The sequence below is a fragment of the Oryctolagus cuniculus genome, chromosome 8 (assembly GCF_051225735.1).
Source record: "Oryctolagus cuniculus isolate XC-2025 breed Fujian yellow rabbit chromosome 8, ASM5122573v1, whole genome shotgun sequence".
NCBI lineage: Eukaryota > Metazoa > Chordata > Mammalia > Lagomorpha > Leporidae > Oryctolagus > Oryctolagus cuniculus.
In genome coordinates, this window is record NC_142874.1 from 107,737,525 (window position 1) to 107,866,624 (window position 129,100).

At 41.6% G+C, this 129,100-nt stretch overlaps 3 protein-coding genes, 1 long non-coding RNA gene and 1 pseudogene across 18 annotated transcripts; 3 read left to right on the plus strand and 2 right to left on the minus strand.

Annotated features, from left to right (window-relative positions):
• The first annotated feature begins 3,800 nt into the window (after positions 1 to 3,800).
• On the plus strand, positions 3,801 to 49,337 carry SPARCL1 (SPARC like 1). The gene is made up of 11 exons (XM_002717029.6): positions 3,801 to 4,110; positions 28,863 to 28,927; positions 32,519 to 32,668; positions 33,447 to 34,427; positions 35,500 to 35,572; positions 36,573 to 36,691; positions 37,134 to 37,254; positions 40,289 to 40,425; positions 41,718 to 41,866; positions 42,454 to 42,602; positions 48,893 to 49,337. The coding sequence occupies exons 2-11, from the start codon at positions 28,874 to 28,876 to the stop codon at positions 48,919 to 48,921; spliced, it is 1,962 nt and encodes a 653-aa protein (XP_002717075.3). The 5' UTR covers positions 3,801 to 4,110; positions 28,863 to 28,873; the 3' UTR covers positions 48,922 to 49,337.
• On the plus strand, positions 32,749 to 32,900 carry LOC149125110 (U2 spliceosomal RNA; annotated as a pseudogene).
• NUDT9 (nudix hydrolase 9) lies at positions 44,783 to 99,218 on the minus strand. 15 transcript variants are annotated; one of them, XM_089303102.1, is made up of 9 exons: positions 98,456 to 98,500; positions 97,601 to 97,695; positions 95,996 to 96,235; positions 93,012 to 93,107; positions 89,374 to 89,460; positions 80,103 to 80,214; positions 77,159 to 77,305; positions 74,793 to 74,877; positions 44,783 to 45,219 (listed from the first exon to the last, which is right to left on the minus strand). In XM_089303102.1, exons 3-9 carry the CDS (start codon positions 96,190 to 96,192, stop codon positions 45,206 to 45,208), a joined length of 738 nt encoding a protein of 245 aa, XP_089159228.1. In that variant the 5' UTR covers positions 96,193 to 96,235; positions 97,601 to 97,695; positions 98,456 to 98,500; the 3' UTR covers positions 44,783 to 45,205. The 15 variants fall into 15 exon arrangements, 13 of the variants coding, with proteins under 13 accessions (XP_089159228.1, XP_089159227.1, XP_089159226.1 ...); XM_008267621.5 differs by lacking the exon at positions 44,783 to 45,219 and adding an exon at positions 67,560 to 68,204 and having other exon boundaries at positions 98,456 to 98,477; XM_089303101.1 differs by lacking the exon at positions 97,601 to 97,695 and having other exon boundaries at positions 98,456 to 98,657.
• SCPPPQ1 (secretory calcium-binding phosphoprotein proline-glutamine rich 1) lies at positions 54,935 to 63,986 on the plus strand. Its single transcript, XM_089303104.1, has 5 exons — positions 54,935 to 55,125; positions 57,609 to 57,686; positions 59,465 to 59,503; positions 60,459 to 60,485; positions 63,786 to 63,986. Exons 1-5 carry the CDS (start codon positions 55,069 to 55,071, stop codon positions 63,849 to 63,851), a joined length of 267 nt encoding a protein of 88 aa, XP_089159230.1. The 5' UTR covers positions 54,935 to 55,068; the 3' UTR covers positions 63,852 to 63,986.
• LOC138843538 (uncharacterized) lies at positions 64,170 to 66,415 on the minus strand. Its single transcript, XR_016212426.1, has 2 exons — positions 66,160 to 66,415; positions 64,170 to 65,967 (listed from the first exon to the last, which is right to left on the minus strand). It is a non-coding gene; the product is annotated as an uncharacterized LOC138843538 (long non-coding RNA).
• Positions 99,219 to 129,100: the final 29,882 nt, after the last annotated feature.

The following is a 129,100-nucleotide window of genomic DNA, read 5'->3' on the forward strand; positions in this document are numbered from 1 at the left end:
TTGGGGTCTTAAGCTTGAGGCTGGCCCCTGACCAGCAGGGAACAGTACAAGCACTCCCCGACAAGGCAAACGGAAAAGGTAAGGTTGATGGGTCAAGAACACCACGAGCACCCGTGAGTTCTGTCGAAGCAGGAACTACTTTATTGAGGAAGTGTACAGATTTATAAGGCTTACAAAAGACATGCACAGCAGGGGAGCCAATCAGCGAAAAGGTCATGTAGGCGTGGGTGGACCACGCACAGGGGCATCTTAAGCAAAGCATAGGGATCATGCACTGTCCACGTGTCCGGAACTAAAGCGGACCTATCCCTGCCGGTGGTCCGATCTTACGTAGCTTAACCGCAGCAGCTGCAGACACGCCCCTTGAACATCTGCCAGGCGCCATATTGTAATGGAGGTTTTAGGCAATGCCCAGTACACTTCTGATCTAGCTCTCTGCTATGGCCTGGGAAAGCAGTAGAACATGGCCCAAGTCCTTGGGCCCCTGCACCTGTGTGGGAGACCTGGGAGAAGCTCCTGGCTCCTGGCTCCTGGCTCCTGGCTTCAGATCAGTGCAGCTCTGGCTGGTGCGGGCCATTGGGTAGTGAACCAGCGGATGGAAGACCTCTCTCTCTCCCCCTGCCTCTCTCTGTGTAACTCTGACTTTCAAATAAATTAATTAATCTTTTAATCTTTTAAAAAAGATTTATTTGTTTACTTGAAAGGCAGTTACAGAGAGGCAGAGGCAGAGAGAGAGAGAGAAAGAGAGGTGTCTTCCATCCACTGGTTCACTCCCCAGATGGCTACAACAGCTGGAGCTGTGCCATCTAAAGCCAGGAGCCAGGAGCCTCTTCCAGGTCTCCCACATGGGTACAAGGGCCCAAGGACTTGCATCATCTTCTACTGCCAATCCACAGCAGAGAACTGGATCAGAAGTGGAGCAGCCGGGTCTCGAACCGGCGCCCACATGGGATGCCGGCACTGCAGGTGGCAGCTTTACCCACTACACCACACTGCCGGCTCCTCAAAATTTTCGACCTGTGATTGGTTGAATCCACTTACACAGAACCCATGTGTACTGGGCCTGGTCCTTCCCTGGATTAGGAGTTCTTCACGTCACAGATACCCTGGCTGGAGCAGGAGTTGAGGGAGGGAAGGTTCATAGTAGGCTTTGGGAGCTGGCTGAGGCTTTCATCTTCTTCCCAAAAGAAATCCCAACACTAAAGAGTTAAAAGCAGAATTCCAAGTTTGATGTTGGCGTTTGTTGGCGCCTCTGAGCAGCACTAACATTCTATGGGCCAATAATGTGAGAAGCTCTTTGTCAAAGTTCTCCCGTCACATTTGGAGACTGCACACATTTTCTAAATCTGATCGACAGCCCCAGCTGGTAGGTGGGTGTTGTTGTGGGTTTATTGTCCTCAGCTCTATGAGCTGTAAACCGTTTTAGAAATGACAGCTTCAGAAACAATAAGCGTCTGGATAGCTGCCAATGAAAATTCCCAAAATAAAGTCATAGTTAAAAGACATTGGGAATTCAAGGGCCTTTTATGTATTTTTAATTCATTTTTCTCTCTTATCTAGTTGGATCTTTTTAATTATGTTATTGATTAATAAGAAAATCTGTAGAAATGAGAGTCAAAATTCTCAAGCTTTGCCCCCTACAAATGAGCTTTTACATTTAAGAGATGTAACCAGCTTGCTTTAACCAAATAATTTGTATATTGACAGTTTCTCTAAGAGATTATATTTTGATCAGTCCATAGAAACAGAAAATATCAACTTCAGTAGTAAGTAAACAGTTTGAATCCATCAAATCTTTTTTCCATAGCCTTCTAGCTAAAACGTCCTCTACATTCCATGGAATTGACATAATTACCTGAATCAACCTTGTAGATACCTCTCAGATAAACAAGAAATGCTAGCTGGAACAAACAGTGTTGGGTCCCTAAGAAAATTTCCTTTAAGCAGCCAGGACATGATCCTCGGACAGGCCTTAGCACATACCCTGCAACAGCCCTGCCACTCCTGTGCCCTGCAGGAGATCGCTGGAGAAATGGTGCCTATGCCTCCCACACTCCTGACCACAGATGTGCACAGAGGCAGGGGAGAAGGAACGTCAAACACAGCCCATCCCTTTACGCTTCCTCTGAGGAGCCGGCAAAGGAAAAACATCGCATTGTCTGGGGCAAAAGGAGGACGTCACATCCTTTCCTCCTGTCCCTGGAAAGGCAGCTGGGAGTAAGTCATCCTGATTCTGGAGCTGTGAGACGGTTCCCAGCTGCACTGCGACTTGTTTTTGGTTCCTAGGCAAACTGCCCAGTTTCCTCTGCTCCCAAATCCCCCCAACTGCAAACTAGAGATAATTCCTATTACCTTTCACTCGCAGTGTTTATAACATAAAGATGGCAAATGTTTCTAAAAGTGCTTTGAAAGATTAGGCTGAGGACATGTTCGTCAAGATTGTCTGGAATTATAGGTGGGGGTTTTGTTTATTTCTATTTTGTTTTGAATCATTTTGTTTAGTTTTTGGTCAGCCTTTGGCATTCCTTTAGAAAAGCTAAATTTAATTATAACCATTCATCTGATATTAATGCAACATTTACAACGTGCAAAGCTCTGTGTTAGGTACCTGGAGACTAAAGAGGAGTTGCATCCTCTACCTTCAAGGAGCCAACAGCATGCTCAGAAAAAGGTAGGATAAAAGTATTGTAGCTCAGGTATTACAGTAGAGTAGTACAAGTGTGGCCCTTGGTCAAGGTAATTGATTTGGGAACCACTCAGCCTCCCCCAGCTTTTATTTCTTCTTATGCAAACCGTAAGAGCTCCATATATTGAGTGCCTGGTAGGTGGTACAGAGCGTCTATATAGTTATATTCACTTACTTAAAACTCAGAATGACTGTCTGAGCTAGATAACATTATCGTTTTCACATTTGCATCTGCATCTCATAGATAATAGCCCTGAAGCTGAAAGGCGTTATGTAACTTGTCCAAGGTCACACAGTTAGGGAGTAGGGAAACTAGGACACAAGCTCCAGCTACCTGTCCGCCACACCTGCAGATTTCACCACTATACCACATTACCCCTCAAATGAGAACACTGTGAAATTCACCTTGGATACACTTGTGAGGATCAAGTGATGCAATGCATAAAAAGCTGTTAGCACGATGTCTGACACGTAATAAACAAGCAGTAAGTGTGGAAGTAGCAGTAGAAGAAGAAGGACCTGTATATAGATAACCAGAATGCCAGGTCAAAAATAAGCCACCACCTCCCGTCACGTTTCAGGGGAAACTTCTTACAGACCAACCATTCAAACACGGGGTCACAGTAGGGAGCCGTAGCAGGAGAACAATCTATGTACTGCAACATCTTAACAGGGCTAAGGAGTGATCTACGATACAAGGAGCGATGGCTCATGTGCACGGTAAATTTCTGAAGCTCATTCAAAGAAAGGTTAAAGGATCTGATGGTGCTGTGCTATTAAAACCCAGAGTACCCGTGAGAATGGCACTTCCAAAGTACATCTGCTGCCATTCTTCTCCCCGCCCCCACCCCCATTTAATTCCTACCCCCCAATTTCCTTTAGGAAGAAACAACAGCATGGAGCTTCTTTTCAAAGTCTTAAAATAAAACTCCCCCCAAAAGGGATCTTGCTTACAAAACCTTTCTGAGGGGGAAAAAAAAACGCATACAGAGCCAAGTGCTTATGTTCTAGCCAAGTTATGAGACTGAGAACAAGGGCTTCCAGGGGAGGGCGGTTAACTCCGTCCACGCCAGCAGAATTCCCGGCTTCCCTCCGGGTTTGCGCTCCCTGTGCTGCACATCGCGCCATCCTGGGGGCCAGCCTGCTAGAGAAATCCAGGAATCTGCAACAAAAACGATGACAGCCTGTGCCGACCTCCAAATTCTCGCCTGTCACTTCAGACCCTGACTAGTTGACAGAACAGCAGAATTTCAACTCCAATAGACTTGAATGCGCTTCTGGGCAAAGAAGCAGAGCTAACGAGGAAGGGATTTAAAGAGTTTCTCTTGGGTATTTGTCAAACTTTGATTTCCTGGCTGTGTGCAAAGCGGGCATTCAACTTCCATCTTCAACCAGGGCTCTCTGCTCCAGTCAGCTACCTGAAGGTAAATTTTAATAAATGTATTGTCTTCTCTAATTCCATTTGTTTAGCTGATGTGCATGACCTGATAAAGCTAACGTTTTTGCCTAAATACTAAAAAGTCATTTGTTTATTAAAAACCCCTTCGCATGATTTTGAAAAAAACTACCAATAGGGAATTTTATCACTTGTTTTCATATTTCCTTTCTTCCTTCAAAATTGAACAGTAAGTATTAATAAATGACAATGGCTTTAGTAAAAACCAAGAATACAAATGCAAAAGTCTTGTTAGCCAGCATAGCATTTAGATTTAATGAAGCCTGAAATACTTTACCAAATATATAAAAGAAACTAAAAGGAAAGTCATGTGTTTCTTTAACTTTCAAATCAAATAATTTTTATATTTTCCATGTTTAAATTATCTAAAAGCTATTCAGTCACCACCCTACTCCTAGTCTGTACCCAAATGTGGAAATGAGATATTCTGCTTTTCCAAAGCATAGGAAAAACCCCATTAATATATCCTTATTTGATTATTTTTACGTCTTTGTGACTATTATCCCTTTCCTAATTCCCTCTTATTGCTTTATAGCTTTCTCTTGCCTCCTACTATTATTTGATAAAACGCACACACAGACATAAAATTTCTCCAATTCCCAGTGACGTTTCATTTGGAACCGCCACAGTGGGAGATGGGGTATTAAAGAGCTAAAGAGATCATGATGGCTGTACTATTGTCAGATATTAGCATAAAAGCAATACTGCCAGTCCTGCTCACTCATTCCTGCAGCTGCTGAAGGTCACCCTGCAGGAGAAAACCATGCTTTCATCTGCAGATCAATAGTGCTGAAACTCTACACCAAGAGGTACTGCAGAGAGAGCATCTTTTCTGCTCTGCCTTTCATCTGTAAAGAGGTTAAATATGTCACCTTGGCATAGTATCTGAGCTCTCCTCTGGCCCAGGGCCTAAGCACACTGAATAGAAATGTTCATTCAGTCTAATTCAACAGAACTCTTTTTTTTAAAAAAGTCCCCCCTTTCTCGTGGACACCAGCTTTTTCAGTTCACAGCTTACTCAAACCTTGATGGGTATGAGTACTGTAAACTATGACTATTAAAAATGCGTATCTGTTAGGGAAGACTTACATTGGTATTTCTGATCATACAGCAGGACTTAGCAAAGCAGTACAGTCTATTTCATCTACTTAGAGCCAATCAACAAACGCTGTTTTCCGCATTTTGGAAAAGCATATGGATGTGTTACTCATGAATACTGGCTTTTTCTTTCAGAGAATTTTTGTGCATTCCGTGCTCAGAATATGCTGGTAGGGATTCCTTTCCAGGTCCTTTGGGACTTAATCCCCAATATCCTCCCATGGCACAGTTTCACTTATCATCTAAGTAAAAATAATAAACGGTGATGACAGAGATGAAACGACTGGTGATATGTATCTGGACAAGTCCAAAACATCATTCATTTTATTTCCTCTTGGCTATGTTTACTCAGTTGGCTTGTAACAGGGCATGGACACTGCTAGCTTAGGGAAGGTTAGCACAATGTCCAGAACACACTGGGAACCGGTTTCCTCCCAGAAGAACACAGACAGCTTGTTCAAAGACCTGGGGTGTCCTTAGCCCTCATATTTTACTCCAGAATGATCTTCAGTGGAAGACACAGGGGACCTCACAAATCCAGGGGAATTTCCCTGTAGGCCTGGCTATGCAAAAGATGCCTAGCCAGGTTGGGGTCTGGTTCTTACAAGACCCACAGAGCACCTTCTGCCAAACACAAAGCTGAACTTGCCATGGCAAGGCCACCTGGGCTAGCCTGGGTTTTGTCTTTGGCATCAGAGTGTATGACCTTGACTGATTGCTCCCAAGGTAAGGAGCAGGTCCAACAGAGGGAATGAGACCATGGACTGGTCCATATTTGGCTGCATAGACCTAGTTTATAGAAGACACCATAGACCTGGTTGATGTCCAGGCTTTACTACTAAATAGCTCTGTGACTTTGGCAAATGCCTTAACTCCTTTGTGCCTTGGTCCCCTCATTTGTGGAATGGAGATCATAAAACAAGTAGCTTCCTCAGAGATTTGCTGTAAGAATTGAATGCAGAAAGGTATGGCCCTAGCAAAGCCCTGCAGAAAGAGAACTGACTCTAGGATTTCCCTCAGGGTTTCTTCCTGTGTCTGTACACATTTGCTCTGTAATAAAATGCCAATGCCAGGTCTATGCCTCTGAGGCAGCTCAGCAACGTGGACAGAGCGTAGCTTGTGATCGTGATACACTTAGGCTGGAATCCTAACTCTGCCTCTGACAAGCTGTGTGAGATTGGGCCATCACTTCACGCCTCCAGGACTCAGTTTACCCACCCAGGAAGCAAAATGGTTGTAATATCCACAATGGGGGTTGTGGTAGAATCAAAGATGTTTATTCAATGCCAAGTATAGCACCCAACAGAGATCTAGACCTGGGGTTGGGGGCGGGGGGGGGGGTGGATTTTCCTGGCTGCCTAGCAGAGGTCTAATGTCAGGGAGGTTTCTGTTTTTAGGCACTTGGAATAATGTAACTGGTCCCAAAATTGGGGAACAAGAAGGAAATAATGTTTGAATTGTCTTTTGTCTTTAATCCAAAGAAATGTGGCACTACTGCCGTTCCCTGGGGAGGCTCCACATGAGGCATTTGTTACTGTGAGTCCCTACCACTCCTTCAATTAGCAGCTTCTTAATGGCCAAGTCAAAGGAAACCAAGGAGAGTTTGCTGAGTCGCCCTGCCAGTGCGCAGAGAGAGAAGAAAGGCCGTGGCGCAGTCAGTTCTGTTTTATTGGCCTACTTGGACAGGGGAGAAGGCCTCCCGCGTTTTTCCTTTTGTGTCTTTTCTGAAGGCAAGAATGGGGTTTTGACTTGCTCTAGGAGGTTATTTTTTCCTCTTCAACTGAAATTCAAACGAAAGGGGCTTTTTTGTTTAGCTTCTGTCAGTATGTTTTGTTTTGGTAAACCTCTCCCCCATGTTCCTAGCATTGAAATGTCAGCTGCTTTTTCTGGCTGTGTGTAGCAGGAGCACCCTGTCATGGCGATGAAAGGGGATGGAGAGACTCGGGCCTCATGACTCTCTGTGAAACATCTCTTAGTCTGCTTTAAAATCCTTCTTTAGAAATGCAGGCTCCAGGCATGGCCTGTTTCCCTCCTATTATGCAACCAACCTACGTACACACATTGCAGTAGCTAAATGTTTCCTTTAAAGGTTCAGTGAATAGGTATTAAGAAGATGAACAAGAAAGCTATTAAAACCATGGCCAGTTTACTGCGGGGTGCAGTGGAGAAACAAGAGCAAAGGCAAAAGAAGAGAAATAGACACGGCTTCCCTTCATAACACATACTGTAAACCTACTTTCCCAGTTCCCACTGCCTCCTCCTGTCTTTATGATGGGCCCCACAGTGGTATAGCAGTTAGCCAGGGCAATGCTGGGGCAGGCTGCCTGGACACGAAACCCGGCATTCATACTCTCCACTCTGTCTCTGTTTTCTCATCATCCAACCCATGGTAAGGGTTGGCTTCTGAACTCAAAGCCTCAGTCTCCCCCATTTGTTAAACAGAAAACGCCACCAATGCATAAGATCATTGTAGGATTAGCTGTAATAATGAATGTAAACTCTCAACAAGTAGTGGTTATTGTAATTCTTTCCATGGTTACATCTAACTGTGATGGGAATGGCCTTTTTGAACTTGAAATCTCCGAGGAAGTAAACTGTAACCAACAGTGGCCTCAGAATTATCATGGCATAAATAAGAACCTTGAATTTCTAAAGGAAAAAAAGAATATTATGATTTTTCTACATCATTTTCCTCAAATTGGTTAACACTAGGGCAAAAGGTATTAAAACATCTTTCATCAAAATGCCTTTTATTAAGGTTTCTGTTTTACTTTCTGCAGTGTTTTCTGGGTCATGCAGTTATGTAAGTAAGTAATAATTTTATCTTTTGGCCCAAACAACTAACGTATTCCATGTTGTATACCTTGTGAAATGCCAGAGATGCAAACGGAAGCCAGAGTAGAGAGGGGCTGTGCTCTTGTGGAGATTAACGTGTCCCTAGGGAGGCAGTCACTAATCAAATCATCACATTAATGAAAACTGCATATGCCCAAAACATAAGGTGACCTTGGGCAGGAAACCCTCTTTGATATAGCTAATGAAAAGATCCTCCACCAAAGTTTTTGGTTATGATATTTAATCTATTGTTACACATACATATTTAAAATCTATTTCACTGTAAATTTTTTTGCTTATAAAAATGACTTTTCCCATTCTCATAGTGCATGAAATAGTTTTGTTAAAACTCTTCATAAGCGTCTGTAACATCAGAGTCCATGTTCACTGGATCTACTCTGTATGACCTGGTACAGAGCGCATGTTGTTTGTGACACACCTTTAGAAACCTGCTGATGCTGCAAAGTTAATCCCCAGGCCCAAGTCCTCAGTCAATGGTGATGCTTACCATAGCACTTTTTCCAGTGTTCTGCAAAGGGCTTATATTAAACCACTTGTATCTGTAAGGGTGGTTTTCTAAAATAGGATAATTCTAACTCTTGTAATAATGAAGTCATACCTCAAGAATAATGGCTAAATCTGCTTTGAATGCCTATGTCTTCTTTCTCACCTATTCTGCCAAGGTGATATTTCTAAGAACAGTATTACTTGGAGTCTGCCTGTCTTGGAGTGCCCCTCCTGGCTGCACCAGAGTTAAATAAATCTTATGAGTCAAATAAATCTTGCTTTGTTAAAAATAAGCAAACAAACAAGTAGTACTTGAAATCGTTTCAGATTCTTTTCCCAGATGGTACTTTGTTGCTCAAGATGAAGTAAGGGAGACAGTGCCTTATCATGTGAGAGATGTTAGAAGCACTTAGAAATATAAAACAAATCCCTCTTTTCCATAGCATGATTGGGGGCGGGGGGAGGGGGTAAAAAGCTCACATTGTATTTGAACACATATAGTATGTGATTATAAACCCAAATGAGTGCCATGAGAGCATAGGAGCCTGACCTCAGGCCAAAGTCACCGAAGGCTGTCCCTGATGTGAAGACTGAATGGAGGTTAGTTCTGGGTGGGGGTGGGGGTGTGTGTGCTCGAGCATGTGGTGGTTGGCGGTAGATGGGAGAAGTGGGTGCTGGCAAGAGAATTTCAAGAGTGGGAATACCTTTCTCAAAGACCCTGTAGCAGGAGCGATCTCTGGCCAATTTGAGAAAGTCAGAGAAGGCCATCTCCTCCGAGAGCAAGGGAAGGCCAATGGGAACTACATACCCTAAGCATCTCCTCATAAAACCCTCTTCCCCGAGCACTCTATGTATACATCCACTGCTAGATTCAGCTTTAACGTATCTATGATGTCTCTGTGGAACTCTGGTTACCAAAGCCCTGGCAGGTGGAAGCCGCATCTGTCACTAGCTGGGATCCGCATGGCAGTAGGTTCAGTTAGGAAGGATGATGGCAAATGAAGATCAGGAGGTCCAGAAAAGTCTGGATTTATCACCTACACTCCCAGGGCTGGGACAGCTTGATGTTAGATGGTGACTCAGCAGAGAACTCAAAATAGAAAAGTATCTTTTACAGCCTTCAGATGACTTCAATGCCAAGCCATAGACCTCTCCCCAGAGACTCATTAATACTTTAAAAGCCCTAAAGCATCAGAGTTAACTGTGGATCAGGTAGCAGCACGTATGCATCAGCCAAAACATGGCAAAGAGATTTGCTCTCAGATAACAAAGCCTTTGCCTATCATATAAAAACAAGGGGAAGGAGAAAGCTCTGTTGGAGCCTGATCATGAAGTAGCTATAATCATTTTGTTTACTACATTTTCCAGAAAGGAAATTTTTCCATGGTTATAATGCTTACTAAAAATAGCAGCCTACAAGCTTCCTCTGATATAAACGAATTCAACAGAAGATACCTGGCCTTATTTGGAAGCATAGATGTCGACACTTCAGGAAATTATATGCTATTAGAAACAAGGGGAAAAAATTAGAGGTAAAACAGTCAATGCAAATCTCTCCTTCTTCCAGGGTACCTGGTATGTCTTTCTCAGTTCAAAGAGGAGATAAAAGATATCAAGAGATATCAAGTAGTCATCATGTACCTTGAAAAACCAAAAACATTAAGCAAGTCCCCTTGGTCTGGAGGGAGGGAGAAGACGTTGTGAGTTTTGCAGAGATTACCAGCTCAGGAACCAAGGATGGAGGGTTTGGTTACCTGGGGATCTTAAGACAACAGAGGAAAATTCAATCAGAAAGTCTTGAGGCAATAATTACCAGCACAATAATTTTCAAGGAGTCATTGATGTGGCTGATATAAAGGAAGAATCCTGCTCCCTCTTCCAGAGGTACGATGATTGTTTTTGTACACTAGTTGCATGTTCAGATAGCTTGCTAATGCTTAGGAGAAAAGGAAAAGAGAATGAGGATCAAAAGAGAGGGGACTACAGTGAAACAAGGAGTGGCCAGGGGAGACAGATGGTTATGCTAAGTAGATGTAAGTGGTGAGGTAATATGCAGAACTTCAAAAATAAAATGTCTTTAAATTCAATGTTCTGAATTAAATGATGTTCTAAAAAAATTGGAACTGAAAAGAAATCAAATGCAAAAATAGAATCCAAACTTACTCTAATGTGAATTTCTAGAAAATACCATAGAAACTGAAATGCAAGCAATTATAAAAAAAAAAAAAAGGTACACATGAACTACAGTACCCAAAATGTATTCTGGCCATGTAAGTCCACTACTAGACCTAAATGGAGAATAATGTTTTAGAATGATGTTGTGCCAATCTTTAGAAATAGAAACTGCAAGACAAAGAGACAGAGAACAGTCTCAGGGTTTCATTCAGGAAATGTCCTGTGTTCCCTACGAAATCCAATGTCCCACCAGTATTTGACTACCACACACACAGCTTTCCACCTTTTACCTGGAACAACATGCACTAGACCCAAAGCTAGCATTGTTCCATCAGAGACTGGAGATGGTTGACCACATGCATGGCCATTTCTACCTGAGACTTTTAGACCCATCTCTGCAGACTTGGCTGGGCGACATTTTCAGCTGAAGGAACAGACATTCAGGCCTCTTTCCTGGCTTTTCCTGGGACAGAGCCCATAGAGCTGCCGAGAAATCTAATTACAACTTCCTTTCATGGTAAAATCCAATTACAACCTCTCCACTGGTGAAAGCCAGTCTTTGCCACAAAAGGAAGATAAGTAAAGGTGCCTCAAGCAGTGGATATGCCTGTGTTCTGCCTTCTCTCTTAGGCACTAGGCAGAAAGGTTGCAATGACCTTGACTTGACTTGCCTTGTTTAGGAATAGCAGTCATAAAATCTATCACTACACCTCCCTTCCATAAAAAAGACAAATATTTTCATATCTAATACCAGGTGATTTTCTCAAGTATCCCTTAGTTAGGCAAAGCATATTTTGAGCCAACACTTGTTCTCTCCCACATATACACTTTTTTTTTTTCAGGCAGATGACTTTCCTTATTAAACTTGAATAACATGTTAAACAAGGGGGAAAAAAAGGAGTTATTGAGGTCCCTAAACTTAATTGACATAAATGTAGACAGTTAGTACATTTTGGTTTTGGGTTTTTTTTCTTCTTCTTACTATTCGTTGAATTGTTTTTTCTTCTTCTTCTTCTTCTTACTATTCGTTGAATTCTTTACTTAGTGGAGTGTTAAGCTTATGATTATAAGATAAACTCAAGGTATATCATTGTAAAAATTAAAGAATAAGAAAGGTAGAAGGAACGAAGGTGGGAGTACGGGGTGGGGGGAGGGTGTGAAGTCTCACTATGCTCCTAAATCTGTATAGATGAAACACATGAAATTTGCTCACCTTAAATAAATAAAAAATTATATACAAAATGTATAGTTCTCAAAATGATAATTTATGGGAATATATTTTTTAAAGATTTATTTATTTATTTGAAAGTCAGAGTTACACAGAGAGAGGAGAGGCAGAGAGAGTGAGAGCGAGAGCGAGAGTGAGATAGAGAGAGGTCCAATAGTTCACTCCCCAATTGGCTGCTTCGGCCAGAACTGCGCCGATCCGAAGCCAGGAGCCAGGAGCTTCTTCCAGGTTTCCCATGTGGGTGCAGGGGCCCAAGGACTTGGGCCATCTTCCTCTGCTTTCCCAAGCCATAGCAGAGAGCCGGATCAGAAGTGGAGCAGCAGGGTCTCGAACCGGTGCCCAGACGGGATGCCGGTATTGCAGGCCAGGGTGTTAACCCACTGCACCACAGCGCTGGCTCCGGGAATACATGTTTTATAAGTATGTGCACAAATCTATAATTGCAGAAATAATAAAATTACTAACTACATTCTACACTATCCTCTACCACTACTACATAATTACTAATACTTCATTGAAAGTGTATAAAATGCAGGTTTGCAGTTCATAAAGAAAAAACAGGCAAAATTTTAGAAGGAACATGTGGCCAATTAAAAATTTTTTTACCTGAAGATGAGTTGAGTGAAGAGTGGTAAATGGTTATTTTTTAAAAAATAGAGTAAACTTTCCTCTGGATTCAAATAAAAGTGTTATGACCCCAGAGTTAATAAAAGCAGACAAGGATAAGAACACACCATTCAAAGTAACCCTCAAAGGGCAGGCACTTGGCCTAGCACTTAAGATGATACCCAGGACACCTACATCCCATATGATCATTCCTAGGTTTGGAGTGTTCCTGATTCCAGCTTCCTGCTGATGTGGACCCTGGGAGGCAGCACTGATGGCTCCTGTGGTTGCATTCCTGCCATCCATGTGGGAGACTTGGATTAAATTTTCAGCTCCTGGTTCCTGTTCTAGCCCACCCCTGGCCATTGTGGACATTTGGGGAGAGAAACAGTGATGGGCATTCTCTCTCTCTCTCTCTCTCTCTCTTTTCTTTATCTCTGACTCCAAATCAAATAAATAAAATTCTAAATGGAAAGCCCCAAAATAACCTCCAAATAACTCTCAAAGTAAAGCATTTTTATGAAATTTGTTTAATTAGAGTTTCCTCTTCACCTATAGGGACTCATAGAGAAGTTGACCTCAGATCTACAAAAATGTAAAGAATTCATCTTAATTATAAGTCAGCAAAATCTGTAACTGGTGTGAAGATGCCATGTTTGGTCAGATGCTCAGGCTTTCCTGGCACATTGGAATCTCAAGCCGTTAGTGCAGTGGATTCCTCCAACCTTTCACAGGGGCCAAACAACTCAGCTAACTCTCTCCCACGGAATGCAGCATTCTGGTAGAATTAAACACACACACACTCAATACCAGCTGAACCTTCATAAATCTCCTTTTCTCTCTTTCTTCCCTGATCACCAACTCCAGCAGCATAACAGTAGGCTTTGAGGCCTAAACAATGGGGGACAGGTTTATCTCTTTCTAGAAAAGCTTTTTAAATAATTCCCTAAAATACAGGAGGAAAATTCTAGAAGCTTTTATTTTAGACTAGAAAAACTTTTTTTTTAGACCTTGACACAGTCATCTTGTATTCTAGTAGCTTTGGGGACAGACATGGAGGATGAGCAGGGAAGTACCTGCTTCAGCTCACTGATTCTTGTGATCTGAAAACAATTTAAAGTAAATGAGCTCAAGGGGAAATGTTTGGCCGGCTCCATGGCTCACTAGGCTAATCCTCCACCTGCAGCACCGGCACCCCGGGTTCTAGTCCTGGTCAGGGCGCCGGATTCTGTCCTGGTTGCCCCTCTTCCAGGCGAGCTCTTTGCTATGGCCCGGGAGTGCAGTGGAGGATAGCCCAAGTCCTTGGGCCCTGCACCCACATGGGAGACCAGGAGGAAGCACCTGGCTCCTGGCTTCGGATCAATGTGGTGCGCCGGCCACAGCAGCCATTGGGGGGTGAACCAACAGAAAAAGGAAGACCTTTATCTCTGTCTCTCTCTCTCACTGTCCACTCTGCCTGTCCAAAAAAAAAAAAAAAAAAAAAGAAAGAAAGAAAGAAAAAAGTGAGGGGGGTGTGTTTTCCTACAGTTTGAAAAATGTCTTCCTACAATCTCATAGGATAAGGTTACTATAGCCTAAGATCATTATATTATTAAATTCTCTTTCCCACAAGGTGATACATAAAACCAGTCCATGTTTACCCTGTGTTGGGTTATTTGTTCATTTTTCTTAAGTCTTATGAGTTTGGATGGCAGCCAAGGTAATGTCTAAGGCTGTAGCCATGGCTGGAGGTGGCTGCCGCACCTCATTTCTTCCTAGCATGTTGACAACAGGGCAAATATAAGGGCACTTCAAAAAGTTTGTGAAAAATACAACTTTAAAAATTGGCACCAAAAAATTGAAATCTATGCACAGTCTTCACATAATATGCATTTTTCCATGAATTTTCTGAAGACTCCTCATATCTCTAGGGATCCATAGCCCAGTTCTTGAATATGATGTGTACATTTCAGTACCATGCAGCCAAAAATAGTCACCATCCAAAAAAATTAACATATCTTTGTATAGGGCTAGTCAACCAAAATACAACTGTGTACAGCTGTGTTTCAACTCAGCAAACTAGATTACCCTTGATCAGGTAAAATTCTATCTATTCTGAGACTAAGCACCCAAGAACAGTTTTCTTGGAATCATGTTTAAACTGTTCAGTCAAGGCAGGAGTTTGGCCTAGCAGTGAAGATGCCACTAGGGATGCCTGCAGGTTCACTGCAGGTGCCTAGGTCCCACTCTCGGCTCTGATCCCAATCCCAGCTTTCTGGTAATGCACATCCTGGGAAGAAGTAGCTGATGGTTTAAGTAGTTGAGGCCCCGCTATCCACATGGGGTATGTGCACTGAGTTCTGGCTCCCAGCTCTTTAGCCTTTCCCATTCTAGTGAATCCATGATCTCTCTCTTTTTCTCTTTCTCTACCTCTCTCCCTCCCTCTTTAAAAAAATGTTTAATGTGTGATCAAACAGAGCAAATGAGTTGGGTCTCCTTGGTATGGAAAAGCACTGGAACAGAACAGAAACAAGCAGAAGGACTCACTCACTTCCCAAGAACCCAGATTAAGCCTGGTATCATAACCTCCCAGAGATTGCATGAAGAGAGGAAAGGAAGAACACATTGGAGTGAAAAAATGGCATTTTCCAACACAAATTCGTCTAGGTCTAGTTGCCCATATTTTCCTCTAAAGCTTTTCAATTCATAGCATCTTCAAATCTTGTGGTTGTATCTGTAAAATTACTTTGTTGAGTGCTGATCACATTTGAATACCTTGCAGCTTCTGGTTCTCTCCAAAGATGAGGACAGCTATTCTCCATTTAATAAAATAAAAGGGTCTTCCAGATAAGGCAATTCTAGAAAGACTTAGAAGAACACAGCCCTGAGAGTAGGAGGCAGCTTTATTGGCAGCAGATGTGAAAATATTCAAACCTATGAATCCCTACCTTTGAATTAAGTGTTGTACCAGTCAAGGACCCAGCAAGGAAGTGATGGATCCAGGCAGGAAAGTGGGATTTGGGAATTTGAGGAGAGTGTAACTAAGGGATTCTTCACCATGATAAGGGCAGGGTTTGGAGAAGTCAAAAGGGGTTGCAGGAAGAGGCAAGGAAGAATGAAGCTACTAAGCGCAAGGGGTGGGACTGTTTTCTGAACCCAGAGAGGAAGTGCTATGAGAGGGGGTCACTCAGAAGGGCTGTGACCCTCAGGAGAGGAACACAGTCACAGAGGGGGACCTGAATCAGATATCCTGACACTACTCTCCTTCCCTCAACCCCTCCTCGCCAGGGCTGCCTATTGGCTGAACCCAAGAAACCTCTGGGCAAGAGAACCTGTTGGGACCATTCACACAGGTCCTGGGCAGCTCAGGGTAGAGAGGGGGAGAGTGCACATGGAGGAGCAAATGGAAGATAGCTAAACATGCAGAGGGGAATCGCTTCCCAGGGTGGCAGAGAAAAAATAGACAGCTGTGGACCAGTCAGGGACCAGCCGTGCACCAGCTGTGGGCCAGCTGCCTGCTTTCCTTGCTTCCCAGAGCTTTCTCTCTAAGGACATAAACAAGCTCTGGTTTTCCACCCTATTTTCAAAGAACTTCTCAAATTCCAGCCATAAAGTCCACTTATTTAGGAGAAGGCAGGTAACAAGCAATGTTACACCACTGGGACAAGCAATTGTTTCTCTGCTAAATGTGTTGGCTCTCAGCAAGGTACATGAGAAGTTTCAACCATGCCCTGAATCCTAAGGGGACTTCTGCTTGGAGGGACTTACTTTCCCAGTTGTTCACACAAGAACTGAATACTCATCAAAGCATACCACTGTTCCCAGAGGGTCCCAACACCATGAGAATGAGGCTACTTGGAACTGTTCTTGGGTATTAGTTGCTGTTTTTCTTAGTCCTGGAGGAGAACTACCTCCAATGAATAATTCTTGATCCATTCACAGAGCTGAAAGCACTTGAGATTCCTCCCCCAACTAACAGAATTTAACATCTGACTTACCCTATTAGCAAAAGAGAGACCATTTCCACAGAATCCAAAGGGTTGTCTATTACATCAGTAGAGTTTCACTAATAAGAGATATTCAAATAAGAGCAGTCAGAGGAGAAAGCCAAGAACCATAGGCACTCGGGAGAAAGAAATTCCAACAAGGTAAAGAATAAAATAAATTAATGAGTAGAAAGAAGAACTAAGGGCAGAAAAGGAATAGGGCTAATCTACCTGGTCATTTCAGGAGCTAGACTTCAAAAGCAGAACAACCAAGCAGTCAACAACAGGAAGCACTCAAGTCACTATTAAGTCCTGCAATGTCACCAATGCCACTGGCCGTTGGGAGAGCCATCCTTAGGAATGGATTCAGGATTTGTGAAGCCAGAAGTTTAAAAAAATGTATGAGACCCTCTTTTTTAAAAAACTGAAAGATCAAAATCATGTACAAGATTTTTGTAGGGAGCCTGTGCAAGGGCACCCAAAAATTAAGTTTCTTAATTTTGAGGTGCATCCATTCTAGCCATACTTAGATAACCATACCACAAAGAATATGAAAAATATAGTGTGAGGGGGTAAAAAAATGTAAATTTAAGAGACCCCTGCAATCACAGACAACAAGGAAATAGAAGGACAGATATCATAATAGGATTTGAGCAAAGCAAAATTAACATGGCCAAGATAATTTCTCCCACTACACCATGAAGCAAAGTGGTGGAGACTTCCTGAAGGCAAACACTGACCCCTGCCCCAAAAAAAAGGAAAAAACCGAGACCTGCCCCTGTATATGCATGGCTTGTGGAAATCTGTAATGAGACATGGTGAGATTAGCGAGCATTAGTGAGCAGTTTAATGAGAGGAAGAACTCTGAAAGAAATGATGAAGAGGTATGGAAAGGTGGACATTACACAATCTTGCCTAGGATAATCCTGCGGTCATAAGCCTCTAAATAGGATTTCAGTAATCTCTCACTTATACATTACAGAAGAAGGGAGATCTACTCATTTTCCCTGAGCCAGAAACAGAGAGTTATGAGAGTGTCCCAGAAAAGTCATCCCTTTTAGGCTTCCATGACTGAAACAGGCACAGTGCAAAACTGTGTGCAATGGCAATGCACTATGTTCATGAAGTTCCCCTTGGATGGATACTTCTAGGAAATAGAGGTGAAGTCATAGGTGGGAAAGCTTGCATGGCACCTAGGTCAAGTGCTTATTACCACAGTACCTGGCAAGTGATAACATCTCAAAGATTATATCAGTACTATTTATATTAATAAAAATATTTATAAATATATAAATATTTATATACTCATAATACTCGTTATATTTATATATTTAGTTATATAAATTATATATTATTTGTATGTAAAATATGATATAAATATTTAATGAGTATATTTATATAAATATTATATCAGCTACTATTAAATAGTCAATGACAAAAATTTACTTTTTCAGTAAAATAATATCTGGATGAGCATATAGGATTCTACTATTAATAACTATACTTAAGGCTATTCCATGTAAAATATTTAATATCTATTTCAATTATTGTTTACAAATGTAGTGACTTAAAATGGCAACCATTTCACAATGTCTCATGATTTTGTGGGTCAGGAACTTAAGCAGGTCAATTGAAAGTACTCAGCTGGTAAATGAGCTGGTCTGGAGTGTACAGATGGCTCCACTCACAAGTCCTATGCCTTTGCAAGGCCAGGTGGCAAGCTGGGGTTGGCAGGGACTATGGCACAGTGACTTCTGTGGCATGTTAGTCTCTTACACAGTGGCTCAGGGCTTCCAGAGTAAGTTCCAAGAGATGTAGGTACAAACTCCAACGTTTAGCCTCAGAAGTCTGCCTCAATCAATTGTTCATGTATGTCACTAGGGCCAGTGCAGATTCAAGGGGAGGAAAATTAGGCTCCACCTCCCAGTAGAAGAAATTAACAAAGAATTTGCAGACATCTTTACCACAAAATTTATACATGTTAAATGACAAATGTAAGAACTTGCCTCAGTTTCACTTTACCCCAGTTAGAATGACTAGCATTCAAAAATCAAAAAACAATAAATGCAGGTGAGGATGTGGGAAAAAGGTCCCTCTTGGTAATGTAAACTAGTACAACCATTATGGACAATAGTGTGGCGATTCCTCAGAAACCCGAAATAAATCTACCATATGACCAAGCCATCCTACTCTTGTGAATTTATGGAAAGGAAATAAAGTCAGTATATGAATTTCAGCTCAATTCACAACAGTGAATTAACAGTTAATATATGGAATCAACCCAGATGTACATCAACTTATGACAGGATAAAAAAAAAATGTGGTATACGTACACTATGGAATACTACTCAGCCATAAAAAAGAATGAAATCTTGTTTTTTGCAACAAAATGGATGCAATTAGAAACCATTATGCTTAGCGAAATAAGCCAGTCTCAAATAGACAAATATCATATATTTTCTCTGATATATGGCAGTTAATAAGAATACAAAAAATTTATAGGAATGAGATGGGCATTTTGTGATATGATTGTCATTTTTGGCCCTTGTTTATACTCCTGTGGAACTGTGGTCTTCTTACTTTTCACTTGTTGAATATTATGGTTAGTAGTGAATTAAGTCTGTGCCTATAGAGTGGATTAGAATTATGTCTTGGCAAAAACTGATAGAGAGAGGGGAGGGGGAAAGGGAAGTGGGGGAGAAGTGTGGTTGTGAAACTAAACATACCTATGTATTGCCTAAAATCTGTCCTCTTTATATTAACAAAAGAGAAAAAGATAAAATGGGGGGAAAATTAAACTAATTTGAATTAAGTTTGGAAAAAAAAAGGAAAGAAAAAGAAAGCCATCAGGGGAATGTTGAATATGCTCCCTACCACAAAACAATAAAACACTCTACTTTCTCATTGGAAAAAAAAAAAAAAAAAAAAAAACTTGCCTCAAGACATCTACAGATGAAAGTTGGAATAGAGTTGACATTTGTGGGTGTTTGGTTCCTCAGGGGAGGCTCCTTTCTGCCATGCCCAGTGTTTCATTTGGGTGTCTGTCTCAGTGGTACATGGGCCAGCCAAGAGAAGAACTCTAGGCATTTTACATCCCAAATGCTGGCTCCCCCATCGTGCCCCATCAGAAAAGCCACACTTAGAAAAAGCAGTCTAACTGTCACCTTTTTAAATTCTAAGTGAGGTTCTCATAATATTTTAGCAATGAGATACCCTGTCCCCAACAAAAGGCAAAGGCCCTGCTTAAAGTTCCCAGCCACTATCATTTTTAACCTTCCTGGATTCAGGACAAGAAACAGTGATATGAAAGAAAGAAAGAACTTAAGGACTCTAAGTAACAGTATAAATTAAAGTCTCTTTGAATTATTAATTATTAGGGTTATTAAGCCATCTATCCTATGAGTACTTCAAAGAAATGATATCTTTCATTTCATTTGTAAAGTATTTTCCATTTTATTTATTTATTTAATATGTTTGAAAGGCAGAGAGATACAGAGAGGTCTCCCATCCACTGACTCCTCAAATGCCTGCAACACCCAGGGCTGAATCAGGCTGAAGTCAACAACCAGGAACTCAATCCTGGTCTCACACATGGGTGGTAGGAACCCAACTACTTGCTATCTCCCAGAATGCATATTAACAGAAGCTAGAATTGGAAGCAGAGCCAAGACTCAAACACAGGCACTCCAATACGGATGTTGGTGTCCCAGGCAGCATCTTAACCACCGCACTAAATTTTTACCCCTCTTTCATTTTACTTTTACAGTGGGTGAAATTACCAAATGACTACATTATCACAATTGAGTCTCAAAACAACCCTAGATACAGTTTAAAAACTTGCCATGGGACCCCAAATCCCCTTAAGCTGGGTGGTAAAAATAGCATTTTAAGTGTTAAAGTAATCATATTGATAGGATTAAATGTTAAAATGATCATATAGATAGGATTAAGTGTTAAAGTGATCATTTAAATAGGATTGTTTGGTAGTAATAATAGATAGAAATAAAAAGGAAAGAATGCTCCAACATGGGAAGCAGTCCACACAGCAGACTTATAGAATGAGAATCACTTTAAGTAACACTCTGACCTCAGAATCAGCCCTTAAGGCATTCTGGTCTGGCTGAAAAACCCACAAGAGCATTTCAGGCATGGAAAGCAAAGACACTATGGCAAAAAAAATGTCCTACATGAAGGACCTCAGTGGGTGAGACTCCAGTAGAAAGAAGTGGTCATCAAAGACGAATGTACTTTTCTCTGAACAGAGGACAGAACTTCCACTTTGCTCATGGCCTTGTCTAAACACTGACAGAGTTTGGATTCAAAAGGCTTCCATAACCTAGGCAGATCATGTCAACAGCCTCAGGTGATCACTGACACCATACATAAGAGTGTTGTTAAATTAACAACAGGAGTCACTGTACACTAACTTTCCATGCAGGACTCCTGTCCTCAAAGAGTGGTACTATGAAAGTTAACAGTAAAACTTGTTCTCAAAGATTTATTTCATTTTAGTGTATTAAGTGGAGGATATTCTTATTTCTTATACATTTTAGTTATGCTTATGTGTCCAACTCCACTGCTTGTTTTCTTAGGTGCCTCTTTAATGATAAAACTTGCTCTCAGATTTACTTTCTTTTAATGTATTAAGTGAAGGATATTCTTATGTCTCATAAGTTATAGTTATGTCTAAGTGTTCTCAAAAGATGTATCATTCTTGGATGCTTCTAAGTTTTAAGTTTCTCAAAGAAAAAAAGTGAAATTAACTTCAAGATGCAATGACTTTGAACAGCCCTTGTCTTGACTGTTAAGGAACAGGTTTTTGGGTTTTTTTTTTTTTTCATACAAATTGTTGAACTCTTTACTAAGTATAGAGGTAATATTCTGTGTATAAAGTTAATTGAAAACAGATCTTAGTAAAAAAATAGACCTGGAATAGGAGAGGTAGGGGGAGGTGGGGTGGGAGAGTGGGTGGGAGGGTGGATATGGTGGGAAGAATCACTATATTCCTAAAGTTGTATGTATGAAATGCATGAAGATTTTATTCCTTAAGTAAAAGATTTCTTTGGGGGTAAAAAACAACAACAACAACCCTAGAAGACAAATGTGTAAGGCACAACTATTTTCCTACTCTGTAAAGAAATCAGTGACTTGACCAAAGTCTCTTGCTTAATAAATAGAAGTTCAGGTTTGTAACAGATCTACCAACTGCCTACCAAGTATTTTTCAACTATGCTGCTGCCTTTGAGTAAGCGCATACACTAGGAAAATAATATTTATCTAATTTCACATCCATGGTGGCTTATGTAAGTTTTCAAGAATAACTATTCTGTGTATTCAAAAATTTTCTCATTTCTGCATTTTTCATCTAGAGTTTTGTCTGCAAAAATCACAGTCTGCATTTTGCAGAGTGCACACCAGATTTGATTGTCTCAAAATAAATGGCTTTCTACTTATCCAAGAATAAATGGCATTCATCGTACTGAGCAAGGACATCATGGTTTTCATTTGCAAAGTACTTTGCAAGCATCAGCTAATTAAGTTCCCTGAGTCTTCAGTTTGACAGTTGTTTTCAAAATATCTCTCATTTCCCAGGAAAGTGCTCCACTGTGTCTTACTTACACAAATCAGCACATTTGTTCAGCTTAAAATAAAAAAGCTAAAGGCCATGAAATTATTTTGATCAATGTGTGGCAAATACAATTAGCTCAGAGAGACAAAAGTGCCCAGCGACTGGTATGAGGCACAAAATGGAACACGAGAGATGAATACAAGATACTGGTTGTCCCTCAAGGTCCTGCCTTTAGAAATATAGCGCAAGTACTGAACCTTGACGTGGGGCCCCGCTTGGATCATTCCAACAGACGTGGCATTCTGTCTTTAAATTTTATTTCCAATCTCAGAATGGAAATAAACACAAGACCAAAAGGAAAAAAATAATTTTCACCCAGGGACACAGTAAACAATCAGGGCCCTTGCAGCGAATGTGGATCTCAAACAGCCCACACAGCTGGCCACCCAATGCTCCAAGGCAAACCCCACACTTAGTTCTGAGCTTAAAAGGCTTCTCTTCAGTTTTGTCTACATTCTCAATCCTCTAGTAGCTCCTTTTGGCTAAGGCCAACATGAAATACTGAGAATAGTTCGAACATTAGGGGCTGGCACTGTGGCATAGTGGCTAAAGCTGCCGCCTTCAGTGCTGGCATCCCAGCATGGACACCAGTTTGAATCCCGGCTGCTCCACTTCTGATCCAGCTCTCTGCTATGGTCTGCAAAAGCAGTGAATGATGGCCCAAGCCCTTGGGCCACTGCACCCACATGGAAGACCCAAAAGAAGCTCCTGGCTCCTGGATTCAGATCATAGTAGCTCTGGCCATTGCAGCCATTTGGGGCATGAACCAGCAGATGGAAGACTTCTCTCTCTGCCTCTCTCTCTGCTTCTCCTTCTCTCTCTGTGTAACTCTGATTTTCAAATAAATAAATCTTTAAAAAAATAAAAAGGAAAGAATACTAATTCAGGAATATTCTTCTCTCCTAATTATGGCTTCAATACACATAAAAAACTAGGATTCAGGGGTGGAAGTTTGGCACAGGGGTTACACACTCCTGTCCCATATCAGGGTGTTTCAGTTCAAATCTCAGCTCCAGCTGCTAATTCCACCTTCCTAGAGAGACTGGAAGGCAGCAGGTGATAGCTCAAGTAATTGGGTGTCTACCATCCACTTGGGAGACCCAGATTGAATTCCTGGGTCCAGCTTTGGCCTGGTCCAGACCTAGGTGTTGTGGGCATTTGGGGAATAAACTGGTGGATCAAAGATTTCTCTCTCTCTCTCTCTCTTTCCCCACCACCCCCCATAAAAATAAGTAAGGAAAATAAATAAATAAAGGGTTTCTAAAAAGTCATTAAAACACCCTAGGATTTAAATGTATAGACATGTGAGTTTGTTTTTAATAAGGGAATTAATTGTGGATTCCTAGAACTAGGGCTCCTGGATAGCTTGAAATCACTGAGAGGAGGAGGGCATGGAAGGTAGGAGGAGAAGAGTCAAGTTCTTCTCACGAATGTCACATCTAACACGAGGCAGGAAGGACTATCATGCTAGTGTTGATGAGGGGCCGCAGGCAGAGCTGCGGGGAAAATGACCACATATGCTTAGTGCTTCAGAGTTTGCAGGGAGCTGCCCCACCTCAATGGCGCCCTTTGACACAGGGAAGGAACTGTTGGTCCCTTTCCACAGATGAAGTTTTCAGAGACTGAGTGACCTGCTCAGGGCAGCATTTAGTACATGGCTGGGGCCGAGGCCTAAAGCCAGATCTTCAGATCTCTAGCCTCTAGCCTGTCCATTAGACTGTTGTGAGAACACTGGATTCTTTTTTTTTTTTTTTTTAGATTTATTTATTTATTTGAAAGGCAGAGTTACACAGAGAGAGGTTGGTTCACTCCCCAATTGGCTGTAACGGCCAGAGCTGCACTGATTCGAAGGCAGGAGCTTCTTCTGGGTTTCCCACGTGGGTGCAGGGGCCCAAGGACTTGGGCCATCATTCACTACTTTCCCAGACCATAGCAGAGAGCTGGATAGGAAGTGGGACAGCTGGGACTCGAACTGGTGCCCATATGGGATGCTGGCACTACAGGCAGTGGCTTTACCCGCTACGCCACAGCACCAGCCCCAGAGAACACTGAATTCTCAATCCAAAGCTCAGCCTTGGAATTCTTGCTCACCTCTCACCTCTCATGTATTTGGACAGATAATTAGATTCTTGAGTCAGTAAACAAGAAAACACTTTATAAACTGTGAAATGCTATACAAAGGTAAGAGGCATAACTAACTCCATCTTAATGAACTGATATTTCTGTGGTCCCTCTCTCAATACATCCTTACAGGTAAGCTTTCCTCCCTTTTGTTTTAAGGAATAAAGATTCCCTCCTTCTCATCAATGTGCAACCTTCTTCCTATGCTTTACTATTAGATCAACAAATATTTAGGGCTTACTAAGATTGTGTCAGTTCTGTTAATCATCACATCACTTTGCACATTAAGAACTGAGGCTCCCAAAAGCTAAACAACTTGTCCAAGATTGTATAAATTAAGTATTAGTGCCCCAGAGGTCCTGTTTCAGAGTCTAGCCCGTTAATCACTATTAAAGTGAAATTAATCACTATTAAAGTAAAATTGTCTTCCCCGTGGCTCAGCAAACTTAACCTATTTTCCTGTTTCAGTTATCTATTGTGCTATAACAGTGCACCCCAGAATTGCTCAGCTTAACATCACATCCCCATATCTAATCATGATTCTTCAATCTGGACTGGGCTCAACTGGTTGGTTCTTCTGCTGATTTTGTGTAAAGTCACTCAAGCCGCTCCAGAAATCTAGGAGCACAACTGGTGATGAACCATCCAAGATGATTCCCTCACCCTCTAAGATGCTTTCCATATGGCCTCTTATTCCTCAGCAGTGTACTCCCAGCTTCAAAGAGTGTGGCAGATGACTTCCAATGTGAAAGGACTTCCAAGCCTTGGCTGGCATCAAGCTTGCTAATATCACCCTGCCCAAAGTAAAGCACAGGGTCAAGGACAAAGTCACAGAGACAAGAAGCTCAGGAGCTGAGGTTCACTGCAAGTCTATTGATGTTTCCACATCTACTTTCCTTCCCTTTTCTTCAGTTTCTCATTCTTCACTTATGCTTACTCCTTAGCACAGAAAAAACACCAAATAGAGGGCCAGTGTTGTAGTGCATTGGGTTAGGCCATGGCTTGCAAAGCAGCATTCCATTTTGAAGCACTGGTTCAAGTCTTGGCTGTTCTGCTTTCAATCCAGCTTCCACCTAATGACCTGGGAATGTAGATGATAGTCCAAGTGCTCGGGACCCTGCAACCCATATGGGAGATCTAGATCGAGTTCCTAGCCTGGCCCCAGTCCAGCTGTGTGGGAAATTGGGCAGTGAACCAGTGGATATAGTGTGTGTGTGTGTGTGTGTGTGTGTGAGAGAGAGAGAGGGAGAGGGAGAGGGAGAGGGAGAGGGAGAGGGAGAGGGAGAGGGAGAGGGAGAGGGAGAGGGAGAGGGAGAGGGAGAGGGAGCCTGACTTTTGAATGAAGCAATGTTGTTTTAAAAAAGAAAACACTCGGATGATCATGGTTAAATACAAATGAAAGTTTCCCAGCTGAATATTTTCCTTTAGTTACCATCTTAGTCTTTAAAGAGTGCTCTGTACTCACTGTCCTCACCTGGTCACTGCTTAATCACCCTCCAGCCACTGCAGAATGGCCTCCGCTAACACTGTTGCAGCAAAACTGCTCTCCCCGTGCTCTCTAATAACCTCTGTATTTCAAAAGGCAACGGATAGTTTCCTGGTCTTGTTTGATTTGCCCTTCTGGGATATTTAACACTTCATTGGGTTCCCATAACTTTTCAGCCAGAATTTAAAATCCCTAGTTTGATGCACTGAGGTTTTCATCATCTGGACAGCTGCCTTGTTTTTGAGCCTCATCTCCTCTACTTCTCCATCAGCACCCTCACAATTCAAGCATACATTGTAAAATGCCTCTGGGCCTTCACCCAGGCCACTTCCACCTCTGAATTACAGGCTGACTACAACTTATTAGTCTTCAAATCTCAGATCTAGAATTGCCTTCTCTAGAGATTTTCTACGTCCAAGACCAGTGTTACCATAAAAGTTAAGAACATAGGCCTTGCAGGCGCCGTGGCTCACTTGGCTAATCCTCTGCCTGCACCCCAGGGTTCTAGTCCTGGTTGGGGCGCCGGATTCTGTCCTGGTTGCCCCTCTTCCAGCCCAGCTCTCTGCTGTGGCCCAGGAAGGCAGTGGAGGATGGCCCAAGTACTTGGGCCCTGCACCCGCATGGGAGACCAGGAGAAGCACCTGGCTCCTGACTTTGGATCAGCGCAGCGCACCTTCACAGCGCGCCAGCCATGGCGGCCATTTTGGGGGGTGAACCAATGGAAAAAGGAAGACCTGTCTCTCTCTCTCTCTCACTGTCTAACTCTGCCTGTCAAAAAAAATTTTAAAATAAAAAAAAAGACATAAGCCTGAAACCAGATATCAAATATCTGCTCTGCCACTTCTTAGTTCTGTGACCTTGAACAAGTTATTTGACTGCAGTGCCTGAGACTCCTGACTACTGAAACGATGACAGTGAAGGGCTTGCTTCCTAGGAGGGCTGGGGAGATTACAGATTCTGTGCGAAACACTAAGAGCAGTTGCTTAGAACTCAAGTTTTGTAGGACTCAGTAAATGCTAGTATTATCTCATTTTAAATGCTTCTTATCTCTCTTTCCATTGTATTATGTATACAGTCACCATATTATAGTAAAACCATTGATTCATGTGACTTCATCCTTTTTAACTCTCAAGACAGAACCTGTGTATCCCTGTGCTTAGGTGGGGCATATAAGCATTCAGTAAAAGAATAAAAGGGTGAATGAATGATGCATGCACTGGTCAACTAGACACAAGTTTCTTCTCAATTCCTTAAGCTACATTTAGATTTAAGAAAGTGAAAGAACTGGTGAAGTCCCATGTTCACATTACAAAGGAAATATTGTCTCAGATCTAATTTGCAGTTCTTATCACTACAAAAACTCAAAATGAAATGTCTTATGACCCACAACATTTCTGATGATTTTTACTACATCTTATGATGATTCTTGCTCTCTGTTTGTAAGAATAGGTGATAATATTCTCTTGGTCTAGCTCCACCATTATTTGTGATGAATGAGGGAAAGTTCCTAGGGTTAAAGGAGGCTTTGGTAACTGTGAGGCTAAAATGGATTTTAAATGTGCCACTGGAAAATGATTCTGACTTCATCTCAAAACTTAAATTACACTATTTCCTGACATTTTAAGTTGTTTATTCAAGAATCACAGCTAAGGGGCTGGAAGTAAGGCATACCAGATTAAGACGCCACCAGCAATGCCAGCGTCCCATATTAGAGCATGGGTTTAAGTCCAAGCTCTTCCACTTCAGATCCAGTTCCCCACTAATTCAGCCGGGAGAGTGGTAGAGGATGGCCCAACTGCCTGGGCCCCTACCAACCACATGGGAGACCCAGATGATATTCTGACCAGACCTGGCTGTTGCAGCCATCTGGGGAATGAAGATGAAAAATCTCTGTGTGTGTGTGTGTGTGTGTGTGTGTTCTTCTCTGTCACTGCCTTTCAGATAAGTAAATCTTTATTTAAAAAAATCACAACTGAACTTCTCTGGAAGTTCAGATACTTGGAAGACTCCTCATATTATTTTGTATTTCTATAGTTTCCAAAAATAGTAGCAATGTACTGATCTAAAATATGTCACTATAGTTCCACAAATTTAATAATTATTTATGTAATAAATAAACAATGTTAAACTTTTGGAATATGTAGGAAGGAAACTATTTTTTCAATGATTCGTTACAATTATTCACTAAGAAAATAAAATATTTTAAATTATCATTCATACTAGAGAGGTAGGAAATAGATACCACATATTTACTCCAAGCATTAAATACTCTATATAAAACATTTTATGTTGCTACAGTAAAATCATAGAATGTGTTTTTAGTGTGTTTTTTTTATTTTATTTTTTTATTTTTTGACAGGCAGAGTGGACAGTGAGAGAGAGAGAGAGAGACAGAAAGGTCTTCCTTTTGCCATTGGGTTCACCCTCCAATGGCCACCGCGGCCGGCACGCTGCGGTGGCCAGCACATCACACTGATCCTAAGCCAGGAGCCAGGTGCTTCTCCTGGTCTCCCATGGGGTGCAGGGCCCAAGCACTTGGGCCATCCTCCACTGCACTCCCAGACCACAGCAGAGAGCTGGCCTGGAAGAGGGGCAACCGGGACAGAATCCGGCGCCCCGATCGCGACTAGAACCTGGTGTGCCGGCACCGCAGGTGGAGGATTAGCCTACTGAACCACAGCGCCAGCCTAGTGTGTTTTAGTTTAATAAAGGAAAAATAAGAGCAGCAATTTGAGATTTATGGAATTATTTGCAGTTTAGTCTCATAGAATATTAGGGCTAGGGGACCATGTGGGCCATGCTCTTCACTTGAGAAAACTGTGCTAAGAAAGAGCAACCAACTTGCCCATTCATTGTAAGAAAAATCAAGGAGTAAACCAAGGAGCAATTTTCACAATGACACAACTGGGTTAACAACGGTCATTGGTCTGTCTTTATACATAAAATCAATAATCACTTTAAAATATAAAAGATGATATCTATATCGGAGCCCAGGGTTTGCTAAGATTGTCTTTTAATCTTTCCTGAGGAAATTTTACTGATCGCTGACACTTATCTTCTTGGTTCACAGGTCTAGGAAGTATGAAGACTGTGCTTTTTCTCCTGTACTTCTTGGGAAGTGCAGCTGCCATCCCGGTAACTTACCTTTCTTCTCTTTTAACATCTTTAATAATCAATAAATCCTCTATTTAAAAGAAAATGTTCTTATACAATATATTCTCTTTTTTATTAGTTGTATTTTTTTATTGCCCAAGCAGTGAATAGATGACTAGAAAAATCAAGATAAGGTACTTAAAATTTTTTTTTCACAACTACCAGGTACTACAAGCTGGAACAAATATGCTGTTGGAAGTGCTGGCCATAAGTGTATTGGCCACAGAGTATACCAAAGGGACAGGAAAAAATAAATTCTCCTATTGGAGCCTACCACATTGATATGAGAATTCTAAGAATTTAAATTGGAGTGCATACCCACATTCTCCAGCATTTTCTTCAAAATCAAATACATGCTGGCTGAGAAATTCAGAGAATCTGTCATAAAAACAGGAGCCTACAGTTTAGGGGCAAGAAATGATATGGTGATCATAAACTGGATTGTAACTCAGCATGCTGCAAGCAGACAGGACAAAAACATTTTCTTCTTCATGGTCTGATATACTGGCCCCAGCAACTACATGGCAGTAAAGCTGTGATACACAAATCAGATGATCTGAGACCATGTCAGCCTCAAAACTACTTGCAAGTCAAGAACAAGGAAGGAAGGGAGGGAGGGAGGGAGGGAGGGAGGACGAATAGAATAGAAAAGAACTGTGGCTTGGATGATCATCAAGGATATTCCACAAATGATCCCTATCATCTTTAATTAAACCATAGGATTTGTGCCACTTCTTTTTTACCAAATGGGGGGAGTCCACCTCCTTAAATGGACAGAGCAATTTCTCTGCTGTCCCTTACATCCTTTCCACTTTAGGTCTGTCCTTTTGTTGGATAACTGTTGAGGGATGTGTCAGCAAAAGCAAGCTGCACAGCACCCAGAGCAAACAGTTCTTAAAAAACCGAGCTTATGGCCGGCGCCGCGGCTCACTAGGCTAATCCTCCGCCTTGCGGCGCCGGCACACGGGGTTCTAGTCCCAGTCGGGGCGCCGGATTCTGTCCCAGTTGCCCCTCTTCCAGGCCAGCTCTCTGCTGTGGCCAGGGAGTGCCAGTGGAGGATGGCCCAAGTGCTTGGGCCCTGTATCCACATGGGACACCAGGAGGAAGCACCTGGCTCCTGGCGTGCTGCGCCGGCCGCAGCACGCCAGCCATGGCGGCCATTGGGGGGTGAACCAACGGCAAAAGGAAGACCTTTATCTCTGTCTCTCTCTCTCACTGTCCACTCTGCCTGTCAAAAAATTAAAAATAAAAAATAAAAAAACCAAGATTATGACCACTGCTAAGAAGCATTCTTAAGTAGTATGGAATCACTCCAGCTGAAATTATACATTGTACTCTAAAATTACAAAAGTGGGACAAATTATCATCCAACACAGAAAGGAGCTCCCTTGGAACCACTGTTTTCTCTTGAAAATGTGTTTTACATTTCCAATGGTTACTGCTGTGTAACTAGACATCAAAAGTGTCTTTGAACCAAATGTTTGAATGGCATGCCTGCATATAGACACATTCCAGATGCTTCCTTTCTAGGGAAATGTGTTACATGCAGACCCAGCCCAAAGCTAAAAACCTAAATATTTTCTCATAATGTTGACATATTAAAAGTCTTGTATCATTTTTCTTGCTAGCTGAATTCTCCAGAAATAGAATCTGTGTGGGCAGGAGATTCCAAACATATTTCCAGAGGGGTATGTTAAATAAATCTAGACGTGGGCATAATGATAAAACAGAATTTTAGTTACAAAATATTTCTGAAACAGATAAGCTGCCATGTCTTTTGTGCACTTCCTCCTGTTTGAGGTGGGCCAGAAGGAGCAGATGAGGAAGAGAGTAAGTCTAAATCTCCCTGTGGAGCCACTGTTGCAACACACCCAAGTGACCATCATTCTATCTCCTTTTCCTTTACAACTTCGGAAACTCTTCTGAATGTTATTATTCCTCATAACTGAAGAAAACATTAAGAAGCAAAAGTGAAAACCAACTCCCAAATCAATCCTGCATGTCATGGCTTTCTGTATATTATATAATCAGCACTCCAGGACTTGCTAGTGGAGTAAAAGTGAGCCAATCAAAACAGAATCCAAGCTTTATCCTTACTCCTGGATATGTCTGCCATTTGAGTGTCCACAGTTCCTGTATAATAAAGGTCCCTGGTGCACACCTGCCTCAGTTATTGGGTAGTTACAACTGTTCCCACTGTATGACATTACAACTAGTATTAATGTAGTATTTTTAACTTTGACAACTCCTTACAATTTACCAAAGAAACTTTGTAAGTTGATATTTCAGCTCACACTTTGGAGATGGCAGGTCAGAAATGAAAAGACTTGTTGAACTACCGATGGAAAGTAAATAGCAGAGTGAAGATGCAAAGGGAGGCCTCTTCCCTCCAAGTGCAGTTGTTTACTTGTGCATCATGGATCACTGCCTAGTTTGTGGAACTCTCCAGTCTTGCTAGAAATAGACAGAGCCATCTAGCTCTGTCTCAAGTCCAGCCATTCAACTTCCAAGTCCAGTTGTTCTACTTCCCCATCATACATCACTGCTCAGCTCTTCATTGATGTCTCCAATCTTGCTAAAAATAGGCACAGCCCTCCCTCTGGTTGAAACAGTACATAACTGCCATTCACTTCTGGGCTCAGTGCCCTGCCTGACGCCATCTTTGAATTAATTCTAAACTAAATTGGTTTTTATTAGATTTCCTGGTAGACATCAGAGGATTAAGAAAGTAAATAAACATTGAATAAAAAGGTTTATAACCTTTCCTGTTAATGACCAGTGAATTTAAATGTAAAATTAAGAAAATATCCACTGTATCCTATGATTTACTTTATTTGACTTCAACTTTCTGCTGAAAACATTTTTCAAAATATTACATATGAATGCTTCTTAAAAGTTTGAAAAATACTTGGCCGGCTCGTGGCTCACTATGCTAATCCTCCACCTGCGGTGCCAGAACTCTGGGTTCTAGTCCCAGCTAGGGTGCCGGATTCTATCCCGGTAGCTCCTCTTCCAGTCCAGCTCTCTGCTGTGGCCCAGGAAGGCAGTGGAGGATGGCCCAAGTGCTTGGGCCCCTGCACCCAACTGGGAGACCAGGAGGAAGCACCTGGCTCCTGGCTTTGGATTGGCGTAGCATGCCGACTGTAGCGGCCATTTGGGTGGTGAACCAATGAAAGACCTTTCTCTCTGTCTCTCTCTCTCACTGTCCTGTCTAACTCCGCCTTCCAAAAAAAAAAAAAAAAAGCTTGAAAAATACAGCAAATAATTCCAAAACTCAAAAATCACCTATATGGGAATCATTTTTGATTGAATTTTTAACTGTTTTCTGTAGATATAACCTTTTCTTATATATAATTGGTATTATGCATTCATTTAACATTAGATTCTGGGTATTTCCCTGTATCATCAAGAATTCTAAAGAATATCTTTTAATCAATGTTATGAATGAAGTTTATTGATATTATTGTTATTATTAAGTACATTGTTGGTAAATAATGGTGATAAGAGTAACTAGGAATTTTAAAAATTAGCACCTAGATATGAATAATACAAACTAGTTTTTAATTTTTTCAGACAAGTGCAAGGTTTTTATCTGATCATTCCCAACCAACTGCTGAAATATTGGTAACACCTGAAAATACAGAAATCCCCTTTTTAGGGGTTGAAGATGAAGAAAATGAAAAGGAAACAGTGGTATCCATAGAAGACCAACCCAACTATAAGGTAAAAATAACATGAATATAATTTTCTAATTCTTCAAAGGTCTCAGTCTAAAGCATGGTCAATAAAAGTGTTCATGTCTCTTTGCTTCTCGGCCTTTTGGCTAAGATCAAGTGTAAGAAGTAGTCATGTCTCAGTTTAATTTATTTAACCATGATGGTCACATCAACTGCCTGCAGTCTCGAAAAGAATTATGAGAGTCAGTTTTATTCCTTGAGCTAAGGTGCTATGTAACAGTTGTTGTTTTTGTTTTGTTTTGTTTTGTTTTGTTTTGTTTTGTTTTGTTTTTGACAGGGAAAGTTAGACAGTGAGAGAGAGACAGAGAGAAAGGTCTTCCTTCCGTTGGTTTACCCCCCAAATGGCCGCTACGGCAGGTGCGCTATGCCAATCCAAAGCCAGGAGCCAGGTGCTTCCTCCTGGTCTCCCATGCTGGTGCAGGGCTCAAGGACTTGGACCATCCTCCACTGCCTTCCTGGGCCACAGCAGAGAGCTGGACTGGAAGAGGAGCTACCGGGATAGAATCCGGCACCCCAACCGGGACTAGAACCCGGAGTTCAGGCACCGCAGGTGGAGGATTAGCCTAGTGAGCCCCGGCCATAACAGTTTTATTTTTAAAATGTCAAATTCAGGTTAAACCTGTGCCTACAGAACATAAAGAACATTGTAAATTTTTTATATGATGATATGCAAAGTAAAAGAATAATGAATAGTACATGTTAGCTTAAGAATTATAAATATGACTATATTATCATTTGTTCCAATAATACTTTCTTCTTTGAAGGATGAAAAGTCTTCTACATTAAAAAGCCATGAACAGGCAGCAGAACAGGACAAGAGCTACAGCCAAGAGCTGGGACTGAAGAATCAAGAGGACAGCCCTAGTGACTTAGGTGTGAATTTGGAGTCTACCCCAACTGAAGGCACACTAGACTCAAAAGAAGACACGAGTGAACCGCAAAAGAAGATTCTCCCAGAGAACACTGATTTCCCTGTTTCTTCTGTTAGTCCCTCTGAGAATTCTAACCAACAAGAAACCATCACAAAGGGAGAGGAAAACCAAGAACTACCTATAAATGAGTCCGGTCATCAGCTGAACAGGAGCAGTACACACACCCCAGAACTAAGTGATCAAAGAAGCCAAGAAGATGATTCAAATATTCCCAATGGAGAAGAGGAAAAAGAACCAGGAGAAGTCGGTCGTCCAAATGATAACCAAGAAGAGGACACAGAACTTTCCATGGAGCATTCTGCCCGCAAGCAGGAGGAAGACAATGCCCAATCTGATGATATTCTGGAAGAGTCCAGTCAACCAACTCAAGTAAGCAAGATGCAGAAGGATGTATTTGAGCAGGGAAACCAAGAACATGAAGATATCACCTCCAATGCAGAAAGGGAAGAGGAAAATGCATCAAACATCAATAAGCACATCCAAGATACTACATGGCTGAACCAAGAAGGAAAAACTGGTCTTGAAGCTATCAGAAATCAAAAAGGAATTGGCAGAAAGACTGTTGCTGAGGCTTTGCACATGGAGCCTACGGATGATACTAACATCATGCCCAGAAATCATGGGGCTGATGAGGATGAGGATAGCAATCATCCCAAGCATGGTGCAAGAGATGACTACTTTATCCCAAGCCAGGCCTTTTTGGAGAGTGAAAGAGCTCAGTCCAATTCCTATCACATCAAACATGATGAAGAAAGAGAAAGATCACATGAGAATGAGAGTGTAGATACCAGTGAACCTGGAGACTATCAAGGGGTGAGATTACCGTGGAGCTTGTCCAACAAAAATTAGCATTATCAGCAAATAGCCACAACCTTTCTCTGTGCTCTCCTGGTCCTCTCATTTCTTTCAGTAAATTACTGAAATATTTAACTATTACTCATTTTTCTGTCCCCTATTTTCTCCTTGAAGCAGACCCTGGATTGGAATGTCATTTGTTTAAGAAGTGTAGGGACCAAACATAGAGGAAAGTGGAAAAGTGATACAGGGAAGAAATTCTCAGAATTGTTCTATCTGGGGCAGGGAGTAGGGTGGTGGCTAGGGCATTTATTTTAGCTGGCAATTGCTAGGCGAGGGTATTAATTCTCCAGCACTTCCAATGTGTCCTTTGAGCATGCCAAATAGAATTCCAGCTGGTACTCTAGTTCCTCAAAAGCAGGTGTCTTGGTGTATTCAAGTTGAATCAACAAGATGTGACAAAATGTCTGATACAACAAGAAATCCAGCAATGTTTGTCGAACTAGTTATTATGGTTAAGGAACTACTTTATTATGCAACCATACCATAATAAGAATCTGGAAACCAGTGGGAGTGGCATCAGCGAGGAAGACTAGTACAATTTAGTTGTAAAATAATTTAGAGCTTTCATGCAAAACCCACAAATAGGAATTGACACAACTTGGAGTGGAGAAGGCCATTAGTAACCTCAATTACTGAATGTTCTGCTGTCATTCTAAAGTAGGAGTTTTCTTACACTTAGAAAACCTGGTGAGAAAGCATTACCAACAACTTAATGGAGATTCCTGGTGTAACCTCATCTTAACTGCAGAATGGCAAGATAATACTATATTTCTAGTGTTTTCCCAAATCCAGTAGGGAGATTCCAACTCTTGGTGAGTAATCCCCTGAGATAAAATACTGAATCCAGTTGGGCAGAAATGGTCTAACTCTTCAAGGGTTACTGTCTGCCTCTGCCTTTGCAGGGGTTTCCTTTTTTGAGATCTAAAATGATTTGGGCATGAAAACTCAGAAAACATGCAGAATGGGAACATAAATTAACTAATGACTCCTTCTTGATAGTTTAACTTCTGCTCTCATTATTTCAAAGGCTAAGAAGGCAGAAAGCTCATCAAATGAAGATGAAACTTCAAGCGAAGGCAACGTGAGAGTCCACAGTGTTGGTGAGTTTGTTTGTGACTATGTCAAGGAAGAGGAGGAACCTACCCCTGGGTCTCATCCTTCCTCCCTTTAAGAATATAACACAGGCTTTCTCCCCCTCCAAAAAGAGATACTCTTATACATAGTTGGTATTTTCTGGTATATACGTGATATACAGCTATAAGTAAGTGTGTTTACAAATTGGTAGACCTGTTGAGATGTTAGTGCAAAGGTAGGTCTCTTTCCCTAAATCCTTCTGCTTCTGAGAATTTGTCCTACCTTATTTATTCTCCAATCTTCAACTTACTAGTGAATTGTGATCCAGTACTTAAGGGCCTAATTCCTACCCCAGTCACAAATATTTTGAATTTCAACATTGCTTATTTACCTTCTGACCAACTCACATAACATCACAGGAGACACTTTAGACTATGACCATCTCAGACAGGCCAAGACGAGTTGTTGGTTCGTTTTACATTTCCAAACTACAACAAGAGGAAGCATAGACCGCAATATAAAATAATCTAATGTCAGAAAGTTCCACGTCCATCAAAGTGGTTTCTACTGTTTTCTGACTTTCAAATTTTCAAATCTCAGTGGTTTCAAATTTGGGGGCCAGCATTGTGGTGCAGCAGGTGGAGTTACTGCTTACAATGCTGGTATCCATACCCAAGCACTAATTCAAGTCCTAATTGCTCTGCTTCCAAGCCAGCTCCCTGCTAATGTGCCTATGAAAGCAGCAGCAGATGGCCCAAGCACCTGGGCCCCTGCTACCCATGTGGGGGACCTGGATGGAGTTCCTGACCTCTGACTTTGGCCTGGTCCAATCCTGGTCATTGCAGACATTTGAGGGATGAGCAGTGGGTGGAAGAATGAACTCTCTCTCTCTCGTAAATAAATCTTTTTAAATTTAAAAAATTTTTCTCCCTCACTCATGAGAACAAAGCTAACTGAATGAGTAGATCTGTGCTTATAATCTCAATTTTGCTTTTTCCATGTTTCCTGTCCAAATTTTTCTGTTAGATTCATGTGTGAACTTCCAGTGTAAACGAGGGCATATCTGTAAGGCTGACCACCAGGGAAAACCCCACTGTGTTTGTCAAGATCCAATGACCTGTCCTCCAGCAAAACTCCTTGACCAAGTAAGTATTCTACAAAATGGTCTTGAAGATGTATGCAAAGGTCAGAGATTTGAATGAAAATAGTTTGCAACTTGAAGATGCACAGGTTATCAACTAACATTTGATGTGATAATGAACAGGAAAAATGTCAGCAAAATCGAAGAATTTAAACTGTATCATAAAAATGGTAATAGCATTTGAACTGAAGAATTCATTTTACAACTCATTCTAGTCTTGGAACATCTGCAGTTTTCATCTACTGAGCTTATCTAGAGCTAAACTGTCATCACCATTGGTATATTCATTGATAGTTTTGGTGCCAAATGGAAAAATCGCGATATTGATGGTCTCACCTATCTGATCATGGCACAACACCATGATCAGATAGCCTAGGAGCTTTAAGGATCAGAGTGTTTTGCAAGAAGCACTTGTAACAGCTTTTCCTATTGCTGATCTTTCCTAGGTTTGTGGCACTGACAATCAGACTTACACTAGCTCCTGTTACCTGTTTGCCACGAAATGCAAACTGGAGGGAACCAAAAAGGGACACCAGCTGCAGCTGGATTACTTTGGAGCCTGCAAATGTAAGATCTCATCACTCCTGACAACCATAGTTTCTGAAAGCTTTAGGTGAATCCAAATGTACCCCAAACTATATAAAAAGGGACTTAAAAGTTTATGGAAAATGGAATTAAAAGATGCTTATCAGTGCAAAAAAATTAGAAATCCATGTATATTAAGGGTCTTTAAAATGTTGTGGAAGATGAGTATTATGAAAAACACTATGCATGGACTTCAAAATAGTTTTGCACCAAATTAAACTTATCTTAATTCAATTTTTCCAGAAGTCTGTTAAAGTACCTTCATATACACAAACAGAAAATCTAAATCAAGGCTGCACACTAAAATCAACTGGGGAAACTTAAAAAATAAGAAGAGCAATTCCTGGTTCCTAACCTAGGCAATTCAGATTTAATTGGAGTGGGCTGGAACACTGCCATTGGGGTTTTCTATTTGTTTTTTAATAACCTAGGCAATTCTAATATGCTTCCAGGGTTCACAACCTCTATGGCAACATTATCCACTTAATAGAGATGAATCATTGGTATTTTTGCTAAATTATTTCCCCTCTTCCCAATCTAAGTCAAGCCTTTATCAAGAAATTGCACGACAACTTATTCTTCCAGAAATTTTATTTTTAAGTTGTCTTCGTTCCCCAGGATACTTCCAATTGTGTTTGGCTCTCTTTACCACTAAGTAATTCTCCATACTAGCAGTGCTTGCGAGTATCTCCAGTTCCTGTCTCCTCCTGGACATGAGAGGATTAAATGTGCCAGCCCCTTTGATGTTCACTGTGGTCATCTGACTTGCTTTATCCAGTGAAATGTGAGCAGAAATCATCCATGTGCATTCTAGGCAAAAGCACTTGAGAGCTAGTGTATGGTTTTCCATGCCCACTTTTCTTGTCACCACAAACCCTGAAGCTCTATGTGAATGTGGTAGCGTTCAAAGGTGTTGGTTCTCCATCATCCTGAACCCCAGAGGAGACTGCAATGAGCCGTGGAGCAAGATGGAGAAATCAACTTTCATTTCATTAAGCCACTGAGTTTTAGCATTATTTGTCACCATAGTGATAGACTTACCTCTACCTTTTCCTCTCGTGCCCTAAAATAAATAGCTCTTGTACCCACCACCTCTAAATTCCAACTTTGGCTCTACAGCACTGGTTCTTGGCTCTAGATGCACATCAATTGAAAACACCCTGATGGGGATTCCAATTCAATCCCATCGAGGTGGCATGTACCAATGCCATCTCACTGTTCCAGGTGATCAGTTTCAGTTCACAGTTGGTCATGGTGAAGGGACTGGGAGTCAAAGGGAGCACATAGACAAGTCTAGTACCTGCTAACGCTAACTGATGGAGTAAATAAAGGGGAGAGTGATCCAACATGGGAAGTGAGAATCTCAGCAGACTCATAGAATGGCAGATGTCCTAAATAGCACTCTGGCCTCAGAATCAGCCCTAAAGGCATTCGGAGCTGGCTGAAAAGCTCATGAGAGTATTTCAGGCATGGAAAGCCAAGACACTCTGGCAAAAGATCTCTGCGAGTGAGATCCCAGTGGAAAGAACAGGCCATCAAAGAAGGAGGTACCTTTCTCTGAAGGGAGGAGAGAACCTCCACTTTGACTATGAGCTTGTCTAAACAAGATAAGAATCGGAGAACTCAGAGGGCTTCCATAGCCTTGGAAACTCATGACTGGAGCATAGGGAGATTACTGATGCCATAGACAAGAGTGTCAATTGGTAAAGTCAACAACAGGAGTCACTGTGCACTTACTCCTCATGTAGGATCCCTATCCTTAATGTGCTGTACATTGAGATTTAATGCTATAACGAGTACTCAAACAATATATTTCACTTTGTGTTTCTATGGGGGGTGCAAACTGTTGAAATCCTTACTTAATGCATACTAAACTGATCCTCTGTAAAAAAAAAAAAAAAAAAAAAAAAAAGAAATTATCAATTCCCAACTTGACTCTCACTGGGATTAAACATGACAATAGGTCTGCTCTGATTTCATCATCATTTTAAAAAATCATCTATTATTTTTCACTTTATGTTTCTGTGTGGGAGCAAACTGTTGAAATCCATACTTAATGTATACTAAGCTGATCTTCTGTATATTAAGATAATCGAAAATGAATCTTGATGTGAATGGAAGGGGAGAGGGAGTGGGAAAGGGGAGGGTTGTGGGTGGGAGGGACGGTATGGGGGGAAAGCCATTGTAATCCATAAGTCATACTTTGGAAATTTATATGCATTAAATAAAAGTTTAAAAAAAAAAAAAAAAAAAAAAACACCCTGATGGGAGTGAGTAGTTAGCCTAGGATACTCACATTTCACATTGGAAGGCCTGAGTTCTTTTCCTGGCTCCAGCTCCCAATTCCAGTTTCCTGACAAAGCAGGTTGTGGAAAGCAGTAGGTGATGGGTCAAGTAATTGGATCCCTACCACCCACCTGGGAGTCCTGGATTAAGGTCTTGGCTCCTAACTTCAGCTCAGCGGTTGAAGGCACTTGAGGAGTAAGCCTCACTCTCTCTCTTTCTCTCTCTCTCTCTATCCCTTTCTCTCTCCCACCCCCTCCCCCGTGTGTGTGTGTGTGTGTGTGCACATGTGTGTGTGTCTCTCTGTGTACTTGACCTTCAAATAAAATTTTTAAAAACAAGAACAACAAAAATCCCAACGCCCAAATCCATTCTAAACCAATCAAATATGTTTCTTTGGATGAAAGCTACCACTGTTATGTTTTTAATACACCCCACACAGGGCCAGTATTATGGAGCAGCAAGATAAGTAGATGCTTTCAATGCACGCGTCCCATATCAGAGTGCAGATTGGGGTCTTGGCTGCTCCATTTCCAACACAGCTTCTTCTTGATGCAGCTGAGAAGACAGAATAAGATGGCCCATGTGCCCTGCTACCCATCAGAGAGATCCAGTTGGAGTTCCTGGCTCCTGACTTAAGGACTACTGTTAGTAATGGGGCAGTCAGGAATGTGTTAAACTTCCTGTTATGAGTAAGCCCCAAAGATCACAACATACTTTCTGTTGGTAACAGCTATTCCTGCTTGCACGGACTTTGAAGTGACTCAGTTTCCTCTACGGATGCGAGACTGGCTCAAGAATATCCTCATGCAGCTGTATGAACCTAACCCTGAACACCCTGGATATCTCAACGAGAAGCAGAGAAACAAAGTAAGTTACCCATGAGTCCGATACCAAGTGTCTATCTACACAGCCACATGGAAAACACTGTGCTGGGGTGGGAGGGCTCCTACTCCTCCACTGTGCCTCCTTGCACCTCGTGGGTTAACAGAATAACTGTGGCCACCATTCTGACAAGGCTTGGGACACTGTCAAACCACCTCATTTCTATGAAAAAAGCAGTAGCCTGAATTTAAATAGAAAAAAAAATAAAGGATGGAGTATGCCAATGGGTGAAAGAACAGAATTTTAACTAACTAAACAACAATTTTGCCAGTTGGTTTAGCCCTTTCCCTTTTTTTAAGATTTATTTATTTTGGCCGGCGCCATGGCTCAATAGGCTAATCCTCCGCCTTGCAGCGCCGGCACACCGGGTTCTAGTCCCAGTTGGGGTACCGGATTCTGTCCCGGTTGCCCCTCTTCCAGGCCAGCTCTCTGTTGTGGCCAGGGAGTGCAGTGGAGGATGGCCCAGGTCCTTGGGCCCTGCACCCGCATGGGAGACCAAGAGAAGCACCTGGCTCCTGGCTTCGGATCAGCGCAATGCGCCGGCTGCAGCATGCCGGCCGTGGCAGCCATTGGAGGGTGAACCAACGGCAAAAAAAAAGGAAGACCTTTCTCTCTGTCTCTCTCTCTCTCACGGTCCACTCTGCCTATCAAAAATAAAAAAAAAAAAAAGATTTATTTATTTGAAAGTCAGAGTTACACAGAGAAGGAAGGAGAGGCAGAGAGAGAGGTCTTCCATCTGCTGGCTCACTTCCCAATTGGCCGCAACGGCCGGAGCTGAGCTGAGCTGAGGCCAGGAGCCAGGAGCTACTTCCAGGTCTCCCACATGGGTGCAGGGGCCCATCTTCTACTGTTTTCCCAGGCCATAGCAAAGAGCTGGATCAGAAGTGGAGCAGCTGGGACTCAAACCGGTGCCCATATGGGATGCCGGCACTGCAGGTGGTGGCATTACCTGCTAGGCCACAGCACTGGCCCCAAGCCCCTTTCATTAAAACCATCTCATAGCTTTAAGGAATGCTGTGTGAGCATTACTTAGTTTAAAAAAATCAAAAAAGACTTCAATTTCCTCTGAAAACCACAGATTCCTTACAATAGCTGTTATTTTATGTAGGCATAAGAAAGTATGAAGTATGGATTAGAAGACACTTAATTTGGTCACACCTGATGCCCTGGGCTTATTTTCCTCTGTCATTTTACTGCTATGTTTCAAGTGAAGCTTAGAAAGGGATAATTCCATTATGCTTGTCTGATGCTGTGATAATCTGTCTTCCTAATTTTAGGTCAAGAAAATCTACCTGGATGAAAAGAGACTCTTGGCTGGGGACCATCCCATTGACCTTCTTTTAAGGGACTTCAAGAAAAACTACCACATGTATGTGTATCCTGTGCACTGGCAGTTTAGTGAACTTGACCAGCATCCTATGGACAGGTAAAAATTGCTCACTCTGCCATCAAGAGGCCATCTCTGCAACCTGATGCCTATATAACTATGCAAAAGGGAAATCTAAACAGAGCTGGGAAATTTCTCAGTCCAATTTTAGAACGCTGAAGTGCCAAACAAATGTGGATAGAAACCTAAACCCAAAAAATGCTTTAAAAATAACAGACTATGAGTACAGCATAGCTCTCATGAGTTTACACATGAGAGCTCCGGCTCCCACAGAGACTCCCTTAACACTTTCTCATTCTTGATCCTAAATTCCTGAAATAATATGATTGGTCCAACTTGGCCTCATCTGGAACAACAGGTATAGCTCTTGAGTATGAACCAGATTGTACAAATGCAATTTCTGGATGCATCCCTATAAATTTAGGGAAGAGGGAAGATAAGATCGTTTCCAGTAAAGAATGAAACTTTATGAGCCAACAACCTAAAAGCTGTCAGCTTTATCCACATTAGTGTACTATTCATTTGCAACCCTGTGGAATAAAACAAAATGTTCTTGGTGATCCTAAGAGTTAATGCTTCACATACAACATTACTCGGTTAATAGGCTGCTGTTCATTTCATTGCAGAGTCTTGACACATTCTGAGCTTGCTCCTCTGAGAGCATCTCTGGTGCCCATGGAACACTGCATAACCCGCTTCTTTGAGGAGTGTGACCCCAACAAGGATAAGCACATCACCCTGAAGGAGTGGGGCCACTGCTTTGGAATTAAAGAAGGTAAATGCACCACTAGCCAAAGGAGAGTGACATCCTCTTCCTCAGATAAGCCCTCAACCCTGCAGTCCTCATGGAGGGGTCCCTCAGTGTATTCAAACTGAAACCAGAGACAGAAAGGTGGTAGCATCCCAAATGGGATTCCCTTGGTACCCACGCTGTTATTATGAGGTCCTTTCCCATTGCCTTTATGACACTGCGTTTTCAGAGGCTGGCAAGGATGAATACGCATTGAGATCTCAGCAGATGGCTAAGTCTGAGACACCAACGTGAATCCAGAGAGCTGTACTAAGTCTCAGCTGGCTTTATATTCTTCCTGTTTTATACCTGTCCTTAACTGGGTATTGGGTCAAAATTTTCAAAATCATATGTGAAGAGTACTTCTGACAATGAGAGATGTCAGAAGACATCTTAAAATTCATTACTGACAGCTAAAGACTGGATCTTACGCCAACCCTTGTGCCCAGATACTTTAATCCACAGCTGACTGCAGCTTCAGTGATGGGCGTGCAGACATGGGCAGGGGACAAGGATCAGAGGGTTCTTTGTTTATCCATGCAATGGAGAAATTACAATGTAGATTTTATTAAATATATAAATTAAAATATAAATTTGTTGGGTTATATCTTCTTTTTAATTTTTATTTATTTGAAAGGCAAAACAGGGAAGAGAGATATAAAGAGACAGAGTGAGGGAGCAAGAGATCGATCTTCCATCCACTAGTTCACTCCCTAAATAATGGCAACACTCAGGACTGGGCCAGGCCAAAGCCAGCAGCTGGGATTTCCATCCTTGTCTCCCACATCCTTGGCAGGCGTCCAAAGACTTGGGCCATCTTTTGTTGCCTCTCAGGTGCATTAGCAGTTGCTGGATTGGAAGCAAAGTGGCCAGGACTCAAACCAGTGCTCCCATATGGAATATCGGCATCGTAAGAAGCAGCTGTACCACAACGCGGGTCCCTGGGTTATGTCTCAATCTCCTTCCTTTTATTTTCCTAAGTTAGAGTTGACTTTTTACAAGCAAGCATGTTTTTGAAAAATCAAGATATTAAAAATGCCCCCACGCCGGCGTCGTGGCTCACTAGGCTAATCCTCCGCCTTGAGGTGCCGGCACACGAGGTTCTAGTCCCGGTTGGGGTGCCGGATTCTGTCCCGGTTGCCCCTCTTCCAGGCCAGCTCTCTGCTGTGGCCAGGGAGTGCAGTGGAGGATGACCCAGGACCTTGAGCCCTGCACCCACATGGGAGACCAGGAGAAGCACCTGGCTCCTGGCTTCAAATCAGCGTGGTGCACCGGCCACAGCAGCCATTGGAGGGTGAACCAACAGTAAAGGAAGACCTTTCTCTCTGTCTCTCTCTCTCACTGTCCACTCTTCCTATCAAATAAACAAAAAATTCCCCAAAAGCGAGCATTCAAAACTGCTCACAGAATGTAAGTCAACAATGACCATCAAATCTCTACATCAGAGATACGTTTATGACATACATGTGAGATGAATATGCAGCAGTAAAGAAAAACAAGTTAATCAAAGATCAGAATTTCTCAAAAAGAGGTAACGTGTGTGATCTTCACTTTAAAAATATTCTTCATGCAAATGTACAATCCCTTTGTAGTAGAAAGAACTGAAGGTAGGAGGACTTAGGCATTTGATAAATAGGTAACTCAAAATGGTTAGTGTTTTCCTCTATAATATTATTCTGTGAAACAAGCACAATGATAACAAGCAAAATAAAAAAGAACTATTTTTTTTTAAAGATTTATTTTATTTATTTGAAAGTCAGTGTTACACAGAGAGAGGAGAACCAGAGAGAGGGAGAGGTCTTCCATCTGTTGATTCAATCCCCAGAGGGTCACAATGGCCAGAGCTGTGCCAGTCCGAAGCCAGGAGCCAGGAGCTTCCTCTAGGTCTCCCACGCGGGTGCAGGGGCCCAAGGACTTGGGCCATCCTCCACTGCTTTCCCAGGCCATAGCAGAGAGCTGGATCGGAAGAGGAGCAGCTGAGACTAGAACCAGCGCCCATATGGGATGCGGGCGCTTCAGGCCAGGGCTTTAACCCACTGTGCCACAGCGCTAGCCCCAAAAGGGCTAATTCTGTAGGCACCTAGTTCTGGTTATTAGTTGTCAATTCTGAGTAACAAATGACCCACACTTAGCAGTGTAAAACCTCTCTCACAGTTTCCAAGCAGTTTTTTAATACAGATTTATTTATTTATTTATTTGAAAGTCAGAGTTGCACACACAGAGAGAGAGAGAGAGAGAGAGAGGGAGGGAGAGAGAGAGAGAGAGGTCTTCCATCCACTGGTTCACTCCCCAATTGGCCACAATGGCCGGAGCTGAGCCAATCCGAAGCCAGGAGCCAGGAGCTTCTTCCTGGTCTCCCATGCAGGTGCAGGGGCCCAAGGACTTGGGCCATCTTCCACTGCTTTCCCAGGCCATAGCAGAGAGCTGGATCGGAAGTGGAGCAGCGGGGACTTGAACCAGTGCCCATATGGGATGCCAGCACTGCTGGCAGTGACTTTAATCTGCTGTGCCACAGTGTCGGCCCGTCCAAGCAGTTTAAAATCTCTCTCACAGTTTCCAAGGTTCAGGAATCTGGATGGTTCTGTTGGTCACACTGGACAACCTTGCGACAGTGTGGGAGGAAAACATAAAAGGTAGGGGATCACTAGAGAACATCTTGGAAGATGGATACCATATACTATATGAACACTATTAGCACTAATATGAAATTAATAAGCTATTAAGAACCAGGCCCATACAAGGAACATCGATTTCCTTTCTAGTAAGTTTGTAGAATACAAAAATTACAAATATAAATTATTCTGCAAAAAAATCAAATATATCCTTAAAAATATTTAGCCTAGCAGTTAAGATGCCATATTCCATATTGAAGTTCCTGGGTTCAATTGTCAACTCTAGCTCCTGACTCTAACTTCCTGCTAATGCTGACCTTGGTGGGCAGCAGGTGACAGCTCAAGTAGTTGGGTCCCTGCTACTCAATTGGCAACCTAGATTGAGTTCCTAGCTCTGGTCTTCAGCCTAGTCCAGCCCTAGTCATTGTGGGTGTTAAGGGCATGAACCAGCAGAAGGCAGCTCTGTCTCCCTCTCTTTCTGTCCCTCAAATAAACCTATAACAAAAAAAAAAAAAAATGAACCATACCCAAGTACAGTTTTCCCCTAACCTGTGTGTGATCACCGAGAGGGAAGAACTTAGCCAGGATAGGAAATATTTATGCATGCTCTTTCATAGGGCATATGATTTTAAAAGACTCATAAGGGGGCTGGCACTGTCCCACAGCAGGTTAACGCCCTGGCCTGAAGTGCCAGCATCCCATATTGGAGCCAGTTCAAGTCCTGGCTGCTCCACTTCCAATCCAGCTCTCTGCTATGGCCTGAGAAAGCAGTAGAAGATGGCTCAAGTCCTTGGGTCTCTGCACCTGCGTGGGAGACCCAGCGGAAGCTCCTGGCTCCTGGCTTCAGATTGGCACAACTCTGGCCTATTGCGGCCACCTGGGGAGTGAACCATCGAATGGAAGACCTCTCTCTCTCTCTCTCCACCTCTGCCTCTCTGTAACTCTGCCTTTCAAATAAATAAATAAATCTTTTTTAAAAAAAAAAAGTCATAAAAAGACAAATTCGAACATAGATCATTCACTGAAGGAAGAAGGTTTTTTGCAAAATTTCTGGCAGCTCTTCAGCATGTAAGCTCACCCAGGCTCCATGCTGGGCAGCTGTCTGGGAGGAGCAGGAAGGGCTTAGGGTCCAGTGACTTGCAAAGCTAATAATAAGCTTGTTTGTGCACTGTGGTTTCGCCATCATCATGCTATTTTGAAGAAAGGAAGCAATTAAAACATAATAAGCCAATAAAGCAGATATTAGATATTCAATCAGAACAAGTAACAAAGTTACTGCTTTGATGCAGCTAGGAAAAACAAAAAATAAAATATCTATTTGTAAGTACACCCTTCCTTCCCTCAGGGCTGAGAAATCCACAGAAAGAGAAGATAAATGTTAGCCAGTGTTTTCCTGAATTTTAACTGCCTGTGATCTGAACTGGGTGTACTAAAATATTCCAGATCTGTCATGAACCACCCATGTCAATTGGGGCATGCCACCTAGTTTCAGTGAATTTCATTTTTCCTCATCTGTAAAAACAGAGCTCATTTGAGAGGTATAATAGTCTTCATTTATTCAGTGTCCATGACATTGACATATAGTCATCTTAATCTTTAGGAAAACCTTCCAAGTGGTACTAACGAGGTAAACAAGTCAGATCGTGTAGGTCTTACTTAGCCAATTGTAGACATTAACTAAGAAGTCTGGAGACCACCAAACAAGAAATGATTCGCCTGGGTTTGCACTTAACATTCCTCTGGTTACACTGTGGGGAGGCCAGGGAACATTAAGAAGATGTCTTAGTTAATCCAGGCAAGAGTTGATGAGAACTTGAACTTGGAGAGTGACCATGGGGGGGGGGATAACATATCCAAGATGTATTTAAAAACATAATCCTCCTCAAGACGTTTAGCAAGCAGCAGTAAGAAGGCAATATTTGACAGGAAATCTGTTGGGGTTGGGAGAAGACAGGTGACAGCCTGAGAGAAAGAGAAGTACTATGCCTAAGTTCCTGGCTCTGGAGAGGCAAGGAAAATAGAAAGGCCTTCCAGTAAGGTAGAAAACACAGACTAGATGTAGATCTGGGAAAAGGGACAAATTCCATTTTGGATAAGAACCCTGAAGTAGTTGGAAGGAAATGTAATGCTGGTAGCTGAATACATGAGTCGTCATTTCAAGACAGTATTAGAATTGAAATACCTATCTAGGGATTAGTAGCAGAAAGGAATGAATTCTCCAAGGAAAATGTGTTGAGTTACATGGAAAAGGATCTAGGGTCACATGGAAAGAGATCTAGAAAACATAGAGAGTTGGATAGAAAGGAAGGAGGGGAATGAGAAGACTTGGCTGAAATGAAGAAAGAAACCTAGAATAGCACCATATCAAAGGAGGGTTTTCAAAGAGGAGAGATATCAACAGTGTCAGAAACTGCTGAGATGTCAAGACAGATAAGGCTGCCAATTGTTCACCGGATGTAGGGAGATAAGAATATCCTGGGTGGCTTTGAGAAGAGCAGTTTTTGGTGAAGTAGGGTAGGAGCTCCATTCTACTGGTTGAGAATGAACAGCAGAGGAGAAAGAGTAAAGAGTGAATGTGTGAAAGCAAGAAAGAGCTAGAGGTGCGTACAGAGTTGAGGAAGCATTTTTGAGAATAAGAGTCTTGAGCACTCCATTCGTTTATTCATTCATTCATTCATAAACTTAACCAATCTTTAGTGATGGGCTGCATGGCGGCAGGCACTGTTCCAAAGCCTGTATACACAGCCTCTAAAGGCTAATGGGAGGGCCTCAATGTTAAAAAAAAAAAAAAAAAGGAAAGGAAAGGTTAACAATATAATATAAGAGAGAAACTCTTGAGAAGGTGAGAAGAGATCTTGAGCACAGGTAGATGAATTAGCCTTAAGGTCAACGGGAAGGATTTCTTTGATCCAAATAACAGGAGGAAGTAAAGAAATATGTGTGCAAATATAAGCAAATTTTAAGTAATGAAATGATTATCACCATTTTACAAATGCAACTAGTAGACAAAATAAAACATCAAAGTCCAGGATCTTGCCCACCTCTGGGCAAGATGAAGACTTATTTTGTCAAGAAAATTACCTGGTGCCCCAGATAGGGTGATAATTTAGTATGCTTCCAATTCATCTGTTTTAGACAGTTGTTTAACAGTTACTGAGTTAGTGTTGGTCATATGGATAAGGAGTGGTCTTATATCCACATGAGGTTGCTGTGAAGACATAGGTATGGCAAGGCATTCTCTGGCAGCTCACTTGGAAACATGATTTAAATGGCCCTACATTATTATTTATTTCTGTTACATTTTAGCTTCCCTGACGGATGAGTAGAGGTGGCATTCCTTGGCTGGGCCTCCCTTTAACCTTTTCTAGATCTGTCAATGGATCTCAGCCCTGCATCAGAATTACCTGCAAAGCTTTCTTCATGTCTACATGCCCTTGGCCTAGGGACCCCCTAGTGATTCCGACTCCAAGGACAGGAGTGAAGCCTTAGGAAGACACACGTTTAAGAGTTCCTGGGTGATGTTGAGAATCACTACTGTGCTGCCTTATTAGATGGCTTCTCTAATCCCCCAAGTCCAACAATGTTTGTTTATGCTACTTCTTTGGCTTCTTTCTAAAAGTGTTTTATGTTTGTTTGTTTGTTTTGTTTTGTTTTGTTTTGCAGAAGACATAGATGAAAATCTCCTGTTTTGAAATAAGATTTGAAGGAATTCAAACTTTCCAGCATCTTCCTCTGTTCTAACTAGTTCTTCAATATATGTAGCTGTGATACTTGTGGGTATATATTTAGCAAAATGTTTGCATGTATGAAAAGACAATGAGAGTAATTCTTGATAACAGTATATGCACTTGACATTTAACATTAACTTTGGAAATAAAACTAAGTCAATATATGTAAAGTACTACATACTGTTTATGAACAGAAGTTTAGAGTAATTTCACTCTCTGCTCAACTTATAATTACTAATTATAAAACTTGCAAAAATAATGTGTTCATGTTGTCCATAATATCATGTGCACATCAAGAAAATGAAATATTGTTCTCTTGTGGTTAACATGTATTATTTTCAATATCTTAATATCCTAATAAAGAGTCCATAAAATCCAAATATTTATTCATTTACTTCCATTTATTTAAAAAATTAATGTGTGCAAGATCAACCCAATGTGTCCAAGATCAATAATATTTCATATTAAATTATAATTGTTCATCCTAGACATTACTCTTTTTTTTTGAAAGTATAATGAGTTTATTAAGTTTATTTTTTTTTTATCTTTTATTTAATGAGTATAAATTTCCAAAGTACGACTTATGGGTTACAATGGCTTCCCCCCCCATACCGTCCCTCCCACCCACAACCCTCCCCTTTCCCACTCCCTCTCCCCTTCCATTCACATCAAGATTCATTTTCGATTATCTTAATATACAGAAGATCAGCTTAGTATACCTTAAGTAAGGATTTCAACAGTTTGCTCCCACACAGAAACATAAAGTGAAAAATAATAGATGATTTTTTTTAAATGATGATGAAATCAGATCAGACCTATTGTCATGTTTAATCCCAGTGAGAGTCAAGATGGGAATTGATAATTTCTTTTTTTTTTTTTTACAGAAGATCAGTTTAGTGTACATTAAGTAAAGATTTCAATCGTTTGCACCCCCATAGAAACACAAAGTGAAATATACTGTTTGAGTACTCGTTATAGCATTAAGCCTCAGTGTACAGCACATTAAGGACAGAGATCCTACATGAGGAGTAAGTGCACAGTGACTCCTGTTGTTGACTTTACAAATTGACACTCCTGTTTATGGCATCAGTAATCTCCCTATGCACCAGTCATGAGTTTCCAAGGCTATGGAAGCCCCTTGAGTTCTCCGACTCTTATCTTATTTAGACAAGGTCATAGTCAAAGTGGAGGTTCTCTCCTCCCTTCAGAGAAAGGCACCTCCCTCTTTGAAGACCTGTTCTTTCCACTGGGATCTCACTCACAGAGATCTTTTTGCCAGAGTGTCTTGGCTTTCCATGCCTGAAATACTCTCATGGGCTTTTCAGCCAGATCCGAGTGCCTTTAGGGCTGATTCTGAGGCCAGAGTGCTATTTAGGACATCTGCCATTCTATGAGTCTGCTGAGTATCTCACTTCCCATGTTGGATCACTCTCCCCTTTATTTATTCTATCGGTTAGTGTTAGCATATACTAGACTTGTTTATGTGCTCCCTTTGACTCTTAGTCCTTTCATTATGATCAATTGTGAACTGAAATTGATCACTTGGAATAGTGAGATGGCATTGGCACATGCCACCTTGATGGGATTGAATTGGAATCCCCTGGTATGTTTCCAACTCTACCAATTGGGGCAAGTCAGCCCGAGCATGCCCCAAATTATACATCTCTTCCCTCTCTTATTCCCACTTTTATGTTTAACAGGGATCACATTTCAGTTAATTTTCAACACTTAAGAATAACTGTGTGATAATTACAGAATTAAACCAGTCATATTAAGTAGAACAGACAAAAAAAAAAATACTATGAGGGATAATGTAGTAAGTTGCTAGACATTACTCTTAAAAGCAAAAATGTTAGCATGGTTGTTTAGAGAAAAGAATGCAAAAAATTTTCCATGGGAAACATTCACTTGTAAAATATTAGCAGCTCATGAATGTCCTTTGTTGTTATATAGTTTTAAACAGAAAAATGGAATTCAAGGGCTTTTCAGAAAAATTCTATATCAAATGTGGATGACTGTGCACTGCTTGATTCAACTTGTAGCTTTTGTGTCCTGTTGTGTGTTAGGGGAGAGGAAAGTTGTGAAAAACTCTATTTCATTCTCTCAACATAAACATAAAGTCAAGGTCACACAGATGGATGGAGAATCTTGTTGTCCAATGACTTGAGAGAGAAATATTACTACTACAAAGTGATAGCAGAAGAAGGTGTCATAATAGAAAATTTATGTTTCATTGGTGCTCTTCTTCAGTAACTATTAGAGTAAAAGCTAGACCAAAAAAGTACAAAAGACATTCTAATAGTAGTTTCCCAAGGTCTGAAGTAAGGCAATAAGAGAATCTGTCACCATTTTTTTGTAACACTTACAAGAGTTGGATAAAAATGATTTTTTACATACTTCCCTAACTGAAATGGAAGATATCAATGCAATTGTCTTTATTTTTTCAATCAAAAGTTTGATGTTGTTCTTAAAAGCCTTACCTCTGATGGTCACCGAATGTGCCCAAGGACTTGTATATGGACAACACTTCAGGGAGAGTTTCTTTTTTTTTTTTTTTTTTTTTTTTTTTTTTTTTTTTGACAGGCAGAGTGGACAGTGAGAGAGAGAGACAGAGAGAAAGGTCTTCCTTTTGCCGTTGGTTCACCCTCCAATGGCCGCCGCGGCCGGCGCGCTGCGGCCGGCGCACCGCGCTGATCCGATGGCAGGAGCCAGGAGCCAGGTGCTTTTCCTGGTCTCCCATGGGGTGCAGGGCCCAAGCACCTGGGCCATCCTCCACTGCATTCCCTGGCCATAGCAGAGAGCTGGCCTGGAAGAGGGGCAACCGGGACAGAATCCGATGCCCCGACCGGGACTAGAACCCGGTGTGCCGGCGCCGCAAGGCGGAGGATTAGCCTAGTGAGCCGCGGCGCCGGCCTCAGGGAGAGTTTCTTTCCGATCAGAATAATCTGTGATTACTTCAAAATTATATTTTTTGTCTCTTTTCTTAGCTCAATAACTTGTTTTTACTCAAAACGATATCATATCATGTCCTTTTTAATTAAATTCAACTTTATTAATCAAAATCCTAATATTATTCATGACTTTTCCTACTAGAAAAAAAATTTTAGAAATTATTCCAAATTTCAGAAGTTTTTTTAAAGATTTATTTATTTATTTGAAAGTTACAGTTAGCGAGAAAGAGGGAGACACAGAGATAGAGATCTTCCATCCTCTGGCATACTCCCCAGATGGCTGCAAATGCCAGGACTGGGCTAGGTTGAGGTCAGGAGACAGGAGCTTTTTCCAGGTCTCCAATGTGGGTGCAAGGGCCCAGTCACTTGGGCCATCCTCCACAGCTTTTCCCAGGCAATTAGCAAGGAGCTGGATTGGAAATGGAGCAGCCAGGACTGGAACAAGTGCCTATATGGGATGCCGGTGTCTAGGCAGCGGCTTAACTCACTATGTCAGAACACTGTTCCTAAGAGTATTTTTATGCATGGATAAAAGAAAGGTCTTAAGTAATTAGAAACCCAGCTATTGGGTGAATGAAATTATGTTTGGTGGTATTAATTTTAATTAGACTTCTTTCACCTTCAGGCAGCTTTTAAAAACATTTTAAAATAGTGAAAAGTGACTTTAATGACAAGGATACCACATAAATATTTATTAAATGTTTTCATTTGAAAATAATTTTCACTTTAAAATGAAAAAAATTATTTAATAATGGAAATTTAGGGGCCGGCACCGTGGCTCACTAGGCTAATCCTCCACCTTGCAGCGCCGGCACACCGGGTTCTAGTCCCCGTCGGGGCGCCAGATTCTGTCCCGGTTGCCCCTCTTCCAGGCCAGCCCTCTGCTGTGGCCAGGGAGTGCAGTGGAGGATGGCCCAAGTGCTTGGGCCCTGCACCCCATGGGAGACCAGGAGAAGCACCTGGCTCCTGCCATCGGATCAGCGCAGTGCGCCGGCCACAGCGGCCATTGGAGGGTGAACCAACGGCAAAGGAAGACCTTTCTCCATCTCTCTCTCTCACTGTCCACTCTGCCTGTCCAAAAAAAAAAAAAAAAGAAAAGAAAAGAAAGAAAGAAATTTAGGGGCAAAAATTTAGCACAGTGGTTAAGTCACTGCTTGGAACACCCACATCTCCCATTGGAGTGCCTGCTTTGAATCCCAGGTCCTCCACTTCTGGTCCAACTTTCCACTATGGCTAATGCACACCCAGAGAAGCAGCAGATGCCTGCTCAAGTACCTGGGTCTGTGCCACACATGGGGGAAACTAGACTGAGTCCCAGGCTCCACGCTTCAGCCTGGCACAGCCCCGTCTGTTGCAGGCATATGGGGAGTGGTCCATGGATGGAATATTCTCTCTCTCTCTCCCTCTCTCTCTCTCTCTCTCAAATAAAACGAAAATAATAGTTTTAAATAATTGAAATTTTGTACCTTAAGTCTCTTCCTTAGGGGGCTGATGCTGTGACAGCGGGTTAAGGTGCTACTTGCAATCCTGGCATCGCATTTGGGCACTGGTTGGAAACCCAGCTGCTCTGCTTCCATCCAGCTTCCTGCTAACATATCTGGGAAAGCAGCAGAAGAAGGGCCAGTCCTTGGGCCCCTTCCACCCACGCAGGAGACCAGGATGGAGTTCCTGGCTCCTTGTTTCAGCGTGGCCCAGCTCTGACTGTTGCACCCATTCGGGGAGCGAACCGCAGATGGAAGATCTCTTTCTCGGTTTCTTCATCTCTGGCACTCTGGCTTTCAAATACAGTAAATAAGTAAATAAGCTTTCCTTTACAATAAATAAGTAAATATTTAAAAATTATTTTCCATCACTTAGAGCTCCCACGTGTATAACGATGATATACTGAAGAAGCATTTTAATATCCTTGGTGGTCATAATTTTTAATTGTAGGTTATTTGTGATAGATACTAATCCAACCAAGGAGAAGTTACTTTCTTAGTAGTCAGTCTGTAAGCTGATCTCTGTATAACTGAGATTTAGACATTAGAGTTTCTAGTCTGAAACCAATTATGTAGTTTAGCTTTGAATTCTGTGACTCATATTACCCATGACCACAAAGGCATTAGTGATATGGCTTAAATATTAGATGGGCATAAGGACTGGAGATCACACTGCTCCTTGAATTTGTTGCTCCGAGGGCCATTTCAAGCAAAGGTAATTAAACAGCTATACGTATAATTTACTAGTTAAAGAATGTAAGATATTCTTGTGTTGGATAATTTAATGATTACTTCCACTTATCAAGGAAAAAAGAAAACCAGGCGTTTGAATACAGAAAAGGAAAAAAACATAAAGAAAAAACATGAAAAATGAAGGGAAAGAGGATAAGTTGGCTAAATTCTAAGATAAACTAGAATTGAGTTTAAGTATATATGAAACAGCTCAAGAATAATTAGATAAATATTTAATTTGCCTCATATAGTAGAGATATCTTAATAAGAAAATGATGAAGTTTCTTTTTCCCCAAATCCAATTCCAGAGCACAGTGATCTTGTTTGAAACTTACAAGGTAATTCATCTGAACTAAATGTGATTTTAAGAACAGAAAAAGATTTATATGTAGAACCAACAGGTCCATAAAGATCACATAAATTTCTTTTATTGAATTTACTTATACTGTATCTATTCTCTACCAACCAATTTTACCTTACAGAATTTTTCCTTTACAATTTCCTTCCTGAAAAACTATAATTGCCAATAACAGCATCCAGACCACAGGGAGACCTAGCAGGGCTCAGAGATGCGAGCACCTGGAGGATTTATTCACATATCACAGAGAAATCTTGGGTTAGCCAGTAGGGATCATTTCCCAATAGTAAGCATGACGCAGCCTGTGGTTGGCGATTACAGTCTTAAGCATAGATTGAACTGTAAGGTTATCAGGATGATCTGGAAGCTCATACTGGAGCCAAAGAGTGCACTTCTCATCTAAACACATTAGATGTTATTTTGTAGACTTACCAAACCTGAATTGGAAAGCAGGCTTTAGTCTGTCTCCTATTTCAACACTTCTAACTCAACAATCTATTTACAATGAAATAAGATGGGGGGGGGGGGGTTTGTCAGGTGTTGCTAGAAACGATCTCTTAACCCTTCAATTCCAGGCTCAACCTTCAGGATGAAATTTCTCATCTTGGCTGGCCTTCTGGGCATGGCCACTGCTCCGCCCATCCCTGTGAGTACTCCCTTCTCAGCTGTCAGCTCAATTTCAACTTAAGAGGCACAGTATTTTTGTGCTAGTCAGCACTTTATGTTTTCATTTCATAAGAAAAGAAAGTAGAATCAAGGAAAGTCGTGGCATTGGGGAATAGCCATTCTTCCTCAGTCCAAGGCTCTTCCCAGTCCACATCTCAGCTCCATGCACTACTTTACCAGCAGTGTGACACTGAGCAAGGAGCTATTCTATGGTTTCCAGGTCTATAAAAAGAATAAGAGCAACTTAGAGGTGTGTGAAGATGATAAAAATGCACCTCAAATTCTGAAACATGGGAAGCTCTCAACATACTTGGCAGTACAGAACTAGCATTCTGCAGTAACTGAGGTCTCAATTAAGCAGTTTGAGTTGAGCTTCATCTACAATACCCAGCCCCAGACCATCTTGGGTTTTCTTTAAAGGCTGTTCTGGAGAAATGCTGACACCAAAGGATATTTCCTTTCAGATTTGATTTCATGGAAATGAAAATTTAAGACTACAACTGAGCCGGCGCTGTGGCTCACTAGGCTAATCCTCCACCTTGCGGCGCCAGCACACCGGGTTCTAGTCCCAGTTGGGGCACCGGATTCTGTCCTGGTTGCCCCTCTTCCAGGCCAGCTCTCTGCTGTGGCCAGGGAGTGCAGTGGAGGATGGCCTAAGTCCTTGGGCCCTGCACCCCATGGGAGACCAGGAGAAGCACCTGGCTCCTGGCTTCGGATCAGTGTGGTGCACCGGCCGCGGCGGCCATTGGAGGGTGAACCAACGGCAAAGGAAGACCTTTCTCTCTGTCTCTCTCTCTCACTGTCCACTCTGCCTGTCAGAAAAAAAAAAAAAAAATACAACTGGTTTTTGAGTCCCTCATATGGAAATATCCTGAAAGGCTTACATATAAAGTGTTGTTTTTGTTTTGTTTTGTTTTGTTTTTTTTTAACAGGCAGAGTGGACAGTGAGAGAGACAGAGACAAAGGTCTTCCTTTGCCGTTGGTTCACCCTCCAATGGCCGCCGCGGCCGGCGCGCTGCGGCCGGCGCACCACGTTGATCCGAAGCCAGGAGCCAGGTGCTTCTCCTGGTCTCCCATGGGGTGCAGGGCCCAAGGACTTAGGCCATCCTCCACTGCACTCCCAGGCCACAGCAGAGAGCTGGCCTGGAAGAGGGGCAACCAGGACAGAATCCGGCGCCCCGACCGGGACTAGAACCCGGTGTGCCGACGCCGCTAGGTGGAGGATTAGCCTATTGAGCTGCAGCGCCGGCCTACATATAAAGTTTTAAAAATTCAATTTTTAAAAACCAGCATCCATATTTAGTGCCCCTGGAAAACAAACAAGAAAAATTGTTTCTTTAGACCACTGTCCTTATTGCCCAAGTGGATAGTGTTGTAATTGTCTAAGGCTTCAGGCAATTTCTATTCACTTGTTCTTTTAAGATTATGATGCTCCTGTTTCCTGCAGTTTACATATTCCATTAATTCTAGTATATGCTTTTTTCATACTTAAGCATCTCTGAAATTGAGATGTGCCTTACAAACATGATGTGATAAAGTATTGAGCCAGTCTAACAACAGTGCTTCTCCTTTTTGGTAATAGATGAATAGTGTGTTTTACAATGATGGCATCTTAGAGTAATCCCCAAACACCATTAACTTCACTTTGCAGACCTCTGCCATCAATTGACTACAGCTGTGACTTCTGACATATAATGAGATCCATGAGTAGGATCTGTATTACGGTCTGAAAAGGAAGGACACCACTTAGGCAACAAACTCTCTCCTCTGCATATTTGTTAACAGAGGAGCTTCTAAAGGACACAAAGAGATTTCAAAATGTGTGTTTGGGGATAAAGAATATAAATTCACTCTTCCATATGCCTTTCATGTTTAATGCATACATGCTGAAAACTAAACCAAGAACACTTGATTTTCAGATTTCTTAAGGCATGAAACACATAATTAATCTTAAGAAGCACCTGGCAGCCATTTGAAGGGTGAACCAATGGAAAAAGGAAGACCTTTCTCTCTCTCTCTCTCTCTCTCTCTCTCTCTCTCTGTCTAACTCTGCCTGTCAAATTTTTTTTTTAATTTTAAAAAATTTTAAAAAAAGAAATGTAAAATAAAAGTATTCTTTGGATATAAGTTTAAAGTCAAGAAGAACTCAGTGTTCTAATTCTTTGAGCAAAATTATATTCAGCTTTTCCCTGTCACACATTCAACTGTGTTGCACTTCCGAGGTGAAGTTCCATCTCTGATGGGGCTAACGCTCAGCAGCGGCTTACTACCTATTCTCATTGAGAATAAAACCTCCCTTCAATGTGTAGTAGATCGTCATAGGCTGCTTTACCTTGTTGCTATTGTTTTACCAGCTTCAACAAGTTCCAGTGAACAGGTAAACGTCTACTTGTATTTTCACATGATGCATTCATTTGAAGTTTGCAGTCGTCTGTATGTCTAACATCGTGTCTCTCTCTACAGAGATTTACCTTTTACCCACCCCAAGTGCCACCGCTTTTTCCTCAGATCCCCTTGCCTCCCTCGCCACCACTGCCTCTGGTAAGCACCAGGGAGAGGAATCTCAAGCTGCGACGGTAGTTATTAGTTGGAAGATGGCTGAGAAATTTGCCAACTTTGGATACAGAAATGTGAGGTTTAAGAGGTCGCCAGGCATCAGCTGTTCACACTCGGCTCCCTGCAGAGCTGGTGGGAGAGTCAGCGAGTCCCCTCCAACCCGCTGCAACCTCTTCCAGAGCCTCTCTGTGCTTCTCTTCAAAACGCTGTTTGGGTTGAATTACTTGCGTTGACTGATAAGCCTAGGTACTCTTCATGAAGAGCATACAAATCTCTTTGTATGTCCATTCTTAATTAATTCTTAACCTCACTTCTTTCCTTTCAAAAGTTATTTTCCAGTTCTTTGGTCAAGCAACATAATTATCTGGCTCTTCTTGTGGACTCTCTCTAATCTCTCCTAATATCTGGATCCTTACAAATTTTTTTCAATGAGAGCCAGGCAATACTGAATACTCAGTAGAACTCCCTTTATATATAGCATGCTTGTGGTAAGAGACAGGTTGCATTCATTCAGCTAATACTTACTGAATGTCTACTACATAATAGGATAAACGATGAATGTTGAAAAAAAAAAAAAACAAAAAGCATGAGATGGGTTTACAGATCAGTCAAGGAAAAGAAATTCATAAATAAAAAATGCTGAGCAGCCTAGTAAGTGCTCCTGGATACACAAAAAAGCCAGCTCGGGCTGTAAGTCAAAAACTTTATAGAGGAATTGGTATTTGAACCAGGTCATGAAGGATGAGGAGTGAATGGAATATTCTAGGCAGAAGAACATTAAGTTGATGGATGGGTACAAACCCAAAAAGTACAGGGAGGAAGAATGACATAAAACAAGGCTGCAACACAGATTAGGGCCATGTATTAAGTGCAATGATGTTTTGAAAAGCGAACACTCATTTTAAAATACCACCGTGCTTCATTTGTTTAATTCCTTAAATATTCTTAATTAAAATGCAAACATGATTTGCATGACTTCATTTTTATATCTAAATGCATTAAACACTTCCTCTTATATTTGATTTCAAATTGCTTCTCTCAACTTTAAGTAGGTTCATGGGGATTTGTCATTAGTTACAGTCCTTGATGGGATCCTTCTTTCCCTTTCATGTTTTCACACATTTTAATTTTTAAGTACTTGCATTTATAATTAATTGTTAATCTTTTGGTTCTGGTTGCAGCCAGGTGCAACCAGAACCAAAGAATTTCAGGTGGCTGAAATTAAATCAGATTTGTTTTAAACTCATGCAAAATCCTGGAGTCTTGATTCATAATTAGAATCTAGTAATCACCATTAATACCTTCTATCTAAAATTGCATAATCTATGTGGAAATCAATAAAAAGGTTCACTAGTACTTGAAGTGATAATTTCCTACCACCAGGTGGCAGTATAGTTCTTAAAAGCAGGCAAAGAATAAAATTCTACCTTAGAGAAACTGTTGAAATTACAAGAACTGATGCTTAAGACAGATTCCTGAGCTGAAGGATTGAGCAAACAAAATAACCATACTTCTTGAAAGACAAAGAATTATATAAAACTCACTAGACTATCTATACCCTAAAAAGTGTTTTTATTGCTGTCCCTAGTGTTAGACACAGAATTGCACAACACCTGCCACATGGGTGGATGGACAAGTGGATGGATAACTGGTGAATGAATGAAGAAATCAGAAAAAGCCAAAAGAAAATGTTCATTTTCTTCTGTTCATCATTCACTCTCCCTTTTTTTTTTTTTTTTTTTTTTTTTTTTTTTTTTTTGTAGATTCCAATACCTTTACCTTTTCCTTATGATCCAAATCAGGTAATTATGTTTAAAGATTCCCTTAAGAAAGTATTTAAATTAATATAAAATAAAAACTGTAACTTTCTTTACATTTATTTGGAGAGGGATTTGATAAATAAGAATTAATCATTGATACTCTCTTTTGAGCACTATTAGTTATTGATACTGATTAATATAAAAACCCCATTTACCTTGAAAGCTGAATCATGTAAGACCTAAACTTCCAGTGATCATGTGAATAAACCCTGGGGAGCAGTAAGAAACCATCTGATTTGAAGTCAAGTAATCTGGAGAGGCAAGCCCCCAGTCAGTTGCCCAATATAAACTTGGAGTAATCTTAGACTCCTTTGAGCCTTCCCTTCTTCTAGAATACAGAAGAGGGAGAAGAGATGATTTAAAATTCCATTTCACCTCCAACATAGTATGCTTACATTAGCTATTAATAGGGGAGAAGTACATTCTAAGTAAAAATGTAATCTCTTCTACATGCTTTTAAACTAGACTTAAAGTTGGTCATGGTATAAACAGTATGTTTAAATTTTACTTTTGACCAAGTATTACTGAATTAGTGATAATTACATGAGATTGATTTCAGTCACAAAGCCAAAGAAAGGGGGAGAGAATATATTTTCCAAATGTTTACATGGTACTCCTATTACAATACAGGACATAACATTATTAAAGTTTCTTTATTCATAAAGTGATCCCAGAATATAGTATTTTTTCCAGCCTAGTAAGCATAGGTTTAATGATTTTTCATGAACTCCTTGCCGCACCTATAGACCACAAAGAAAAATAAAGACTATGTCTCCAGAGACAGGTTTGTAGGGGGAGGAAGAGCACATGAAGTATAAGTGAATATGAATCCTGGTGGGATTTTAGAAATGCTAACCACTATAAAAAGTATCTTTTCACTTACAGGAGAGATAAGATGCTGAATTACATCTTCTTATTTGTGTTTCGTTTATTCTAGGCCCTGACACCTAATGATTTTATAGCGGTAAATATATTCTGCCCTATTAATTTATAAAGTTTGTAAAAATATTATTCAATATCCTATAAAATTATTGTCTTTATTAGTCTAATTCATTTGGACACAAAATTAAGCAGTGCTGTTAATGCAAAGCCAAACATATCAATGCATAGGAGTTCACATTCATTTACTCACTTCAGGCAAACTATAAATCAACAAAAAAATTTCTTCTAGCACTGATGAGACTGAGAGTATAGTCTCACCACCACACGTACCACCACCCAGTGTGCTTATCCGATCTCAGAAGCTAAGCTGGGTCCAGACTGATTAGAACTTAGCACAGTAATAGAAAAGAGTCAGGAGACTCAGGGTCACAAAGTAAATTTCTTTAGAAAAGACAAAATATATGTGATTATTTTTTCACAAGAATGAACATAATACATTAAAAATTATCAAATCTAGGCCAGCGCCATGGCTCAGTAGGCTAATCCTCTGCCTGCGGCGCCGGTACTCCAGGTTCTAGTCCCAGTTGGGGCGCTGGTTCTGTCCTGGTTGCTCCTCTTCCAGTCCAGCTCTCTGCTATGGCCCAGGAGTGCAGTGGAGGATGGCCCAAGTCCTTGGGCCCTGCACCTGCATGGGAGACCAGGAGGAAGCACCTGGCTCCTGGCTTCAGATCGGCACAGCGCGCTGGCCGTAGTAGCCATTTTGGGGATGAACCAACGGAAGGAAGACCTTTCTCTCTGTCTCTCTCTCTCACTGTCTAACTCTGCCTGTCAAAAAAAATTATAAAATCTAAATCTCAACAGATGTTTTTAATGAATTACACATAATTCAATTTTTATGAGGTCCTTCATTGATAGCTAAGTTACAATCTTAGTTTATGAAAACAGGAAAAATGTTTGAAAAGTTTCAAAATTTAACACCAAAAAATTTCAGCTCTGGCTAAAACACAGTCTAAAATCAAGATCTCACAATAGAAAAATATTCAATCTAGGATTTTTTCTTTAAAATACCATTAACAAAATGGATCATTTTAGAACTGATAGTAGCTGAGAATCAGGAATATTTTGTAAAAACGTCAGAAAGTTAAAACCTTAATCATTTCTGTGACCAAGATAAATTTTTCAGGATTATTCAACAGACTGGCTAAAGGCAACCATCTTGAAGAATGTTTAAATGTCACAGAAAATTCAAACAGGAAGCTTTTGAACCTAATTAATCAGGAGTTTAAGAATTTTGCAAATTGCTAGTGCTCTTCTACACTCTACTGTTTAAGCAACATCATTAGCCCATTTCCAAAGGGAAAATCATTAAGCTTCTAGCATATTTCTAAATTTTTTTTTGAGGAAATGACCTTCAATGATTATTTACTGTTGATTCCAAAATTAGCCAGGTTCATCTTTACATCAAAACATCACTAAAACACTGGCGTATGAATGGAAAGCCTAGATTCTAATCTCATTTGTATGACATCTTCAAAATGCAGAAAACTTAAATAAAAGATGTTTACTTTTGAGTAAAAAAAGAAATTGAAATCCATTGGTTGACTGAGATAATCAAAGTCTGGCTGTAAAATCGAAATTAAAGTGTACTCAACTAGTCAATCAGGATTTGTTCGCAGAAATAGAAGCCGAAGCTGGCTGTTTCCTAAGTGTGACTTTACTTACAGGTTTCATACTTTTCTTACAAGGTGGGTACCTGCACTGAGTCAGGGTTAAATGAGAGATTTACATGTGGATGTCAATCACTTTGAAAATGGAAGAACATCTGGCTGTAGATAATGCTTGATTATTAAGGAATCAGAGTACACTCCTACACTCATTCCCATACTTTCCTGCCTATATGCAGGGAGAGGCAGACAATGGGTCTGGTCTTTCCACAATGGTCCTAAGAACTGAAACTGGCTCCTTCTTTAGGGATGGCCACCATTAGAGTTTGTTTAGTGGTTACCATTAGCTAAGTTACAGGGAACACTTCCTTGTTCACCATTAGAAATGTGATGAAAGGTCATGCTACCAGCTGCAGGTTGTCTTCACAGCAAGGACAGCACTCAGGGAGTTAGCTTCTAGTCACCATTTCACTCAAAAGTCCACAAATACAGATTTTTAATAGTATACATTTTCCATAGAGTTTTTTAAGATTTCCTCCCATACATTCAAATTAGCTGAGATCTCAGATAAAATGTATGAATTTATCTCCAATGTCCCTTCCATTGAAAATACTGACTTCATAGACATCTGACTCATTCGAATTACCACAGATTTTTAAAGCACTTTTGGCTACAACCTATCATGGAAAAGGATCCTGACAGAACTTACAGAATGGCCATGTCCACGTGAAGATGAGACCCTCCCCCTTTTTTTTCCTTCAGTGGTCCTAATGAAGGCAGGGAGCAGGAAAAGCATTCTAAGAACAAATAAACACCATCTAGCGGCATTATTTTTACCTAACTGCCAAGGCTGGGACAGGGCTTACCTTAAATATTCTTGCACACATTCTCAGACTGACAGCTCTGTAAGTACCATAGCCCACAACAGCCACGACTGGACTAGGCTGAAGTCAGAGTCTGGAACTCAATCCAGGTCTCTCCAGGACCCAAGCACTAGGTCCATCACCTGCTGCCTCCCAGGGTACACACTGCATGAAGTTGAATCAGAAGGAGAACCAGGACTCAAACCCAGCCAGAACAATATGGAATATGGTATCCTAAGCAGTGTCTTAACAGCTGCACAAAATGCCTGACTCCAGTAATTTTTTTTTTTAAAGATATGTTTATTTATTTGAAAGAGTTACAGAGAAAAGGGAGGGACAGAGAGAGATCTTCCATCCACCGGCTCACTCCTCCACATGGTGTCAAAGGCCATGGCTAGGCCAGGCCAAGGCCAGGAGCCAGGAACTTCTTCCAGGTCTTCCACCTGAGTAGAGGGGCCCAAGCATTTGGGCCATCTTCCACTGCTTTTTCCAAGCCATTGGCAGGGAGCTGGACCAGAAGTGGAGCAGCTGGGACATGAACCAGTGCCCCTATGGGGCAAGTGGTAGCTTTACCCACTACACAATGCTGACCCCCAGTGGGTTTATTAATCATTCAAATAAATGTTATAACTTTAAAATATATGGAAAACAGTTATAAGAAGAAAATACTTCTGTGAATGTAAATTAAGATAGTGCATCTTCATTTTAAAATCTTATACAAATAATAATAAAATTGGAATTTTCAATAAAAACAAAGATTGTCATATGTAAGATACTTTAACTTTCATTGTACTAAATTAAATTTTAAAATAAACCAATTGGGAGTACTGATCATTGATTTTTCTTCTTTTATAGTTAATAACTTCTATTTTGAACCAACTTGGGGTAAGCTTCTATTTTTTATACCGTAATGAACTATAAATTTATTATTGGGTTGAGTAAATACTTTTTTTTTATTTTCAGGGCCTTTTGGGGGTAAGATTTTATTTCCATGATTATACTGATAAAAGTAAGTGACACTCAATGCCAGAAAAGGTAAGGATAAATCTGAACTAGAAAAACACATAGCAGACTCAAACAAACTGATCTAGAACTCATGAGTCATAAACTCAATTCCCTCCATGATATTTAGATCAAAACTTCTGCAGATCTAAAAAAGCATTCTATTCATAATGCCCATTTTATTTCATAAAATTTAAATTGACAGAAATGTATGTAATATTAAGAAATTTCAAACAGTAAAATTTACATTCATTTTATTTTTATCTTATAAACAATTCAAAGTAAACAATAATAAAAATCTACTATGAAATTACCAAACTTGGATACGACCTGATCTCAAGCCAATGCCTCCCTTAGCACAAAAGCAGTAGTTTGCTGGGTAGAAAGGCTATGCACTTTGAGACTTCTACTTTGGCTATCACCCAAGTTTGCTTTTATTTGAAAAACATACTCAAAAAATGTAGACACTAAAAAGGTATTCCTTTTTAAAATAGCTGAATCAATGTAATTAAAATAACACACAGTGTTATTAAATATTTTCAATCTAAATTTGGAAAAGAAATTGGATTTTCACCCAACAGTTTACCTTCTAACAAGTTTTACTGTACTTTGTAAGTATTTAGTCCTTCTTACAATTTCAAATATTTGCAACAGGGCATCTCAGAGGCTGAGTAAGAGAAATTAACCTCAATGTTGCTAACAAAACAGTTGAAGATTCTGTTTATCAGCATAACCAAATCACATTATTTTCTACTGCAAGTACTCACAATTCTACCAACATTAATGAATTGGCAATGAAATAACCATAAAATGGGAAGTGTGAAGATAGATTTATGATGAAAATATCTTCATATAATAACTGTAGCCTGTATTGTCTATTTTGACAGAAATAATTCTCACAGTATTATGCCAGAAGTTACATAAAGGTTAGTTAAATCTCCAAATATCTTTATTATTATATACATCTTAAATATTTTTATCATAAGAGTTTTATCATCTCAGACTGTACCCACATCAGTAAATTAATAACATAATGATACTAAGTGTAAACAAGAGCAATTTAATTACAAATGCTTTCTTCAAGTGGTATCTTTTCAAAATCATTTATTAGAACTCCAGTATTTTAGAATACCACCCAGTAGAAGTCTTCAGCACAAGAAAACTTAAGCTAATATGCAAAAGTAGCCTCTAAAAGTCAATAGAATATCCAAGTTCCCTCCTTCACTAACAAATATTTAACATTTTGGATCACTGTGATCTTAAGTAAACTCAGCAAGTACTTCTATTTTGACTCTGAAATGCTTCCAAAAGGTCAAGAATATCAGCTGGCAAAACAAACACCAAATGTAACCATTTATCCTTAGGTAAAGATATTATCATAAAAAACTGGCCAAAATTATGTTAACAGTTTTGAAATGCTAGCCAAATCAGTGTAGCCCTTAAATTTCACATCACAAAGCATAACTACATTACTACAGATAACATGACTAGTTATTGCCTATGTAACATAACCTTCCAAGTTGCATACTTTAAAGTAACAAATCACAAAAGATTCATGTCCTTAGCAGGGAATACAACAATACAACAGAGAATAGATTTGTAATTAGGCAAACCCTACTCTATTTTATTTTAGTGAATGAAATCTTGGGTAACCTATCAATTTCCTATCTATAAAATGAGAATACCACCTAATTTTCACAGGACTGTTGTGAGGATTAAATTATATAATATAAATATTCAGGGGCTGATGCTGTGGTGTAGTGGGTAAAGCCGCTGCCTGCAGTGCTAACATCCCAGGTTCAAGTCCTGACTGCTCCACTTCCAATCCAGCTCTCTGCTATGGGATGGGAAAGCAGTAGAAGATGGCCCAAGTCCTTGGGCCCCTGCACCCGTGTGGGAGACCTGAAAGAAGCTCCTGGCTCCTGGCTTCGGATTGATTGGCGCAGCTCCAGCCGTTGCGGCCAACTGGAGAGTGAACCAGTGGATGGAAGACCTCTCTCTCTCTGCCTCTTCTTTTCTCTCTGTGTAACTCTGACTTTCAAATAAATAAACAAATCTTTTAAAAAAATATTCAGTAAATTTATTATTACTACTTATTTTACTAAATGCATCTAAAAGAAAAAAGATATTCCTTATACCAAAAACTTAAGATGGATATGTAGGGAATATTACCTAGTGATAGCAGATATTCCCTAAGGAATTTCTTTAACATTTTAATCTGACTTACCTCTGTTATAGATGGTGCTGAATATTTACAGTTATCAGATTATCTGCTTCCATCCACAGCTGATAGCAGTTTTTAATCATTTTTCATACTTTCTAAATGTTCCAGTGAAAATTCCAAAACAGCACAAAGAATTTGTTCAGAGGTGCTGGTGCTGTGGCACAGCAGGTTAAACCACTTGCAACATCAACATCCCATGTTAGAGTGTTGGTTCAAGTTCTAACCGTTCCACTTCCGAGCCAGTTTCCTGCTAATGCACCTAGGAAGATAGTGGAGGATGGCTCAAAAACCTGAACCCCAGCTACCGATTTGGGAGACCAGAATGGAGTTCCTGACTTTTGGCTTCAGCCTTGTCCAGATCTGACTGTTGTGGCTTTGGGGGAGTAAACAGTAGATGGAAAATCTCTCTCTCCTTCCTTCTCTGTCACTCTTTCAAATAAATCTTACAACAATTTACACAGACCATGTGCTTTAGGCACACTTTCAATGTCTTTTTCAGAGAATTGCTTAATCTTTCTGAAGAGTTTTTCTAAGTAGCTTCAGTTGTGAAGAATTCTACTCAGTGTCAGGAAAAAGCATTTTCTCCTGCCAAACTGTAAACATAGAAGCCGACACTCTCAAGCTGGGAGAAGTTCATCCGGCCTGACACCCGATCAGCAGGCCATGCTTGTCAAGTATAAGTCCCTTATTTTATGCCTTTGGGACCAAGATTTTAAGGACTTCTTAAAAATTAATACCACACATAAGCCTTATTAATTCTCCCAGAGAGGTTCAAAGCATACTGAATTCACAGTCCAATGTTTCTCAGCAAGACTTACATTCACAAAGAAGGTAGAAAAGGCCTCCTTTATTTCAGTTCAAGCATATTAACCAAAAAGTTTTTATGTTAAATTTTAAAATAAATAAATAAACCTATTTTTGTTTTATCTTAGGCCCACTTCTGTCCTCTAGCTACAAAGTAGCAAGCTTCAACTATCTGAAGACGACTCCCACGATTCTATTCCCTAAACTTTCTCTACTTCATATGTCCCATCTATAATCAGACTGGAATAAAGATGAAACAATGACAGTCCCTACTTCAGGCTGACAAGAATTAGTATCATGGAACTTCCTAATGAATACCCTTAGCCACAATGTGTGTCTACCAAGAAGACAAAGGGTTAGTTTTCTCTCCTCGTCTGGCTTCCAAGTGATCTTGGTTCCTTTTCTCTGGGATTTATAGTAACTACATGTCTCTCAAAAACTAACTTTAAGCCTTACCATTTTCTTCCTAACAAAAAAACACTAACCCACAAACACCTCATAAATACAGTAGAGTAGAATGAAATCAACGGAATTAACAATGAATTTCTTAGACATATTTTTAAATTAAGATTTACTAAAAATGAGAATATGATCTGTTGTTTGTTGATCTTGACCTTTATTGACCTTTATTTATTCAGAGTAACTGAAATTTTTCATAAAACTGATGATTATGGGCAAGCATATAGCAAGTTTTTGCTTTTGAAATGAATTTCAGTATAAGGTCATGCAAAGCAAAATATGAAACAAATAATTTAAAGAAAAACCAGACTGACACTAAATTACACATTCAGTGGTGGTACTGCTCCTATAGGAGATTGATGTGATGGGAATATTTTAGGCCTCAGAGCAGTGGGAGAAAGAACAGCAAACAGGAAGCACAGGGAAAGCAGCAGGTATGGCTGAAATGGAATTTATTCTGATTAGGATTCTTCACAGAATAAAGTTGTGAAAGTGCATAGGCCAAGCAGGCTACCTTGTGCAGTTCCCTGGTCTGAGTTCTGTGCTAGTGCCTTCGTCTTAGTATGTGCTCCGTGGTTGGGCTCTGGTACGCAAATAGGCCACCAGCTATGACCCATGACAGCCAGCTTCAGACTCCTCACTCCAGTGTGCATCTCGTTTCTCTGCCACAAGTTTGATGAATTGAGAGTGACTGGCATAAAGCTTCAGTTTATCGCTGATGTCCACCCATTTCACTTTTCCAGCATCATCTCCAGCTTCTAGGGTAATACTGTCCATTATCTCACCTGATTACCAAAGAAAAACCAACACTAAGGAAAAGAAATTCATTTATTCATTTCTTTTTTCAGCATAATTGTGTTATCTTCAAGTATTTTTACTAAAATTAATCTTAAATTATCACTGTATTGGGTGACAAAGTGAATTACAAACTAAAATATTCCAAAATGTCCAAAGTTCTACCAAGTTCCTAAATTTTATGTAGATGTACCAATAAGAGTTTCTTTTTAAAAAGAATATTATCCTTTAAAAAATTTTATGAGTATGAAATTTTATACCAAAATAAATCTCAAAAGGGTTACAGACCTAAATGTAAAAAAAGAACAAATAACTGGTGACTCCTTTTATAGCTTTAAAGTAAGTGGACTTTTCTATACATGATAACAAATTAGAAACCAACAAAAAATATTTATATGTAAATACAGGTATTAAAATATTTCTAGGGGCCGGCGTTGTGGCTCAGCGGGTTAAAACCCCAGCCTGCAGCACCGGCATCCCATATGGGTGCCGGTTTGAGTCTACTTCCGATCCAGCTCTCTGCTATGGCCTGGGAAAGCAGCAGAAGATGGCCCAAGTCCTTGGGCTCCTATACTCACATGGGAGACCCGGAAGAAGCTCCTGGCTCCTGGCTTCCAATCATCTCAGCTCTGGCCATTGCAGTCACTTGGGGAGTAAACCAACAGAATGGAAGACCTCTCTCTCTCTGGCTCTACCTCTCTCTCTGTAACTCTTTCACATAAATAAAATAAATCTTTTAAAAAAATATTTCTAGCTATAATTATAAAAAATTAAAAATAAGTGCTCTCCATCACAATACAGGATGTAAATAGCACATTTTTATATGAAAATTTGGCAATGTTTACCAAGTGCTTTTTAAAAAAAAAAAAAGATTTTATTTATTTGAGAGGTAGTTATAGTTACAGTGAGAGGGAGAAACAGAGAGAAAGGTCTTCCACCTGCTGGTTCATTCCTCAAATGGCCCCAACAGCAGGAGCTGGGCCAATCTAAAGCCAGGAACTTCTTCTGGGTCTCCTACACAGGTACAGGGTCCCAAGTTCTTCAGCCATCTTGTACTGCTTTCCCAGACCATAGCAGAGAGCTGGATCGAAAGCAGAGCAGCTGGGATTCGAAGTGGAACTGCAGGAAGCAGCTTTACCCGCTATGCCACAGCACTGGCCCCAACCAAGTGCTTTTAGAAAGTAAATGCTCCAGGCTTGTTTGGTCTAGTGGTTAAGACATCTATATCCCATATCAGAGTGCCTGGGTTCAAGTCCTAGCTCTACTCCTGCTTTCTGCTAATGCACATGCTGGGGAGCAGGGAGTGATGGCTCAGGTAGTTGGCTCTCAGTCATTCGCACAGGAGGCCTGAACGGAACTCCTGACTGCCAGCTTCAGGCTTGTGGGTGGGCATTTCAGGAATGAACCAATGGACAGGAGCTCTCTTTCTCTGACTCTCAAATAAATTTGTTCAAAATTCTACTGATAAACACTCTTTCTACCTCTCAAAAAGAAAAAACGTCATAAATATACACAAGTAATGATCTTCATACATAATTTATATATATGCATACATATATTTATTTATGGGCATCATTCCATGTCGGTATACACAGATCTACTTCCCTAAGGTAGACAGAGGGGAGAGAGAGAGAGAGAGAGACAGAAGGAGAGATATCCCAAATGCCTGGAAGCAGGCTGGGTCAAGGCTGGGAGCCAGGAGCACAGTCCAGGTCTCCCTTATGGATGACAGAAGCCCAATTACTTGAACCATTACTGCTGTCTCTCAGGATCTGCATTATCAGGAAACTGGAGTTAGAAGCTTGACCCAAGTATTGAATCCAGGCACCCTGATATGAGAGGTATCTTAACCACCCATCCCATGATATATTTTTAAGTAAAAACATCAAGCAAGCAGAATGTACCATTTAGCTCATTTTATTAAACCAAAACAAACAAAATTTTTTTTTAAAAAGCTATATTAAGTCTGGAAGAAGACATACCAAAACATTAACAGTAATTATCTTTCAGTAATAACATAACTAATATTTTTAATATTTTCTTTCTTCACATCATCAATTTCCTAAATAACTATTAATAAAATGTATTACAACTACTTTTATAACAATCACAATAAAATAATAAAGGTATTGCTTAAAAGAACTAATCCTTGGGCCGGCACTATGGCTCACTTGGTTAATCCTCCACCTGCAGAGTGGCATCCCATATGAGTGCCAGGTTCTAGTCCCGGCTGCTCTTCTTCCAGTTCAGCTCTCTGCTGTGGCCCGGGAGGGCAGTGGAGGATGGCCCAAGTGCTTGGGTGCCTGCACCCGCGTGGGAGACCAGGAAGAAGCACCTGGCTCCTGGCTTCGGATCGGCACTGTGCCAGCCATAACGGCCATTTGGGGAGTGAACAAATGGAAGGAAGACCTTTCTGTCTCTCTCACTGACTTTAACTCTACCTGTCAAATAAAAAAAAAGAACTAATCCTTTAGCATACAAGTTTCTAAATGTCACTGCTAAAATGGTTCCTCTTTGTGTACTCTCATTATAACTACAACAACCAACCATCAATAGAGAACGAGAATTAACTTTAAGGGCCAGCATTTTGTGACAGCACATCCCATGTGAGCTCCAGTTCATGTCCCAGCTGCTCCACATTCAATTCAACTCCCTTTTAATGGCCCAGGAAAAGCAGCGGAGGATGGCCAAAGTGTCTGGGTTCCCACCACCCACACGAGAGACCCGGATGAAGCTCCTGGATCATGGCTTTGGCCTGGGCCAACCCTGGCTGTTGTGGCCATGTGGGAAGTGAACCAGAAAATGGAAGATCTCTCTCTTGGTCTCTCCCTCTCTCTCTGTAACCCTAACTTTCAAATAAACAAATCTTTTTGAAAAAAGTAAACTTTGGTCCAAAAATTAAATTGAAGTTCTCATTATTATCTAAAGAAAAGCTTCCTCTAACATCATGTTCTTTATCAGAACTAATAATATCTGTAAGGTTTTTACTTCCAGTTCTGGTTACCTAATAAACTATATAAAACAAAATTTCTAAATAGTTTAAAGAGGTATGGTCTGACATGCAAACAGTTTGGAAGTTACCACTCCCATTATCACAAGAAAAAAAGCTGAACAAAATGAAAATCAACCACTCTTCTTAGATGCATAAAAGAACTGAAGTCACAGTGTACTCTGACACCCCAAAAACTGGAGAGACAGGAAAATAACGGGCAATCACAATTCACCAGTAACAGAAGCCCACCACTGAAGCCAGCAACACTGTTGAAAAACTTAAAGGATAACTGACTAATTGCTGGCAACTAATGTGTGAACTAGCATGAGAGATAACATATCCTGGAAGCCCAGTCTTAGCGCTGGGGTGGAAGAACATATCTGTGACTTTTGCTTGTAGGAATGCTACCAGGTTTTCTGGGCAAAGACTGGAGAAAAATTCCCTCTCGCTTCCACCATGGATAGGGGAAAAGCAACCATTTTTGAAATATGTCCACAGCCTACTGCCTTCAGGAAAAAGTACTTTACCAAGACCTAAGCAAACTAAGAAAAGGAAAATACCCAATTCCAGCTCTGTCTGCCTTCCTGTGTCACTTAAGGATGGAAGCAGGAGGAGTGGAAGCTGAGAAGCAGTTGCGAAGGTGACAGCACAGGAGCAGAGGCTCACTAAAAGACAACCTCAGACTTTTCCTGTGAGTTCCCTCAATTCATGCCTAGCTTTCAAAAAACACCAGAAGGGGCCAGCACTGTAATGTAGCAGGTAAAGCCACTGCCTGCAGTGCCGGCATCCCATATGGGTGCCAGTTCAAGTCCCAGCTGCTCCACTTCCAGTCCAGCTCTCTGCTAGGGCCTGGGAAAGCAGTAGAAGATGGCCCACGTCCTTGGGCCCCTGTACCCACGTGGGAGACCCGAAGGAAGCTCCTGGCTCCCGGTTTCAGATCAGCCCAGCTCCGGCCGTGTGGCCAACTGGAGAATGAACCAGCAGATGGAAGACCTCTCTCTCTCTCTCTGCCTCTCCTTCTCTCTCTGTGTAACTCTGACTTTCAAATAAATAATAAATAAATCTTTAAAAAAAAAAAAAAAACACTAGAAGGCATGCTAAAAGGCCAAAATAGCCTAAAGAGACAAAGTAAGCCTTAGAACCAAACTTAGATATGACAGAAATTTGGGAATTATTAGGACATTTATTTTAAAATTTAAAGAGAAAAAGGGAGAATGAAAATAATGAACCCATAACCTATACAAGTATAATCAATCTGAAGAATTAGTCATTGTTTTTTTTTTAGTCATTGTTTTTAACCCCAAAAATAAAGTTAATAAATTTATCTGAACTTAAGTTGTACAGACCTTCTTCTAAGCTGCATTTGAGTATTTCTTCAGAATTCTCAATACCACAAGAATAATTTTTTTACTCTCTTGATTATAATAGTTGTATAGAACAAATGGAAATAGCACTGGGAGTTACCCCAGGCTCAACAAGAAAAAGTAGAGAATGGGGATGGATTGTAGCACAGTGAGTAAAGCTACCACCTACAACACAAGCATCCCATTTGTGTGGCAGTTCAAGTCTCAGCTGCCCCACTTACAATCCAGCTCCCTGATAATGGTGTGAGAAAAGCAGTAACAGATGGCCAAGTGCTTGGGCCCCTGCACCCACATGGGAGACCCAGAAGTTTCCTGGCTTTGGTTTGGCTCAATCCCGGCCATTGTAGTCATCTTGGGGGTGAGCCAAAACATAGAAGATCTCTTTGTCTCACCTTCTCTCCCTCCAACTCTGACTTTCAAATAATTTTTTTCTAAAAAAATGCAGCGAATATTGATCATCTATTTTTAGCCCATTTTACAAGTGAAAAAAAACTGACTCCAAGAGGACAAGTGATTTGCACAAGGTCACACAGCTCTGAAGAGCCATGAGTAGAACATTCAGTTCACTGACAGGGCCCTCACGTCATTATGCTACAGACAGAAACAAATATTTAAACTGTCATCTAATTTATTAACAAAATGTTATATTTCAAGGGACATACTTATATTCAATGTTTAAAGATCCCAATCTTTAAAGATTAGATTTTCTCTCTCTCTTTTTTTTTTATTAGTCCTGCCCTTAGTTCTTATGTATGTTCCTGTCCCTTTCACTAAATCAGGGACGTGGGGAGCCTCCAGATGGAGACCTTTCCTTTCTGTTTGGAGCAGGAACTGGTTCTTGTCTCCTGTTTCCTCCCCATTGCTGATGGGGCTGTGTGAACCAGTAGCAGCAGCAGTGGCAGAAAGAAATCAATGTGGATAAAGGGATCCATAGGTTAAAGGGCAACTGCCACGTGATCCAGAGATCAGAGTTTGCTCCAAGCTGACATGTACTCGGGCAAGGAGTACTTTCACGGACAAGCCTCATCGGCCCAGCAGTGAATGGAGTGGTACCAGAGATGTGGGAAGTGACAGATACCGCCACACCCTAGATCCACTTAGGTTCCTACAACCGCGACTTCCATGCGCTGGTCCAGGGAGAGCAAAGCTGCTTAAAGCAATGCCGGGCACCGAAGGCCAGAGAGGAAGGTGCCCGAGTCGATCCCACCCACCCACCCACCCACCCCCGCTTTCCCGTGGAGCCCATTGTGCGGGAGAAGTGTGCCCCTGTCCGCTTGTTCGTGTGGCTCCCATGCGCTTGCCACCGCCATGGGGCGCCGGGGCCAGCGCAAGCCTTGGTGGCCCGGGAGCGGCTTGTTGGGGAGAGCCGAGTGTCCCCTTTCTTTTTGTAGTAAGGGATTTGACTCCCCCCAAAAAAGTTTTAAAATCTGAAAAAGTATACATTTCTTAGCACCAAATATTTTGGTACTGCTTTGTGCTTTAATAATGCATGTATATCATAAAAATATTTCAAACAGTATGTTAGATATAAATCCCATTTACTTTATCACTGCCATACTTTCCATTCACATCCCCAGTTACTTCTGTTTATGTTTGCAATAAATGAAACTGAGCTGGCATTGCGGCATGGCAGGTAAAGCTGCTGCCTGCAACACCGGTATCCCTTGTGGCTGCTGGGTCACGTCCTTCTGCTCCACTTGCGATCCAGCTCCCTGCTAACGGCCTGGGGAAAAGCAGCAGAAGACAGGCCAAGTACTTGGGTCCCTGCCACACAAGTGAGAGACCTGGATGAAGTTCCTGGCTCCTGGATCTGGCCTGGCCATTGCAGACTTCTGGGGAGTGAACCAGCAGACAAAGGATCTCTTTCTCTCTTTCTACCTCTCTATCTGTAACTCTTTCAAATATGTAAATAAGTCTTTAAATAAAAATAAGTGAAATCATACTATAAAAATAACAACAATACAATTTTAGCCCGTAAACACAACCTTAAATTCATATGCTACCAACAGATTAAAGAAATGGTGATAATACCTTTGAGGTTTTTCTCTATATATCCTTTGAATATCAACAATTTAACTTTTACATAAATACAATCCTACAATCAGTAGTACATTGGCTTAAGATGCTAAAACTGTGCAGATGTAAGCATGCCCCAAGAGAATGCTTGGCTGATATTGATCCTCCAATGCCAGTCACTTCAATAAATACAAGTATAAAATTACCTGTTTCATCATGGTAGTTCACAGCTTCTGTCTCCACCCATGCGTTATCAGTGTTCCGGGGATCATCTACATATCCCTTATATATCTATTTTTAAAGGAAACAGATTTAAAAAAAAGAAAAATTCTAAGGTTAAAACAGGAATGAGCAGATTCAAGTCCACTAGATTCAGAAATGTAAACACTTTGTTATACAATAATATAAACATATCTAATAATATCGTATACTTAAAAACATTTAAGATGACATTATGTTTTTTACCCAAAAAAAGTTTTTTTTAATTGTTTATTTGAAAGGCAGTGAGAAAGAGAGAGAAAGACAGACAGATGAAGATCTCTCATTTGCTAGTTCACTCCTCAAATGTCCACAAACGCCAGAGATAGGCCAAGGCAAAACTAGGAGCCAGGAATTCAATCCAGGTCTCTCAATGGGTGGCAGGAAACCAACTAGCTGAGCTTTGGACTTCAGGGTCAAGAGTTCTTTAGGGGCCGGGGCCTGGGCTCACTAGACTAAACTTCCACCTGCAGCGCCGGTACTCCGGGTTCTAGTCCCGTTTGGGGCACTGGTTCTGTCCCGGCTGCTCCTCTTCCAGTCCAGCTCTCTGCTGTGGCCAGGGAGTGCAGTGGAGGATGGCCCAGGTTCTTGGGCCCTGTGCCCGCATGGGAGACCAGAAGCACCTGGCTCCTGGCTTCAGATTGGCGCTGCGCGCCGGCCGCAGAAGCCATTGGAGGGTGAACCAACAGAAAAAGAAGACCTTTCTCTCTGTCTCTCTCTCTCTCACTGTCCACTTTGCCTGTCAAAAAAAAAAAGAGTTCTTTAGGGCATGAGCCTGTTCTCTATGGTCGGCAATATCAAGTTTTATCAGTGTGTGTTGCTCCTCTGTTTGTACTTGCTCAGGTACAACAATGGCCTGGGAGAGCAATAGAAGATAGCCCAAGTCCTTGGCCCCCTGCACCCATATGGGAGACCCAGAAGAAGCTCCTGGCTCCTGGCTTTGGATCTAGCCATTTGTGGAGTGAACCAGCATATGGAAGACCTTTCTCTCTGTCTCTCCCTCTCTTTCTGTCTGTAATTCTGCCTCTCAATAGATAAATCTTTAAAAAAAAGAAAAAGTGCAACAGCTGGGACACAAACTGGCATCCATATGAGATGCCGGCACCACAGGCAACAGCTTTACCCACTATGAAACAGCACCAGCCCCTATTCATTTCCTTATTATTAGTGCACATTACAAATTGTTTCTTTTGTTAAACACCACTGAGTGTATAGATAAAAAAAAAGTTGCCAGAGTTAAATGGTTATCAACCAGAAAAATTCTGTATCACATAATTTAAAACGTGGGGCCAGTGCTGTGGCATAGCAGGTAAAGCCACCACCACCTGCAACACCAACATCCCATATGGGCACTGGTTTGAGTACAGACTACTCCACTTCTGATTCAGCTTTCTACTAATGTGCCTGGGAAAGCAGCAGAAGCTCCTAGCTCCTGGTTTCAGCCTGGTCTAGGCCTGGCCATTGAGGCCATCTGAGGAGTGAACCAGTGGATAGACAACTTCTCTCTCTGCCTCTCCCTCTCCGTAACTCCGCCTTTCAAATAAACAAACAGATCTAAAAAAAAGGGGAGGGGAGTGGAGGGCAAGAGAGGGAAGGGAGGGAAAGTATATAGTTGTTCAAGAAGAGCTGAACTCACTTCTCTGCTAAAAACTGGTTTTCTGTTTGCTAGCACTCAGGAAGTACCTTGTTTATCACAGTAATTCACATCTAGTCTGAAGAAAAACTAAGTGAAAAAAGTAAAGATATAATTGACCTAAAGTTGGGCTATAAAATTTTAAATTGAAATCTATTTGGCCGGCGCTGCAGCTCACTAGGCTAATCCTCTGCCTTGCGGCACCGGCACACCGGGTTCTAGTCCTGGTCGGGGCGCTGGATTCTGTCCTGGTTGCCCCTCTTCCAGGCCAGCTCTCTGCTGTGGCCAGGGAGTGCAGTAGAGGATGGCCCAAGTGCTTGGGCCCTGCACCCCATGGGATACCAGGATAAGTACCTGGCTCCTGCCATCGGATCAGCGCGGTGTGCCGGCCGCGGCAGCCATTGGAGGAGGGTGAACCAGGGTGAACCAACGGCAAAGGAAGACCTTTGTCTCTGTCTCTCTCTCTCACTGTCCACTCTGCCTGTCAAAATAAATAAATAAATAAATAAATAAATAAATAAATAAAATCTATTTACATAAAGATCTATAATTTAAGTTGCTTTTGTGATTATGGAATTCCACCTTATTTAGGGAAGGAAGTATCAGATTTCCTGGCGAACTGGGAAGTCATTTTCAATAATCCATAGGACTGAATTCCTTCTAGGAACCACCATTTCTTACCACCAGATGATCCTGGCTGAAGAGTCTGTGCAACTGTTTCTCTATTTCTATCTTTTCAGCACTGGATTTCTGTAAGGAGTTGAGAGCTTCCTCACCAAATTCTCTTTTCAGTGCAGCACTAATCTTCTCTCCTGGGTCCACCATGCCCTAAGAGTCAGATTTTTTAAAAAGTAAAAAGTTTTGATTCATTAAACCAATACTTATTGAGTGCTTCAGTTATTCTATCTGCCCATAATAGTAATCCTTATTTCTCTGTGATATTTTCTTCTCCAAATCACTTATTTCTAGTAGAAGCAGCCAATAATAATACATCATACAACTGGCCACAGTGATGGGTCCAGGGTGGAAAAGTGAGCCAATCAAACTCATTTCCATGTACTTTCCAAGTTGAAACTAGAAAAAGAAGGCCTGGAGGCAACAAAGAACAAAGTAAATCAATTCTTCTCCCATTGTTCATTCCATCCCATCCACACAGACATCTTCAACATTCCCAGAACATGCCATGCTCCTACCTGTGGGCCTCTGCAGCTGCTGTCACCTTTATCCACAACACTTTTCCGAAGGTATCCACATGGTTCATTCATTCACTTCCTTCAGATTTATATTCAAATGTCAACTCCTCATGGAGGCCTTCTCTTAACTATCCTATCTAAAAATTGTGAGTCTTTAAATACTTCCTAAATAGGTCTCTTACCTACCTCTAGTATTTTTAATATTTATCCCCTTCAAACATACAACCTATTTAATATATTCACCTTAAATTATCTGTCTCTCCCATTGGAATATGAATACCAAAACATGGATTTTTGTTTATACTGCTCTGTTGTACACTCTGTATCTATCATATTAACTGACAAAAAGAAGATACATCAATATATTGATTAGATTAATAATTCTCAAGAATGGTGCAGAAAGCAGCTCTCTGATCAGAATTTATAATGACAATAAAAATATTATATTCTATACACCCATGTGGGAGACCAGCAGGGGGCACCTGGCTCCTGGCTTTGGATTGGCGCAGCGCCTGCCATAGTGGCCATTTGGGGAGTGAACCAGCGGAAGGAGGACCTTTCTCTCCGTCTCTCACTGTCTATAACTCTACCTGTCAAATAAAAAAATATATTATATTCTATGAAGAAATCATTATTTCCGAAATGCATTTAGCACAAGTGAAATTTGATTATTTAGTGCATAATAATTAGCCCAAGCTAACTCTAGTCCATTTTCTTCTTACAAGGAAAAAAAATCTTACAGATAGCAGGGTATTTATAAAGAGTCATCCTCCCATCAAACTATCACTATTTCATAATAAAGCATAAAATATAAAATCCTCAAGCTCCAAGATTTTAACCTAGTAGTTAAGACATAGGTTAAAATGCTCTTGTCCCATATCAGAGTACCTGGGCTCAATCCCAGCATCTGACTCTATCTTCTGCTAATGCAGACCTTGGGAGGCAGCAATGATGCTTCAAATAACTGTGTTCCTGCTACCCACGTGAGAGACTTGAACTGTTCCTGGCACTGATCCCAGCACAGTCCCAGCTACAGCAGCAATCTGGAAGTCAACCAGCAGATGGAAGCACTCTCACTAGTCTCTACCTCTCAAATTAAAATAAAAAATCATCTATACACACAGATCTCAACCACATATACACACACGTTAAAAGGACACTTCAAATATAATGCTGGCATATATTCAAACTACAAATCAAGAGAAGTACATTTTTCTTGATGATACTATGAAAAATTTCAAAACTGTAGAGCAGTAATTTTAGACATTTTATTATGTCTAAAGTTACCAGAATTCAAGAACAACAAAAAAAGCTTAAAATATTACTCTGGGCTTGCAATGAGGATTGAATTCTAAGATAAGACCTAACACGAGGCCGGCGCCACTGCTCACTTGGCTAATCCTCCACCTGTGGTGCCGGCACACCGGGTTCTAGTCCCGGTCGGGGCGCCGGATTCTGTCCCGGTTGCCCCTCTGCCAGTGCAGCTCTCTGCTGTGGCCCAGGAAGGCAGTGGAGGATGGCCCAAGTGCTTGGGCCCTGCACCCACATGGGAGACCAGGAGAAGCACCTGGCTCCTGGCTTCAGATCAGCACAGTGCGCCAGCCGTAGTGGCCATTTTGGGGGTAAACCAACGGAAGGAAGACCTTTCTCTCTGTCTCTCTCTCACTGACTCTGCCTGTCAAAAAAAAAAAAAAAAAAAAAAAAAAAAAAAAGACCTAACAAGAATAAGGTGTTCACATGCTATCTCTAGGAATCCTGTGAGGTAGATGAGATTTTGCTTATTTGAAAGAGGATGGCTGGAACTCAGTGTCATCCAGATCCCAGGGGAAGGGCCAGAACACAAGCCTTGATCTAACTCCAACATCCATCTTTTTTCCAAAAAGTATAAAAATTAGACCCATGGCTGGCGCCATGGCTCACTAAGCTAATCCTCCACCTGTGGCGCTGGTACTACAGGTTCTAGTCCTGGCTGGGGCGCTAGATTCTGTCCCGGTTGTTCCTCTTCCAGTCCAGCTCTCTGCCATGGCCCAGGAAGACAGTGGAGGACGGCCCAGGTCTTTGGGCCCTGCACCTGCATGGGAGACCAGGAGAAGCACCTGGCTCCTGGCTTCAGATTGGCGCTATGCGCCGGCCATACCAGCCATTTGGGGGGTGAACCAGCAGAAGGACCTCTCTGTCTCTCTCTCTCTCACTGTCTAACTCTGCTTGTCAAAAAAAAAAAAAAAAAAAAATTAGACCCAAATTCTAACAGCCTTGTATGATCCTAAACCTGTTGACAATGACATTTCACTGTAGCAATGAAAAACAAAAGAATTCTGTAATAGTAGGGAAGAAAGAAGGACAAGTGGAGGAGAAAACATCCATACACAATAACCAAGCATTAAGTAAATAACATAGGTAAAAGAACTTAAAACATCAAGTTTAATACTCACCCCTGGGATTGCCCATTCTCCACAGTCTTTCCTTTTTATTGCAACAAACTGTAAGATGTGTTTCCCAGAAACAGGATGGGTGATTTTATTTCCACTGTTATTCTTTTTCCACCTGTGAATGGTAATGTTAAAATCATAACTTATTTAGAACAAAGATCAAGGTCCTATCTCAAGCTTGTGACAGTTATCAACACATTTTTCATTTTAAGAATTATCTGTAGATTTTTATTAGAAATAATTTATATTTAGCATCATTACGAATCAGGACAAATGTCTGTTTTACATAAAGGATACTGTATTACTGTACTCTCCATACTGAAAATTAGAGACATAAACAATTTTTACTACTTAAAAGTACCATCAAAAAAAGAAGTTGAAAAACATAACAGAATTTAAAGGAAGGTTATAAAAGTTTAAAAAAAGAAAAGTTCAAGGATCCTCTTTAAAAACTGCAGGTGGTGAAAAAGACCTGGGAATATCTTCTTTTAACAGTTCACAATCTGTTATTAAGTACAAGAAACTAGAGGCCGGTGCTGTGGCGTAGCGAGTAAAGCTGCCATCTGCAGTGCCGGTATCCCATATGGGCACCAGTTCAAGTCCCGGCTGCTCCACTTCCGATCTAGCTCTCTGCAGTAGCCTGAGACAGTAGTAGAAGATGGCCCAAGTCCTTAGCCACCTGCACCTGTGGGAGACTCAGAGGAAGCTCCTGGCTTAGGATCAACACAGCTCCGGCCTTTGCAGCCATTTAGAGGCGTGAACCAGCAGATGGAAGACCTCTCTCTCTCTGCCTCTCCTTCTCTCTCTGTGTAACTCCAACTTTCAAATAACTAAACAAATATTTAAAAAAAAAAAAAAGTATAAGAAACCATATGGTACAGTTTCTGCTGGTGTCAAAAACTTTCCACTACTTCTGACTTTTTATGTTCTCTAATGAGAAGTGAAAAACATCTCATTCTATCCTTTAATTTGATATTTTGCATTCAATTGCGCATGGTTTTGTAAAAAGTATCAAGGCAATGTTAACTTCAGAATACACTATTTCCATGGCTGGTGTTCTGGCATGGCAGGTTAAACAGCCACCTTTGATGCCAGCATCCCAGATGGGTGCCAGTTCCAGTCCTGAATGCTCCACTTCTGATCCAGCTCCCTGCTAACAGCTTGGGAAAGCAGCAGAGGATGGCTGAAGTGTTTGGGCCCCTGTACTCACATGGGCAACCTGGAAGAAGCTCCTGTCTCCTGGGCAGCTGTTGCATCCATTTGGTCAGTGAACCAAAGGATGCAAGATCTCTCCATTTGTCCCTCTCCCTCTAACTCTTTCAAACAAATAAATCTATTTCTAATCACAGCCTCTTTCTCAGAGATGTTGATAAATCTCTCCTTCCCCTTCCTTACAACAACCTCCACTTGCAATTTTAAGAGTTGTTTTAATGGTTTCAAAAGACAAACATAAAGATTTTGAACTTTCAATACTGAATTTTAAAAAAAGTCTATGAACTAATCACTCTGGATAAGTGTAAATTTGGATGAGTTCCTAAATTTCTTTTTTTGTTTTTTAAATATTTTATCTGAAAGGCATAGTGACAGAAAGAGAGGAGGAAACACACAAAAGAGATCCACTTTCCACTGATCCATTCCCCGAATGCCCATAGCAGCCTGGCCTAGACCAGGTAGAAACCAGAAACCAGGAACCCCCTGGTTCCTCATATCCCACATGGGTGGCAGGGACCATGGCACTCAGGCCATCATCCGTTGCCCCCTAGGCAGACCAGCAGGAAGCTGGATTGGAAGCACAGGGTAGCCAGGACTCAAACCAGCACTCTGACATGAGATGTACTATCCCAAGACCACCATACCACAATCCCCAACCCTCTCAATTTCTTTACATCATAGCTGACTACCATATCTAATCCATAATTCCTCCCCTTAGAGAGCTCATAATGTAGCAACGAAGCTAGACACATCAAGTGAATAAATGGTAAGATGTGATATTTTGATGAATAAAAAGAAATAAAAAATATAATTAAGATGCCAGACAGAAGAATGACATAAGCAAGAAACAAAGTCATAAAAAACATAATGTGGGGGCCAGCTCCATGGCGCAGTAGTTTAATCCTCCGCCTGTGGCGCCAGCATACCATATGGGTGCCGGTTCTATTCCTGGCTGCCCCTCTTCCAATCCAGCTCTCTGCTGTGGCCTGGGAAAGCAGTAGAAGATGGCCCAAGTCCTTGGGCCCCTGCACCCACGTGGGAGACCAGGAAGAAGCTCCTGGCTCCTGGCTTCAGATCAGCGCAGCTCCAGCCGTTGCAGCCATTTGGGGAGTGAATCAACGGAAGGAAGACCTTACTCTTCTGTCTCTCCCTCTCACTGTCTGTAACTCTACCTGTCAAATAAATAAATGAAATCTTAAAAAAAAATAAAATAATGTATTCAAGAAACTGAATATCTACATAGGCCATGGTACTATGGTTATCAGGGGGAAAATGGGGATAAGGCTGGAGGGAAAAAAATGAGGGATAAGGCTGGACAAAGAGGTTGGGAGTTTGTATCTCAGGATTCACCAAATTCATCTGCTTAGAGAACCAGAGATTATTTGTAAGCAGAGTAAAAGTATAATCAACTTGTATTTTAGAAAGTTCACTCATTTTGTCAAAAGCATGGAGGTCAGTTTGGAGAGAACCAAGACTGGTGGCAAGATCAGCAGGAAGACTGGTATTATAATCCAGGTAAAGGTGATGACGAGGACTGAAGGCAGAGACAGTGAGAACAGAAAGAGGACTGACTTTTGTTAAAGCTATTTATATAGCATTTGTCATGTGTCTGACACTGCTCTTGGTGCCTTAATATATTTATCCATTTAATGATTATTGATTTGTACTCATTTGAAAAGCACAGTGAGAGAGAGCCTCAAAGCCATACTGTACTACTGATACATTATTATCTTTATTTTACAGATACATAAAGTGAGGTAGAGAAGTTAGATAACTGCCCAAGACTGTAGTGCTAACAGTAACAATATGAACCAAGACTGAACCCAGGCAGTCTGTTTCAAAATCTGTATTCATAATCACTGCTCAGTTAAATCAACAGAATCCTTACACTCATGAGATAACAGAAAGAGTAAAAAGGTAAATACTGGCTCTGTTCCCTCACAGACACTTTCTGGCTACTGCTGTGTATCATACCCAAGGTTCTGAGTAAACAAAAACCCTTGCCTTTGATGAAGAGCCCTTGCTCTTCATCGTACCAGGCAGTCAGTTACAGCTGGGAGCAGAATGAGAGGCAACACAGAGATTGAGATAATGCTGGGCAAGAAAGTAAGACCCAGAGAGTTTCCAAGATTGCAGATTAGGGAGAGAGCTTACTGCTCTAGTCTAGGGGAAGACAGTTTAAGAAAAGTGGTGAGAATGTAATCTTAGAGAAGAGTTAGGGAGAAAACTCCAGAGGAAACTCCACACAAATCAGAGAACATTGTGGACCTGGATGGTGTAGACACACACAACTTAGGACCCAAGCAGCTGAGAGCCTCAGCACCAGCTTTGGAGTGAGCTGAGACCAGAGTGTGGCAGCCCAAATCTTTGGCAATAAAGCTGTGGAAAGAGTTTTGCGGGAGTCTGGCTTGCAGCCCTGTGGGGGACAGTATACCTGCTAACCTAAAGGTAAAAAAAGGAGAGATGTTTCTTCCTCCCCGATCACCCAGCACTGGCATCCTGTATCTAGCAGAGAGAAGGCGGACGCCATTCTGGACATATGTAAGAGCTGCACCAACTCGTGTCAGCACCCCCAGCAACCAGCAAGAGGAGATGCCTGAGTCTGGCTGGGAGAACTGATGGGGGCTGGGTGCTCATGGCTATGGGAGGCTTGTGTGCTGGGACTGTGAAAACACTGTGGCTGTGTGGGAGGGCACAGGGTGTGGCTGGGACTTTGAGCAATCACTGTGATGGTTCCACACACACAGGGCTCCCTGATACCCTGGTGAGGGTCACTGATATGGGATCCATGCTCAGACCGAGGACTGCGCAGATCTTTGTGTGGTTCTTGTGACAGCACAGATGAACACTTTACCCATAGGGGCTAACCCCCAGGCACTGGTCTCCTTTGAGGAGAGCAGATGAGCGTGAGACTATACCAACCGACCAGAACAAACTTCCCCTCTGATTAAAAAATAAAAGTAGATTTATACTACACCCAACTTGGGTGTCACCTCAGACACTCCATTCTCCCTGGAGCACTGAACAGATCTCCCTGACCATACCCAGCACATGCCTCCGGGTATTCACTGAAAGAATGGACACTCCACTAAGGCACAGAGGCATAGTCCAAAGATAAAAGCCATCAAAGGGGGAAAAAAAAGTATTTCCACAAATACCTAATAATAAATGCAGCAATTCAAGAAACAAGAATAAGGAAGACAACATCATGCTCCCAAAAAACAGAACACTGCAATACTAGAATGTGAACATGAAGAAGTTGAAGAAATGCTAGAAAAAGAATGCAAGAAATTGATTGTAGGATCACTTAGAAGTAATCAGAAAGAAATCCATACATGACATGAATGAAAAATGTTCCCATGAAATTAAGACTTTAAGGAGAAATCAAAACAAATTATTAGAAATGAAGAATTCAATAGAACAAATTTTAAAAATGTGGTGGAAAGCCTTAACAAAAAACTCAATGAGGCAGAAGAAAGAATACCCAAGTTAGAAGAAAAATCTCTGGAAATTTTATAGTCAGATCAAAACAAAAGAAGAAATTAAAAAAAAACTAAAAAAGAGTGTCGGAGATTTGAGAAAATATCAAGCAACTCAACATACGGGTCTTAGGAGTTCTTAAAGGCATGGAAAGAGAGAATGGATTATAAGACATTCCTAGTGAAAGAATTACAGAAAACTTGCCTAATTTGGAGAAAGAAATGGACATGTAAATACAGGAAACACATAGAACTCCTAACAGACATGACCAGAAAAGATCTTTATCACCACACATTGTAGTCAAAAAGACACACAGAGGAAACATCATCCACGTTCATGGGCCAAAGAATTAATATCATCAAAATATCCATACTACCATAAGCAATTGACAGATTCAATGTGATACTAATCAAAATACTAAGGACATTCTTCTCAGATATAGAAAAAATGATGCTGAAATTCATATGGAAACGCATGAGACTCCAAATAGCTAAGGCAATCTTGTACAACAAAAATAAAGCCAAAGGCATTATCATACCAGATTTCAAGACATACTACAGGGCAGCAATAATCAAAACAGCCTGGTACTGACACAAAAACAGATAGACAGAATAATGGAAAAAAATAGAAACGCCAGAAATCAACCCGCACATCTACAACCAATTTATCTTTGACAAAGGAGCGAAAATCAATCCCTGGAGCAAGAACAATCTCTTCAACAAATGATGCTAGGAAAACTGGATCTCCACATGCAAGAAGTATGAAGCAAGACTCCTACCTTATACCTTACACAAAAATCCACTCAAAATGGATTAAAAAGACCTAAATCTATAACCCAATACCATCAAATTATTAGACAACATTGGGGAAACCCTGCAAGACATTAGCATAGGCAAAGAATTCTTGGAAAAGACCCCAGAGGAACAAGCAATCAAAGCCAAAACTCACAAATGGGATTACATCAAATTGAGAAGCTTCTGTACCACAAAGAAACATTTAGCAAAGTGAAAAGGCAACTGACAGAATGGGAGACATTATTTGTGAATTATGCAACTGATAAAGGATTAACAACCAGAATATATAAAGAGCTGAAGAAATTCAACAACAAAACAAACAACCCAGTTAAGAAATGGCAAAGGACTTAAATGGGCATTTTTCTTTTTTTGTCTTTTTTTTTTAAGATTTATTTTATTTATTTGAAAGATAGAGTTACAAAGAGGGGTAGATGTGGGGAGCAACTGGGAGCAACTCGGACTAGACTAAGTTACTGGAATTAAGACTTATTCTATACATCTGCTCTCCCACAATATGGCGCTGGGAGAGGAGCAAACAGCTTCTACCCAGCTGCCTCTCACCAACTTGACAAGCTGCAGGAGCTGCTCCTGATTGGAGGAGAGCAGCGTACTCGGCGTGTGGGTAGCAGAGTTGGGATTGGTGGAAGAGGACTATAAAGGAGGAGAGAGACAACATGCACCGGGAACATCTAAGGGGAACATCTATCTGAAGGAACACCTGTGCAGCCCCCGAGAGAGCCGGCCGGCGGTGTGCCACTCCCCTGCGGAAGTGGGGAAAGTGGCTAGGGGGAACCGCCCTTCCACGGAGGTGGAAGGGATGGTAGCCAACCCGGGAAGAACCAGCAGCAAACCCGGGGAGGGCCGAGCAGACAAAAAGAACAGCGCAGGGTCCTGTGTCCTTCCTCCACGAAGACGGGGAGCGACATAATGGTGCCGTGACTCGGATATGAAGCCTAGGCAGGGTTTAGTGTTGCTCCTCCACGAAGAGGGGGAGCGACAGGTAGAGACACAGAGAGAGGTCTTCCATCCACTGGTTCACTCCCCAGATGGCCGCAACAGCTGGAGCTGCACCGATTCAAAGAAAGGAGCCAGGAGCTTCCTCCAGGTCTCCCACGTGGGTGCAAGGGCCCAAGGACTTAGGCCATCTTTTACTGCTTTCCCAGGCCATAGCAGAGAGCTGGATCAGAAGAGCAGCTGGGACTAGAATCGGCGCCCATACGGGATGCCGGCGCTTCAGGCCAGGGCTTTAACCTGCTGCGCCACAGCCAGCCCCAAAATGGGCATTTTTCAAAAGAGGAAATCCAAATGGCCAAAAAGCACTGAAAAAATGCTCAGGATCACTAGCTATCAGAGAAATGCAAATCAAAACCACTATGTGGTTTCACCTTACCCCTGTTAGAATAGCTTTTATACAGAAATCAACAAAAAACAAATGTTTCCAAGAATGTGGGGGAAAAGGTACCCTAATCCACTGTTGGTGGGAATGTAAACTGGTATAGCCACTGTGAAAGACAGTATGCAGATACCTCAGAAATCTGAATACAGACCTACCATATGACCTACCCATCCCACTCCTTGGAATTTACCCAAGAGAAATGAAATCAACATATGAAAGTTATCTGTACCCTATGTTTATTGCAGCTCAATTCTCAATAACTAAGATATGGAATCAACCCAAATGCCCATCAACTGAAGACTGGATAAAGGTAGTTACAGGTATATACATCATAGAATACTACACAGCGGTAAAAATTAAAAAAAAAAAAACCTGTCATTTGCAACAAAATGGATGAAACTGGAATATATCATACTTAGTGAAATAAGCTAGTCCCAAAAGGAAAAATACCATATGTACTCTCTGATCTGTGATAACTAATAGAGTACCTAAAAGATAATCCATAGAAGTGAAATTAACACTTCAAGATGCAATGATTTTGAACAGCCTTTGTCTGACTGTTGAGAAACAGTTTCTTTTTTCATACAATTTGTTGAACTCTTAGTAGAGTTAATCATATGTGTATATAGCTAATTGAAAACAGATCTTAGTAAAAAATAAGAATGGAAATAGGAGAGAGAGGAGGAAGAGGGGTGGGAGTCTGGGTTGAAGGGTGGGTACAGTGCAAAGAATCACTATACTCCTGAAGTTGTATGTATGAAAAGCATGAAGGTGTATTCCTTAAATAAAAGGTTTCTGGGGAAAAAATTAAGGAAAATAAGCTGTCTTCCTATAGTTAAATTATCAAATCTTTATTATATCCCAGATTTAGGGGGAGGAGGAGGTTTCTCCTTGTAGAAAGGAAGGCCTCCAAAATATTAAAATTTAAGAAGTAACAATATTGAGGGATTTTGCACTATTTAAGAAACAAAGCATTATTTTCATGTGGAGAGGCAGTTGGGTCAGTGAACAGATCCTAGAAGTAAAAAATTAAAAGGAAAAAGGATAGATATGACAGAATACTCCAACTGCATTGGAGATTGGTGATGCCAAAGTCCATCTAAACATTAGGTTCAGCTACCTTCTTTATTCTGATTCATGCTCAAAAAAGGACCTTCCAAATACGATCTGGATTGCCAGATTGCTCTGCCTCAGGAAGAGGATACCACTCCTTAACTCCAGCATTTAATATTCCCCACAACAGAATTACACAAAAGTTATCATCCCCTATTCCCTACAAGAGTCTCTGTTCAAAACAAATTGGTCTTTTTATTGCCCTGAATCAAACACACACTACTACAAACGATTTTATTAGGCTTCTTCTTTTCTAATCACACAAAATTCAAGTTGGGCTCAAATCTACCTCCTATAATATCATTCTTGGGTTTTCCAGTTCACCATGGTCATGACCCACATCCAACTTTCTTCTGCATCCTGTATCATTCCTGTTACTTAATCATACAAGATTTGTTTTCTTATTTCAAGTTTTCATATATTTTACTTTGCAAATGAAAACATAGGTCTTCAATGACAGGGACCTCAAACATTGGATTCTTATACTTTTTTATCTCCTCCAAAGGACCTACCCAATGCTGACAACAAATAGAGGCTAAATAAATATATGGTGAATTAACTTCCTTTACATAATTCCTAACCTACTCATATCGATATGAGTAAGCTTATATAGATAATTTTAAGTTCATGAGCTGGAAGCTGCACCTCCTTTGCTCTGTGTTGCCATGTTCAGCTACCTGTCAATCAGGGGACCCCGCCCCAAGAAGTATTTCCTCTTATCCATGATGTGTGGGTGGTCCCATGTAAACACTTTCATTTTTCGAAACTCATAAAAAGTAAGGTAAAACAGAAATTCACTTTCTCTTCCTCATGGACTCGGGATGAGCAGAGCAAGGTATGGTAATTTCCTTTACTTAGCCCACTTTCCCTAAATAAAGCTCTATGAGCCTATGTATTTTTCTCACTTTGTAAATAAAGTTTATCACACTGCATACCATGTTTGGGTCTGTACTTAGAATTCTCTAAGTAAAAGGCAAGAGTCTGGAAAATTAATTTTGGTCCAATCTAGCCCACAACAATGTAACAACACTACAGCCTTATACTGATGTAACTTTATTACAATTTTATGTAGTCTTTCCAAATATACTTTATATATCCATATATACATACACAAGGATATATGTGTATTGAGATATATATCTGCAAACATATATAAATACATATATAAATGTGCATATACAAACACATAAGCATACACACATACACACACACACACACCTACAATCTGTTTTTCCAGTCACTCAGCTATGTGTTACTGAAATATTTCATTGGGTTTTACCTGGTTATGATGGGATCTGCAGCATGATTTGGGCCCCATCGCCCCAAAAGCCCCCGGCCAACCAATCCTGTCCGTCCTGCAGGATTTCTAGAAGAAAATAATAAAATCAATTATATGTGTTTGTTTTCTTTTTTAAAAAGTTATCTTATTTATATTTGAAAGGCTGAGTGATAGAGAAGAGGGAAAGACAGAGATCTTCCATCAGCTGGTTCATTCTCCAAATGGCTGCAATGACCAGGGATGGGCCTGCCTAAGCCAGGAGCCAGGAACTTCATCCTCGTCTCCCACACGGGTGGAAGGAGCCCAGCCACTTGGGCCATCTTCCACTGCTTTCCTTGGTTGCATTAGTAGGGAGCTTGATCAGAAGCACAGCAGTCATGATTTAGCGCTCATAAGCCGCCTGTGACACGGACTTAACCCACTGCACCACAACGTGGCCCCTATTCATCTTCTTGAATCCAGCTTGCTACAGCCCAAAAGATAGTGCAAACAATAAGAGGGAAATACTCCCTCACAAATCTAGTGGCATTACCACACATCTGGCAGTGAAATCTCCCAGTTCATTATACTATTACTCTATTACTCCATTCTTCTTCTGTGCATGTTTTAAGCTACGGGCATTACCCAGGAGGAAGATCTCATTTCCAAAATGGTTCTACAATAAAATAATTTGTTTCCATTTTCACTTATATTCCCCAATTCAAATTAGAACCTTACTGGACACTTAGAATTCTCTGTTACCTAATCATCTATATCTGTACCTATCATCTCTCTCTCCATCTTTCAAAATATCCACACTTCACTTCCCTTTCACCCCCTCCTATTCCACTTTCTCATTAAGGCAATTTTTGCTAAAATTTTGTTATATTTTCCCTCAATGGATTTTGGATTTTTATTATCAGTTAATATGTGTATTTTATAGCATATAAAGCATTAGTGTTATTATTTCACAGATTTCAAGCATAATAAAATCCCACTTTAAAAAAAATACCAACTTATTATTTAAACTTACGCTACAACCAGCATTAAAATGTGTATCAGCGGGGGCCGGCACTGTGGCGTAGTGGGTTAAAGCTCCACCTGGAGTGCCAGCATCCCACATGGGTGCCGGTTGTGTCCCAGCTACTCCTCTGATCTAGCTTTCCGCTATGGCCTGAGAAAGTAGTTGGGGATGGCCCCTGCACCCACCTGGGAGATCCAAGGGAAGCTCCTGGCTCCTGGCTTTGGATAGGCACAGCTCTGGTAGTTGGGACCATCTGGGGAGTCAAATCAGCAGATAGAAGACCATTCTCTGTCTTTCCCTCTCTCTGTCTGTAACTCTACCTCTCAAATAAATAAGTCAAATCTTAAACAAAATTTTATCAGATAAACATCAACACTCATAAATGAGCAATTTTATTCCAATCAAAATTCTTTAAATGTTCAGCTTTACATTATGGCCTAATCTCTATATAATGCTGTTACCTTGCCAGCGTTGTGGCGTAGCAGGTAAAAGCACCCACTGCAGTGCTGACATCCCATTTGGGTGCCAGTTCAAGACCCAGCTGCTCCACTTCCAATCCAGCTCTCTGTTATGGCTTGGGAAAGCAGTGAAAGATGGCCAAGTGCCGGCGTGGGAGACCCAGAAGAAGCACCTGGCTCCTGGTTTCAGATAGGCCCAGCTTCAGCTGTTGAAGCCATTAGGGGAGTGAATCAGTGGATGGAAGATCTCTCTCTGCCTCTCTCTCCACCTCAGCCTCTGACTCTGTAACTCTGCCTTTCAAATAAATAAATAAATTTCTTTTTTTTTTTAAGATTTATTTTTATTTATTTGAAAGACAGAGTTACAGAGAGAGGTAGAGACAGAGAGAGGTCTTCCATCCACAGGTCCACTCCCCAGATGGCTGCAATGGCCAGAGCTGTGCCAATCCAAAGCCAGGAGCCAGGAGTCTCTTTTAGGTCTCTCATGGGCCATCTTCTATTACATTCCCAGACCACAGCAGACAGCTGGATCAGAACAGGAGCAGCCAGGACTAGAACTGGCGCCCATATGGGATGCCAGCGCTTCAGGCCAGGGCTTTAAACCACTGTGCCAAAGCGCCAGCCGCCCCCCCCTCTTTTTTTTTAAAGATTTATTTTTATTTATTTGAAAGACAGTTACAAAGCCGGCGCCGCGGCTCACTAGGCTAATCCTCCGCCTAGCGGCGCCGGCACACCGGGTTCTAGTCCCGGTCGGGGCGCCGGATTCTGTCCCGGTTGCCCCTCTTCCTGGCCAGCCCTCTGCTGTGGCCAGGGAGTGCAGTGGAGGATGGCCCAGGTGCTTGGGCCCTGCACCCCATGGGAGACCAGGAAAAGCACCTGGCTCCTGGCTCCTGCCATCGGATCAGCGCGGTGCGCCGGCCGCAGCGCGCCGGCCGCGGCGGCCATTGGAGGGTGAACCAACGGCAAAGGAAGACCTTTCTCTCTGTCTCTCTCTCTCACTGTCCACTCTGCCTGTCAAAAAAAAAAAAAAAAAAAAAAAAGAAAGACAGTTACAGAGAGAGGTAGAGACAGAGAGGATAAATAAATCTTAAAAACAAAAAAGCTGTATCTTTTGTTCTTTCAGAACATGAAAGTAAATTAAAAACTTGTCAAAATTACCCTTTTAGCCATTTCTTTTTATACTGTTCTTCCCTGAGAGTGTTATCAAAACAGGGTAACTTTTTATACCATTTTATAATGGATCCACAAGACTTGCAAACAAAGACAGAAATACCTGGGCTAGCTGACAATTCTTTTCAAATTCACAGGAGAGGAAGGGTAGCTAACAACCATATTTTATTCCATGTAATTGCATAATCCCAAACACAAATGATCAAAGCCAAAATTGAGATTATTCATTTTTACAGATCCCCAAGCCTATAAGGTATAAGCTTAAAATTGCAGAACATACTTTTATACTATCCTATAGTCTAAAGCTTAGTAAGAGTTGGCTTCCAAACTGATGCTGATGTTTAAACCCCAACATAGTAAATTAATGGTACTAAGAGGGTGGAAAATTCTTGTTAGTAGCTGGACCCAGAGGAAGGTCCTTAAGTCATGAGGGGCATGCCCCCTGGAAGGCAGTTCTCATGACAGAGTTTGTTATAAAACCTTTAGTGGGGCTCGGCGGCTCTCTCAGCTTCCCGGCTTGCCTCCTCACTTGCTCCACACTCCACCACTGCCACTCTCATCAAAGGCCAAACCAATGGGCCTTGCTGGTCTAGGACTTGAACCCCTGAAACTGCAAGCTAACGAAACCTTTTCTCTATAAAGTCAGCTTCTCACAGATATCTGTTGTAGCACTGAAAAGCTGACAATATACCTGATAAATGGAGAAAGTTGATTACAGAGAGAGAAATAAAGACAACATATAGAGCAAAGCAGAAGTGAAACAGAGTCCTGGTGGATGTCCAGTTCTGCTCTTTCTAAAGTTACCAGCATTTATGCTTTGAGTCCCTGAGATAATCCTATAGCCTAAAACAAACTCCACTTTTTCCTCAGGCAAGCTGGCATTGGCGTTTGCTAATCACATCTAAATTCTCTTGGACAATGTCGGACACATACAAGCACTCCAGAAACGTGACCTTCTCTATATTTTGAAGACCATTATTATAAAAAACTCAATTCCCAGTACCTACCTAGGTCTTCCATTTTGAATCTCATACAGGCCATTCTTGCTCTTTCTCTCAACATGCCCATCCTTTTCATTAAACTTGGGAGAAAAGTTAGTTTCACTGCAATGAGAATACCAATGCAAAATTAAGAAATGAATCAACACTATAAATAGCTTAATATTGTGAGTCAATTTGTTATTCATAATAAACAGTGTCCCTGAAAAAGTAAAAAATTTTAGGGGCTAGTTTTCACTTACAAATCCACTTTATTCCTTCAAAACAGTTTCTAAGCAAAGAAAAACCTTTTTAACCAAAACACTTTACAACAAAAGGAAGTGTATTATTATTGACCATATTAATCTCTCTAAGAAAGATTACTGGCTAAAGAACTGGAGCTCCTCCCAAATACTACAAAAAAAGTCTACACTGTCTATGTGCACAATAGGGAAATTATTGGTTTCCATGTGATTTCAAAAATAATATTCTTTCTGCTATCTTGATGTTTCTACTGTTCCAAAGTAATTTCAGTTTCTTCAAATGTACACTGATTAATATTTTTATCAAGGTGAACTCCAAACAGAGAATTCAAACACTGCATAATAATTATGTAGATTAAAGAGACATAATGTATGCTAGAAATGTTCAAGATCTTTGTAAAGGATGTATTAATGTTAATAAAAAGGCTTGGCCGGCGCCGCGGCTCATTAGGCTAATCCTCCGCCTAGCAGCGCCGGTACACCGGGTTCTAGTCCCGGTTGGGGCGCTGGATTCTGTCCCGGTTGCCCCTCTTCCAGGCCAGCCCTCTGCTGTGGCCAGGGAGTGCAGTGGAGGATGGCCCAAGTGCTTGGGCCCTGCACCCCATGGGAGACCAGGAAAAGCACCTGGCTCCTGGCTCCTGCCATCGGATCAGCGCGGTGCGCTGGCCGCAGCGCGCCGGCCGCGGCGGCCATTGGAGGGTGAACCAACGGCAAAGGAAGACCTTTGTCTCTGTCTCTCTCTCTCACTGTCCACTCTGCCTGTCAAAAAAAAAATAAAATAAAATAAAATAAAATAAATAAAAATAAAAAGGCTTGACTTATATGGTGAAAGAAATTCAATTCTTAAAAAATAATCTTTTATTTTATTTTTATTGATTTTATTTAAAATAAAGAAAAATTAGAAAATGTATTCAATCTTCTATTTAAACCATTTGGAACCACTATCAATTTTAACTGTGCATAATGTTATGTATAATAGATGCAGAAATATGTACATTCTAAAATGGGGGAAATGGAGCTCCTTTAAAATCAATAATTTATCCATAGGTTATTATCATGATTATTTAAAAATCCAAATGCTTTCACAAAGTTATAAACACAGCTTTGGACAGAATAAGGAAATCACGGGTCAAATCAAATCAAGTGCATGGTGAGGTTCAACAGTCTCATAAACTAATATTGGATCTACCCAACCAGCAACTTTTTTTTTTTACTTAACAGGCTAAATAATGCTTTGAGAGGACTATCATTTACAATAGGCATACCCATTGTAAATCAAACTTATAAAAGTGTTCTAGAACTAAGGTGAAGAGAGTAGTTAAGAGAATGAATTCTGAAATCAGACCTAGTTCAAGCCCAAGTCCCCATCTACTACCTCTGTGATCACAGGCATCGGACAAACTAAAACAACCCTATCTGGTGTCTAGAATGGTTAAAAGAATAAAATGATGTTTACAAAAAGCATTTAGTATCTAGCTCATAGTCAATACATAAAAACCTCTAGTATTATTCATTATTAAAAGGAGCATAAAGGGGTGGGAGAAATGGACAGATGTTGGTAAAAGAGTACCAGTTTCAGTTATACAGGAAGAATAAGTTCTAAAGATTTAATGTACAGCAGGTGACTACAGTTAACAATACTATATTATGCCCTTGAAACTTGCTGAGAGTTATCTCTTAAATGTTCTCACCAAACACACAAAAAAAACTATGTGAGGTGATGGATGTTAACTGCCTCGATATTGATTGTGGTAATCATTTCACAACATATATCAAAACATGCAATTGTGGTTATACCTTGAATACACATTTTTGTAAATTATACTTCAATAAAGCTAAGAAAAATAAAAGGAACGGAAAGTGTGATTCAATGCAGAATTTCCATGAATTCAGTCAAAGCATTTTGGCTTGAGTTTCTCTTCCCACTCACTCTCATGTTCTCTGCCTCCCCTGTATCTATCCCTTGTCTGTTTTTTCACATTGATCTAATTTCTTTTTTTTTTTTTAAAGATTTATTTATTTTACTTGAAAGTCACAATTACGCATAGAGAGAGGGAGAGGCAGAGAAAGAGAGAGAGAGGTCTTCCATGCTCTGTTTCACTCCCCAGTTGGCCGCAACAGCCAGAGCTGCACCGATCCGAAGCCAGGAGCCAGGAGCTTCTTCCGGGTCTCCCATGCAGGTGCAGGGGCCCAAGGACTTGGACCATCTTCCAACTGCTTTCCCAGGCCATAGCAGAAAGCTTGATTGGAAGTGGAGCAGCCGGGTCTCGAACCAGTGACCATATGGGATGTCAGCACTGCAGGCAGTGGCTTTACCCGCTATGCCACAGTGCCAGCCCCGACACATTGATATAATTTCATCATCATCCTAATCTGGAAAAATTTCTGAAAAATATTTTCACTACTTCAAATACAAGTCTAGCTATATTGGGAAATAATCACAAAAGATATTCTATTGGTAACCAAACAGGACTCATGAAAACAGAAACCACCAGCTGTTATTTCATGGCAAAATAGATTTCAAATCAAAATAATTTATGTATTTGAAAGGACCTTCCTAAAACTTCTAAAAGAATAAACAAATATGACTGGTTTAGCTTTGACAAGAATTCAAGAAAATGTGGAAACTAAATTATAACAAAGTCAAATGTAAATAAAAATGACTTTAAGGAGTCAAAATGATAATTTATAAATTCATCCACCACTTTGTCTAAATGGCTTATGACTGGTAAAGTCAATTTATCTGCTCACCTGATCTGAGGATCTGCCCACATGGGTCCAGCCAGGACAGAGACTGCAGTGTACTCCACAGGGTTATAGTCCTGCCACTCAACTAGCCAGCCCACTTTCTCATTGGGAACCTGGCTTCGTTCAACTTTTGAACCTGGGTAAGGAGATGTTCGGGCCTTGCTGTGGGAATTTCCTTTGATACATTTAGAACCAGACATGATGTTGCAATTAAGATGAATCCAATAGGATGAAAATGAGTTTCTGGGGGGTAGAGAGGAAAAAAAATGTTTTACATAAATGCCAAGAATATACTAATTTAAAAACCTTACTCAGAAGCATATTTCTCAATTTCAAAAACTTTTAAAAGTCAGAAAATTCAAATTTGATGCACTTGGTACAAAGGTCCAATATTCGAGAGAGATTATTTTCAACTACAAAAAATATTTAAATATAGCTAAATTTTATTCACTGAAGGCAACTCAGCAAACTTATTTAAGTTTACATTTGTGTTACCTGTTAGGGAAAGGGAAGTTTACTATAAAAATTTAATAGTAAAAATATAAAAGATAACTTTAAATCTATGTGAAAGAGATTGGCTTCTTTCATTTAGTCATATCATTTAAGTATGCTCCTTCTCTTCATAGCTTGGTAGCACATTTCTGGATCTGCTAAATTATTAAACAGTGGTAAAATTCTTTGATACTGTTCCTTTTGTCTCTCTCAGGAGCCTTTGCAACAGATACCAGGGATTCGACCCAAATTGGTTGCTTTAACTTGGCTTTTTCTTCCAAGCCAAGTACACAATATCTGGTTCTGAATTCACCTGCTTCACCTAGGGTTCCAGCATTAAAAAATAAAGAATAACTGCCAAGCAACTTTACATTACTCTGGTGGCTGCCAACAAAAAATACCATTAATGACTTCCAGAGAGCACATGCGACAAAAGGAACCAAAACTCCACAGCAAGAAACCAGGACTCCACCAATGAATGACAGACTTTAATCAACTTCAGGAAGATGGGAACTCAGTGGAATCATACTGACTGACAATCAAAACCGAACAAAGTAGAGAGAGGCCTTTCTTGCAAGGGAAGCCCTGAGAGGTGGCGAGCTGGAAGTGAGTAGACGCTAACCACAGAAACCACTCCGGCGTCCTACCCAGCACGAATCCAGAAGTTAGCACAGGACAGCTACTGAGAACTCTGGTGTCAGAGCACATAGCAGAAACGCACGCTGAGTAATTTCACAAGTCACATGAAGGAAAACAAGTTAGAGAAGCTGCTCCAGCACTGCACCAAGGCCTGAGACAAAAGGGGGGTTCCCAGCTTGCCCATCTGGTATCTGCTCACACAATCCTCAACTGGAACCTTCCAGGCGAGGTGATGGAGCACCAAGAGGCAAAATTCAATAAGAAATGCCTATTAGTTACAGTAATCAAAACAAATAACCAGATCATCAGAGTTAATTTTTTTTTAAAGTAACAGAACGACAAAGGAACAAAAGTAAAGAACAAGTGACCGAAAGCAAGCAGATTAGTTCTGGAAACCATGTAAGTTATACTCTAATTATCATTTTATACATCCAAAAGGTTTTTTTATACCTATAAAATAAGGAAACGCTAATGTACCTAGCGCTCTGTTTACTGACTCAAAGAACAAACACTCGAGCTGGAGAGATGAGAAGTAGGAGGCAGTGTGAGGCACCATAAATCCCTCAACTTATCTAGAGTAAGCAAATATAAAAAAAAGGCAGACGAATATCATATTAAAAACAAACACATTACCTACCCTGAAAATAGAGGCGGGAGAGACAGGGATGGTTATTTTATTTTTTGTTTTACATCATTTATACTGCTCAATTTTTTAAAAAATGCATGCACGTATATATTTTAATGTTTTTATTACTAACCAGAACGAACGCACACGGGGCCACACCATCCCCAAACAAATGTCATTTGAACTCTAGTGATAACGTTGGGAGCTTATGGACGACACCAAATTTTAAAATCAGAAGTCAAGAACGGACCCTGCCACTACTTTCCTCCAAAGGAAGATCAAACGTTCTGGTGCCATTTGGAAACTGTATATTATCATAAAATAAAATTGCGAGGCGCGAATAAACCCCCGGAGTCCGCTTTGCCCAGCCCAAAGCGTCGGGGAAATACCTGTACGCTGGGCAGCCCGTGGACCTGACAGCCACAGAGGCCAAGGCCACAGAGAGAGACACCGTGGCTAGAGCCTTTCCCAGGAAACGTCCGGCCATCAGCGCCCCGCAGGCGGCTTCGTGGATCCGAGTAGCTCTCTATCGGGACTCAGCTCTCGCCCTCCCCACAGCCCGGACCCCCGAAAACTTGAGGGCACTAGGACCGGGCCGCCCTCCCGTACCCTTAAGCAACTACGTCTAACTGTAAATACACACAGAACCAACAGTCCTCCCAAAATAGCAACCCCACGCCACCCCAGTGCGATGATGAAAACCAGACCAGCAGGTGAAGCTTCAGCGACCAGCGCCCAGGTCCCGTGACGGCCTCAGCGCGTGAAGGCGCTTTACGGCAGCGCCGCAAAGCAAAAGTCGTGCCGACTTCCCTGTCCGCGCAGGCACGTTGGGTCCGAGGCAGAGATGTGGAACCAGCGCTAGAGAAAAGGGGACGTGTAGGAGAAGAGGAACTGCAAAAGGGCGAAGATTAAGGAAAGGGATTTCAGAGAAGTTTATAGCTCTGTGTTTTAACGACAGGCGGGGTTATAGACCGACGCAAGTCGTGGTCTTAGCTGGAACTGTGGGTCCGGGAAGAAGACGTCGAGGAGGGAATTGAAACCCCTGTATCGCTTCCTTTTGTACCCAGTTCGCCGCAGTTGCCAGTTTGCATAGAGCTTTGCTGGCTGTGGCCCTTGGGAACCCGTGGAGGAGTAAAGACTGTGAAATAGGCGCACAGTCTTGAGCAGAAGCGGAGGGCAACACCCTGGTACGCCAAACTCGAGAGGCGAAATTAGCCAAGCCACCAGAGAGAGTTGGAAACCCAGGTTGTCCAATGCAGTTTGTAATCTTTCATCTTTTATGTTCATGATCTTGTTAATGTTTAACTTTTTAAGTACCTAATTCACACGTTGACTATCTTGAAATCCAGATTAATCGAGGTTTAACAACCGTTCTGAAAACTTACCTCAGCACAAAACGTGGCTGTACGCTGGCCCGGCTTGCAGCAGCCACCGTTAAGACGTCTGCCTGAAAACAAGCGCACTACCAGGAGAATGTGCTGTTTGCCCCACCCCACCCCCACCCCCACCCCTGGTGATAGGCCGGTGAGCCTCTTAGAGCAGATACTTCAAAAAGCTTGCACTTACAAATGCTTTCCCCACCGTTTGGTAATTATCTACCATCCAACACTGCCATGACAGGAGCGCCAGCTTTGTGCAATCAGACATTTTAGGGACATAACTCTGCTTCCAGTCCCTGTGGAAAAGGGGCGCCTCACTGCTTCTTGCACCATTGCGTTCTATAATAGGCTATTTCCCTTCTGTCTAGATGCTAATGAAACCCAGATTGCTTAGTCGCATCCATCAACCCCCTCTAAGAGCCTTCTCTGCTTCTCCCTTAGCTTACAACAGCCTTTAAAAAGTCTCCAGCCTTTTGTTTGCGGGCAATGGAATTGAGTTCATACAGAACTCTGACTATTGCAGTAGCATTACTAGACAGAATCTGTCCTTACTTGGTCAATGTCAAATTTGTTTGTTTCTGACTGCTCTTTTAGGTGAGGAAGTACACAGTTGAGTATCCCTTGTCTGAAATGCTTGAGACCAGAAATGTTTCAGGGTTTTTTTTTGTTGTTGTTGTTGTTTTTGTTTTTTGTTTTTTTTACTATTTTCAAATATATGAGATATGGGAATGAGACTCAGGGTTAAATATGAAGTATATTTGTATGCACATAGCCTGAAGGTAACTTTATATAATATTTTAATGTGCCTGCATTTGGACTGCAACGTAACTCATGAAGTCAGGTATGGAATTTTCCATTTGTGAAACTGATCATGTCAGCACTCCAAAGTTTCAGATTTTATATTTTTGGATAGGGATGCTTGAGCTGTGTTAAAATATACATTTTAAATATAATTGGCTCCCTCTGATCAGATAAGTTTTGTTCTTAATGTTGACAGCCATTCATCATTACTTAAATGTATTTGGTAGGCTCTGTTTGCAAAGTTAAGCTTTTCCAAAGTCTGCACATAAATTAATTCAACAGAGAGAAAAGGAGTAAGGCAGGGAGTTGCAAAACCTTTGGTCAAAGAAAAATGAAACCTTAAAGTTTGTTTGCAAATCAACCTCTTACTAAAATTAATTCACTAAACTGAGGGAGCAGTACAACTGATCCCAGTGGGTCCCTGATTGTGAGACACAAATCATTTATGCCCTGTAGAGATACAGACGTTTATTTTCATGTTTGGTCTTCTTATTTTGAGAGATTTTTCAGGAACCCCAGTCCTTGAGCAAAGGTAATACTCACTTGACTGAAGCCTACTTTGCCATTATCAAAATTCTCCATGGGGCACTGGGCATTTGACTGAACAGTTAAGATGCTGGTTGGGATGCCACCTCACACATCTGTGTGTCTCGGTTTGTGTTTCTTCTCTACTTTCAATTCCAATCTTCTGCTGAAGCAGACACTCCACTGCTTTGCCAAACACCCTGGCACCAAGCCTTTAGCACACAGGCCTTTGAGGAACACTCAAACTAATATCCAAGCCATAGTCGTCTCTGAAATAATAAAGAGCTTGACTGGGGCTGGCACTGTGGCGCAGTAGGTTAATCCTCTGCCTGCAGCGCCGGCATCTCATATGGGCGCTGGTTCTAGTCCCAGCTGCTCCTCTTCTGATCCAGCTCTCTGCTATGGCCTGGAAAGCAGTAAAAGATGGCCCAAGCCCTTGAGCCCCTGCACCCGTGTGGGAGACCTGGAAGAAGCTCCTGGCTCCTGGCTTCAGATTGGCCCAGCTCCGTCCATTGTGGCCATTTGGGGAGTGAACCAGTGGATGGAAGACCTCTGTCTCTTTCTCTGTGTGTGTGTGTGTGTGTGTGTGTCTGTCTCTCTGTCTCTCTCTCCCTCTCCCTACCCTCACTGGCTGTAACTGTACTTCTCAAACAAATTAAAAGAAAAGAGCATGACCATGATAAGGAACTGAAAGGTCAATGCACTGAAGCATAGTAAACCACAGGAGTGGTAATCTGCAATGAGGGCGCTGGGGTGCTCCAGTACTATTGCCACAGCTGGCTTTTTCCCAACACTCATTCTTTCTTCCTCATAGGAATATACCTGATTTTAAAATGTACACCCCCAGCCCCCCTGGCTCCCTACAGCTAAGGAAGCCAAGTGGTCTTTTCCTGGTCAATGAGATGAAAATGGGAGTCAGTAGGGTGGGTCTGCTTTTTTTTTTTTTTTTAAGAGTTTTTTTGAAAGAGTCAGGGAGAGACAGAGAGAGAGAGAGGGGGGGGGGGGGAATCTTCTATCTGCTGGTTCACTTTCCAGATGGTCGCAATGGCCAGGACTGGGTCAGCCTGAAGCCAGGAGCATCAACCAGGTCTCCCACATGGGTATCAGGGGACCAAATACTTGGGCCATCTTCTGCTGCATTTCCCAGGCCATTAGCAGGGTGCTGGATCACAAGTAGAACAGCCAGGACACAAGCTGAATCGGCACTCATATGGGATACTGGTGTCACAGGCAGCGGCTTTACCTGCTACGCCACAATGCTGGCCCTAGTGTTGGTCTTACTGCTTCATTTCACAGGCATGATTTGCCTTGGTCATTTTGCCACCCTCCTTGATTCCTGCTTGAAAGGAGGGCACATTTCGTAGATCAGGAGCAGTTCTCTTGAGATCATAATGACTAAGAGCCATTATGTGGATGGCTGGGTATGGTGCAAGGAGACTGGGTCTTATGGCTTCTTCAAAAAGTTGCACCAGCCACAGACACAGCGTCTCTGGAGTATTGAGGAAATAAACTGCTCTTTGGCTAAGTCACTATGCAAAAATTCTGTCACAAGAGCCAATTGGACAGGTATTTGGCACCGCATTTAAGATGCCACTTGGGTATTTCAGGCATGGAAAGCCAAGACACTGTGGAAAAAAAAAAAAAAAAAACTAAATGAAAGATCTCTGCGAGTGCGATCCCAGTGGAAAGAACAAGTCATCAAAGAAGGAGGTACCTTTCTCTGAAGGGAGGAGAGAACTTCCACTTTGACTATGACCTTGTCTAAATAGGATCAGAGTCGGCGAACTCAAAAGGCCTCCATAGCCTTGGCAACTCATGACAAGAGCCTAGGGTGATTACTGATGCCATAAACAAGAGTGTCAATTTGTTAAGTCAACAACAGGAGTCACTGTGCACTTACTCCTCATGTAGGATCTCTGTCCTTAACGTGCTGTACATTGTGATTTAATGCTATAACTAGTACTCAGACAGTATTTTTCACTTTGCGTTTCTATGTGGGTGCAAACTGTTGAAAGCTTTACTTAATATATGCTAAATTGATCTTCTGTATATAAAGAGAATTGAAAATGAATCTTGATGTGAATGGAAGGGGAGAGGGAGCGGGAGAGGGGAGGGTTGCTGGTGGGAGGGAAGTTATGGGGGGAAAAAAGCCACTGTAATCCATAAGCTGTACTTTGGAAATTTATATTCATTAAATAAAAGTTAAAAAAAAAAAGATGCCACTTGGGATTCCTGTATTCAATATCAGAGTACCTGGGTTCACAGCCCAAAGTTCAGGCAGGCCCCATTCCACTCCCAATTCCAGCTTCTTGCTAAGGCACATCCTGAGAGGCAGTAGGTGATGGTTTACATACTTGGATTCCCACACATGGGAGACCCAGATGTGTTTCTGCCTCCTGGCCCCGCTCTGACTTGCTTACATTTGGGGATTAACAGCAGACAGGAGCAGATGCACTCTCTCCCGCTCTTGCCCTCGCTCTAACTTTGTTTCTATATCTTTCAAATAAATAAAGGCAATTTAAAATCTTTCAAAAAGAGACAAACAGATAAGGCCTTCTGGAGCGGTGAGGATTTTGTCACAAGCGTGATGAGAAGCCACTAACGCTCCATCCACCAAACTGTGTCCTTCCCAATGCAGAGAAGTGGGTATTATAAAGGTTGAGACTGGATAAGCCACAGCCCCTGAGTAGGGGTTGGAGTGGGAAGTCAGGTGGCTAATGACTAATTCCTGACTCTCAGTACTGTCATTTCCCTCCTCCCCCACTGAATCAGCTGGATCAGAAGGAGCTTTCTTCCCCCTCTGTCTTCCCCATGGCAAGGATTTTCTTCCTATCATTTGTGTTCTTTCAGTTAGGGCATCGTTCATAGCTACTCTTGCTTCCTAATGAGTTAATGCATGCTGAAAGAATCTTTGAAACCATTTCTCACATAACAAAGCCTGGCTTTCAAGATCAATTCCTCAGTAGAAACTCAAAAATCCCATTTGACAGTTACCTCTTTGTTCTAATTCATATCTGTCCTTCCCACTGAAACACTGAAACTATTATCCCAGTGGCTGCCATGCCCCAGGGAAATAAGATAACTCAAAATATTTTTTTAAAAGTCTAAAATATTTCAAAAACATAAAAACATTATCCTCATAAAAATTTTCAGCTTGACCATGTAATCAGGGCAAATTGTATAACTTCCCCAAGCCCATTTCCTCACCTGTAGAATGAAGAGACACAATACTCCACATCATACACCTACCAGATTAAAAGTGAAAACTTTTGTAAAATGTAACAAAGTCATAATAGTTATTCTTTTCAACCATTTCCAATAAGGCATTCACTACTTGCTATGTACTTTACACATTTTGCAGCATTTCCTAATGCCAATTATACTCACCCAGGAGGATGAGTATAATTGTCCTTAATTTAGACGGGAGGACTCAGGTTCAGAAAAGTTAATTTGCACAAGTTCACACAGCCTAAGACTTCTTAGAACCAGGTGTGTCAGTGTTCTGTGGCTGCTGTATGCATTGCCACCAGTGAGTACTTTAATAAAAACAGCAGAAATGTATTCTCTCCCAGTTTCAGACCAGACGTCTGAAATCAATTTCAGTAAGCCAAAATCAAGATGTAAGTGGGACTGCGCTCCCTGGAGCCTCTAGGAGACAATCAGTTATTTGCCTCTTGTAGCTTCTGGTGGCTGACAGCATTCCATGGCTTGTGGCCACATCACGTAATTCTCTGCCTCTGTGGTCACATTGCCTTCCCATTTGTGTCACATCTCGCTTTGGATCTCTTTTTTAAGAACACTTAAAGGTGATCTCACTATCTCAGAATCCTTGCTACATCTGCAAAGAGCCTTATTCCATATTAGGTCACATTTACAGGTGCTGAGGACTGGAGGCTAATATCTTTTGGAGTCATTACTTGCTATACCAGTCTTCAAATTTATGTTTGGATGATTATAAAACTCAAATTGTTAGCCATGCATCTGCTCACTGAATATTTATCAAATGCTGGCCATGTGTAAGTACTGTGGTAGCTATTTCACATGCAATGGTGAATAAAGCTAATCACCATTGTTTGAGTGGAGGCTGCCCGCATGAACCTCCAAAGTTGGCTGGGGAGGCAAACATTGGTAAAAAATAATCACATTAGTGCCGGCGCCGCAGCTCACTAGGCTAATCCTCCGCCTTGCGGCGCCGGCACACTGGGTTCTAGTCCCGGTCAGGGCGCCGGATTCTGTCCCGGTTGCCCCTCTTCCAGGCCAGCTCTCTCAACTGTGTCCCGGGAGTGCAGTGGAGGATGGCCCAAGTGCTTGGGCCCTGCATCCCATGGGAGACCAGGATAAGTACCTGGCTCCTGCCATTGGATCAGCACGGTGCAGCGGCCATTGGAGGGTGAACCAATGGCAAAGGAAGACCTTTCTCTCTGTCTCTCTCTCTCACTGTCCACTCTGCCTGTCCAAATTAAAAAAAAAAATCACATTGGCAAATAAATATCAAGTCACAACTACAATCCATATTATTAAGGGAGGTTCATAGGGCTCTGAAAATTTATAATAGGGAGATTTGGTCAAGTCTGAGAAAGATTCACACAAGGGGCGTAAGAATCACTAGACATAAAATAGAAAGGAAACATTCATGATAGCAAGACGTCTAGTACATGCAAGTGTCTAGAAAATCAAGTTCCAGGGCCGGCGCTGTGGCGTGGCAGGTAAAATCACTGCCTGCAGTGCCAAAATCCCATATGGGCTCTGGTTCAAGTTCCAGCTGCTCTACTTCTGATCCATCTCTCTGCAATGGCCTGGGAAAGCAGTAAATCGCCCACATACTTGGGCCCCTGCACCCACCTGGGAGACCCGGAAGAAGCTCCTGGTTCCTGGCTTCAGATCGGCGCAGCTCCGTCCATTGAGGCCAGTTGGGGAGTGAACCAGCAGATGGAAGACCTCTCTCTCTCTCTCTCTCTCTCTCTGCCTCTCCTTCTCTCTGTGTGTTACTCTGACTTTCAATTAAATAAATAAATCTTTAAAAAAAAAAAAGAGAGAGAGAGAAAAAATCAAGTTCCCTCTTTTCACTTCCCTCCCTTCTTTGGGGAATCTACCATACAGCGTGGTGTTTTTCCATTAGATATAGAACTTCTACAGTGGGGCCATGTACAACTACTTAGGTTTTCCTAAGAGTCTTCCTAATTCACACTCTATGCAACAGGCCATGTAATATCAGCTGGGAGCTGACTCCAACTTCCAGCTTAAGTAATTGGATTCCTGTCAACCACATGGAGAACTGAGATGGAGTGATCAGCTCCCAGCTTCAGTTCCCCAGCTGTTGCCAGCTTTTGGGGAACAAAGCAACAGGTAGGAGCTCTCTGTCTTTGCCTCTTTAAAAAAAAGAAGAGAGGGCTGGCGTTGTGGTGTAGCGGGTAAAGCCACCGCCTGGAGCGCCGGCATCCCACATAGGCACTGGTTTGAGATCTGGCTGCTCCACTTCCAATCCAGCTCTGTGGCCTGGGAAAGCATAGAAGATTGCCCAAGCCCTTGGGCCCCTGCACTCACCTGGGAGACCCGGAAGAAGCTCCTGGCTCCTGGCTTCAGATGGGCATAGCTCCAGCCCCTGCAGCCAACTGGGGAGTAGACCAGCAGATGCAAGACCTCTCTCTTTTACCTGTGAATGAAATTGCATGCCTTTTCTCCCACTTAATCTTTGTCAGCTTATTTCAGCCAGGGGAAATTTCCCTTTGTCTCTGCAAATGGCAGAGAACTATTTGCATTTAGGAAACCAACCCCTTGCCTGTTATTTGGCCCAAGTAAATATCAAGTTCTTGATCCTGTGAAGTCAAGGGTTCCTGTGACCTAAGCAGGCTGCATTAACTGAATCATGTAGTTAGAATAGCATTCAGGGCCGGCGCCGCGGCTCACTAGGCTAATCCTCCGCCTTGAGGCGCTGGCACACTGGGTTCTAGTCCCGGTTGGGGAGCCGGATTCTGTCCCGGTTGTCCCTCTTCCAGGCCAGCTCTCTGCTGTGGCCAGGGAGTGCAGTGGAGGATGGCCCAAGTGCTTGGGCCCTGCACCCCATGGGAGACCAGGAGAAGCACCTGGCTCCTGCCTTCGGATCAGTGTGGTGCACTGGCCGAAGCTCGCCGGCCGCGGCGGCCATTGGAGGAGGGTGATCCAACGGCAAAGGAAGACCTTTCTCTCTCTCTCTCTCTCTCTCTCACTGTTCACTCTGCCTGTCCAAAAAAAAAAAAAAAAAAATAGCATTCAGTAGACTCAAGGAAGAACTTTCAAATAACTATCCAGGGGCCGGTGCTGTGGTGCAACGGGTTAACGCCCTAGCCTGGAAGTGCTGTTATCCCAGATGGGCACTGGTTCTAGTCCTGGCTGCTCTCTGCTCTGGCCTGGAAAAGCAGTGGAAGATGGCCCAAGTCCTTGGGCCCCTGCACCTGCGTGGGAGACCTGGAAGAAACTCTTGGCTCCTGGCTCTGGATTGGCGCAGCTCCGGCCATTGCAACCGATTGGGGAGCGAACCAGCAGATGGAAGACCTCTCTCTCTCTCTCATTCTCTCTCTGCCTCTCCTCTCTCTGTGTAACTCTGACTTTCTAATAAATAAATAAATCTTTAAAAAATAACTATCCAAACTCTGTAAGGTTAATAAGTCTTCTTGGGTTCATTTCTTGTTTCTTCTCATGCATTTGTGTCCAAGAGATATCGTTTATGTCTACTGTTTATACATCTATAAGGACTTGAGTTCTGTGTTCACTTTCTGTGGAGTTGTGATGATGAGTGCAGGATTGAATGCCAGCAGAGAGGCAAGCAGAGACTATACCATGTACAATTTTGTGAAAAAGGATAAGGAGTTTGGATTGTATTGAAAGTGCAAGGTAGGAAGGTAGACATTAGCCTATGTGTGTGAGGGTCCCAAGAACAAAAACGTTAAGTTTGCTCAGCCAAAGGAGGGAAGAAATGTAGAGCTTGCCTTAGAAGCAGCAAGCGTTTACACATCAGAAGTCTTTGCCATGTCCCATAATCTTGTAGAAGGGGCCCCTGTTAGGAAAAGGGGCACAGAATAGAGAGGAGGCAGTGTAAGAATTTACAGCCAGATCAAATTTATTCAGAGAAAATAAATTCACAGAGGTGGGTGACCAACTGAGTGCACATTGACAGAACACATGGCAGAAGGCCCCGACCCTCGGGAGCTGGGCCCTTTTATAGTTTAGGAGAGCTAAGGATGGGGGTGGGGTAGGGGACAGCAGGCTGAGGGGAATTCCTGGAACTGGTCTTTCCAGCAACTGGTCTTTCAGATGGCTGTAGGGGGTGGGGTATGAAGGCAATAGGATGTGAGACTCAATTGAAATTCAAGGGCAAGGAATAAATTCCAATGTTTATCTTTTGGGCTATGATCGAGAATGGCTGAGGTTTATGTCTTTGTTCCTTCATCCCCTCCTTTTCAGGGGACACCTCAGGGAACTCTTCCCAGCCTGCACCAGGGAAAATATTAGGTCCAATAACTCTGAGATGATAAAGTCCCAGCAGGAATTCTGGTAGCTTTGGGATCCGCAAGGAGGGAAGGCCTACACTTCCGGGAATGGTGAGGCCTACTTCCGGGGAAGAAAGTCCTTGTCAAGGTCCCTGCGGGTGCCTAAAGGTCAACCAATGAGGATCAGACCCGCCTCAACCTTTAACCCCCATGCCTTGAATCTATAAAAGGAGCTCTCCCAATTTCTGACGCGTGACTTCTCCGGCCCCTGCTCTGTTGCTCTGTTGGGACCGGGGAACCTCGCCCAGGAGCGGAACCCCAATAAAAGCCTGTGAATTAATTGATTCATCTGCCTGGGAAGATTTGTTACGCACCGGACACCTTGCAAATTCCATAAGTTTTATGCCCAGAAAACCCTCTGTCCAGCAATATCCCAGAGGGAGATGGGATAAGAAACACCCATAAAAACTCCAACCTGAATGCAACTTGGGCTCTCAGTTCTTTGCTGAGATGCCTGCAAGGGTTACCAAGTGTATTCTCTTCTTTAAACTTCGCTAGCATGCTTACTGCCAATCTCTGTCTCAAATCTGAGATTCTTTGATGGGAAAACAAGGACCTATGTTCCAGCTATCTTTAGAAGCATACTTTTGGTGAGGTAGCCAGGAGAGATCAAGAGTGGTAATAAGTCTGAGCAACATCACCTACAGGCTTGAGGAATGCTCTGAGTCTACCTACGTCCATCCTTTCTCCTGCTTTGTCAACCTTATTCAATGGCTGTCGCAGGCTCTATTCACCGTACCCACATAGGCACAGGTCCAGCCATTAAATGCCTTTAGGGTGCTCACAGCAAGACACCTGTGGAAGGGTAAACTGAAAGTGAAATGAGGAAGGTCACATTAGGCACCCCACTAGCCTCAAGACAACATCCACTCTCCATAGGCACACTGTGAAACCACACACTTCCCTGAAGCCAGTCCCATCAGCAGTATCTCACAAGAGATACTTTTGTTCAGTAGGTGAGCCCAACATCTGGTCTCGGTCTGCCCTAAGATCTTTACTTACTAATTTTTACTAAAGGAAGCCATATGCTTCATTTCCCCCATCTGCTTTGCCACTCTTTCAAAAAAAAAAAAAAAGCACATAAATAAGACCAAATGTCTGCTAATAACAATAGATAGAATTAAAAAGGAGAGAATGATCCAACATGGGAAGCAGGCCACACAGCAGACTCATAGAATGACAAATGCCATAAAGAACACTTTGGCCTCAGACTCAGCCCTTAAGACATTCAGATCAGGCTTAAAAGCCATGAGAGTATTTCAGGCATGGAAAACAAAGACACTGTGGCAAAAAATGACCTAAATGAAAGATCTCTGTGAGTGAGATCCTAGTGGGAAGGAGGGACCATCAAAGAAGGAGGTACCTTTCTCTGAAGGGAGGAGAGAACCTACACTTTGCTTATGGCCCTGTCTAAATGATGTCAGAGTTTGTGAACTCAAAAGGCTTCCATAGCCTTGGCAGCTCATGACAAGAGCCTCAGGTGATCACTGACATCATAAATAAGAGTGTCAATTGTTAAATGAACAATAGGAGTCACGGTGCATTTGCTCCCCGTGTAGGACCTCTGTCCTTAATGAGTTGTACTATGAGAATTAATGGCAAAACTAGTCTTCAAACAGTACTTTATACTTTGTGTGTCTATGTGAGTGCCAACTGTTGAAATCTTTACTTGGTATACAGTTGATCTTCTGTATATAGTGATAATTAAAAATGAATCTTAATGAAGAATGAGATGGGAGAGGGAGTAGGAAGTAGGACAGAAGGGGGATGGGAGGGCAGGTATGGGGGAAAAACACTATATTCCAAAAAGCTATACCTATGGAATTTATATTTATTCGGTACGGAAGCAGCTTGAGCTCTTGGTTCTTTGCTGAGACGCCTGCTTGGCCTGCCAGGTATGTCCTTGACACTAAACTTGCTAGCTTGCTTACTGCCAACCTCTGTCTCACAGCTGAGATTCTTTGCTTATGGGAGGACAAGGACCTCTGTTCCAGCTGTCTCCAGTAACATAAGGGTCATGAGAAGCCTGGGGTGATTTAAACAAAAGACTGAAGAAATATGATTTTAATTTCAATACATGCATGGCCATGTCCTAAAAAGCAAGACCTGTAATACATCATCAGACTCATCACTGTAGCGTAATTGGGAAAGTACAACAGGAGGTTTTTATGTTTGGGGCACCAAGGGGAAACCCAATAAAACTTCAGAACAGTCATTGTGGAACAAAAATTATTTTGAGCTGAAAGCATTTGAGAATAGACTTTTTTTCTGTGTAGTACCTGCCTAAAAGCAGAAGCTCCCCCGAAGAACTCAAATGTCATAAGCCCTGTCCCAGGGAGTTTTGCAAACAGAGAAAATTGATTCTTGGAGAGAATCCAGCACCATTCTTGTTTCAGTCCATATCCTGCTGCTCTATCAGAATACTGCAGGCTGGGTAATTTATAAAGAAAAGAAGCTTATTTCTTACAGTTCTGGAGGCTGGGAAATCCAAGGTCAGGAAGCTTTGTTGAGGTTTATGGAAACAAATGGGCTCTATAAGAAGGTTAATATAAGCTTTATTCAGGGCAGAATATGAGTGACCTAGACCAAGGAGACAAAAGCTCAATGAGTCTTGGGAAGAGTTCCAAAGGGGTCAAATTTGAGTTTGAATTTATTCCAAAACAGAAATTTTCATCTATCTTTATACAGTAAACACACATTGACTTGGCCCAAAAAAGGCAGGTTTTCGGTGTGAGGGGCAAGTTTCTCACAGGTTGGAGAGCACAATCTTTTTAGAAAATGATTGATTATGAACTGGATGATTTAAAGAACAGTCTGGGAATAGATACAGAATGTATAAAGAACAAAGGATTGTGCAAGGTTGTCCCAGAGGGCTAAGGGGAATCAGACCTTCTGTGTACATCACCCAAATTGACTTGATGGGTAGGATTAACAGCTTTGTTGAAACACTCCCCAGACAGGTCTCAGGAGGTGTTTCTCTTAAACGCTCTGCAGGCTTTTAAGGACAGTTTGTTCTCACTAGTGAGTGAACCATAATATGGTGGAGGTCATTACGTGTTGAGAGAGTGGAAGCATGCTAACTCAGATCTCTCTCCCTCTAACCACTAACACCACCATGGGAACCCCTCATCTAACCCTAATCACCTCCCACAGGTCCAATTGACATAAATTTGGGAATTTGGGGGGACACATTCAAACCATAGCAACACTTAAACAGATAGTGTCACAAAACCATATCTCAGGGTTGGCACTAGACATAGCGGGTAAAGCTGCTGCCTGCAATGCCAGTGTTCCATATAGGTGCCAGTTTGGGTTCTGGCTGCTCCACTTCTGATCTAGCTCCCTACTAGTACAGTTGGGGGGAGGGCAGTGGAGGATGGCCCAAGAAAATGAATGACCTATCTCTCTCTGTCTCTTCTTTTCTTTTCAACTCTGCTTTTGGTTTCTTTCTTTCTCTCTTTTTAAAAATTTATCTATTTATTTGAAAATCAAAGTTATACAGAGAAGAGAGACAGAGAGAGAAAGATCTTCCAACCATTGATTCACTCTGCAGATGGCTGCAACACCCGGGGCTGAGCCAGGACAAAGCCATGAGCCAAGAGCTTCTTCCAGGTCTCCCATGTGGGTAGCAGGGCCACAAGCACCTGGGCCATCCTCCGCAGCTTTTCCCAGGCCATTAGAAGGGAGTTGAATTGGAAGTGGAGCAGGTGGGACATGAACCCAATGGGATGCCAGTATCACAGGTACGGCTTTACCTGCCATGTCACAATGCTGGTGCCAACTCTGCGTTTCAAATAAATGAAATAAAATTTTTAAAGGAGAAGAAAAGCAGCCAGAACTTAGACTAGCACTCATATGGGATGCCCGTGTTGCAGGCAGCAGCTTAACCCACTGAACCACAATGCTGCCCCTCCTTCCTTTATGAGAATGGTATAAAAGTCCCACATTCTGTATCCTTGAGTCATATTTTTCTATGAAATCCTACACACAGCCATATGTGAATACAAATCTGTCTTTTCTCTGGATAATCTGTCTTTAGGCCTTTCAATTCACAGGCCCCCAAATACAAGACTTAAGACTTAGAGGAAAGGTGTTTACTTCCCTGCAGCTAAAAAAATGGTTCAGTAAGAGCAGTGCAGAGGGGCCAGTGTTGTGACACCTTGGGTTAAGCTACTACCTGTGACCACAGCATCCAGTATGGGTGCTGGTTCAAGTCAAGCTGCTCCACTTCCAATCCAACTCCCTGCTAACATGACTGAGAAAGCAGCAGCAGATGATTCAAATGCTTGGGTGGGCTCCTGCCAGCCACATGGGAGATACAAATGGAGTTCCAGGCTCCTGGCTTCTTCCAGGCCCAACCCTGACTGCTGCAGCCATTTGGAAAGTGAACAGCAGGTGTCTCTCCTTCCTGTCTCTCCCTCCTCTGTAACTTTGCCTTTCAGATAAAGGAATCAATCTGCGGCTCGGACAATGAGGAGATTTCTTCTATTTTGCCAGTGGACCCAAGGTCATCAGCTGAGAGTACAGCTGGGAAAGGGAGTGTAGGCAGATTGAGGACATAGGGCAAAGTGTGATAGAAGCCTCTTTCAAAGAGTCAGAGAGGAAATTTCCTCCTGTTTAGTATTTCGTACCCATTTGAACTTTGTGTATGTAAATTTGCTCCATGTGGTTGAGGTTGTTTGATTCAGGAGTGCTCAGCTTCTTGGTGCAAACACAAAGTAAAAGACAGTGGAGATCAACTAGGGATGGATCTTTGCATCAGGGCAATGACTGTAATGAAGAGCCATGGCATCTAAACTGGGTAAGGAGAGGAAGTGTAGAGGCATTTGTATAGAGACAAGACACCAAGAACTTTAACAGGAAGTAGTCTTATTATTATTATCTTTATGCTGGCATAAGACCCAGGTGGATTATATATATTATTATATATATATATATATTATATATATTATATATCGCTTTAGCTTTTGTCTCCCTTATATGGCTACATGCATATGTTTGATTGGATATTCTAATGTTACATGGCACCATAGGAATTGATACAATACTGCACATGCGTACATAGTTACTGGTGTTTTTTTTCCCCACACACATACTGAGCTGTACACTGTCTAGCAAGGGTTAACACCATCCCTTGATTAACAAGCAGAAATCCAAGCAGATAGTAACTTCACAGGCAAGCAGATAACAACTACATTTCATTCCCAGCACAGGTTCCTCCCTTTTTTCTTCTTCTGACCTTGGGAAGGCCTCTATCATAACTTTAATCATATTAGAAACAAGTTCAATTAAAAGAGAAAGCCCTCTACCACAGAAGTAGTTAATTGGAGAACACCAGTCAAGCAAATGCTCTAGGCTCATTCAAGTGGGTGAGCTAGAAGCCAAGGGCAGTAGTGAGAGAGGGAGTGGCTCCAAGCTGAGATTAGGATGCAATGTACCAGCAGGAGATATCATGAGATACAACCACAGAAATAGGTGATAAAGAGAACTGAGAAAACTGATAGAACGGGGTCTATCATTTCTTAACCAATCTAATCTCTCTCTCTGCACAATGGTGTCCAATAAGTAACTGTTTTTACCATTACACAATAGAGTCAATTGAACAATTGTCAGAGGACTTAGCTTCGACATTTATGAAAAAAGTAGTGGACTCCCAAAAGTTATTACTGGCAGATACATAGTTAATACACAATACACAGAACAATAATTCACAAGGAGAGATCATAAAGCCAAGGGTTCTGGCAGCCTCATACAGTTCTAGGGAAATCAAAGATTTAAACCCCTTAATGGCTTGAAAACCTGAAAATAAAGTTAGCAAAAAAGAATAGGTGGAAGGCTGGTGTTGTGGCGTAGTAGGTTAAGCATCTGCCTGCAGCGCCAGCATCCCATATGAGCGCCAGTTTGAGTCATGGCTGCTCTACTTCCAATCCAACTCTCTGCTGATGGCCTGGGAAAGCAGAAGAGGCACCAAGTGCTTGGAACCCTGCACCTGCATGGGAGACTCAAAAAAAAGTTCCTGGATCCTGGCTTCGGATCTGCCCAGCTCTAGCCATTGTGGCCATTTGTGGAGTGAACCAGTGAATGAAAGACCTGTCTTTCCGTCTCACCATCTCTCTGTAACTCTGCCTCTCAGGTAAATAAATAAATCTTAAAAAAAGGGGGGTGGGGAATAGGTGGTTTCACCTTATGATGAAATGTACTCAGTAGTAGGAAAGGGGAACAGAGTTAAGCAAATTAACTTTAATCTGGCTTAGTGGTGTATGGAATTTTAGCTTGAGTGATTCCATTTGGTTTGATCCATTGGACTTAGTGAGGAGCTCAGTCCAAACCAGTAACCTCCCAAGATTTTATTTAACAATAGTAATACCTTCCTACTTCAAAAGGTTGTCTTGAGAATTAAATAATACACATGAATTAATTATCCTGTCTCAGAGTTGAAAGAGCTGAGTCACAGTGTGGTCAAGGAATTTTCCCAAAGCCACGTAGTAATAAAGAGCTAGTATGTGAACAAAGAACAGAAACAGAGATATCTTGGGCAAAGGGCTAGCTTTGGGGAAAAGATAAAGAGAGCAATTAGATATGTTGAGTTTGTGGTTGTAAGAAAACTTAGGCTGTAAATGTGCAATGGGAAGTTGGATGAAAGTTATCAAGTTCAGGTGAAAGGGCAAAGCCAGGGCAATGCACCTGTGATCTGCTCATAGAGAGGTGGAAATTGAAGCTATGGGCTTAGGTAAAGTATCTGAAGAAGAGATATTGACATATGAGAGTACTTCCAAAAGCTCATAGAAAATGGAATTAAAAGATAAGTTGATTGGGGCCATTGCTGTGGCATAGTGAGTTAAGCCTCTGCCTGTGGTGCTGGCATTGGGATACAGGTGCTGGTTTGTGTCCTGGCTGCTCCTCTTCTGATCCAGCTATCTGCCATAGCCTGAGAAAGCAGTAGACGGTCCAAGTACTTGGGTCCCAGCACCCACATGGGAGACTGAAAGAAGCGCCTGGCTTCTTGCTTCAGATCAGCCCAATTCCAGCCATTGCTGCCATTTGGGGAGCTTTTGGGGAGTAAACTAGTGGATGGAAGACCTCTCTTTCTACCTCTGCCTCTCTGTAACTCTGCCTTTGAAATAAATAAATAAACTTTAAAAAAAAAAGAGAGAGAGATAAGTTTATTTTGGTGCTGGGGACAACTGAATGAATCCCCATGCAAAAGAATTCATTTGGATCATACCCTCACTGTATATGAAAAAAGGGCTGGCATCTGCACAATGGATTAAGCCACTGCTTATGATGCAAACACCTCATAAGTGCAGTTTGAGTCTCAGCTCTGCAGCCATTACATGAAATAGTAAATATTTCATAACAAAAGAAATTGGGGGATGAGAATTTTGGGTGGCAGTTAAGATGTTGCATGGGACACGTCTACTACAGAGTAGAGTACTTGGGTTCGAGTCCCGGCTTTCCTTCTTTTTTTTTTTTTTTTTTTTTTTTTTGACAGGCAGAGTGGACAGTGAGAGAGAGAGACAGAGAGAAAGGTCTTCCTTTTGCCGTTGGTTCACCCTCCAATGACCGCCGCGGCCAGCGCGCTGCAGCCGGCGCACCGCGCTGATCCGATGGCAGGAGCCAGGAGCCAGGTGCTTTTCCTGGTCTCCCATGGGGTGCAGGGCCCAAGCACCTGGGCCATCCTCCACTGCACTCCCTGGCCACAGCAGAGGGCTGGCCTGGAAGAGGGGCAACCGGGACAGAATCCGGCGCCCCGACCGGGACTAGAACCCGGTGTGCCGGCGCCGCAAGGCGGAGGATTAGCCTAGTGAGCCGCGGCGCCGGCCCCGGCTTTCCTTCTAATTTCAGCATCTTTCTACTGTTCACACTGGGAGGCAGCAGGTAATGGCTCAGGTGGTTGGATCCCTGCCACCCACATTGGAGTCTAGGATTGAGTTCCTGGTGCCTGGCTTCAGTCTGGCTGTGACCTGGCTGCTGTGAACATTAGGGACTGAATAAACAGAAGAGAGATTGATCTCCATTTGTCTGTCTCTCTGACTTAATAAAACAAAACAAAACACACTATGACACAGATAAAACTTATGCTAGCTGAAAGAAGCCAGTCACAAAAGACCACATATTGTATGATAGCTTTTATATGAGATGACCACAACAGGCAAATCTATGGAGGCAAGAAGTAAACTAGTGGTTGCCTTAGGCTAAGGGAGAGAATGGGGAATGACTGTGAATGTATAAGAAATTCCTTTTTAAGATGATGAAAATATTCTGAAATTGATTTGTGGTGAAGGTCAAACAGTTCAGAGATATTTCCTTTTTTCACCTTTTTTTTAAAAAAAAGATTTATTTATTTATTTGAAATTCAGAATTATAGAGAGAGAGAAGGGAGAGACTGAGAGAAGAAATCGTCCATCCTCTGGTTCTCTCTCCAAGTGGCTGCAAAGGCCAGGGCTGGATTAGATCAAAGCCAGGAGCTTCTTCCAGGTTTCCCACGTGGGTGCAGGGACCCAGGGACTGGGGCCAATTTCTACTGCTTTCCCAGGCCATAGCAGATTATTGGATGGGAAGTGGAGCAGCTGGGACTCAACCAGGGCCCACATGGATGCTGGTGCCCCCAGTGGAAGCTCACCTGCCACACCACAGCACCAGCCCCTTCACTTTTTGATTACTATAAACAGAATGTATTCAATGTAGCTTGTGTTACAGTATATTCTGAGAATAGTCTAAGAATCATTGAATTGTGCTCCTTAATCAGGCAATTTTATGAAGTGGGAATTATATCACAGCAAAGCTGTTGAAATAGGAACTCATGGATCTAAATCCCAGCCGTCCTGTTTGCTGTCTGCATCCCCTGGGCCAGGTTGCTTCACATCCCTGTGCTGCCCCTCCTATGTAAATTGGGGGTCTTATTTCCTTCCCATTAGAGATATCTTTCTTCTGTCATTTATTTAATATTTATACATATGGAGGGGCTTCAAAAAGTTCAAGAAAATGCAAATTATAAAAAATGCCTGGATTTCAATATTATTTTCACACCAAATAAACTTAATTTATTTTTGACAGGCAGAGTGGACAGTGAGAGAGAGAGAGAGACAGAGAGAAAGGTCTTCCTTTGCTGTTGGTTCACCCTCGAATGGCCGCCGCGGCCAGCGCGCTGCAGCAGGCGCACCGCGCTGATCCGATGGCAGGAGCCAGGTACTTATCCTGGTCTCCCATGGGGTGCAGGGCCCAGGCACTTGGGCCATCCTCCACTGCACTCCCTAGCCACAGCAGAGAGCTGGCCTGGAAGAGGAGCAACTGGGACAGAATCCGGCACCCTGACCGGGACTAGAACCCAGTGTGCCGGTGCCGCAAGGCTGAGGATTAGCGTAGTGAGCCGCGGCGCTGGCCTTAAACTTAACTTTTTAAGTCCATTTTTTCACAGATTTTTTTTAACTTTTATTTAATTAATATAAATTTCCAAAGTACAACTTATGGATTACAGTGGCTTCCCCCCCCCCATAACTTCCCTCCCACCAGCAACCCTCCTCTCACCCACTCCTTCTCCCCTTCTATTCACATCAAGATTCATTTTCAGGCCGGCGCCGCGGCTCACTAGGCTAATCCTCCGCCTAGCAGCGCCGGCACACCGGGTTCTAGTCCCGGTCGGGGCGCCGGATTCTGTCCCGGTTGCCCCTCTTCCAGGCCAGCCCTCTGCTGTGGCCCGGGAGTGCAGTGGAGGATGGCCCAGGTGCTTGGGCCCTGCACCCCATGGGAGACCAGGAAAAGCACCTGGCTCCTGGCTCCTGCCATCGGATCAGCGCGGTGCGCCGGCCGCATCGAGCTGGCCGCGGCGGCCATTGGAGGGTGAACCAACGGCAAAGGAAGACCTTTCTCTCTGTCTCTCTCTCTCTCACTGTCCACTCTGCCTGTCAAAAAATAAAAAATAAAAAATAAAAAAAAAAAGATTCATTTTCAATTCTCTTTATATACAGAAGATCAATTTAGCATATATTAAGTAAAGCTTTCAACAGTTTGCACCCACACAGAAACACAAAATGCAAAATACTGTTTGAGTACTAGTTATAGCATTAAATCACAATGTATAGCACATTTAGGACAGAGATCCTACATGAGGAATAAGTGCACAGTGACTCCTGTTGTTGACTTAACAATTGACATTCTTGCTTATGACGTCAGTAATCACCCTAGGCTCTTGTCATGAGTTGCCAAGGCTATGGAGGCCTTTTAAGTTCACCAACTCTGATCATGTTTAGACAAAGTCATAGTCAAAGTGGAAGTTCTCTCCTCCCTTCAGAGAAAGGTACCTCCTTCTTTGATGACCTTTCTTTCCACTGGGATCTCACTCGCAGAGATCTTTCATTTAGGTCTTTTTTTGCCACAGTGTCTTGGCTTTCCATGCCTAAAATACTCTCATGGGCTTTTCAGCCAGATCCGAATGCCTTAAGGGATGATTCTGAGGCCAGAGTGCTGTTTAGGACATCTGCCCTTCTATGAGTCTGCTGTGTATTCCACTTCCCATGTTGGAGTGTTCTCTCCCTTTTTTATTCTACCAGTTAGTATCAGCAGACACTAGTCTTGTTTATGTGATCCCCTTGACTCTTAGTCCTATCATTATGAACAATTGTGAACAGAAATTGATCACTTGGATTAGTGAGATGGCATTGGTACATGCCGCCTTGATTGGATTGAATTGGAATCCCCTGGAACATCTCTAACTCCACCATTTGGGGCAAGTCCAATTGAGCATGTCCCAAATTGTACGTCTCCTCCCTCTCTTATTCCCACTCTTATATTTAACAGAGATAACTTTTCAGTTAAATTTCAACACTTAAGAATAATTGTGTATTAATTACAGAGTTCAACCAATAGTATTAAGTAGAACAAAAAAATACTAAAAGAGGGATAAAGTATTAAGTTGTTCATCAACAGTCAGGGCAAGGACTGATCAAGTCACTGTTTCTCATAGTGTCCATTTCACTTCAACAGGTTTCCTTTTTGGTGCTCGGTTAGTTGTCACCAATCAGGAAAAACATATGATATTTGTCCCTTTGGGACTGGCTTATTTCACTCAGCATGATGTGTTCCAGGTTCCTCCATCTTGTTGCAAATGACCAGATTTCATTGTTTTTTACTGCTGTATAGTATTCTATAGAGTACATATCCCATAATTTCTTTATCCAGTCTACTGTTGATGGGCATTTAGGTTGATTCCAGGTCTTAGCTATTGTGAATTGAGCTGCAATAAACATTAAGATGCAAACAGCTTTTTTTTTTTTTTTTTTTTTGCCAATTTAATTTCCTTTGGGTAAACTCCAAGGAGTGGTATGGCTGGGTTGTATGGTAGGGTTATATTCAGGCTTCTGAGGAATCTCCAGACTGACTTCCATAGTTGCTTAACCAGTTTGCATTCCCACCAACAATGGGTTAGTGTCCCTTTTCCCCCACATCCTCTCCAGCATCTGTTGTTGGTAGATTTCTGAATGTGAGCCATTCTAACCGGGATGAGGTGAAACCTCATTGTGGTTTTGATTTGCATTTCCCTGATTGCTAGTGATCTTGAACATTTTTTTCATGTGCCTGTGGGCCTTTTGGATTTCCTCTTTTGAAAAATTTCTATTGAATTCCTTGGCCCATCTCTTAAGTGGGTTATTTGTTTTGATGTTGTGGAGTTTCTTGATCTCTTTGTAGATTCTGGTTATTAATCCTTTATCTGTTGCATAGTTTGCAAATATTTTTTCCCATTCTGTCGGTTGCCTCTTCACTTTACTGACTGTTTCTTTTTCAGTACAGAAATTTCTCAATTTGATGCAATCCCAATAGTTGATTTTGGCTTTGACTGTCTGTGCTTCCTGGGTCTTTTCCAAGAAGTCTTTGCCGGTGCCAATATCTTGTAGGGTTTCTCCAATGTTCTCTAATAATTTGATGGTGTCAGGTAATAGATTTAGGTCTTTAATCCATGTTGAGTGGATTTTTGTGTAAGGTGTAAGGTAGGGGTCTTGCTTCATGTTTCTGCACATGGAAATCCATTTTTCCCAGCACCATTTATTGAATAGACTGTCTTACTCCAGGAATTGGTTTTAGATCCTTGATCAAATATGAGTTGGCTGTAGATGTTTGGATTGATTTCTGGTGTTTCTATTCTGTTCCATTGGTCTATCCATCTGTTTCTGTACCAGTACCATGCTGTTTTGATTACAACTGCCCTGTAGTATGTCCTGAAATCTGGTATTGTGATGCCTCCGGCTTTGTTTTTGTTGTACAAGATTGCTTTAGCTACTCAAGGTCTCCTACATCTCCATATGAATTTCAGCATCATTTTTTCTAGATATGAGAAGAATGTCTTTGGTATTTTGATTGGCGTCGCATTGAATCTATAAATTGCTTTTGGGAGAATGGACATTTTGATGATATTGATTCTTCCAATCCATGAACATGGAAGATTTTTCCATTTTTTGGTATCCTCTTCTATTTCTTTCTTTAAGATTTTGTAATTCTCATCGTAGAGATCTTTGGTTATGTTTCTTCCAAGGTATTTGATTGTTTTTTTGTGGCTATTGTGAATGGGATTGATCTTAGAAGTTCTTTCTCAGCTGTGGCATTGCCTGTGTATACAAAGGCTGTTGATTTTAGTGCATTGATTTTATATCCTGCTACTTTGCCAAATTATTCTATGAGTTCCAATAGTCTCTTAGTAGAGTTCTTTGGATCCCCTAAAGAATCATATCATCTGCAAAGAGGGGTAGTTTGAGTTCTTCCTTCCCAATTTGTATCCCTTTAATTTCTTTTTCTTACCTAATAGCTCTGGCTAGAACCTCCAGAACTATATTGAATAGCAGTGGTGAGGATGGGCATCCCTGTCTGGTACCAGATCTCAGTGGAAATGCTTCCATCTTTTACCCATTCAATAGGATGCTGGCCGTGGGTTTTTCATAAACTGCTTTGATTGTATTGAGGAATGTTCCTTCTATACCCAGTTTGCTTAGAATTTTCATCATGAAAGGGTATTTAATTTTATCAAATGCTTTCTCTGCATCTATTGAGATAATCATATGGTTTTTCTTCTGCAGTCTGTTAATGTGGTGTATCACATTGATTGATTTGCGAATGTTGAACCAACCCTGTATACCAGGGATAAATCCCACTTGGTCTGGGTGGATGATTTTTCTGACGTGTTGTTGTATTCTATTGGTGAGAATTTTATTGAAGATTTTTACATCTATGTTCATCAGGGATATTGGCCTGTAATTCTCTTTCAATGCTTCATCTTTCTCTGGCTTAGGGATTAAGGTGATGCTGGATTCATAGAAAGAATTTTGGAGGACTCCCTCTTTTTTGATTGTTCTGAATAGTTTGAGAAGAAATGGGATTAGTTCTTCTTTAAATGTCTGGTAGAATTAAGCAATGAATCCGTCTGGTGCTGGGCTTTTCTTTGTTGGGAGGGCCTTTATTACTGTTTCAATTTCTGTCTCAGTTATGGGTCTGTTTAGGTTTTCGATGTCTTCCTGGTTCAATTTAGGTAGGTTGCATGTGTCCAGGAATCTATCCATTTCTGATAGATTTCCCTGTTTGTTGGCATGCAACCCTTTGTAGTAATTTCTGATTATTCTTTTTATTTCTGTGGTGTCTGTTGTTACATTTCCTTTTTCACCTCTGATTTTATTGATTTGGGTCTTTTCTTTTTTTAATTAGTTGGGCCAATGGGGTGTCAATTTTGTGTATTTTTTCAAAAAACCAGCTCTTCGTTTGGCTGATTTTTTGTAATGTTTTTTGGATTCAATCCTATTGATTTCTTCTCAGATTTTAATTATTTCTCTTCTCCTACTAGATTTGGGTCTGATTTGCTGCAGTTTTTCTAGATCCTTGAGATGCACTGAAAGCTCATCTATTTGGTGCCTTTCCAATTTCTTGATGTAGGCACCTATTGCTATAAACTTTCCTCTCAACACTGCTTTTGCCGTATCCCCTAAGTTTTGACATGTTGTGTTGTTTGTTATCCTCATTTACTTCCAGAAAGTTTTTGATTTCTCTTTTGATTTTTTCTATGACCCAGTGTTCATTCAGGAGCATGTTGTTCAGTCTCCATGTGTTTGCATTCTCTAGGGATTCATGAGTTGCTAATTTCCAGCTTCATTACACTGTGGTCTGAGAAGATGCATGGTATGATTCTAATTCTTTTGAATTTGCTGAGACTTGCTTTATGGCCTAGTATGTGGTCAATCCTAGAGTAGGTTTCATGCACTGCTGAGAAGAATGTAAATTCTTTAAATGTAGGATTGAAAGTTCTGTGGTATCTGTTAGATCCATTTGGGCTATAGTGTCAATTAAATCTACTGTTTCCGTGTTGATCTTCTGTCTGGTTGATCTGTCCATTTCTGAGAGTGGAGTATTGAAGTCCCCCAGTACTATTGTATTGGAATCTAAGTCTCCCTTTAAGTCTCTTAACATAGCTTTTAAATAAACCGGTGCCCTGTAATTAGGTGCATATACATTGATAATAGTTACATCTTCCTGTTGAATTGAACCCTTAATTATTATATAGTGCCCCTCTATGTCTCTCTTAACAGTTTTTGTATTAAAGTTTATTTTGTCTGATATTAATATGACTACACCTGCTTTTTTTGGTTTCTGTTGACATGGAATATATTTTTCCAACCTTTCACTTTCAGTCTGCATGCATCTTTGTTGGAAAGATGTGTTTCTTGTAGGCAGCAAATAGATGGGTTTTGTTCCTTAATCCATTCAGCCAGTCTGTTTCTTTTAACTGGAGAGTTGAGGCCTTTAATGTTCAGTGTGACTATTGATAAGTAGTAACTTTGCCCTGCCATTTTCCCAAAGATATTTTCTAGTATATGCTTTGAACTTCCTGTGATCTTTTACTGGGAGGTTTTTTTCCTTTACCTTCTTTCATATTGATGGCAAAATGAGTATCATAGTGCTTCTAAAATTTTTTTTCTCATATTTCTTCATTTTTTCCATGGAATTTTTATTTTCAAATTTAATATAACATTTACAATGAATTTACCAGACATTATTTAAAACTCTTCATAAATTTTCAATTTTCTCCTAAATTTATTTATTTGAGATGCACAGAGAAAGATAGACTGAAACAGAAAGAGAGAGAGAGAGACTAAAACAGAAATTTTCCATCTGCCAGCTCACTCCCCAGTGCCCACAGTACTCTAGGTTGGGCCAGGCTAAAGCCAGGAGCCCAGAACTCAACCTGGCTCTGTTACATGGGTGGCAGGGACCGAATCACTTGAGTCATCACTGCTTCCTCCTAGGGTCCACCTTAGCAGAAATTTGGAATCAGGATCCAGAGGAAGGAATCAAACCTAAGCACTCTGACGTGGAACACTGGCCTCTTAACCAGCATCTTAACTGCTGGACTAAATGCCTGCTCCTGTAAATACTCTCAATACTTTGGACAACTCTGTTGGATGAGTATTAATATCTTTTTTAAAAATTTATTTATTTGGAAGGCAGAGCCACAGAGAGGGAGGGAGAGAGAGACAGAGAGAGGAAGATCTTCATCTGCGTTTTTATTCCCCAGTTGGCCATGATTGCCAGATCAGTCGAATATGCAGGCTCATGCTGAGGAAGGCCACTATTTACACACAATAAAGTAAACATTGATCATTGCCTTTAGCTTTCAGGATCAGCTAACAGAAAAGCACAGAAAATGAGGTAGCTACAGAATAACAAATAAATGCTGACAACATGAAAGGAATCATACAAATAATAGAAATTGGGAGGTAAAAGTCTCAAAACACAGAGAGAAGGAGTAAGTTCTATTGTTCCACATTACTGTTCAGTGACAATAGTTCACAATGCCATACAATATATTTTATGAAGAACTCAAAGAGAGAATCTCAAAGACTCCAACATTAAGCAATCATGAGGAACTGGAAATGCCGGTCATCTGATTTGGCCGGCTCCCATTGTGTACATGTTCTGAAATATTACATTGTACCCCATAAAAATGCACACGGTAAAATATTCTGAGGTTATTCCAAAATGTTCATGGGAAAATGGAATTAAAAGATAAATTTATTTTGGTACAAAAATCCATGACTAGTTTTTCCATAGCACACATTTTACATGAACTTTTTGAATACCTCCCCTTCAAGAATTATGTGTTAATCCAAGGTTAAACACATAATTTATGTTGGGAGGTAGAAATGTCCATCTAAGAAAAATATAGGACATCACCTCTTCTTACAAAATAGGAAGCCAAAAGTTGCAGCCTACAGTTGCTGGAAGTAGGCATAAAAGATGTACATATGTTTCCTAAGTTTAAAAATAAAATGAAAAAAGAAATACTAAAGATCCTGGCATAACTACATTGGGAGATAGGGAGAAGGGAGATAGAACAGAAATAAGTGAGCTATATTCTCAAATGCGATAGGAGGAAAATCAGTTCATAATGTCTACAACTGACCAGGAATTAACTCTGTACATGTTCTCCAGAGTCAGGGAGTCCACTCTGCAGGAGGCAGCTAAATGAGTTAAGAGTTGTTGAGCTGGCCGGCGCCACAGCTCACTAGGCTAATTCTCCGCCTGCGGCACCGGCACCCCCAGTTCTAATCCCGGTTGGGGCGCCAGATTCTGCCCCAGTTGCTCCTCTTCCAGTCCAGCTCTCTGCTGTGGCCCGGGAGTGCAGTGTAGGATGGCCCAGGTCCTTGGGCCCTGCACCTGCAAGGGAGACCAGGAGGAAGCACCTGGCTTCAGATCCACGCAGCATGTCAGCCGCAACGCACCAGCTGTAGCAGCCACAACGCACCGGCTGTAGCAGCCACATGGGGGGGGGGGTGAACCAACAGAAAAAGGAAGACCTTTCTCTCTGTCTCTCTCTCTCACTGTCTAACTCTGCCTGTCAAAAAAAAAAAAAAAAAAAAAGAGTTGTTGAGCTGAAGAACCAGGCAAACATAGGACCTGCTAAAGCCTGTCTCTTTCTCATGTGCCCTGTTGAATTTTATTTATTTATTCATTTATTTATTTGAGAGGCAGAGTTATAGACAGAGAGAGAATCAGAGAGGTCTTCCATCCGCTGGTTCACTCCCCAAATGGCCGCAATGGCTGGAGCTGAGCAAATCTGAACCCAAGAGCCAGGAGTTTTTTCTGGGTCTCCCATGCAGGTGCAGGGGCCCAAACACTTGGGCCATTTTCTACTGCTTTCCCAGGCCATAAGCAGAGAGCTGGATCAGAAGAAGAGCAGCTACAACTTGAACCAGTGCTTATATGGGATGTCGGCACCACAGGCAGAGGCTTCACCTACTACACCACAGCACCAGCCCCTGCTGAATTACTCTTAAAACAGATGTATTCATTACGTTGAACTCCTACATCCATTCCTTTACAGCCATATATGGGAGCGCAGGCTGATGTGTACCTCCCTCCAGCTCGTAAGTTTCCCCTCAGAGCCAGCTGTGAGGAGTCCATCCCAGGATGACAGAACTTATCAAACAGCCCTCCTTGAGCAGAGCCTGGCAATCACTACTGAATGTTCTTCCTCAGGATTATTCGGAGTATAAGGGACCCTCCTACATTGGCCTGCATAATTGCGAAGTGTGGTAGTCTTCTGTTCTGAATCTGATGGGATACGACAGAGCCAGCCCTGCAAACAGAGGCCTCTTAGTAATGACTTGCTGAAGTATAGCATTAGCTAACATTCATGTTCCTGTGTGTTTGTGTGCAAAATGTGCTAGATCGATCTCTATCTATCTATCTATCTATCTCATTACTCTTCATAGTAACCAAACTGCTATCATATCCATCCTGAGGTAACAGACTTCAGGAGAGGTTAAGTAGTTAAGGGGCTATCACTTGGCCAATGAAAAGGTTGGCAGGAATTCAAACACACTGCTTTAAAAGCTGTAATCTATTGCCTGCTTTTGTGTTACCTGGTAGTATGAGAGTGTTATGAATGCTGTAACACAAAATTAAGAATTTTCATCCTGGGGCTGGTGCCATGGCATAGTAGGTTAATCCTCTGCCTGTGGTGCCGGCATCCCATGTGGGTGCTGGTTCTAGTCCTGGCTGCTCCACTTCCAGTCCAGCTCTCTGCTATGGCCTGGGAAAGCAGTGGCCCAACTCCTTGGGCCCCTGCACCTGCATGAGAGACCAGGAGGAAGCTCCTGGCTCCTGGCTTCAGATTGGTGCAGCTCCGGGCATTGTGGCCATTTGGGGAGTGAACCAGCGGAAGGAAGACCTTTCTCTGTCTCTCCTTCTCATTGTCTATAACTCTCTCTCTCAAAAAAAAAAAAATCTTTAAAAAAAAAGAATTTTCATCCTTTTGAATTGATTCAGTGATTTGGAGCTGGTTTCACTCAGAAAGAAGGAAATAAAAAAGAAAAAGAAGAAGAAAAAGAAATTTAGTGTAGTAATAATGGCCTAGATTCAAATTCAGCTCTGCCATTTATTTTATGACCCCAGGCAGTTTGCCTAATTTATCTTAATCTTTTATTTCTTCATTTCTGTAATCGAGATTTCAGTTGAACCTACTGCTTAAGGTTATAAAGAAGATAAAATGAAGTGTGTATGCTCATGGAAAATGGGATTGAAAAGATAAGTTTATTTTGGTGCAAAATTTTTTGCTTCCAATTGCTGGGTTTTTCCCTAAATTAATAGAACCTTGGTCAACATAGTGGGTTAAAACTACCCAGTTTTTTTTACACACACACACACATGTAATCATTTTATTAGAGAGGAGGAAAGATTGAGAATAAGACAGAGAATATCGCTTTTCAGCCTTCTGGCTAAGATCCAGTGAGAATAAGAGAAGGGGAGAGAGCGCACACTTCCATCTGTTCTTTCACTCTACAAATGCCTACAACAGCCAGGTCTGAAACCAGGAGCTGCAAATCTAGGCCTCCCACGTGGGTGTCAGGGACCCAACTAATTGAGTCATCACCTCCTGCCTCCCATTGTCTGCATGAGAAAAAGCTGGAGCCAGGAGCTAAAACCAGGAATCAATCCCTGATACTCTGATGTAGGATTTAGGCATCTTAACTGGTGTCTTAATTGCTAGGAAAAACTCCCACTTCTAAATACAATATTAAAAATATAATGGAATAGGAAATGGTGGAGCCAGAGCCTTCATGCACTGACGGTGCTTTGTATCATTGGGTTCTATTCCAATTACAGATTGGAAAAAAATGTTGCATCTGTATTCAACATATACAGACATTTTTCTTGTCATTATTCCCTAAATAATACAATATAGTAACTATTTACATAGCCTTACATTGTATTAGTTATTACAAGTAAACATAAAGATGATTTAAGATATATGGGAGGATGTATGTAGGTTGTATGTAAACACTACACCATTTTATATTTGAGACTGCAACATCCACAGGTTTTGGTATCTGCAGGAGGAAGGGTTCCTGGAAGCAATCTCTCGTGGATGCAGAAGGCCAATTGCATACAAAAGTCAACATATATGAAAGCAAACACACGTTCTGTAGGAGTTGGGCAAAAAGTTTGATAAACACTGATGGTGTGTCTACTTCCAATTATGCTTTTACTCACTGGGTAAACTCTAAAAACTCAATTTAACTAATTAATTTATAGAATAGGGATACAAATATTTTTCTTCTCTACTTCCTGGGAGGCTTTCGAAAATCCAATGAGAAAATATATGGGAGGGGGGCTCTGGAAGCAATAAATTCTCTATGTGTGTAATTTGATAAACTTGGATTTAGAATCTTCACCCAAAAATGCTGCAGATGATATTCAGAATTAAAATAACTCCATGGTAGAGCTGTACTTTCATGGGCTGTTAATACCCTTCCACCCCATAACAATGTAGGACTGTGTCTTAGTCTGTTTTTCTGTTGCTAATAACATAAATCATAGTCTAAGTAAGTTACAAAGAAAAGAAGTTTAACTTGGCTCAGGGTTTCCAATGCAAGGTCAAGGGGCTGCATCTCATGATACCCTCCTGCCATCAGATGGTGAGAGAGAGAGAGAGCATGTCAAAGCCCTGGCCAAATTAGCAGACCCATTCTCAAGATAACCCATGAACCCAAGAATCCATGAATCCATTCATGGAGGCAGAGTCCTAACCTACAAATTTTTCCTGGCCCCTGTTTTATCACCTCAAAATGGGGACCACATTTTAGAAGGGACAAACACAGCAGTCTGCTTAAAGTTAAGAGAGAGAACCCAGCATGAACTATCATTAAACTTGAATTGATTTTGATCTCTCTGGGTCTTTATCATAAAGTTTGATAATTCATCATCCGCATGTTCTCAAGTGCCAGAGTGCCTGAAGCCCAAATTCAATTACTATCAAGAAATGAATTTTTAAAATTGTATGTAACAGGAGCCAGTGCTGTGGCATAGCGAGTAAAGCCATGCTAGCATCCCATATGGGCCCAGGTTTGAGTCCCAGATGCTCCACTTCTGATCCATCTCTCTGCTATGACCTGGGAAAGCAGTAGAAGATAGAAGATGGCCCAAGTTCTTGGGCCCCTGCACCTGTATGGGAGACCAAAAGGAAGCTTCTGGCTTTGGATTGGTACAGCTCCAGCTGTTGCAGCCATTTGGGGAGTGAACCAGTGGATGGAAGACCTCTATCTCTCTTTCTCTCTGCCTCTCTTTCTCTCTCTCTCACAAACTCTGACTTTCAAATAAATAAATCTTAAAAAAAAAAAAAGTTAAATTATTGAATACCTAAAAAAAAGAGGCTACTAAACCAAAAGTTACATTGGACATCTTTAGACAAAATTATTTTCCTTTTATTTTATTATTCATGCTTGAGGCAGGGATTTATTAAGGTGGATCAAGATAGAATTACTAAAATGGTACGAATTCCATTAGGTGAAGTTATCTGTATGTACTGCACTCGTGGAATCAATCTCCTCCAATGTAAGTCTTTCTCCGGGGCTTGATTTTATCGTTGTCCTTGAGAGGACAAATTTCCTTGTCCTCCAGAACCCTTACTCCTTTCGAACTAAAACGCGGGAGAAAGTCGTGTGTCAGAACAGTTGGCCTTGGGCGAGCCTTTAAGATAAGCATCTGCATTTGCTTCTGTTATCTAGCGACATGCAACCGTCAACTTTCACCGCAGCAGCTGCGCTGCGGCCAAGGTCGGCTCCGGGAGTCAGAAACAGGCACTGAT

Coding starts and splice junctions, on each gene's coding strand:
- SPARCL1 (XM_002717029.6), top strand. CDS start 28,874: ATGAAGACTGTGCTTTTTCTCCTGTACTTCTTGGGAAGTGCAGCTGCC. Junction 36,692..37,133: donor CAGCAAAACTCCTTGACCAA/GTAAGTATTCTA, acceptor GATCTTTCCTAG/GTTTGTGGCACTGACAATCA. Junction 40,426..41,717: donor ACGAGAAGCAGAGAAACAAA/GTAAGTTACCCA, acceptor TCCTAATTTTAG/GTCAAGAAAATCTACCTGGA.
- SCPPPQ1 (XM_089303104.1), top strand. CDS start 55,069: ATGAAATTTCTCATCTTGGCTGGCCTTCTGGGCATGGCCACTGCTCCG. Junction 57,687..59,464: donor CCTCGCCACCACTGCCTCTG/GTAAGCACCAGG, acceptor TTTTTTTTGTAG/ATTCCAATACCTTTACCTTT. Junction 59,504..60,458: donor TTCCTTATGATCCAAATCAG/GTAATTATGTTT, acceptor CGTTTATTCTAG/GCCCTGACACCTAATGATTT.
- NUDT9 (XM_008267620.5), bottom strand. CDS start 98,235: ATGGCCGGACGTTTCCTGGGAAAGGCTCTAGCCACGGTGTCTCTCTCT. Junction 93,108..95,995: donor TGGGCAGATCCTCAGATCAG/GTGAGCAGATAA, acceptor TTCTCATTGCAG/TGAAACTAACTTTTCTCCCA. Junction 68,205..74,792: donor GAACTACCATGATGAAACAG/GTAATTTTATAC, acceptor TTTGGTAATCAG/GTGAGATAATGGACAGTATT.